Raw genomic sequence first — 144,179 nt, 5'->3', positions numbered from 1 at the left:
AAAATTTTTAGTTGTAAAATATGCTCAAATTTCACAAAATTCTTTCTCAAAAGTTGATGAAAAAATTTTGCAATTCCAAGGCTTTATAGAAAGATGTCTCCTGTTGAAGCCAATTAACCTAAATCTTACTTGAATTCTATCTGATATCAGTTAAAATGACTGAACTGGTATCTAGCAGCACAGGCTTTTGAAACTGAGGGACATCCAATCATAAATTGCTTAACACACTTAACAATACATGTCTACAGTGTACTGTTCAGTGCCAACATTATCCGAAAGGATTCATTTATCTCTAAAAGGTGAGTTATTTACTACCCACTCACTAGTCAGATGAGGTCAATATTGGTAAAGTTTTCCAATATTGTCTTAGTAATATTCATTCCCAGATTAATTGAGATGAAGAGAAATTGATCTGATACACAGTGCTCCTGGATAACTGTGATTTATTTTATCAAATGATGAATTATGCTCAAAAATACACAAAATTTCTTTCCAATTCCAACACATGGTAAAAGGTCACAAGATTCCACAACAGTACTGGGTTGACCTGATGACGATAACAAGAATCTTCTATATCATGCAGTAAGGCTATTGTTGTATAGAGAATGAAACTAAATACTGAAATAATGATAGAGGCAACTCCATGATAACAGTGATCTAGAAAATTATTCTCTTTGGGAAGCTGAAAAACATCTTGAAGCCTTATCAGATCAAAGGAGAAAGAAAGTAGAATTCTGAGCAGAGAAAAAGCAAATACCAAACCTAACCACAGAGCATAGTTCAGGACCAGCAGACAAGAGTCAACAACACTAAAACTAGAGTCCAAAACAGGGTTCACAAGTCAGAACAAAAGCCAAACTAAGAAAGGTAAGCACCCAGATCAGATCTTTTCCACACGTAAGGGTAAAACTTTAAATGAATAAAGACATTGGGCCATCTGTCTCCTTTATAAAAGGAGAACTGACAGATAGCCATGGTCTTTGGATGATGTCAATGTGGGTCATCAGGTCACTCTGCCCCCATCAATCCAAGGGCCATATCTGGCACTTAAACACTGGCAGAACAATGTTTTCAATGTTAGCTGGATGATATTAGGTGTAGAACAATCTTTAATGCAAAGCCTTTTTAATTGACAAAGTACTCTAGTCAACATAAAAAGTGGATAAAACCTGCAATTAGAACTAGTGTTTGCTGGATCTGACTAAGTTAACAGACTCCCTACACCATATACTTAATGTATATTTCTTGAAAATGGGCTGAAGAATAGAGAACCTACTCACATTCAAGTAATCACAATACAAGGACATTGTTGTTGTTGTTCAGTCACTAAGTCGTGTCCAACTCTTTGTGACCCCATGAACTGCAGCATGCCAGGCTTCCCAGTCCTTCACTATGTCCCGGAGTTTGCTCAAATTCATGTCCATTGAGTCAATGATGCCATCCAACCATCTCATCTTCTGTCACCCCCTTCTCCACTTGCCCTCAATCTTTCCAAGCATCAGGGTCTTTTCCAAAGAGTCAGTCCTTCACATCAGGTGACCAAAGTATTGGAGTTTCAGCTTTAGCACCAGTCCTTCCAATGAATATTCAGGGTTGATTTCCTTTAGGATTAACTGGTTTATCTCCTTGCAGTCCAAGGTACTCCCTTAGAGAACAAATTCTACCTCTCACCTGTGGAAGGAGTATCTGCTTACAACTTCCTTAATGGACATGGACATTCAACCTAACACTTTCAAGGAAGGAAATGGATAAATTCTTAAGATTGCCAATTCTACTTTTTATCATTTTAAAAAATTTTTGAATAAGTAATACAGTCATAGGAATTAAATTGTTTAAATTATAAAAAGATACTATTAAAAAGACCCCTCCAACCCATCTGTCCAGTTCCACAACCATAATACCTGTACCACTGTACCCTGCCCTGCAACAACAAACCATCATAATAAATTTCCTATTTGTTCTTCCAGAGATTTTGTGCATATAAAAGTGATGTAAAGTTTAAAAATAAAATAAAATTTAAAAAAAAAAATAAAAAATAAAAGTGAATACAAATAAATTTTTCTCTAGTTCTACTTTTAAAGAGTTCCACTTATTTTAACTTGGCTTCCTTTTGCTAAACAGAGTAGTTATAGCAGTTACATTCAAAGACATTAAATAGTATTATATCTGAACATGTAAGTGTTTGTGCACTACCCTACGTGCTTTACAAATATTATGCCATATTTTTATAGAAATATTAAAATGTGGATATTATTATCATTATAAATGTAATAAACAGTTGACATATAAAATCAGAAAACTGCAATGTCCTCTGATTTCCTCTGTTCTTCTCTATCTTCCTTATTGCTCACATTTGGGCTTGTATCTTCTTTTTCCTCGTAATTCTGCTGTACTCCGATAACCAGCCTCACAGTTCCTTAACTTATAGACTTTAACATAGACTTTGAAGACAGACAGACAGATCTGGACTTGAATCAACTTTCACTCTTCACTATTATGTGAATCTTGATTCCTTTCCTATCTCTCTGAAAGTAAGAAATTGGGGATGGACAGGGGTGAGTGTGAAAGAACACAAAATGGAAGACCCTGCATGGATTTTTGCAACTAAAAATTTAAGATTCTTAACCATTAGTGGGCCTTCTTTTATTTAGTCTCCTTCTTATATATTCCTTTGTAGTTAACCCAAACCATTGCCATTTTTCCTTCTTACCTCCTTTATCACCCTCTTCATCAGTATACATGCATGTGTGTGTGCTAAGTCACTTCAGGCGTGTCCAACTCTATGTAACCTTGTGGACTATAGCCTGCCAGGCTCCTCTGTCTATGGGATTCTCCAGGCAAGAATACTGTAGTGGGTTGCCATGCCCTCCTTCAGGGGATTTTTCTTAACCCAGGGATCGAACCCATATCTCTTATGTCTCCTGCACTGGCAGGCAGGTTCTTTACCACTAACACCCCCTGGGAAGGCTCATTATCAGTATATTCACTTTATTTTACTTTTTTAATTTTATTTTATTTTTAAACTTTACAAAATTGTATTAGTTTTGCCAAATATCAAAATGAATCCGCCACAGGTATACATGTGTTCCCCATCCTGAACCCTCCTCCCCCCTCCCTCCCCATACCATCCCTCTGGGTCTTCCCAGTGCACCAGCCCCAAGCATCCAGTGTCATGCATCGAACCTGGACTGGCAACTCGTTTCATACATGATATTTTACATGTTTCAATGCCATTCTCCCAAATCTTCCCACCCTCTCCCTCTCCCACAGAGTCCATAAGACTGTTCTATACATCAGTGTCTCTTTTGCTGTCTCGTACGCAGGGTTACTAATAATTGGTTTTTTAACTCCGGTTCCTGACCCAAAGCTCCTAAAATCATTTGGAATTCCCTGGGTTATAAAATAACAACTTTCTTTTAGAGTAGGTCTGTTAATGATAAATCCTTAGTTTTCCTTTATCTGAGAATGTCTTGATTTCTCCTTCATTTCTTTTGTTCTGAAGTGGCAGCTCTCAGTGGGCTCCTGGATAATTTCAGGATGGGGACTGGTAACCAGAAGCACCGAGCTGTGATTAGGAGCTTGGAAATTTCGGCCCCAACCCCATTTTCTAAAGAGGGGAGAGGGTCTGGAGACTGAGTTAATAATTGACCATTCCCACATGATTAAAGCTCCATAAAACTCCCTAAACTACAGGGTTTATAGAGCTCCCACGTTGGTGAACACATCCATGTTCAGGAGGGTGATATACCCTACTTCATGAGAGCTGAAGCTCTTGCTCTCAGGACGTTTCTGCACCTTGCCTTCATGCCTCTTCATCTGTATATAATAAACTGCTAATCATAAGTAAATGTTTCCTTGAATTTTATGAGCCATTTCAGCAAATTTTCAAATCTGAGGGAAGGCTGTGGGTAACCCAACTTTGTAGCTACGTTGGACAAAGTTGTGGCTCCCCTGGGGATCCATGACTGCAGCTAGTTTCTGAAGTGAGAAGTCTTGTGGGACTAGGCCCTGGGCCTATGGAATCTGACACTAACTCTGACCAGTTACTGTCAGATTGAAATAAAGTATAGGACACTTAGTAGTTGTCTGGAAAGTTAGGAAATTGGTTCCTGTGAGGGAAAGAGAACCTCTCACATTTGATGTCAGAAGTATCCAAGGAAATTTCAACAAATTTAAGAGACCTTAAATCATACAGTGCATTCTCCAACCACATCAAATTAGAAATCAGTAAGGGAAACATAACAGGAAAATATCCATACTTGGAATCTAAACAACACAATAATACACAGATGAAAGAGAAAGTCTCAAGGGAACTTTAAAAAAAAAAAAAAACCTGAACTGAATGAAAATGAAAATATATCAATATTTGTGGGACACAATTAAAGCAGTGCTGAGTGAGAACTTTATAGCATGAAATGTATGCATTAGAAAAGATAAAAATGTTTCACATCAATAATTTAATCTCCCACTTCGAGAACCTAGAATAAGAGCAAACTGAAAGCAAGCAGAAGGAAAGAAATAATAGATATAAGAAAAGTAATCAACAAAATTAAGAAGAGGAAAACAAAGAGAAAAATCAATGAAGCAGTTATTTTTCAATGATCGATAAAATTGACAAACCTCTAGAAAAACTAAAGTAAAAAGAGAAAAGATACAAACTGTAGATGCATGTAATGAAACACAAGACATCACTGTAGACCCTGCAAACACCAAAAAGAAAATGCAAAAATACTATGAATAAGTCTACATACGTAAATTTGTCAAAATAGATGAAGCAGGCCAATTCCTGAAGCTACAACAACTGAACTAATCTGAACTAGATAATTCCAATATCCCCATAACTAATCAGGAATTCAAATTCACAATTGGAAAACTCCCAAAAGAAATCTCAAGGTGCGTGTGGTTTCACTGAAGAGTTTTAACAAACTTAAAAAAACAATTAATACTGATTCCGTATAATCATTATAAAATTCCATATAATGGATTCCATATAATCCATTATACAAAAGATAAGAAAACTTAGACCAATATTCCTCATTAACATAGACACATATTCTTAACAAAATAGAATTCAATCATATATAGAAAGAATTATACACTATGACCAAGTGAGGTTTATCCTAAGAATGCAAGTCTCATTAGATATTTAAAAATCACTCTATAATAGGCTAAAGAAGTAAAATTATTTGATCTTATCAATTGATGCAGAAAAGACATTTAGAAAAATCAATATTGTTTTCATGATAAAAGGAAACTAGGAATAGAAGGAAAATTCTTCAATTTGATAAAGAACATCTATTTTTTTTAAAGTCTTTAGCTAATGATGAAAGATTAAATGTACACACCCCCACCATCACCACCAGAACCACTACCTAGATCAGGAACAAAGCAATAATGCCACCTCACCACTATTCAACCTAGTTCTGGAAGTTCTAGCTAATAAGGAATTTTAAAAGGCATAGACATTGGAAAGGAGAAAAAAAAGTAAAACTGCTCATATTTTCAGATGACGTGACTGTCTATGTAGAAAATTTTAAAGAATCTTCAAAAGAACTTTTAGTAGGGATGGGGGAGCCTGGTGGGCTGCCATCTATGGGGTCGCACAGAGTCGGACACGACTGAAGCGACTTAGCAGCAGCAGCAGCAATACTAATAAGTGGGGCTTCCCTGGTGGCTCAGACAGTAAAGCGTCTGCCTGCAATGTGGGAGACCTGGATTCGATCCCTGGGTAAGGAAGATCCCCTGGAGAAGGAAATGGCAACCCACTTCACTACTCTTGCCTGGAAAATTCCATGTACAGAGGAGCCTAGTAGGCTACAGTCCGTGGAATCGCAAAGAGTTAGACACGACTGAGCAACTAAATGGGTTCAGCAAGAACACAAAAAATAAAATAAACATTAAAAAATTAATTATATTTCTGTATGAACACACAGACACTGAAATTTAAAATGCAATGCCATTTATATTTGCTCCCCAAATTAAAATACTTAGATATAATTCTAACATCAAGCACATGACTTATGTGCTGAAAATTATAAGATACTTTCGAAAGAAATGAAAGATATAATAAATGGAGAGACGTACCATATTCCTAGATTGAAGTGTTCAGTCACTAAGTTGTGTCCGACTCTTTGCAACCCTATGGACTGTAGCCCTCCAGGGACCTCTGTCCATGGAATTCTCCAGGCATGAATACCAGAGTGGGTTGCCACTTTCTCCTCCAGGGGATCTTCCTGACCCAGGGATAGAACCTGACACTCACTCCTGCATCTCCTGCACTGGCAGGCAAACTCTTTACCACTGAGCCAACCGGAAAGCCCATTAATAAGATTGGAAGACAGCATAAAATGGTGTCAGTTCTCCCCAAACTGAGATGTAAAGTTTAACACAATTCTCATCAAACATCCTCAAGATTTCTCATAAACATAGGCAAAATTGTTCTCAAATTTATACAGAAAGGCGAAGAAACTGAATAACTAAAACAATTTTAAAAAAATAAAGTCTACCTGAAATCAAGACTTACAATATAGCTACAGTGATCAAGACTGTGATATTGTTAGAGGGATAAGCACATAGATCAATGGAACAAAAAGAAAACTCCAAATACGTCCAACTGATTGTTGACAAGGGCACAAAAACAGCTCAGTGGAGAAAAGAATGTCTTTTCAACAACTCCTGCTAACATGATTGAATAGCCATAGGCAAAAAAAAAAAAAAGAAGAAGGAAACGGAGTGAAGGAAGGAGAAAAAGAGGGAGAGATGTAAAGGAGGAGGAGGACAGGAGGAAAGAGGAGGAGGAGGAGGAGAAAGAAACTTCACCAAAACCTTCAGTTCAGTTCAGTTCAGTCGCTCAGTCGTGTCTGACTCTTCGTGACCCCATGAACTGCAGCACTCCAGGCCTCCCTGTCCATCACCAACTCCTGGAGTTCACCCAGACTCACGTCCATCGAGTCAGTGATGCCATCCAGCCATCTCATCCTCTGTCGTCCCCTTCTCCTCCTGCCCCCAATCCCTCCCAGCATCAGAGTCTTGTCCAATGAGTCAACTCTTCACATGAGGTGACCAAAGTACTGGAGTTTCAGCCTTAGCATCATTCCTTCCAAAGAAATGGCAGCCCACTCCAGTATTCTTGCCTGTTGAATACTGTGGATGGAGGAGCCTGGTGGGCTGCTGTCCATAGGGTCTCACAGAGTCGGGCACGACTGAGGCGACTTAGCATGCATGGATGCATTGGAGAAGGAAATGGCAACCCACTCCAGTATTCTTGCCTGGAGAATCCCAGGGACGGAGGAGCCTGCTGGGCTCCCGTCTCTGGGGTCACACGGAGTTGGACACGACTGAAGCGACTTAGCAGCAGCAGCAGCAGTGCAAAAAAATTGCAAAAACTGTTCTTAAAAAGAAAACATAAAACTATAAAACTTTCAGAAGAGCACATATGAGAAAATCTTCAGAATCTAAGACTAGGGAGAAATATTAGTTCAGTTCAGTCCTTCAGTCGTGTCCGACTCTTTGTGACCCCATAGACTGCAGCACGCCGGACTTCCCTGTCTGTCATCAACTCCCGGAGCTTACTCAATCTCATGTCCATCGAGTCGGTGATGCCATCCAGCCATCTCATCCTCTGTTGTCCCCTTCTCTTCCTGTATTCAATCTTTCCCAGCATCAAGGTCCTCTCCAACAAATCAGTTCTTCCCATCAGGTGGCCAAAGTATTGGAGCTTCAGCTTCAGCATCTGTCCTTCCAATGAATATTCAGGACTGATTTCTTTTAAAATTAACTGGTTAGATCTCCTTGCAAGCCAAGGGACTCTCAAGAATCTTCTCCAACACCACAGTTTGAAAACATCAATTCTTCAGCGCTCAGCTTTCTTTATAGTCCAACTCTCACATCCATACATGACTACTGGAAGAACCATAGATTTGACTAGATGGACCTTTGTTGGCAAAGTAATGTCTCTGCTTTTGAATATGCTGTCTAGTTTGGTCATAGCTTTTTTTTCAAGAAGCAAGCATCTTTTAATTTCATGGCTGCAGTCACCATCTGCAGTGATTTTGGAACCCCCCAAAATAAAGTCTCTCATTATTTCCATGTTTCCCCATCTATTTCCCATGAAGTGATGGGACCAGATGCCATGATCTTAATTTTCTGAATGTTGAGTTTTAAGCCAATTTTTTCACTATCTTCTTTCACTTTCATCAAGAGGCTCTTTAGTTCCTCTTTGTTTCTGCCATAAGGGTGGTGTCATCTGCATATCTGAGGTTATTGATATTTTTCCAAGCAATCTTGATTCCAGGTTGCATTTCATCCAGCCCAGCATTCTGAATGATGTACTCTGCATATAAGTTAAATAATAGATTGACAATATACAGCCTTGATGTACTCCTTTCCCACTTTTGAACCAATTTGTTGTTCCATGTCCAGTTCTAACTGTTGCTTCTTGACCTGCATACAGATGTCTCAGGAGGCAGGTCAGGTGGTCTGGTATTCCCATCTCTTGAAGAATTTTCCACAGTTTGTTGTGATCCACATAGTCAAAGGTTTTAGCATAGTCAATGAAGCAGAAGTAGATGTTTTTCTGGAATTCTCTTGCTTTTTCTATGATCCAGCAGATGTTAGCAATTTGATCTCTGGTTCCTCTGCCTTTTCTAAATCCAGCTTGAACATCTGGAAGTTCTCAGTTCATGTACTGTTGAAGCCTAGCTTGGAGATTTTGAGTATTACTTTGCTAGCATGTGAAATGGGTGCAATTATGCAGTGGTTTGAACATTCTTTGGCACTGCCTTTCTTTGGGATTGGAATGAAAACTGACCTTCTCCAGTCCTGTGGCCACTGCTGAGTTTTCCAAATTTGTTGACACATTGAATGCAGCACTTTCACAGCATCATCTTTTAGGATTTGAAATAGTTCAACTGGAATTTCATCACCTTCACTAGCTTTGTTCATAGTGATACTTCAAAGTTCTTAGACTTGATACCAAATTGAAAAATTTATAAATTGGGCTTTATTAAAATTTAAACTTTCATTATACTAAATATCTTGTTAATGACAAGCTACAGACTAGGAGAAAACACTTGCAAACCACATAACCAATGAAAGACTGGTATCATGAATGACTGGTGTCCAGTAACTAGAATGTGTGAATAATTCTCTACACAGAAAAAAAAAATCTAGTTAATAGGCAAAAGACATAAGTGACATTTCACTGAAGAGGATATACAGATTGCAAAAAAGTGAAAGTCACTCAGTCATGTCCGACTCTTTGCGACCCCATCAACTATACAGTCCATGGAATTCTCCATGCCAGAATACTGGAGTAGGTAGCCTATCCCTTCTCCAGCAGATCTTCCCAACCCAGGAATTGAACCGGAGTTTCCTGCATTGCAGGTGGATTCTTTATCAACTGAGCTACCAGGGAAGCCCCACAGATTGCAAATAAGCACACAAAAAGATGTTTGACATTATTAGCCATTAGAAAAATGCAAAATAGAAGCACAATGGCATACACTGACACACCTATGAGAATAACTAAAATTAACAACTGTGATAATTCCAGACTCTGATCAAAATACAAAGAAACTGGATCACTAGCACTCTGGTGATAGAAATGTAAATTGGCAAAACCACTCTAGAAAATACTTTATCAGTTTCTTCAAAACTAAAGCAACTAACACAGAGAAATTGCACTCTTAGGCATTTATCTCAGAGAAATGAAGACTTGCATTCACATTAAACCTGTGCATGAATATTTGTAACAGTTTTCTTCATAACAGCCCAAAACTGGAAATAACACACAGCACTTTATCATTTTATATACTTTGGGCAATTTAGTTATTTGTTCCATGTCCTTCTCTTCAACTAAAAATTGACATGTTTGAGATTTGAGGTCTTATCCACCTGTGAGAGGTAGTACAGAGTATGAAAGAATGACAACTCTGGTGCCAGATCATGTGGGTCAGATCCTATGCGGCAGCTGACTGTACTTGACAAGTTATTTGATTTCTATGTGTCTTTATTTTCTCACCTATAATAATGATAATAATAAGGCACCTGCCTGCAAAGCACTTGGAACAGTTCCTGGCACATAGTAAGCTCTCACCACATACACTTAGCTTCTGGCACTTGGCTCAGAGCCTGGGAAAGAGTAAGTGCTTTAATAAATGTCTTTTTGACCGACTGAATGAGTAAGAAACTGAATGAATGAATGATCATCTTCTTGAAATATTTTCTCCACAACTGTTTAAATTGTTGCCCTTTCACTATCACTAGAAATCTAATCAAGGCCCTTATCATGTCTTGTTATACTAATATAATAAGCTCTGATCTATTAAATGAGATAATGTTTAACATATTTAGCCCAATGCCTGACACAAAATACTCAGTAATTATAGCCATGATTAGATCACTACAGAATTGTGACTTCCTTCATAATTCGATTACAGGAACTCATTCTCTATTTATTCTAAGAATAGAGTATAAAGTAAATCTATTAGCATAACATTTCAGGCCTTAATATGACTTATCTAGTTTCATGTACCAAAAAACTGCTCAACCAAATAATAGCTATAATTATATTTACTTTTTTTCTCACTAGATTCTTTTCAATATCCTGTATTCAAATTTCACCAAATTTATATTTTCTGAAGAAGCCATGACTCTATCTGAAAAGTCTTTTCTCTCATCCTTACCTGAAAAATATTTTCTTTTTAGTAAAGCTTCCAAACCATCATCGATCTCTATACACCCATCCATCTATCTACACCCCACCCATTGTCTAAAACTTCAAGCATTCATTTATTACTTATATTTTTTTGTCCAGAGCCTCATTAACATTTCTTAAGTTGGATTAAGGAAAAGAGGGAAAAGTGCTAAAGCCACAAGTTTTCAAAACTCCTGAAAGCTGCACTGCTTTGTTTGGAATGTAAGCATGATAACTGAATGCTATGTACTGCTGCTAAGTCGCTTCAGTCAAGTCCGACTCTGTGCGACCCCATAGACAGCAGCCCACTAGGCTCCTCTATCCCTGGGATTCTCCAGGCAAGAATACTGAAGTGGGTTGTCATTTCCTTCTCCAATGTATGAAAGTGAAAAGTGAAAGTGAAGTCGCTCAGTCGTGCCCGACTCTCAGCTACCCCATGGACTGCAGCCTACCAGGCTCCTCCATCCATGGGATTTTCCAGGCAAGAGTACTGGAGTGGGTTGCCATTGCCTTCTCCAATGAATGCTATGTACAATATATGTTAAAAATGCTTCAGTTTTTAAGAAGTGGGATACTTACTTTTAAGAGGTCATAAAAAGTTACCACATGAATCTCTGAGGAAATCCTAACTGTGTGTCTCTAAGGAATGTGTCGAAGCTGAGTGTTACAATGGGTAGCACCATTCTGACCCCTTCTGTTCCTTATTCTCTGCCCCCCACCCATCCAGGAGCCATCCTCTACACCTGGGAGTGCGTGCTGTCCAAAGCTCCCAAACACACACATCTGGGTCCACATTACCACTGTGTCCTTTCCACCTCTTTTAGCAAGCTTCACTCTTCTCCCCATCAAAAATTCCAATCCCAAGGGTCCTATTTTAATTATTTTAATCTATTTTAATTATTAATACCTTGATGACTAACACAACTCACAGTTTTTTCTCTGCATATATCCCTGTCACATCATTTAAGCCCTTGAGTATCTTGAGGTAAGTCCTGGTTTGACTTTATAAATTCCAGCCAGGAATTTTACCTCATCCTTCAAATTACTGCCACCAAATAGACAGTGCCAATGATGAGAATATAAGCTTTAGAGAACACTGAGCCCAACTTTGTATAAACCTGACTTCATTTCGAAAAATAAAACACCAACCTAAAAAGGAATCAATTCATATTCATTACATAAGTGAACCAAATAATTCTTAGAGTAAAAAATACCACTCCCAAGGTATATAAATCTACCAAGTATTTTTATTTACTTAATTTTCTGTGTGGTAAAATTTTCTGACAGGATTTTGGCAAATGTTTCTAAATGTTTTTTCCATTGAATTTTTTTCCACACCTTTAATGATCTAGTCCTTTTTTTAAATTAAAGATTAACCTCTGACCAAAATTGGTCAACAAAAGATTAGAATGCTCTTTCCTCAACTGATTTTAACCTTTAATTATTATTTCACATTGACTCCCTATTTTACTGAATCTTGATGTCCCCTTTATTCAGGAAGTTGAAACACAATTGAATTTTAAAATCTATGTCTTCGTTTTCTCTGTCCTTATATGTTCAATGTTGTATCTGATTATATAGACATATTTTCCAGTTGCAACCTGAGTTAACTCCATAGATTCCCCCACTTCTTAACAAAGAACTTCCAGCCCCAGGCCAATTCCATGTTCCCAAACTCCCACCCTCCCAAGTGGCCCCACGGCCACTGATCCACAGGTAACCAGGGCTTCTGAGGTGATCTATGGGAGCTCATAAGACAATGCCTCTCTTCTACTTGGGTTAATTTCTAAGGATTGGAGTACTTAGAGTTGTTTCTCAGACTTCACTGTTTAGTGAAATAGATTTTTCTATTTTTACTTCTGCTCTTTCCCTGTCAAAAGAGAAACACTCCACTTTTATATTCACAATCATTTTCCTCTTCAGTGTCTAAGGCTTCATGGCTCAACTAAGCATAGGATCTGACTCTTTTTGGTTTTTGAATGAAGTGTCCACCCAGACCTGTTCAGCCTGTACAAACAGCTCTGTGAACTGCCCCAGGATCGCATCAGACATCCACAGTGCCTGAGCCTTAGAAGGAGCAAAGCCCAGGTTCAAGTTAATTCTCCACTAGGGGAATTAAAACTAACTGAAGGAATAGGACAAAAATGGGTTGTATTAGACCCTCTTATAGATTCGTCCAGTTTAGAAGAGAACATCTGAAAATGATAATACCTTAACCCAAAGAAATAAATGCTCTAGAGCAAAACTTCCAACAAGGGGACAACAGGTGAGGAAATATTTTTAGAGATTTCTGTCAAATCACAATCTAAACAGGATCACAGAACAGAGGTAGTCTCCTCTCTTGCTCATACACAGGTTGATTCTTTTTTTTTTTTTTTTGGCTGTGCTGGGTCTTTGTTGCTGCACACAGGCCACTCTCTAGTTGTGGTGTGAAGGCTTCTCAATGCAGTGGCTTCTCCCGTAGTACAGCGTGGGCTCTAGAGCACCTAGGCTCAGTAGTCATGGTGCACAGGTTTTGCTGCTCTGAGGCATCTGGATCAATCTTCCTGGACCAGGGATCAAAGCTGTGTCTCCTGCATTAGCAGGTGAATTCTTAACCACTGGCCCACCAAGGAAGTCCCCAAAAGATGGCTCTTGATGAGTACTACCAGCCTACCAAATAGCCTCAAGCTCTGAGTCCTGAGTAGTCCAGACAGTATCCTTTCCTGTCTCCAAGAAACTCAAATATCTGCACTCAGACCTGGCCAACTGCCACCCACAGAGAAAACCTTCACACAGGTTTATTGTGGGAATTTTCAGATCCAAAAACAACTTGACATTTAAGTTCTGCCACTAATTACTCTAACAATCAACCCACTGTTTCCCAGTACCACCTCGAGCTTCTTTCATTTCCATCCAAGCTTTTTTTTTTTTTTTGAAACAAAAATCTTTTCTCACTTGACTGCCTTTGCCTTCTATCTTCCCAGATTTGTGAAAATATTTCCTCTGGATTTATTTTATTTTTGAAGCCAGCTAAGGCTGCTCTCTATCCTACTGTGAGAAGACATCTTCTCAAAGTGTATAGACCGTGGTTGGTCATGCCGCTGTTGCACTGAGCATTTGCTTGATGTGGAGAGGGGAGAAATGGGGCCTTCGACAGTTACAGAGATTTATACTGGATTCTTTACAGATGGGAAAGCCTCACAACTTTCTTCGAGGATGAATAGCAGTAACTTCACATTATAGATGGAGAAATAGAGGCACCAAGAGGCAAGTATTATGCTTAAGACCAAGTACAGCTCTTAAGGCACAGAGACTGAGTTGAGCCCAGGTCTGTCAAACTGTAGCTCCTATTCCTCATCCCCAAAAGCCTCCCATGGATCAAAAAGAGAGTTCCACCAATGGTCCTCTCCACACCAGGCAGGGTCCTGCCGTTAAGTTTAGTGTTTCATTTCCCAACAGACCTTTTAATGGACATTTCCACATTCATTATGATAGAGGGGGCTTCCCTGGTGGCTCAGGGGTGAAGAATCTGCCTGCCAGTGCAGGAGACACAGGTTCGATCCCTGGGTCGGGAAGTTTCCCTGGAGAAGGAAATGGCAAACCCATTCCAGTATTCTCACCTGGAAAATTCCATGGACTGAGGAGCCTGATGGGCTACAGTCTATGGGGTCGCAAAGAGTCGGACACAACTGAGCGACTAAACAACAACGACATGATAGAGGAATATTTCTGCCTTGTCTTTGTCTCTAAATAGATGTCTCCATTATTTGTTTCATTTGTGTGTTTTTTTTTAATATCACAGAGGTACATACTATCCTACAAAATATTAATGCATACTTTCTTACAAAGTCCTAGCCTGTTAATGTACTCTGTCTCTCCTGTAGACTATCCATTTGGATGAAATTACTTAGGAATAGTTAGCCAAATTATGGCTGTTAGTAAGATATGAAATTAGACTGAAAGGTTTAAATCTGCAGTCTCAAAAATCTTGCTTCTGGTTGATAGAATTTTTACTTTCTTCAGTTAGTTGTAAAAGTTCCTTGATATAAGATGATTTTAGCATGATTGATCAGGGAAACAGTGGTGAGCCTTAAAATCTATAACAGATTGATAAACTGCAATGAAGTAGAAAATCAATGTTACTACAAATTGGTAAATAGTAGACAGATTAGGTGAAGGTTACATAGAGTCAAATATTTATATAGAACATGCCTAGAATTCTGAGTATTTAACTTTCCTTTTAAAGAAAACTTCCCTGAATTTAGATTTGTGTGGGTAACTTTGCTAAAGAATTCTACATAAAAATGCTTAACAAGTGAGATCAGCTTAGTCAAATATTTGTGAAAAAATGAAATGTGTACACAAGAATATAAATCCCTGAGTCAATACCACCAAAAGAAAACACAGCAGCTACGTGTAGATGAATCTGGTCACAATAGTCGACACCACCATCCTGCATATAAAGTGCAAAGTGGCCAAGTTTCTTGATTTGGACAAAATTCATGTCTCCTGCCTTGAGTGGATCCTCATTTAAAAGACTGAGTTCTAAAGGTAAATAAGATGATATAAATTCATCTTTTCCTTACATTCAGAGCAGATCTGTGGTTTATCAGCATACCCATTCTGTGTAAAAACACTCCAATTTTTTCAAAGTCCTGGTCTTTAGAAAATAGTCAGTCATGTTCACTATACAAAACACTATCTCCTTCTCTTGGTATTATACTCATTAGCAGTGTCTTTCACTTGCCACTTGTATTATCTCATATTAATATTTATCTTTCACAACTGATTATTTGCATCTTGTTTTGTTGGTTGTTGTTGTTTAGTCACTAAGTCATGTCTCACTCTTTGTGACCCTATAGACTGTAGCCCGCCAGGCTCCACTGTCCATGGGATTTTCCAGGCAAGAATACTGCAGTGGGTTGCCATTTCCTTCTCCAGGGGATCTTCCCGACCCAGGGATCCAACCTACATGTCCTGCATTGGCATGTGGATTCTTTACCACTGAGCAACCACAGAAACCCTAATTTGTATTTTCAGTTCAGTTCAGTCACTCAGTCGTGTCTGACTCTTTGCGACCCCATGAATTGCAGCACACCAGGCCTCCCTGTCCATCACCAACTCCCGGAGTTCACTCAGACTCACATCCATCGAGTCAGTGATGCCATCCAGCCATCTCATCCTCTGTCGTCCCCTTCTTCTCCTGCCCCCAATCCCTCCGAGCATCAGAGTCTTTTCCAATGAGTCAGTTCTTCGCATGAGGTGGCCAAAGTACTGGAGTTTCATGTAGCCAATTAGTATACCAATAATGGACTATATAGTTCTAGGAGCAAAGACTGACCATCCATCTTTATAGTTTCCACACCTTGTAACATGCTCTTATACACACAGTGGGTGTTCCCTGCAGAGCTGCCAACTTACATAGCACTGTTTGTTTTTTTTTTTAACCAGTGCTATCATCTTCAATAAACATGAAATATTTTCACTAAAATATTCTGCAAATGTGGACAGGTGAATCAGATAAAATTAATTTTTTAGTTCATGTATAGATATCTTTATCAAAATCTATATGGACATATAATTGGTGCTGAGAGAGTAATAATTACACAATAAAAATTACATAAAATCTAAGCATAAGTATTAAGAAGAGGTGGCAAGAATACACAAAAGAACTATACAAAAAAGATCCTAGTGACCCAGATAACCATGCTGGTGTGATCACTCACCTAGAGCCAGACATCTTGGATGTGAAGTCAAGTGAGCCTTAGGAAGCACCACGACAAACAAAGCTAGTGGAGGTGGTGGAATTCCAGCTGAGCTATTTGAAATCCTAAAAGATGATGCTGTGAAAGTGCTACACTCAATACGACAACCAATTTGGAAAACTCAGCAGTGGCCACAGGACTGGAAAAGGTCAGTTTTCATTCCAATCCCAAAGAAAGGCAGTGCCAAAGAATATTCAAAACACTGCATAATTGCACCCATTTTACATGCTAGCAAAGTAATGCTCAAAATCTCCAAGCTAGGCTTCAGCAGTACATGAACCAAGAACTTCCAGATGTTCAAGCTGGATTCAGAAAAGGCAGAGGAACCAGAGATCAAATTGCTAACATCTGCTGGATCATAGAAAAAGCAAAAGAATTCCAGAAAAACATCTACTTCTGCTTCATTGACTATGCTAAAGCTTTGACTGTATGGATTACAACAAACTGTGGAAAATTCTTCAAGAGATGGGAATACCAGACCACCTGACCTGCCTCTTCAGAAATCTGTATGCAGGTCAAGAAGGAACAGTTAGAACTGGACGTGAAACAACAGATTGGTTCAAAAGTGGGAAAGAAGTACATCAAGGCTGTATACTGTCAATCTATTATTTAACTTGTATGCAGAGTACATCATGTAAACGCCGGGCTGGATGAAGCACAACCTGGAATCAAGATTGCTGGAAGAAATATCAATAACCTCTAATATGCAGATGACACCACCATTATGGCAAAAACAAAGAAGAACTAAAGAGCCTCTTGATGAAGGTGAAAGAGGAGAGTGGAAAAGCTGACTTAAAACTCAACATTCAAGAAATGAAGATTATGGCTTCCAGGCCATCACTTCATGGGAAATAGATGGGGAAACAATGGAAACCATAACAGACTTTATTTTCTTGGGCTCCAAAATCACTGCAGATAGTGACTGCAGCCATCAATTAAAAGGCACTTGCTCCTTGAAAGAAAAGCTATGACAAACCTAGACAGTATATTAAAAAGCAGAGACATTACTTTGCAACAAGGGTCCATATAGTCAAACCTATGGTTTTCCAGTAGTCATGGATGGATGTGAGAGTTGAAATATAAAGAAGGCTGAGCACTGAAGAATTGATGGTTTTGAACTGTGATGTTTGAGAAGACTCTCGAGTCCCTTGGACTGCAAGGAGATCCAACCAGTTCATCCTAAAGTAAATCAATCCTGAATATTCATTGGAAGGACTGATTCTGAAGCTGAAACTCCAATACTGTGGCCACCTGATGCAAAGAACTGACTCATTGGGAAAGATCCCAATGCTGGGAAAGATTGAAGGCAGGAGGAGAAGGGGCAACAGAGAATGAGATGGTCAGATGGCACCGACTCAATGGACATGAATTTGAGCAAGCTCCGGGGAATGGTGAAGGACAGTGAAGCCTGGCGTACTGCAGTCCATGGAGTCACTAAGAGTTGGACACAACTGAGCAACTGAAAAACAACAAAACATAAAATGCAAGAATTATTAAAAATAAAATACTAGAACATGCCTTGAGAGATTGTTAATCATCATTTTACATCAGCATTAAATGATTTTTTAGCCATTTTGTGTGTAAACGTAGTGTAAATGCTATAATGTCTATAATTGTTTTAAACTGTTTAATGTATTATACATATCATTCCTCAATAATTCTAGCATATTATTTTAGTTGCAATATTTTGGTACATGTTTACCCCTCCATAGTTGCCAGATAACTGCAATATAAACTTTTCTAAAGCTTTGACTCTTTCAGGGATTAGTTCATTTGCTACTTTGGCAGAGCTAACAAATGTTCTCTAATTTTATTATCCCATTTCCTTTTGAATGACCAATTCCTCTTATTTTTTTTATTTTTATATTTTGATATAGAAATTCACCTTGAAAAATCCATAAAACAAATATATGATGAGATTGACAAACATTCTGGACCTTACCATGAATTCTGACTTTGGAAGGCAGAGGAGAGGGATAAATACCATATGAGTACAAAAAAAACGTGACAAATTAACTGATGATAGTGAAAATTTTCCAGTTTTTTTTTTAATGTATCAATCTATAACAATGTAAGATTATAAAAAAAAAAACTTCAAATAAAAGCTGAAAGCCTTCCCCTATCTGCGTCCATTATAAACTTGGACTATATCCAGTCTGGGGAACTTGACCTTTATGTTAACTCAAAGCATGATCTAGAGACCAATCCTAAAACAAACATGGTGGACTCCTAAAGACGAACAGGAAATCCAGCGTTCAACCTGGTGACCAAATCCCTGCCCAGGTCTCCAATATTCATTAACCTTGAGTTCAGGCACCACTGCACTAAGAGACATTAGGAAACTTCTGTCCTGCTGGAAATTCTGAGATAAGCCAGAACTGGAAAGAACATTGTGAGAGAACCTAACAGACAACTCTAAAGAAGAAAATCAGCTTTCACAATTGAACTACCAAGCCCAGGTAAGTTGACATGAGTGACAGCTTTAGCAGAAGAGAAATATCAAGAGAAAATCCCAGTGAGGAGAGGAGTGTAGCATGGGATGGGAAGCAGGAAGTGGAAAAGGGGAGTAAGAAACTAAAAGGAAAACAACAGCAACAAAGATCAAATCTGAGAACTTTGTAGGAAACAGGAGGGCAGAGAATCCCATCTCCCAACTTTCAGAAAGCCATTTCTCACCCCAAACTTTTTCACACACATGTGCACACAAACACACACCACACACTCTAAAAAGGTTAGATTACAAAAGAGGGTTGATTACAATAATTTACACTGAGATGCCACAGAAAAGTGGCAGGAAAATATCCTTGCCCTGCCTAGTGAAATGGGGTGGGTGATGGAGGTGGGGTGATCAAGACAAAAGAGGGAAACTTGGAAGGGGAGCTTGTATGTGTACAGGAACTCTGTCAGCATCTTCTTATCTAGCATCTGATTCCCTGACAGGTTGGAATAGTCCCAGAGCACAGTGGTTGCTCAACATCACTGTAAGAAGGAAAGCTGTTGGCTAGCAAGTGAAGATGTCTGTTTCCCACCCCTCCTCCAATTTAGGTCAAGAGAGATAGACTAATGGATAGAGCTCTCTTTCTAAAGCCTTACTCAGACTTTTAAGCAAATCTTCCAAAGACATTAATATTGCTACTTTTTGTAGCATAAAAATTAGAACTTGTTCCCAATTTATCTTAAATTATTAAATTTTTATTTCAGCATCCTTCTATCTGAGAAACAATGACTCCCAAACTATGGTGTCAATAACGTCCCTCCAAGGAGAGGATGAGGTGTATGAAAAGAGTAAGATGGAAACTTACATTACCATATGTAGAATATAGATAACCAACAGGAATTTGTTGTATGACTCAGAGACCTAAAACAGGGCTCTGAATCAACCTAGAGAGGTGGGATGGGGAGGGAGGTTCAAGAGGGAAGGCACATATGTATACCTATGGCTGATTCATGTTGATGTTTGACAGAAAACAACAAAATTCTGTAAAGCAATTATCCTTCAATTAAAAAATAATTTTTTAAAGAGTAAAAAAATAAATAACCTCCCACCAAAAAAAAAAAATGTTGATTTTAATCCAAATTAGGCAGAAACTTTCTTGGAGAGTTCAATTAAAGATAAAATATATTACCTTTCGTGAGACAGAGGCTTTCACAACTTCTTCAGACAGAATTCTGGGCCTTAATGATTGAAGAAGATTCATGAATCAGGCAGTTCATTAAAATCAAATATATGTGGTGTTTCTGTGTGTGTGCATGTCTATGTATATGTCCAGAAAAAGATAAATAAATATTGCAAAATGTTAGCAGTTATTGGATCTAGGTGGAAAACATAAGAATCTTTAATATCCTTTCACCGTTTTGTATGCTAAAAAAATTTATAATGAAATGTTGAGAATTATGCAAACTTATATGTATAACCTGAGCATTCCCATTCAAATGATCCTATTATACTATAAGTGTTTTTCTGGTACCTTTTTTCACCAAGTATATCATGGCTACTTCTCCATAGCAATAAAGGTATGTGTGCAATATTATTTTCAAAAGTAGTCCATTGTATGGCTTTGTTTTAACTTTTTAAGACTAATTCTCAAGTACAGATGTTTAGATAGTTTCCATTTGCTGTTATGTTAAATTAACGCTATAGACGTTTTGTATACACATCTTTGCTTGTATGTGATTATTTCCATATATAATTCCTGAAAGTAGAAATACCAGGTCAAAGAATGCACATTTCTTTACACTTTGAGACACTTGCAAGATTACTCTTAATACAATTTGCAGTTATATATTCCCTTCCATGGGCTTCCCTGGTAGTTCAGCTGGTAAAGGACCTGCCAGCAATGCTGGAGACCTGGGTTCGACCCCTGGATTGGGAAGATCCCCTGGAGGAAGACATGGCAACCCACTCCAGTATTCTTGCCTGGAGAATCCCATGGACACCGGAGCCTGGTGGGCTACAGTCCATGGTGTCACAAAGAGTCAGACAGCGCAGCATTACCTTCCACAGTGCACGAGTGGGCCCATTTACTCACAGTCTTGCTGAACACTGGTTACTAATTTTTAAAAGCATTTTCTATTGATAAGATGGTAAGCATTCTTTTAATTTGCTTTTATTTCATCCTTGGTGATTTTAAATTTTATTTCATATGATTAGTGGCCATTTGTAATTTGTCATTTGCTTTTCTGCTGGAGTATTCACAATCCCCTTGATTTTATAAACTTCTTATATAATATCTCTTTTATAATAAAGCCATGTACTTTTTGTCTTTTAACTTTGTTTATAGTGCTTTCTATATCTCATGGAGATATTTTCATATAACCGATCTGAATTTTTCTTTGGATTTTGGCTCTAAATGTCACTTTTAAGTAACATCCTTTTCCATCCCTAGGTTATGAAAATCTTGCCTGTATTTTTTTCCACTGTCATTATGCCTTTTTTACATTTAAATGCTAATCTATTTTGACTTTAAATTGACGTTAAATAGCCATATTTTTTGTTTTGTTCTGGTTTTCCCCAAACCAAGTAGAATAAGTAATTTTTTCCCCAACACCATATCTTGCCCAAGTGTCATTCATCAATAACCTCAGGATGATTAATTCTGCATCTTAATTCACTTTCTCTCTACTCCTAAATTGTTTGCCAATCATGGCCATTTGAATTCAGAAAGTACTACTAACACAAATATTCATGCAATGATATTTCAGGACTTTCATACACATTTCTGAGGTTCTGAAAAATCACTTCAAAACCACACAGGTTCCCCCAAAGTATCAGCTTTCCTGCCCAGCCACCCCACCAAATCCCATCTTCCAGCCCTCCCACTGATAGGAAATGCACTAAGAGTCTCCACTCATTTAAGAAGTGAGTTAAGTATTCTTACCCCGAGAATCCCCTGAACAGAGGAGCCTGGTGAGCTACAGTCCATGGGACAGCAAAGAGTCAGACATAACTGAGTGACTAAACAACAACAGCTAAGGAAAAGGTAATATTTTTAGCAGTCTTGAGAGTTTATCAAAGTCTTCAACTCACAGAGGGGCTTCCCTGGTAGCTCAATTAGTAAAGAATCTGCCTGCAGTGTAGGAGACCCAGGTTTGATCCTTGGGTCAGGAAGATCCCCTGGAGAAGGAAATGGCAGCCCACTCCAGTATTCTTGCCTGGGAAATCCCATGGACAGAGGAGCCTGACAGGCTACAGTCCATGGGATCACAAAAGTCAAACACAACTTAGCAACTAAATCACCACCAGCTCACAGAGAAGGACGGAATTTTCTCCCAGGCCACTGCTGTTTCACTTGCTCTACACATGTGACAAGTCAGAGAGTAGCGTTTCCTTAAAAAGACTTTTCAGGTATTCTCTGATCCCAGATGTGGAAGACAGGGAAACCTGAACCCAATGGTAAAGGAAAAAAAATCTGTCCAACAGTTTTTATTCATGTTTGTCTATGAAGTTTTCTTCCTCATTGTGAGTGTGGAGTCTATGTGTGTGTTTGGCAGAAATGAGATGAAAAGAGACATGTTTCTGTTTCTACAGAATAAAGTAGAAAGTTCTTTCTATTTTTTTCATAAAATGGTTAATGAAGTACTATAGAAAAACAGATTTCCATCAATCAGGCAGAATAAGCTTAAAGTGTTTGCTACTTCCAAATCACGTCTCCACTTTCTCTCTCATCTGAAGCCAATAATCACAGTGTTTCACATCAATGAATTTGCTTTCTTTTAAAACCTAACCTTGTTAGGCCTAAGGTTAAAAATTGCTCTGTGAGTGTTAATCACAACTTTATTTCATCTCTTCCAAGCAGGTCATAACCTGTCCCTCTAAGAATACCACCCTCCCCACCAGTTTCTCCAGGGAAATGGGCATCATTCTTGCCTATGTTGGCCTTTTGTTGTCTTTTTTGCCCAGCCACTGGAATAAGGATGAAGACATCTAGTTAAACAGGTTCATTTCTTCCCAATCAAGAAAAACCAGCCCAATCCCTTCCATAAGATAACACCGTAAGCTGTAGCCATTTAGAGATCTATTACTGAGTATGTGACCTATGAGACTGAACCAGAAGGCACTAGAAATGTAGCCCCATTTACTCACTTGTTATTCAATGATGCAAGCAAGTACTAACTTTGTGAAACTTAAATGCTTACCTTCTACAGTCTATTTGCACTCATGAAGTTCACCAATGGAGGATAGAAAAATTAGCATAAAATAGGATATCTATGATTATTTTTGGAAGTGTAAGCTATCATCCAGTCCACCACTGTGCACTTGAACAATTTTTCTCTCTTTGGTCTTTGCCTAAACAATGTCAATCAGTCTAGATTATACTGAAAGATTGGCAAGATACAGAAGATAGTTGGGAGGTACCATACCTTTTGAAAAGGTATGATTTAGCCATATAGAATCCACCCTGTTTCAGATAGGGAACTTTCAAGCTTTGGCATGTCTCCTTGTGCTGATCTGCCAACCTCCACACACTATGTTTTGAAAGCACTTCCTCCAACTGCCGCTGAATTGGCAGGGTGGACCTCCTGTGGATCAGTTTTTCCATTCTCTCAGTCCAACTTAAGCATGATGATCTGTTGTCTGTCAACCTTCTATTCTAGACCAGGCCCTGCCCTTGGCCTGTTCAGAAATCTGGGAGCTGTTAGAAAAAAGACTCCTATTAATGGTGTGTATCATAAAGCCAGGCATCTAAGCCTTCCCCACCTCACCAACCACATACCACTGGCTTTGAACCAGCCATAGGCAGGGGCAGAGCCCAGGATATGTAATCATTTGGTTTGTTTAAACCACATTCCTTTACTGAATGCTACCTGGTCTCCTCACATATCCTGTGTGCATGTGCTGTGTGACCAGAAGCCCTTTAGTCTTCCTGAAGCCCAGGGGTCATCTCTCTAGACTCAGCCCAAAGCTATCAGTGACATCTCATGACTTGACCTTTTGATCCATTCCAAAGAAGGAATTTTACTTTAATCACCTTCCAAATAGAAAGTGAAAGCAACCATCTTTGCTCAGCATTGTCTAGAACACTCCAAGATGGTACAAATGTGGTAAGTCATTATCCCTGACTTCAAGGTACTTAGAATTCTATTAAAGAGACAAGGCCACACCCAGAGCCATGTGAGAAAAACAAGTCATGACAAAAGTATGGTTTTGTCTAAGAGGTGAGATGGAAAGGTCAGGGAAAACTTCATGAAGGAAGTTGACCTCAAAAGATTAACTGATAGTGTTTTGCATTGTAGAAAAAAATCAGAAAGTAGGAAAACAAGAGCATCATAATGAAAGGCTTTTGATGTTTTCAAGGGATGATTGGATAGGAAATGACTTTTGCCAAAGAATACATCTTAATAATAGGAAGAGGTACCATTTAATGAGTGTATGTGTAAGGTACACAATATACTGTCACATCTACATATATGAAATGGTATTTAATCTACACAATAAGTTCAGATTCTATTTTTCAGTTCAGTTCAGTTGCCCAGTCATGTCTGATTCTTTGTGACCCCGTGGACTGCAGCACACCAGGCTTCCCTGTCCATCACCAACTCCCAGGGCTTCCAATGAATATTCAGGACTGATTTACTTTATGATTATCTTCTTTTATCTCCTTGAAGTCCAAGGGACTCTCAAGAGTCTTCTCCAACACCACAGTTCAAAACCATCAATTCTTCAGTGCTCAGCTTTCTTTGTGGCCCATGTCTCATATCCATATTTGACTACCGGAAAAACCATAGCTTTGACTAGACAGATCTTTGTCGACAAAGTGATATTTCTGCTTTTTAATTTGCTGTCTAGGTTGGTCATAATTTTTCTTCCAAGGAGCAAGCATCTTTTAATTCATGGCTGCAGTCACCATCTGCAGTGATTTTGGAGCCCAAAAGAATAAAGTCTCTCACTGTTTTCATCGTTTCCCCATCTAATTGCCATGAAGTGATGAGTAAGTCAGTTCAGTCACTCAGTCGTTTCTGACTCTTTGAGACCCCATGAACCACAGCATGCCAGGCCTCCCTATCCATCAACAACTCCTGGAGTTTATCCAAACTCATGTCCATTGAGTCGGTGATGCCATCCAACCATCTCATCCTCTGTCATCCCTTTATCCTCCTGCCCTCAATCTTTCCCAGTGTCAGGGTCTTTTCGAATGAGTCAGCTCTTTGCATCAGGTGGCCAAAGTATTGGAGTTTCACTTTCAGTATCAGTCCTTCCAATGAACATCCAGGACTGATCTCCTTTAGGATGGACTGGTTGGATCTCCTTGCAGTCCAAGAGACTCTCAAGAGTCTTCTCCAACACCACAGCTCAAAAGCATCAATTCTTCTGTGCTCAGCTTTCTTCAGAGTCCAACTCACATCCATACATGACTACTGGAAAACCCATAGCCTTGACTAGATGGACCTTTGCTGACAAAGTTAAAGAATTAAAGAAGCAGGGTGACAATATACAGCCTTGACGTACTCCTTTTCCTATTTGGAACCAGTCTGTTGTTCCATGTACAATTCTAACTGTTGCTTCCATCACTGCATACAGGTTTCTCAAGAGGCAGGTCAGGTGGTCTGGTATTCCCATCTCTTGAAGAATTGTCCACAGTTTATTGTGATCCACACAGTCAAAGGCTTTGGCATAGTCAATAAAGCAGAAGTAGATCTTTTTCTGGAACTCTCTTGCTTTTTCCATGATCCAGCAGATGTTGGCAATTTGATCTCTGGTTCCTCTGCCTTTTCTAAAACCAGCTTGAACATCTGGAAGTTCATGGTTCAAGTATTATTGAAGCCTGGCTTGGAGAATTTTGAGCATTACTTTACTAGCATGTGAGATGAGTACAATTGTGCAGTAGTTTGAGCATTCTTTGGCATTGCCTTTCTTTGGGATTGGAGTGAAAACTGACCTTTTCCAGTCCTGTGGCCACTGCTGAGTTTTCCCAATTTGCTGGCATATTGAGTGCAGCACTTTCACAGCATCATCTTTTAGGGTTTCAAATAGCTCAACTAGAATTCCATCACCTCCACTAGCTTTGTTCATAGTGATGCTTCCTAAGGCCCACTTGACTTCACATTCCAGGATGTCTGGCTCTAGGTGAGTGATCACATCATCGTGATTATCAGGGTCATGAAGATCTTTTTTGTACAGTTCTTCTGTGTATTCTTGCCACCTCTTCTTAATATCTTCTGCTTCTGTTAGGTCGATTTTTTTCCTTTATTGAGCCCATCTTTGCATGAAATATTCCCTTGGTATCACTAATTTTCTTGAAGAGATCTCTAGTTTTTCCCATTCTATTCTTTTCCTCTATTTTTTTTTTTTTTTTTTTTTGCACTGATTACTGGGGAAGCCTTTCTTAACTCTCCTTGCTATTCTTTGGAATCTGATAGACAGAGTGCCTGATGAACTATGGGCAGAGGTTTGTTACATTGTACAAGAGACAGGGATCAAGACCATCCCCAAGAAAAAGAAATGCAAAAAAGCAAAATGGCTGTCTGAGGAGGCCTTTCAAATACCTGTGAAAAGAAGAGAAGCAAAAAACAAAGGAGAAAAGGAAAGATATACCCATTTGAATGCAGAGTTCCAAATATGTCAAATATGTTTTCAATATGTCAGCAAATTTGGAAAACTCAGCAGTGGCCACAGGACTGGAAAAGGTCAGTTTTCATTCCAATCCCAAAGAAAGGCAATGCCAAAGAATGCTCAAACTACCACACAGTTGCACTCATCTCACACACTAGTAAAGTAATGCTCAAAATTCTCCAAGCCAGGCTTCAGCAATACGTGAAGTTTTGGGACTGGATGCCATGATAATCGTTTTTTGAATGTTGAGTTTTAAACCAACTTTTTCACTCTCCTCTTTCACTTTGATCAAGAGGCTCTTTAGTTCCTCTTTGCTTTCTGCCATAAGGGTGGTATTATTGCATATCTGAAGTTATTGATATTTCTCCCTGCAATCTTGATTCCAGGTTGTGCTTCATCCAGCCCAACATTTCACATGATGTACTCTGCATATAAGTTAAATAAGCAGGGTGACAACATACAGTCTTGATGTACTTCTTTCCAAATTTTGAACCAATCTGTTGTTCCATGTCCAGTTCTAACTGCTTCTTCTTGACCTGCATACAGATTGCCCAGGAGGCAGGTAAAGTGGTCTGGTATGCCCATCTCTTTAAGAATTTCCCACAGTTTGTTGTGATCCTCTCAGTCAAAGGCTTTAGCACAGTCAATGAAGCAGAAGTAGATGTTTTTCTGGAATTCTCTTGCTTTTTCGATGATCAGTGGATGTTGGCAATTTGATCTCTGTTTATTTTGCCTTTTCTAAATCCAGCTTGAACATCTGAAAGTTCTCGATTCATGTACTGTTGAAGCCTGGTTTGGAGAATTTTGAGCAATACTTTGCTAACGTGTGAGATGAGCGCAATTGTGCAGGAGTTTCAATATTCTTTGACATTGGCTTACTACTGTTAGCCTCATTTAAAGATAACGAAACTAAAGTTTAAGGTGGCTAAGTAGTTTGCTCAAAATCACAGGTAGCAGTAGCGTTAAGATTCAAACACAGTTCTGTTGGACTCCAGAACCAAGGCCTTGGCCAGGTTCACCCAGATTTCTGATGTACTATTATCACTCTAGGTGGCCACAAAATTCCCAGTCAGAGCCCATACTGTTCAAGGTTCCTAGAACCTCCATCCTTGAGTGATATTAGTTTAAAAACCTGTGATAGTGTCTGCCTAGGAAGAGCATCAAACTGTCTCTTCATGTGCTTTTATAATAAACAGACTGCAGTGCCCTGCTGGTGAAGAATATGGATGCTCGAGCCTACAAGGTTATAGTGCTCCTCATTATAGTCCAAAGTAATCCCAGAATTTATGACCTATCCTTACATAATTGGCAATCAAGAAATCCCCTGCTTTGTGTATGGATAACACTTTCAGCAGTCTCCCCTTATTCTAAGGATAGGTTTCAAAGCCCCAATGGATGCCCAAAAGTGCAGGTGGTGCTAGACCCCAAATATACTGTTTTTTTCCTGTATATACATATTTTAAGATGAAATTTAATTTGTAAATTAAGTACTCTGAGATTAACAATAGTAGCTAATAATCAAATAGAACAACTATTTATTCTATAATAAAAGCTATGGAAATGTAATTTCTCTCTCTCAAAACATCATACTGTACAAATGCAATGCCTATTCCATCTTAACCAAGCATTTATCATGCACTGCAGCCATAACTTCTGCAGTTTGAGCTGTGACAGCAAACCTAGAGCAAGTTTCTTTTTCCTTCTTCACAATTTCAAAAATAGAAGATTCATTCTTACTGTAAATCATAGCAACCTCAGAGTACAATTTTTTTCTTTCCTTGTTAGGTCAAGAACTTAAACCTTTTCACTCAAAAGAAGCACTTTCTGGCTTCTCTATGGAATATCTGAATTGCCAGCCTCCCTGCTCTTACATTTTGAGTCCATTTTTAAGTAAAATAAATGTTACTTGAACACAAGTACTGCAATACTGCAACAGTAGATCTGATAACCAAGATGGCTACTAAGTGACCAGCAAGTGGGTAACTTACATGGCGTGGCTACACTGGACAAAGGAATGATTCAATTCTCAGGGAAGAAAGGAGTGAGACAACATGGGGCTGCATCACGCAACTTGGAATGGCATGCAATTGTTTATTTCTGAAATTTTTCACTTTTTTTGTTGTTGTTCTCTGTAACTATTTTATTTTAGTGCATAATAAGAGAAAAGCAACTCTAAGTAGAATACAAATATATTCAGACAGCGGTTGACCCTAGATAACTGAAACTATGCGAAGTAAACCTGCAAATAAATAGAGTAACTACTGCACTTAAAGCCCCCCAACACACATGGTCTTACAGATTCTTCAACCTGCCTTAGAATAGATGCAAATACTTCAGGCCCACCTAGTCATGTCTAGGCCCAATCTAGATCTCTCAACTCCTCCATTGTGGGGCAGAACTCCTGTACCATCCACTACCTAAACTGTCTTTTACATAAACTGCAATAATGCCCCACACAAATTCATGTGAGTCTTCTCCTAATGCTTAAGTCATCATTTAGCAATGTGTCCATTTATTCAGTGTATTCTTATTAAACGCTCACTAGACACTAGTCCCTGCTCTGCCACACAAACAGTATCATAAAAGGATTTTTTTTTCCTATTCCCCTTCTTGTTCTTCCCTATCCTACTCCCTAGAGGTTAGTTACCTAACCTAATAACATTAAAGTTATGCTACGAAGGGTTATCAGTATTAGTAAATGGGTTGTTGGCTTGTAGGAGTTGCAATCTAAGCCTATATCATAGTTTTTCTAGGAAAGAACCAAAAATGGATTCTACTGGCCTTGAGTATATTTTGATGGGAACAGGATGGAGCCAGGAATGCTGTCAGAGGGATATAAAAGGAAAATGGGGAATTGTGGGGACAGATGGAAGAGGAGATTTCCAGGGTCCACCTGTTAAAGTTATCTGTTGCTACATAAAAAATTACCCCAAAGTCCTTGTGACTTAATAATAAGTGGGCTTCTCTGTGGTTTCAGTGGTAAAGAATTTTCACTTGCCAATGCAGGAGAAATGGGTCTGATCCCTAGTCCTGGAAGATCTCACAAGCCACAGAACAACTAAGCCCTTGCATCACAACTATTGAGCCTGTGCTCTAGAGCCCAGGAACTACAAAGCCCATGCACCGAAACTAGAGAGTAGCCCCCACTCACCACCACTAGAGAAAAGCCCATGCAGCTACAAAGACACAGCAGAGCCAAAAATAAACAAAATCGTTTAAAAAATGATTATTATATCTCAGATCTTCTGTGGATAAGCAATGCACAGGGCACTGTGAGGAAATGGCTTGTTTCTGTTCATAATGTCTGAACCTCAGCTGGGAGATGCAAAGGCCAGGGCATAGATCATCCTGTGGTTTTTCCACATAACCTTGGCTTCCTTACAACTGGTGGCTAGATTCCAAGAGCGAGTGTCCAGAGAGAGAGACAGAAGAGAGAGAAAAAAAGAAAAGCAGAAGTTGTATCCTTTTTATGACCTAGCCTCAGAAGTCACAAGGTATCACTTCTGCCATACTTAATCAGAACCTAGATTCATAGGATGGAGACCTAGGATCGACCACTTGGGAGCCCCACCTCTCGGCGGTGTAAGTCACACTATAAAGAGAGCACAGAGAATTGAATAAACCTATTTGTATGGCCATCTTTTTAAAATACAATCTACAATACCCCTTAGAGGTAAATCTGAATGAACTCCTAGATGATACAATGTGTGTGGTAACTAGATGTTTTTGCAGTCTCCCCTATAGGATGTTGGGCATTTCTTGGTAGTAGACTTTATTAACATACCTAATATTAATATTAACATTATTAAGCTGGAAGCCAAGTTCCTCAGTATCCCCTCCTTTAAATTGTTCCAGGTTGCTGCTGCTGCTGCTAAGTCGCTTCAGTCCTGTCCAACTCTGTGCGACCCCAGAGATGGCAGCCCACCAGGTTAGAGTTGGCCAAAAGAGAAATGAGTATGGGATTTGGTCGCCAGAAGTGAAGCAGTGGGCATTACTCCATGAAGACCATTAAGGAGAGATACAGTGAGGAACAGTTGCTCAGCAGGTCCTGGCTTATCTTTGCTCTCCTCCACCAGGTTTCCAGCTCTTCCTTGTCTGCCCATGCCCACCACCAGGCATTTGGCTGTGGACCTGTAAAGGCAGCAACTGTACAGATCATCAGCTTTTCATAGACCTTGCATAACTTCCTGTTCTCATTCCTGCTTCAATGGCTGGAAATACTTTGATTCTCAGATTTTTCCCTATGACTCCAACTTCTTCACCTGCATCAGTGCCTTGAGAAGATGAGTTAGCCACTTTTCTTATTCTCCAGTTCCCTCTTGTTGAAGTTCAATATCTCAGCTCCTCCTACAGTTTTTTAAAGTCTAATTCCTACAATAAATCTGTGATTTGATGACACTCATAGTGTCTCTGTTTCCCTGTCTGGGCCCTGACTAATAGAATTCATATTGAAAAATCTTGGGAGTATCTGGATCAGTGATAGCAGCAAATCCACATCCTTCCTGTTCAGACAATGTAAATGCTGGGGCATGGAAAGAGCCCAAGCCAAGAAGTCAAGAAGTGGAAGTGACAGCAAACCCAATAAATAGTCCTCTGAACAAAGACGTTAAGATACTGTGCCTCTAGCTCTATGACGGCAACAGGTAGAGAGAGGTAGGTCTCACTTTTTGTTTTTTTTCTGTTAATAATGCCTGCATTCTGGAACCTGAGGCCCTATGAAGCTAGGAAATATATAGAATCATGAAGAGAGAAAGTGTTTCTTGGCAACTGACTAATCTATAACAACATTGTCACTCATCAACCTGAAGTTCACAAAAGCCACGCCTTGGTTCACACGGTCATCTAACACCTGAGTAGAAGAACACCCTCCAGACCTTGAGGGAAGGACCTGCCTGACAAAACAAGAACAGTGAGTGTCTGTTAGAAAGAGCTTCCTTTGTAATACCGAGAGAACAGAAACAGAAGGGCTTGTGTCGCAAGGCCAGTATCCCCTGGGGAGAGGACATGTTCCCCTTGGTTTTCCCACCTTCCCAATCTGGCTTCACTTCTTCAGGCTTACCTCTTTGAGCCCTGCCAGCAGGCATCAGTTAAACTGCCACCTACCAGACACCCGCCTGAGCGCTCCGTACCATCATTCCTTCTTATGGGAAGGTAGCAAGTGTCTACCACTCACTCCAACCTTGGTCTAGGACCAGAGGAGGTCATGTCTCAGCCCTTCACCAACAGGAGTAGAACTGCTCTTCTTTACTGCAAAATGTCATGTCAAAGCCAAGCCTCAGTCTTAAATTTCCTGAAAGAATGAGTAGAGCTCTCAGGAAGGGGCCAAGCCAGTGAGCCCCTAATGCACTAAGTATGTTGCTTTTCTACCCCACTCAAGCTGGGAGAAGTAAAGAGTCTATCACACAACAACCTCAGCCTCCATGTATTTTTCCCAAAGCTGTAGCTTGACAGAATCATCTATTAACAATGGGCTGGGTGTGGGTAGCAATTAGTAAATGACACTATTTGTGAAAGTAATATTATATCTTAGATGCAGTTCTGTCAGAGAAATTAGACAAGAAAATGTCAAGGACAAAGGGCAAGTATTCAAGCCCACTATGCTTTTGTGCTTCTGCTGCCCTCCAGAACGTTCTTCCAAGTCACCAAGATCTAAAGCCAATTAAGAGCAAAATCAGACAATACCATCTTGAAACTCTTTTTAATTGAACACATTGTAAATCCAGTGCTATAACAATACATACTCTAAAAAGGTAAGCTAAATTTAAAAAATCAGTTTACATTTTCTTCACATATGTAAAGCATCAAGTATTGATTTTATGTAACCAAGGATAAGAAGAAGAGAAATTCACAGACAAGAGCAGTAGTTCTCAACTAGGAGCGATCTTGACCCCAGGGTATATTTGACAAGATCTGAAGATATTTTTGGTCATCGCAACTGAGAGGAAGGGGGGATGCTGCCCCTGACATTTAGCTGATAGAGGACAAGAGTGCTGCTAAACATTTTATGATGCACAAGACATCTCTTCTCACACTAATAAATAATTATCTGGCCCAAAATGTTAATGTCTTAGGTGGGAAAATCTTGGACTAGTGACACCAAAAAATGAACTTAAATTCTTTTCAGCAGTCATGAATTTTAAATAAAGTGTAACACTTATAATCTAAGTTCACACTTTGAACCCCCTTCATCCTCCTTAAGCCTGTGTTCCAATCATAGTGCTGATAGATGACCTATGGAATGAGAATTTAAAAAACACAAAACTCTGCTTACAATCAAGATAAGCATCTCCATAGCACAGAACCAGACAGCCACGTGAAATGGAGTGCCTTCCAGACTCTGGGTATAGGTGCAGTGGGAGCCAGGAGTTTGGTTCCTGTGCACAATGGAGACATGGGGGAAAAAAAACAAGTTTCACAGTATGAAAGCAGGTTTTAAGAATAAGTTGAGAAAAGCTGCTACACAGAACTCTCTGAATGCCCATGCAGGTAAAGGAAAAATACATAAATATTGACCAGTACCTGAGCCTAGCCACTCAGTGCCTGAATCTGTGATATCCTTAATGTCACCATGAGATAGGGACTTGAGTCACCAACATAAGAACTGCTTCTGGTCTTTGAGCCAAGGGGTCAGTGATGGTGACCACAAAAGTACTAGACAGCAGAGAGAGTGAGAGAATAAATCTACACATCAAATTCCAAAATACACGAAGAAAATTAACACTCAAAAAAGTTACTTTAAAAAAATCAACAGAGCATAAATTTACTGTTAGTTTTTCAGTTGTTTCCAACTCTTTGTGACCCCATGGACTATAGCCCACCAGGCTCCTCTGTCCATGGAATTCTCCAGGCAAGAATACTGGAGTGAGTAGCCATTCCCTTCTTCAGGGGATCTTCCCAACTCAGGGATCAAACTTGGCTCTCCTGCATTGTAGGCAGATTCTTTACCACTGAGTCACCCAACCAAGAGAGATTTGGCAATAGCCGGTGACATTTTTGATCATCTTAACTGGCAGGGTTAAGTGTACTACTGGCATCTAGCAGGTAGAAGCACTGGAAAATTCATCAGAATTCAGAATAGCATGATGAAAAAATTGTTTCTATATGAAATAGTAGTTAAAAGACAAAAGACAAATTAACTAACAGTAGTTCCAGGAAGTCGGACACGACTGAGCGACTTTACTTTCACTTTTCACTTTCATGCATTGGAGAAGGAAATGGCAACCCACTCCAGCGTTCTTGCCTGGAGAATCCCAGGGACGGGGGAGCCTGGTGGGCTGCCGTCTATGGGGTCGCACAAAGTCGGACACAACTGAAGTGACTTAGCAGCAGCAGCAGCAATTCCAGGAAGGGTATTAGAAGGAATGCAGTTGATACAATACTCAAAGATAAGGTAGATAAAATGGCTTAAAATATGAAGAAGTCTATGAGCACTATTAAAAGAGTGCTCTAAGTACAAGCAGGATAAACAAAGATAAGTCTGCATCTAGACATCAGAGTAAATCAACAGAATATCAATATGTAAAGAGAAATTTTTTTAAAACTACCAGGGGAAAGGAGGGAACACCTAAAAGTAATGACAATAAACAAGTTTCTTAATGTTTTCACTATCGGTAGATTTCTCATCAGTAGTAATACATGCCAGAAAATAACATAATGATATCCTCTAAAACCTTAGGGAAAGAATGCTTAACCTAAAATTCTATACTTAGCCACATTATCTTTCAAGAGTAGAAGCAAAGTAAAAGTAATCTCAAACATATAAAAATACCCATAGACTCTACATAAACAAGGATCTTTTTGTGTATATAGAGGCAAAGTTGTTTATGTGTGTAATATACATGTAAAACTGTATATAATCACATATATTTGTAAAAAACACATGTATATTGCCTGTATAAGTGTGTACATGTTTATACTATTTTAGTTTCCAAATCAAGAGAGGAACAAAAACAGGGAGTATGTCTAAAACTATCACAACAATAAAGAAAGAGAGAAAAGAAAGAAAGAGGAAGAAAGAAGGAAAGGAATGGAGAAAGAGAAGGAAGGAGGGAGGGAGAAGGGTAGGGGCAAAGGGAAAGGATGATAACCAGAAAGCAGAGCTGAGATAGTAGGAGCAAATCCAGTAGTGCCAATAATCATAATAAATGCAAAAAGAGTAACCGAACTGTGTGAGCGTGCTCGGTGGTGTCTGACTCTGAGACTCCATGGACTGCAGCCCACCAGGCTCCTCTGACCATGGGATTTCCCAGGCAAGAATACTAGAGTAGGTTACCATGCCGTCCTCCAGGGGATCTTCCCAACCGAGGGATCAATTGACCCTGCATCTCCTACATTGACAAGTGGATTCTTTACCACTGAGCCACTTGGGAAGCCCAAATAACAGAGATTATCAAGAAAGAAAAATATATAGTTTGCAAGAGACTTGTTAAAGTGCATAGAAAGTTTGGAAATAAAGGTCTAGAAAAGATATATCGTGAAAATATTAATCAAAAGAACTCTCATGTTTCAAATATAAGTGTCGATTTCCTTCTCTGTAAAATAGAAATGATGGTGTGTCATAATGCTAGTCTCTCAAGATTAGATGACATAATGTTCAAGTGTGTCACACAGGCCCAATTCATAATACATACTCAATCCCTGTTGGATTTAAATCTCTTATCCTGAAACAGTGTTCTAAGAGCCCCCATATCAGCTAAAGATTGTTCTGCCTCTTATAAACAGACAGCTTATCCTGGGAGTTAGCACCGCCTTTTTCTGAGTTGGTGGCATGAGCTTCTGGACCACTTTACTTTTTCCATGCTGGGAAACTGGCAGCTTAGATTCAGGAATAAAGAGTCTATATTAGGTATTAATGCTTTCCAGGGTAAGGTATTCAGGGAATTTCACAGGTGCATTACAAAGATATAGAGACTAAAATCAGAATTCCAACTTCCTGGGACTCTGGAGGGAAAGAAGTGTGTTTTATGTTCCATTCTCATCAGTGTTTAATATTCCTGGTAGATGAGTACACTAGGAGAAACAACTTCTAAGACTGAAAGAAGCTCTGAAAAGAAGTCTGATCATTCTGTTGTTTACCAAATGGGGTCAAATTCTAAAATCCTGCTGGATGAAAAAGTACAAAATGTAAAATGTTATTATAGCTTTTAGAATTTTCAAACAGCAATAGCTTAAATTCAAAACAGTGTCTTAAAATTTAGTCTGAGGGTTTCAGCTTATAATCTTCAGCATAGCATAATAGTCCTATGATAATAACATTTTCAGTTACACTTGGAAAGACAAAATTTGACCATAAATATAAGGTAGTTTGGTTTGACTTTAAATTATACAAAAGCTACACCTGCTTAGATATAAGGGGTGCCAGACCTTCTGATAGCTTTTTTTCTTTCTTTCTTTTGAAAGGTTCCAAACCATGTACTTTCAATATCATATTTAGCAAGAAAATATTTTCAAGCACCTTATCCCAACCCAGTGTCTGAGAAGCTGCCTCTCTGAATCATCATTGCCCTAAATTTTGGAGCTAGTGTCCAGCGAAATGCCAATTCTCACCAAACCTACGTGAAAATTTTAACAAGATGTCCTCTACTTTTATTTGATGTAACAAGAGAAAAAGACAACTTCCCTGCTAGGAACTGGGAGGAGTCAAAAAAATCAAAGGAAATATTTCCAATGGAAGAAAAAGGAACACATCACAATTGTAATAACTACTTTCTTGCTAACCATAAGCTCCATGAAGACAAAAACTATGGCTAAACTGGTAATATTAATACCTTTGACAGTAAATAATGCCTTTGATATAAAATTAGCTATCATAGAGCATGATCCAATAAGTGCCAATTGACTAACTCAGATGGGATTCTCTTGGACCAACCCTTCCTTCTTGATTTTTGTAATTGTTCACTTTCCCACTCTGAGTCCCCCCCCCCATCCCCCCATCTCTCTCCTTATTCCCTCATTCTGCCTTTAAAATGCCCAGTTACCTTTTTATAAATTGAAGTTGAATTCAGTTCTGGACTCTTTTCTTTATTACAATTATATATCACTGATGAAAATCTGTCTTCACCACTTTGACTACCGCCTGACTTTATCTTCAATAGTACTTGTATATTAAAATAAAATGACTTTTAAAACTGCCAACTTTAAGAAATACAACCATCCCAATTTTTAAGGACTATTCAATAAAATCTATAAAGAAGGGGAAAAATGAAAACAAGAAGGAGATGATAAAGAAAGCCATAATGGTTATTTTGACTTTAAATTGACACGACTAAGTTTATAAGGGAAATTTTGATGCTAATAAATATGAATCTTTTTGAGCTCCTCTGGAATGGAAAACACTAACATTGTGTCAGAAATAAATACAGAGAACCACTGCAAGCCTTCCTTCCTCCATTTATCCTTTCAACAAATTCTATTGAGCACCTAGTATATCAAGAACCAAGCAAGCAGGCAGAATAACCCCTCAGCCAAAAGCTATATGGAAATTAAAACTCAATGTATACCTGTGGCGGATTCATTTTGATATTTGGCAAAACTAATACAGTTATGTAAAGTTTAAAAATAAAATAAAATTTAAAAAAATAAATAAATAAATAAATAAAGACTAATAGAAGAAAAGGAAAAAACAAAACAGAGTCATGCATGCTGCTGCTGCTGCTAATTTGCTTCAGTTGTGTCTGACTCTATGCGACCCATAGACGGCAGCCCACCAGGCTCCCCTGTCCCTGGGATTCTCCAGGCAAGAACACTGGAGTGGGTTGCCATTTCCTTCTCCAATGCATGAAAGTGAAAAGTGAAAGTGAAGTCGCTCAGTCGTATCCAACTCTTTGCGACCCCATGGACTGCAGCCCACCAGGCTCCTCTGTACATGGGACTTTCCAGGCAAGAGTACTGGAGTGGGGTGCCATTGCCTTCTCCAAGAGTCATGCGTAATTTATCATTTATTATTATTATATCTTATTAACATTTTAGAAACTAGTAAGTACCAGCACTGTGCCAACCACATACATATTTTTTTTTAACACCAAAAACATCTTCTATTGGGGTATATCCAATTAACAATGTTGTGGTAGTTTCAGGTGAACAGCAAAGGGACTCAGCCATACACATACATGTATCCATTCTCCCCCAATAGAAAGACATGCCCAACCCCAGAACATTTTATCAAATGATCTGAGGATGGGCAGATCTGACCACTCAATTCTTACAGTCTTTCACATAGCTTCATACCCTATTGTTGCTCTCTTATCAATGAGAAAAAGAACACAGATTGTTAAATTGTTCCCATTACTGTGTATCAAGTCTTGTACCATTCTGATAAAAGCTTAGGTTAATCTAAATTTATCTGACCTGGGAAAGACTTCTAATATTGTCATCAGATTCAAAAAATGAATAGCATGAACCCTCCATCCTCCACAGTTAGCTTTCTCCTGGCTATAATCTTCATTTCTCTTGCTGGACCATGCTCCTAGGAATGACACCATTGGCGCCAGTTTTCTGGAATGACCATCAGAGGCCAGGCAGCTCCACAACTCTCCTGTGGTTTCTAACGCCAGAGGGCCACACTGGGGCATGGATCAGCTTTGCCACAGAGGATCCTCCAGTCCCACAACGGAATCTCTGGCTGCCACACTGAGGACCAGCAACTCTTCAAAGTTACTTTTCTAACTGCCCCAGAAACTCTCTTCCCAATAGTGTTTCTTTATATTTTTTGAAAAACATTGATATGAGGGATAAAACTAGAGGACCACTTGCTCAAGTTCCTAGGGTCTTCCAAGTTGACTAAAGTTTTAAACCCAAATACTAGACTCTTAAATAAAATCTAGCACGGAGGTCATTGATCCTGCTGTCAGATCAGTAGTAACATGGCACAGGCCACAAGAGAAAGCTTTGCAACATCACTACTTACCTGTCTAATGGGGAAGAAATCCTTTGGAAATCTCTAACAACCCAGTATCTGCATTAGTACCACCAAAATGAGGACCCTTAGCAATATTTAGTGGCTTGGAGAAATTTGATTTACCTGAAGAATAAAATTAAGCTTAAAAAAGAACTTTTTGAATGAAAAGATATTAATAGTATCAGACAGCCAAGTCCTTGGAGACCAAGAGAAATATATTGAGGTTTGAGGTCTGAGAAAGAGAGGCCATTCATAGAAGAAATTCATGGGGATGTAGAAAGCTGTGACCACAAAGAAAAAATCAATCCAGGCCTCAACTTCAAAGAGGACAGCAAACAAAGGGGAAGTCTGAGAAGGAAATATATAGGAGATTGAGAAACTTCACCATAAAAATGACTGAATATGAAGATGTCAAGGGGAGGGGAAACAGATAACTAACTCAAAAGAAATTGAGCTCTCTACACAGAGAAAGCACACAATTTTTTTGGAGAGGTCCAAAATTTCACAAGAAAAACGCTATTATTGTTGTTTGTTCTTTCCTATCGCAGCAGCCTAACTGGAAAGCAATAGAGTCAGCTAGAAAAACACAATGCCGGCTTCTGTTCTAGGGGAAATGGAAAAAAAAAAAAAGAGGTCCAAGGTTGCCTCCTTCTTACCCACTCTTGAGGCACATTTTTATACCATTGTTGGACTTTGCAGTGTTCCTCTGGTTGCCATGGCATCAGAGAGACAAATGCCCTGCTTCCATTTTAAAACTGAATTCCCTTACAAACAAAATTGTTTCCATTTGAGAATATTCTCACCCTCACACTCCATCAGAGCTGTTTTCAAAAGAACGTGTCTTTTAAAAATATGGAAGAAAATTCATTGCATTCTTCTAATTAGGGGAGAAATATATAGTTCTTTTTTAAGAACTAGAAAATACAGAAAAATATTTTCTAAATGAAATTAGATGAGTTTATGAGCTCTTCACCTACAGGTGACCAATGGCTCACATTTGGGCATATCTATTTCAGGTATTTTCTCTATGTAAATATATTTTTGTTTTATATATTACAAAACTGCAGCCCCATTATGTATACAGTTGTGCCTGCTTCCTTTTCATCACTTTATATCCTATAGATGTACTCTTCTAAAGCAGGGTTATAAAATTCAGAGGTGGTCTTTATAGAACTTTAGCATTTTTCTCATTTGCATCTTATCTAAAGAAGAATTTAATAAGATAGCAGTCTGGCCTTTGTGTCCCCATGAATCTAAATGTTTGAGAGAAGTTAGTAGCAGAAAAGAATGAGTTAAATGTTAGGAATTCTTGGAAATTTTTATTCCCTTTCCATTACATCATGTCATTGAAAAGGGAGTAGGGATAGCATCAAATAAGGTTTGTTTGAATCAAAAAGATCTGAGAAAGTAACTATAAAATGTTATGGGTTTGTTTCAACAATATATGTTCTCCACAAGTACCAGAGAAACTTACAATTAGCAATTCTTTAACCTATTCATTCTTGCAAAGCAGATCAAGATTACCAGGCTACTCCCATAAACCAGGAAACTGGACTCTGAGGGATATAAAAACCCCAACAAAGAAGGTGTAGTAGTGGAAATTACATCAGTTTTGCTTCAAACAAATGTGGCTCAAATCTAAGCCCTGCAATTCAGTAGATGTGTGACCTAAAACATGTTGCTTTAATTCCCTAAATCTCAATTTCCTTATCTCTAATAATTTGGATTGAAAAACTACCCAGCCACAGCACTGCAATAAGAATTAAATGACATGAAATGGGGGAAATGCTTTAACATCATGCCTGACAGAGGGTAGGTGTCTGGTTCAAATTCATACCCTTCTTTCAATGGAAACCTGAAATAAACTTAAAACTCTACTTCAGAGGGTTCAGGATGGGGAACACATGTATACCTGTGGCGGATTCATTTCGATATGTGGCAAAACCAATACGATATTGTAAAGTTTAAAAATAAAATAAAAGTTAAAAAAAAAAACAAAAAACTCTACTTCAGAATTACACCATTTCCGTAAACAGTGGTGTTTATGTTGTTTGTTATGTGAGTGATTAGTGATTCTACATTGTTTTTCTTACATTAACATTCTTGTTAACACTGCCTCCATTCTCCTTTCAGTAAAAGTTATGTAATGCAAAAAGTTTTCTGCTGAAACTTTAGAGTCAGGAAGAAAAGGAATGTTCATATGTCCAACAAGTTTCTTTTTCTGAATTCCCAGCTCAGTAGAGGAAACAAGTTAATTTGTGTACTGTCAAAATCAAAAGAGAAAAAAAGACTTCCCCTGTTCACTGTTAAGAAATCTCCTTAACTATTCTACCAGGACTTCCAGAATCAAGATTAAAAAGAGAAGAAAAAAAATTATGTTTCCACAGGTTTCACATCAATAGGAGGATGTTGAAATTGTGCTGGTAAACAGAGTAAGGAAGCAAAAGCCTCGTTAGGACCTAATTATTTTATAATTAACCTACTGAAAGCAGATGCAATCCAGTTTGCTCAAGAGATTTTTGAAGATTAAGAGATTAAATTAAACCAATTATTTACTAAACCTGAAAATATATGGCAGGCATCAAAAATATTCTCATTTTTTAATATTCCTAGGGTTAGTCTGTCCTAATAAAAAGTAAAAGTGTCATTATTTTTCTTTTGGATATTATCTTTATTTATTTAGCATGTTTAAAAATCACTTGTATAGGTAAATCAGTGTAACATTGGAAACGAATAACTTATATCCCATATTTATAGTCACCCTAACTACAAACTACTAATGTTAGTACTAAAAGATTGAGGATTAGATAGATAGCAAAATAGTACTTCTGAACCATTTTTTAAATTAGTACTTAGATATAAATCTGGCCTAGTCTGCTGAGATAGTCTATAAGTTTCTATATAAGTCAATGTCATTTTACAAATGAAAACAATACATAGAAAAGTTTTGTGATTTGGCTAATGATCTAAAGGCTTGAAAATATACAAAAAATTTAAAAGCTATAAAGACTTGAAAACTAAAATTGACATGTTTGGATTTTTTCCTGGGACAGTGATGAGTTATTGAAAGTTTTTAACCATGAAGGTTACATCATCTCTAAGAAATCTTAGGAAGATCATTCAGAAAATAGTTTGCAGAATAAACTTAAGGAGGGAGAAATTAGTGACAGGAAGTTTAAACAAAATTATTCAGCAAAAGGTTAATTTTAAAAAGAGACAAGTTTCCTTCAACTGAAAGTGGTTTTCTTTCAGTTTGCATGTGGTGTTTTTTGTCTCCCCTACCCCATTAGAAATTCCTTTTCTATTGTCTCCTTTTCTTTAGAGGAAATCTGGTCACTGTCCCACCCCCTTCCTTCCCCAGTGCATTCTTGGAAACTCCTCCCTTGTTACATCTTATTCTAGCTTTAGATTCCAGCCTCTGGTTGTAAAACTTCTCTGCTGCTGCTGCTAAGTCGCTTCAGTTCAGTTCAGTTCAGTTCTGTAGCTCAGTCATGTCCGACTCTTTGCGACCCCATGAATCGCAGCATGCCAGGCCTCCCTGTCCATCACCAACTCCCAGAGTTCACCCAGACTCACGTCCATCGAGTCAGTGATGCCATCCAGCCATCTCATCCTCTGTAGTCCCCTTCTCCGCCTGCCCCCAATCCCTCCCAGCATCAGAGTCTTTTCCAATAAGTCAACTCTTTGCATGAGGTGGCCAAAGTACTGGAGTTTCAGCTTTAGCATCATTCCTTCCAAAGAAATCCCAGGGCTGATCTCCTTTAGAATGGACTGATTGGATCTCCTTGCAGTCCAAGGGACTCTCAAGAGTCTTCTCCAACACCACACTTCAAAAGCATCAATTCTTCGGAGCTCAGCCTTCTTCACAGTCCAACTCTCACATCCATACATGACCACTGGAAAAACCATAGCCTTAACTAGACGAACCTTTGTTGGCAAAGTAATGTCTCTGCTTTTGAATATGCTATCTAGGTTGGTCATAACTTTCCTTCCAAGGAGTAAGTGTCTTAATTTCATGGCTGCAGTCACCATCTGCAGTGATTTTGGAGCCCCCAGAAATAAAGTCTGACACTGTTTCCACTGTTTCCCCATCTATTTCCCATGAAGTGATGGGACCGGATGCCATGATTTTCGTTTTCTGAATGTTGAGCTTTAAGCCAACAGTTTCACTCTCCACTTTCACTTTCATCAAGAGGCTTTTGAGTTCCTCTTCACTTTCTGCCATAAGGGTGGTGTCATCTGCGTATCTGAGGTTATTGATATTTCTCCCGGCAATCTTGATTCCAGCTTGTGCTTCTTCCAGTCCAGCATTTCTCATGATGTACTCTGCATAGAAGTTAAATAAGCAGGGTGACAATATACAGCCTTGACGTACTCCTTTTCCTATTTGGAACCAGTCTGTTGTTCCATGTCCAGTTCTAACTGTTGCTTCCTGACCTGCATACAAATTTCTCAAGAGGCAGATCAGGTGGTCTGGTATTCCCATCTCTTTCAGAATTTTCCACAGTTTATTGTGATCCACACAGTCAAAGGGTTTGGCATAGTCAATAAAGCAGAAATGCCATGTCCAATTCTGTGCAACCCCATAGATGGCAGCCCACCAGGCTCTTCTGTCCACGGGATTCTCTAGGCAAGAATACTGGAGTGGGTTGCCATTTCCTTCTCCCAAAACTTCTCTATTTGTAGCTAAAGAAGCAGATTTCATGATTGGGCATCGTGTTTCATGTTCACCGCCCCCAGCCTTTCCCCCAGTACATATGTTTGAGCCCCTCAGAGGAGCTGCCTTCATGCACAGCCATAGACTATAAGTCTTTTGAGGGATTACGTCTTATCAAAAGAGTTACAGAACATCTGTCATCCAGCATTCCCAAATAAGTCTTGACTTTGACCCCCACAAAATGTTTCAAACTGAGATGGATTTCTTTGCAGTGAGAAATCACAAATCCACCAAAAAAAAAAAAAGTGTTTCTTTTTAAAATACCCATTCCTGAGGGTTTTGAGAACTAAGATAAGCTGGCAAGGGTTGGCAAGAGCAGAGTCTGTGATTTAGGTGTTGCTTTCGAGGCCCAGGCTTCTTATGAAAGGAACGTGGTTTCTCGTTCTCGTGTGGTATGCTGCCTACCTAAGGGAATATAGGGTGTTTTTTGTTTTTCTTTTTTGCTATGAGAATATCTTTCTTCTTTGGGATACATGTTTTTACTTGCAATAAACTGAAAAAATAAGAATTTTGATGATAAAAGGAAAATATAATGACGTTTATTTTTATGTGATCAATAAGTAAACCTTCATGAACTAGTTAACACTCAAGAAAATGCCACATATTTGACAAAGCTCATTGACTTTTAAATTAAAAGAAATACTTAAGAATGTATCCACTAACTCTTCATTTTGAATATGAAAAAAGGGAAACATTTCTCCACTTGGTAAGGGCATAATTCCTTGGTGAATGGAGTATAATAAAGAATATTCCGAAATTTATATAACAAAAAAGTCTTCTAAAATAGCTGGCAAGTCATTCAGTTTAGGGATTATCTCACATGAAAAATATTCAATAAGGATATTACTTTTGGACTAATAGGTTTTCTATTTTCCAGCATCTAGTTAGCATGCCATGCTTATTAACTTTAATATAGGAGTTAAAAATACTTTTTCAACCTCTGGCACTTTCTCAGAGTGCTTATCAAATTGCATTTGAACTTGCCTATTGTCTTTATCCACCACTAAGCTGTCAGCCTGGAGAGGACAGGGACAACATCTGACTTGTACATCATTATTATCTCACTGACTAAAGATTGTAGGCTTCAGTAGCTTCTTGTTGAATAAAGTTAACACTTTTAACATCAGAGTTGCTTTTTAAATAAACGGCTTATTTTTAAAATAGTTTTGGGTTCACAGAAAAGTTGCAAAGAGAGTACAAAGAATTCTGATAGGCCCTTATCCAGTTTCAGTTTGCCCTAATGTTATCATCTGACTGAGTGTATGTCTCAAAACTAAAGAAGCCAGCATCAGTGAATTACTTTGAAGTAAACTCCAGACTTTTTTCAGATCTCAATAAATTTTCCCATTAACATTCTTTTTCTATTCCAGAACCTGATGCAGGATACTACATTGTATATAGTTGTCATTTCACGTTAGTGTGACAGTTTCTCAGTCTTTCCTTATTTTTCATGACTTTGAGAGTTTCAAGGAGTATTAGTTATATATTTTGTAAAGTATCTATAGACTTGGTTTTTTCTGATGTTTTTCTCATAATTAATCAAAGGTTATGGTTTTTGAAAAGAAAGCTGCAGAAGTGAAGCATCTTTCTCCTTATTTCATACAAAGGACACTTGATATGCATGTGACAACATTGGTGATGCTAACCTTGGCCACGTGGTAAAGGTAGTGTTTGCCAGGTTTCTCCACAGTGAAGTTACTGTTCTGCTCATTCCTTACCCTACCCTCTGGAAGTGAGTCAGTAAGTCCCAACCACACTCAAAAAGTGGAGTAGGGAAGTCCCCACACAAATTATTAGGAATTTTTCTGTTAGGAGATTTTTTCTCTTCTTCCTCATTTACTTTTTTATTTAACCATTTATGTATGTCACTGTGAATGTATTCATATTTTATATTATAATCCTATATTATGATTTATCTTGCTGTTCAAACTATTGACATGCTTCTTTGACATGCTCCATCCTTTAATTTTTGGAATATTTCCTTACTCTTTAGTACTAGAAGATGCTCCAGGCTCACTTGTATTTTCCCTAACCAGCCCTAGAGTCAACAATTTTCTAAGGACCCCTAGTTGTGTTTATAGCAAAATGTTATTGAGAAATCAAGGTCTGTGCACTGAGAGTACATGTTTCTCCTGAGATGTTATTGCTTCTAGACTCTCTGTGGACTCTTGTCTCAGTGGACAGAGCTAGGTTATATATATATATATATATATATATATATATATATGTATATGTATATATGAGTACTGGAGTGGAGTGCCATTGCCTTCTCCATATACATATGTATGTGTATATATATATATATATATATATGTGTGTGTGTGTGTGTGTGAACCTAAATACACAGTTAATTTTTTCTGTATTAATTCATCTCTCTGTATATTTAACCCCATGTGAGTTCACACTAATGTCTTTGACTCTAATCCAGTACCAGAGGGCTCATTCTAGCATTCCCCTCGTGCTTGCCTGGAACCTTCCACTCCAACAGTGAGAAACATGGCTTCCATTCACTTATTTGTTCAGCCCCAGTGTATATGTAAAGCAGGTTCATAATTGTTAACTCATACCTCCATAAGAAACAAATTTACCAACTAGAATACAGTGCTCACATATAGTTCTTTTTTGTCTTCAACCTTACAATTTCAGTCCAAACTCTGTTTTTCAACACAGCTAGCTCTTTTTTCCCCCTCCTACACTCTTTAGTGCAGTCATGTTGTACATTTATACTATAGTTAGAATCACTGGCCAAAGTCCATATTTCGTCTTGGGATCTCTAATATCTTCATTGGATACACTGAGGTTTCCTGTATGTGATATACACTCTATACATCGTGACAAATGCATGGTTATGCATCCACCATCCCAGTGCCATACAGAATAATTCTATGACCCTAAACTTTTCCTGTGCATCCCTTTTGTAGTCAACTACTTCTAGACCAACTCCTGGCAACCCCTGATATGTTTTGTCTCTATACTTTTATTCTTCCAGAATGTCATATGAATGGAATGATGCAATATGTAGCCTTTGTGATCTAGCTTCTTTCACTTAGTATAAAGCACTTAAGACTCATCATGTTGTTGGGTAAATCAATTACATATTCTTTTCTATTGCTGAAAAGTGTACCACTGAATGGATATACCACAATTTATATATTTTTCTGATGAAAGACATTTTGGTTAAATCTAATTTTTTGTGAACATAAAGAAAGCTTCTATAAGCATTTATATACAGTTTGTGTTTAAATAGAGGTTTCAATTCAGTTGGAAAATACCTAGGAGTATGATTACAGAGTCATAGCGTAAATCTGTTTAACTTTATGAGAAATTCCCAAACTGTCTTACAGGGGCCTTTTAAAATGTTATGATATAGATGGCAGAATTCAAATCATTTTTAAACCAGTTCAGCTATAAAGTTAAATTGCAGCATTAATAGTTTATTGTTGGGAGAGGAGCCAAGATGGTGAAATGGGAAAACCCTGAGCTCACCTCCTCCCATGGGAGCATATACAGAGCAACTATGAACAAGAATTTACAGAGCAGCTATCGACAAGAACAATCTGAAGATTAGACTATTTCCAGAGCAACTATCAAAATTACAACTATTTACAGAGCAACTATCAACAAGAACAACCTGAAGATTAGCAGAACAGATATAAAGAAGAAACTAAAAAAAAGATGGATAGGAGCAGCAGAGACATGGTATAATCAAGACACTCATATGTAGGCAACCCACAAAGGGAAGGAATATGACAATCACACAAGTCCTCCCCATTGAACAAGAGGTCCAAGTTCCACAATGGGCTCCTCAGCCCAGGAATCCTGAAGTTAAGCCCTAGAACATCTATCTGGCTTTGAAGGCCAGCTGGCCTTGCTTTCAGGAGACCCAGAGGGTTGTAGGAAACAGACTCCATGCTTAAAGAGTGCACACAAAATCTCACACACTCCAAGACCCAGGATAGAAAGAGTCATTCCAAAGGAGTCTGACTTAAACCTACTTGCTAATCTTCAGGAGCCTACCAGAGAGGCAAGGAGCAACCAGGATTACCCGGGGATATAGATGATGATGCAGCTATTTGGAGGAGCTCATCCTACCACAAAGACATTAGGCAAGTGCCACTTCAGAGTCCTTCCTCTAACTTATTAGCACTGGGACCTGGCCCCACCCATGAGTCAGTCAGCACTTGTCCTGGGACAACCCTCCCAAAGCCAAGCAGTCAGCCCTGTAGGGACAAAGGCCCACCCATGAGCAGTAGCTGTAGGCCCCCATTTAATCCCAGCCACCCCAGGACTTCCCTGGTGGCTCAGTTGGTAAAGAATCGACCTGCAATGCAGGACACAGAGGTTCAATCCCTGGGTTGGGAAGATCTCCTGGAGAAGGGAATGGCAACCTACTGCAGTATTCTTTTTTTTTTAATAGTCCAGTTGTTTTTGTTTTTGTTTTTCTTTTTTGCTGTTTTCAGACAGTTTTTTTTCCTTTTCTTTTTTTTAACTTTAAATTTATTTATTTTAATTAGGGGCTAATTACTTTACAATATTGTATTGGTTTTGCCATACATCAACATGAATCCGCCACAGGTGTACACATGTTCCCAATCCTGAACCCCCCCTCCCACCTCCCTTCCCATACCATCCCTCTGGGTCATCCCAGTGCACCAGCCCCAAGCTTCCTGTATCCTGCATCAAACCTGGACTGGCGATTCGTTTCACTGCAGTATTCCTACCTGGGAAATCTGATGGACAGAGGAGCCTGGAAGGCTATAGTCCATGGGGCCACAAAGAGTCAGACACAACTGAGTGACTAAACCACCACCACCACCACCACCCTAGGACTAAGTCCCACCTACCAGTAGATTAGCCCTATCCCACTCCAGTGTTCTCACCTAGAGAATGCCAGGGACGGCGGAGCCTGGTGGGCTTCCGTCTATGGGGTCGCACAGAGTCGGACACGACTGAAGTGACTTAGCAGCAGCAGCAGCAGAAGGAAGCAAGCTTAGGATCCCCCTGGCTCCAGCTTCACATTGCAGAGAGATATGGTGTATGTATACCATGGACTATTACCCCACCATCAAAAACAATGTTATTTTGCCATTGGCAACAATATGTAGAACTAGAGGGTATTATGCTAAATGAAATCAGTCAGACTGAGAAAGAAATACCATATCATTTCACTAATATGTGAAATCTACAAAACAAGACCAATGAAAAGACATAGCAAAACAGAGACAGAGTCACAGATGAAAAATCAAACAGGTGATTTCCAGAGGGGAGGAGGCTGGAAGGAAGAAAGAACTACGTAAAGGAGATTAAGAGGTAAAAACACACAGTTAGAAAACAAATGAGTTATAGACATGAAATGGGCAGTGTGGGGAATATAGTCAATATGATGTAATATCTTTGTATGGGGATAAGTGGTAACTAGACTTAACTGTGGTGCTTGTTTCGAAATGCATAGAACTACTGATTCACTAAGATGTGTATCAGAAACTAATATAGTGTTATGGGTCAATTATACTTCAGAAAACACATACAGGGGAGAAGGATTTGGATGAAGGTGGTCAATGGGTACAAACATCCAATTATAAGATAAATAAATACTGAGGATGTAACATTCAACATGATAAATATAATTACTACTGTTAGATATTATGTATGAAAGTTGTGTTAAGAGAGTAAATCCTAAAAGTTCTCATTACAAGGAAAAAATATTTTTTCTATTTAATTTGGTATCTATACAAGATGATGAATCACTAAACTTATTGTGATAGTCATTAACTTTAAAACTTAAACTTTAGAAACCATAGTTAAAAGCTCATCTAAGAAGATCTACAACCACTGGTGACTGGAGGATCTCAGGCCAATTATATGCAGTTAACATCATTTGTAAACAGTGTTATATTACTTATACACAGAATTACCGGGTTAAATGGGTTTTGTCCTGAGGATGTTTATAACCAAGTTGGTAATTCATAAAGACAATCTAATTTCAGATGAATAATGTAATTCTCTAGAAAGCATATTAAAATTCTATAAATATTAATAAGCAGCCTATTTGTCCTACTTTAAAGCATCATGCTTCTCAAAGATAAGGAAACTACATCATTAATTAAAAAAAAACTAAATAATGATTTCTCATAATTATCAATGAAGACTTCTTCTGTAGATCATATATCTTACACAGCACTTTTCAACTGACCTCCTGATTAAATTATTCCTAAAATATCTGCAAGTTATTCTCATATCATCTTGAATCTTCTTTAAGTCTAACCACACACTTTAAGTGCTTTTCTAAATCTATTTGCTGAAATATAAACTAAGTTGTCATTTCTTCGAAATGCAAGACCATTTCTTCCATTTATTTACTTTACTGTACAGTGTCAGAAAGTCCAATGACAAATAAGCAGACATTTTCAAATACTCAGCTGTGTAATTTACATGCTGCCTATCTCTTTCATTGTATCCCTCAAAGAGAGAAGATGAAAAATATTGTAGATTATCAATAGAAATAAAGGTATTGTCCTCCTCTGTTCATGAACTCACATGCAATTTCTGAACAGCTGAGATAATAATGGACTTTAATTCTAAATGTATTTATTAAAATATATTTCTCCCACTTTTGTCTCCCCCCACCAAGAAAATACAAAACTGTAGACCTAACCATTCTAGAACTTGTCTGTGCCTATACATTTTACACAGACTAAAATTTTTAAATTTACAATGTGAACTATGCTCTTCACTTGGCAACTTTATTAATGGGAATAATCTTTTAATCATTATATCAAGCTGGATCATTATATCAATGTGGATCAATCAAAACAACTGAGAGGTAATTTCTTCTCTGAAATCAGGATCCAGGACCCATTTCAGAGATGCGCAACCTCGCGCAGTCACAAAGTCTCCAGAGTTACAGAGGCCCTGTGTTGGTTTAACCCTCTGCTGTCTCTCTCTTGAAATTCTTAACAATTTTTGAATTATTCAGAGAGCCTTCGTTTTCATTTTGCACTGAACCCTGAAAATTATGTAACCAGTCCTGTTAAAATCATATTTTAATCAATAATCAAGGCATTGTAAAGGCATTCTGCACAACTATCCATACTTCTTCCTTCTACCAGATTCTATTTTTAGGATCATAGACTCATGAATCAGCCAACTTGGTTCTGCAAAGACTACAATTCTATAAATTTCTCTCTCCTTATTCTTCAGGGATGAGGGGAAGGGAGGGAAAAAAGAGAGGAGGGGCGTTATAGCCAAAACACTCCTTTGCAGTGTTTATATTTAGACTGGAACTTTCTAATGGCCCAGATTAATGAAGAGGCTACTGATTTAAGGGGCTATATCTGGCAATCTGTTCCCGGTCTTGAAATCAGAGGGAACAAGGTGCGATGGATGAGATTTGGCATTAGTAGATTTGGGTGTGAATCCTATACTCGCCATTCACCATAAGTTATTTAAACACTAAAGCTCAGGATTTTGGTTTTTTAATTTTATTTTAATAGTAGAGATGATAACTCCCTGCAAATTTTTGTAAAATTACAAAAAAACATGGCTTATACTCTATATTATTTTGGAACTATTCTGTCTATAAAAATATACACTCTTGAGTGATTGAGACTTTAAGTATTCCTTAAACCCTCTCTTTCTGGACCATTCTCACTTCAGGGTTCTTTTTTACTTTTCCATATTACCATCAAAATTCATCACATGTATTTATATCCTAGCTGAAAAACACAAAGGCATTGAGAATAGATTCCAGTACATAGGTTCTTTACACTTGGAAGACCTTTATTAAACTGCTTGGAGAACTTCCCCTGGTGGTACAGTGGATAAGAATCCACCTGCCAGTGCAGGGGACATGGGTTCTATCCCTGGTCTGGGAAGATTCCACATGCCTCAGACAACTAAAGCCATGTGCCACAACCTCTGATCCCAACTGCTCCAAGAACTGAAACCCGTGTGCCTAGAGTCCACGTTGTGCAATAAGAGAAGCCACCACAATGAGAAGCCTATGCATCACAACAAGGAATAGCCCTCACTCACCGCAACCAGAGAAAGCTCATGCATGGCAACCAAGACCCAGTATAACCAAAAATCAATAAATAAATAATTTAAATGAATAAGTTGCTTGGATAGGCAAAGTGCACCAAAACCACGATTTTTCAAGAACTGACCTAATTACCTCACCAAAACCCTATAAATGTACATCTCTCCCTCTTGGACTGATTCTTCTGGCTTTCTCCTTCTGCTCACTATTTAAGACAGAAGAAATAAAAAGAAGCTTTTTAAATCTAACTTTGCTTGTGAACCTTTACTCTCCTTGGTAAAAAAAAAAAAAATAGCTATATTTGAATTCAACATCATTCACGGGAATATTAAATTACATGGCTTACTCCATTTGAGAGTATGTGTGCGTGCTCAGTCATGTCCAATTCTTTGCAACCCTATGGACAGTAGCCTGCCAGGCTTCTCTGTCCATGGGATTCTCCAGGCAAGAATACTGGAGAGGGTTGACATTTCTTCCTCCAGGGAATCTTACCAACCCAGGGAACAAACTTGCGTTTCTTATGTCTTCTGCATTGGCAGGCAGATTGCTTACCACTGAGCCACCTGGGAAGCCCCTTACTCCATTTAAAAATATGAATTTTCAATGTTTCTGCACTGAAGAAATCAGGTTAAAATATGTTTCATGCTGTTATCATCACCAAATGATATAAGTAAATTCCAAAAGGATGCCATCACAGGGTACATTCAATGTCAAATGTGTCCAGAGCTATTTATAATTAAGTTTCAGTTGATGCAGGTTTTAAGTGAACAATCTAGATGCTTTATCAAATTCCACCATCAAAACTTACCCTGCCACAGTCACTTAAGCATTGAAACTTTGACTCAATGACTTTCATTGTGTGTGCCTGATTGTTGGCATTGGCCCTTGAGAGGAAATGACATTAAACAAGAGACTGGTGTGCCAAGGTGCACAGCCTTAGAGCCAGCCCTCTCACCCTACCTCAAGAAGTTCAATTCACTTAAAACCAGTTAGAAGATTAGTTTGTCCTATAAGACTCAGATCAAGGTTCTGAAGCTTCAGTAGGTTATTTCAATCGACTTTGCAAATTTGTTCCTTTCTAACATGACTCTGTATTACTTCCCAGAATAATGACATCAATCCTGTTACTTGATGAACTGGTTTTCCATTAAAATCATCATTGGATTTTAGGCTTAGTACCTTTGGAATTATCTCATGCATCTCTTTTATTTTACAGTCCAGAAAACTAATACCAGATTATCTAAGTGACTTGCTCAAATGTTGCAACATGTTATTTGCAGATTTGGAGCTGAAACTTAGTGTTCTTTTCATTAGACAGTGTTCTTTTCATTAAACAGTGAAGCTTCTCTAAAGTTTATCATACCTGTCTGTGTCCTTTGCTAAAATCTACCCCTTACTTTCATCAGAATATATTATGTTAGAGAAGCAAGATGCTCAAATATGGACAACAATCTCAGATGCAAAAAGAATATTCTTCTCCATATTTAGGTAAAGACTAGGAAAATAATATTTATTTAAAGAATGAAAATTCCCCCCAGGGATTTGCAGTACTTTGAGGACACCTCATGTCTAAACACCAACAGATTGCAAGGCCGGGGGTGGGGGTGGGTGGGGTGGGCACTCATATTAGCTGCCACAAACATGAAATACTACACAGCAAAGTAATTTCCAGATGGCTACAATAAGATGGCAAAATGTGAATTTCTTTTCCTCATGTCTTCACCATTTCATTAAGGGTCTAGATATGCATTCATTCAAATACGTCTTATTTTTTGCCAAAACCAAAATACACATGGAATAATCTTCAGCTTCTCTTAGAAACCCCATAGCTAATCCTAGCTATAGCAGGGTGTGTGACACCAGGGCCAAGGGAGCCTACCAAAAGTTTAAAACACATGCTCTTTCCTCAAATCTCATTACCATAGTACCATGCTTAGCCCATCCTGGTTCAATCTCTATCCCCCATCCCTAGTTCATAAAGATCTTTGGAGTCTAGCATCCCATGAGAACTTGTTAGAAGTACATTCTTAGGCTTCACCTAGACCTACTGGATCAGAAATATTGAGAGAGGGGGGCCTAACTGTCTTAATAAGGCCTCCAGCAAAATCTCAACCACACTAAGGTTTGAAAACCACCAGCCTAGCCTATATCCCTTCACCTTATTTTTCATCAGTAATAGGAGAGAGAAGTATGAGGCAATAATAGTGTTTGAAATATAATAAGGGTTTAGAAAAAGTCTAACACAGCTGCTGTAATAAATTTACTGAGAGCTAAATGAGTTGAACAAGTGAAAAAAAAAAGTCCTGTAATAATATTCAACTATCCCATGTACAAAAATTGTGCATCTCATTTCAAATTTCCTGCAGTTAAAAAGAAATAAAGAATGTATGAGTGCATGCATGCATTCTCAGTTGTGTCTGGCTCTTTGTGACCCCATGTATTGTAGTCTGCTAAGTTCCTCTCTATATGGAATTTTCCAGGGAAGCATACTGGAGCAGGTTGCCATTTCCTGCTCCAGGGGATCTTCCTGAACCCAAGGATTGAATCCTTGTCTTCTACATCTCCTGCATTGTGGATTCTTTACCACTGGACCACCTGGGAAGCCCCAAAGTGTGTATAGGGTGGGGAAAAGGTCAAGATAGAGTGTATGGTCGAGTGTATCAGGTTTGCATTTTGTCACTTTAAGTAAATTTCCAAGAATTCCCTTCCTTAGGACAGGTGAGTTTGGAGCACAAAAGATAGTGCATGACATTTGGAAAAGTGAAAGAGAAAGAGCTGTCATCCTCCTTTTGTGCTGCAAAGGTCAAGGCCAAACAAGGCTTTGCTGCGGCACCTGGGCACGTCTTTCTTGTTGCTCCACTGATCGGCACAGGGCAGCAGCCAAGCACACTTCTCCTGCTTCAGCTTCTCCAAATCCTGGGACAGGTGCAGGTTTAGCTCTGTGACAGAAGTTACCAGCTTCTCTTGCAGAATACACCCATCACCCAAGTTAAAAGCTTAGTGTCAGGAAGTCAGTGCAGATCTGTCTTTAGGACCATTTTGTATTTTCATCCCTTTCCAACTGCCCAACATGTGAATTTTCAATTCCTCTACCAGACAAAGAAACAAAAACCTCCTATAAATTGTGCAATCAGCTTCCAAAATTGCATATGGTCAAATTCCTGAAGTAAATCCCTTTATAATGTGTGCTTATTTTTATATACTAAGAGATATAGAAATAGATATAGATTATATAGATGAGAGAGAGAGAGGTTTGTTCTTTGATCAAACTGTAACTGATACAGATTTAAGAACCTGGAAATGGAATGCTACTGTGACAAAAATGTGAAATATGGGAGAGCGGCTTGAGATGGGATGACAGGCAGAAACTAGAAGGATCTTGAGAAGAATGCTGGTGAGAGCATAAGGGACCTAGAAGACACTGATAATGAAATCCTGAGGGAGGATTTCAATGAGGGTTTAAAAGAAATTGAGCAAATGGATAAACTGTGGAACAGCCAGACAATGAAAATAAAAAAATATACATTTTCGCACAGTTTAAAAAAAAAAAGAACTATTAAGCCATAGAAAGACATGGAGGGGCCTTAAAGGCATATTACTAAGTGAGAGAAGCCAATCCAAAAAAGCTATGTATGGTGTGATTCCAGGTGTATGATATTCTGGAAAAGGCAAAACTATGGAGACAGTAAAAAGATTAGTAGTTGCCAGAGGATAGAGGGGAAGGAGGGATGAATAGATAGAGCACAGAGGATTTCAGTTCAGTTGTTCAGTCACTCAGTTGTGTCCAACTCTTTGTGACCGCATGGAGCAGCACGCCCTCCACCAACTCCTGGAGTTTACTCAAACTCACGTCCACTGAGTCGGTGATGCCAACCAACCATCTCATCCTCTGTCATTTACGGACAGTGAAATCCTCTGCCTGATAGGATAACGGTGGATACATGTTATCATACACTTGTCAAAAACCATAGAACATACAACACCAAGAGTGAATCCTAATATCATACACTTGTCAAAAACCATAGAACATACACCACCAAGAGTGAATCCTAATATAAACTATGATCTTGGGTGGTAAAGTGTCAGTGTAGGTTCCTCAGCTGTAACAAATGTCTCATTGTGGTAGGGGATGCCAATTGTGGGGAAGCTGTGTCTATGTGAGGACAGTGGGGTCATGGGAACTCTCAGTACTTTTCATACAATTCTTCTGTGATTCTAGCCCATTCCTATTCTTGCCTGAAGAATCCCATGAACAGAGGAGCCTGGTAGAACTCCATAGTCCATGGAGTCACAAAGAGTAGGCCGCAACAGAGCACACACATACACAATTGTTTTTTTTAAAAAATAAGGTCTAGTTTAAAAGGAAAAAGAAAAAAGAAAACGTGGGAAATGTTATTGAGAGCTAGGGGAAAGAGTGTCCTTATAATGGAGTGGCAGGTAATTTAGGCGTCTACTGCCTGCAGTGATGGGCAAAGCAGAAAGTGTACCTGATGAACTCAATAATCTAGCAAAGGAGATGTCTAGGCAAGGTGCTAAAAGCGCCACCTGGCTTCTTTGTGTCCCTCATAGTAAAATGTAACAGGAGAGATGAATGAAGAACAATGTTTAACTGTAAAAAGAAGCTAAGACTTGCTGAGTTCAAAAATGAAATCTTATTCTCAGCACTTCCAAGCTTCTCAAATTAAGAAGAGACTTCAGAACAGAGATCAAATACAGTAAAAATATTATGAGATCCTTTTTTAAGAACTTAGAAAGATCTAAGACAGTACCTGGGAAAGTTATTCAGTCAGACAAAAGGTCCTCTAAGGTCTGAGACTAAGTCTCACAAATTCATTTCTTTAAAAAAATCCCTCTAAGACCCTGAAAGGTGATGTCTCTTAGTACGCTCATAGGAAGCTCAAGGTGAAGAGAGTGCTATCTTGAAAAGAACTGTACATGTGCCTTTTGTCTAATAGAGTGGATTATAGTTGAGTCACTAAAAACTCACAAAATGTATAAAGAATTATGTCTTCTTGAATTTAAGGGACTGAGACGGTAAATGAGAGACCTTCGGATCCCTGAACCACTATGGGCAAGAAGCAGGTTGAGAAAACCACTCAAGTGCAAATACCAGCCATTTCTTATGGAAGAGGAAGGAGGGCTCAGAAGACAGAATCCAGAGCCCAGGTAGCAGAGGCAAGAGTCTTGGAGTATTCTTCCAAGGCAGTAGAGCTGAGCACTCATCTAAGAATTGTCAATGTGTGTCTACCTGGATGTAAAAGTGTTATAGACCACTGACTCTGTGTGTTTCGTGTTTTTGCCCTTTTTGAAAAGTTTGAATTGCTATTATCCTGTGGCTCTCTAATGACTGTTGGGTACTGGGCATTGTAGGGGACAGAAAACTTGTTCATAGGTTTTCAGATCTAGAGGAACAGTGTGAGATATTGAAGGGGTTCAGAATCAGCCTCCCCAAAATATGCCACTTTGACAGGTAGACAATTTAAGTAAGAACCTAGCCCAGAAGAGAGCTACAGTATTACCAGTTGTTGTTGTTTAGTCACTAAGTTGAGTAGCCCACCAGGCTCCTCTGTCCATGGGGTTTCCCAGGCAAGAATACTGAAGCAGGTTGGCATTTCCTTCTCCAGGGGACAGTATCACCAGAGAGAACATCTTATCTGAGTGACCTATCTGGGTGGCCAGACAAATACCCAATTACCAAATGTGCTTTTCTTACTGTCCTGTGAATCACCCTCCTCCCTTTGAAGCCCCAGGCTCCTATCCCACTCCTTAGCTCAAAAGGATATATTAACCACAATGGCCAGACCTGCCCTTAGGTGTCAATGTCTTTCTGGGTCCCTGTACATATGTAAATAATTTATTTTCATCCTATTAATCTGTCTTATGTTAATTTTATTTTTAGAACAGCCAAAGAACCTAGACAGGTAGAGGAAGAATTTTTCTTTCTCCCCAACGATATACATGTTAATAAACTTCTGTTTTTCTCTTGTTAATCTGTCTTTTGTTACAAGTGCCCCAGACTAGAATTTAGAAGCTGATAGATAGCACATCTCTGATATGGCTTAGAACTTAGAAGGGAAAAAAAAAAGATTTTCCTCCTGTACAGTGCCATGAGGAAACTCTGGTCCTGTGAAGAGGCCCATGTGGAGAGGAACTGAGGTGCCCAGGAAACAGTTATGCAACTAAACCATCTTAGAAGTGGATCTTCAGCCCCTGCTAAACCGTCAGATGACGGGAGCCACACTGACATCTGATTTGCAGTGTCATGATATGCTCCTCCTAAATTCCACAAAACAATGAGGGATAATAAGTGATTCTTAATATTTCAAGGCACCACATTTTGGAGTGATTTATTATGCAGCAATATAGAACAAACACGCAAAATTGGAAATGTAGGAGAACAGCAGGGGAAAGAACTTGAAGATGATAGATAGGACACCTCTGGTGTGACTAACTACAGGGGCCAGGCTGCTTAAGAAAACAAATGATGCTCAAAGGAAGGTCATGGTTTTCACTGGGAAGTTTAAAATGAAGACAAAGTATTCTAAGATATTCTGCTGTCCCTAATAAAGATATTGAAATGGCATAAATTCTTGCAGTTAGAAAAGTATGGTTGGGGACATCCCTGGTGGTCCAGCAGCTAAGACTCCATGACCCCAGTGCAGGGGGCCCAGGTTTGATCCCTGGTCCAGGAACTAGATCCCACATGTTGCCACTAAGACTTGGAGCAGCCAAATTACTTAACTAAATAGAAAAGGAAATACGACCGCATAATAGTCATTCATTTTCAAAAGATTTTATGATCACACATTCTTAATAATTTACATGTGCCTGGTTCTTGCACAGTTACTTTCAGATATCCTATCATGCTTCATCTTGGGAGTAACCCTGTCAGAGAGTGACTATTAAGTCCATTTTATAGATGAAGAAGCTGAGGCTTGAAAAAGTCACCTAAGCTCACAATGGGAAATTGGCAGAGGCATCGCTGGAATCCAGATCTTCTGGTTCAATGCATAGTTTTCCTCCCTCTGATCAAGTTGCCACTTGGAGAATATAAAAGAAATGTTAGTTCTGTAGTCTTGTGCTCTCAGAATTTAAAGCTTTGTTAAAAAAAGAAAAGATAAAGGGCTCCCCGATGGCTCAGTAGTAAAAGAATCTGCCTGCCAATGCAGGAAACAAGGGTTCAATCCTGGATCTGGGAAGATCCCACAGGACACCGATCCACTAAGCCACAACTACTGATCCTGCGCTCCAGAGCCCAGGAGGCACAACTGCTGAAGCCTGAGTGCCCTAGAGCCCATGCTCTGTAACAAGTGAAGCTCCCAAGATGAGAAACCCTGGTAGCGCAACTGGAGAGTAGTCCCCCCACACCCACCCCTACCCCCTCATCCAACTCCACCCCACCCTGCTCTCTGTAACCAGAGCAAAGCACGAGAAAAGACCCAGCACAGCCAAAAATTAAATAAATAAGTAAATAAAATTTTTAAAAGAAAATATATAAATAAACAAAGTAGGTCATTAATGATAGCTAGCACTTTATTCTCATGGAAACAAAGGACCAGTGTGGATAGTAAAGGCTGTAGAAATTTAGAGATGGAAGAGATTTGCTTGCAGTAGAGAAAAACTTCCCCAAGGACAGGGGGTTTTAGTGGAGGAGTTTAATCTGGATTATGAGAGAGGAGGAACTGTTCCTTTTGAAGATACAGAAAAAATCATGAGCAAAGTTTCAAGTCAGGAAGCACAGCATATTTTGGAAACAGAAGTGAGACTGTAGGACCTAACGGTGGTTCTACTTGACAATTTTTCAACTTTGTGATAGTGCAAAAGTGATACGCATTCAGTAGAAACCACATTTCAAATTGTGAAATTTGCTCTTCTTCCACACTAGCGATATTCAGTAGATGCCCCCTCCTGTTACTGGGCAGCGTCAGTGAGACACAGCTGTCAGTCAGCCCCACGATCATGCGGATAAACAACCAACACAGTTACCACCATTCTCCACCCAGACAACCATTCTGTTTCTCACTTTCAGTACAGTAATTCAACAAATTTCATGAGACAGTCACATTTTACTAAAAACTGGCTTTCTGTTAGATGATTTTAGTGAAAAGTAGACTAATAAAAATATTCTGAGTACATTTAAGGTAGGCTTGGTTAAGCTATGATGTTTGGTAGGTTAGGGTATTAAATCCATTTTCAATTTACAATATTTTCTTTTGACCATGAGTTTATCATAACCCCATAATAGTGGAAGATCTGTACTTGGATTCAACAGAATGTCCATACTGCATCCCAAAAGAACAACTAGAGGCAAAGGACTCTGGTGACTGGTGGGAGGAATTTAAGTTTGGTACCATATGTAATGGAAGATCATTGGCGATTTCTAGACAAGGCATTGACCCATAGAAATGGATATTCATAGAGGAAACTCCAGCCTCTGGCATAAATATAGTCAGACTTATTTTACCTTTCCAATTTGTTGACAGAAACTGTATCTGCCTTAGCAGGAAGTCTAGCATCTCTCTCCTAAAAACGGCATCCCATCCTAACCCTGAATTATCCAAGAATTCTAAGGGCTTTCACAGCTCAGTTCAGGGGGTCATTTGTTCTCCTAAATGCTAGCAGAAGGAGAGAATGGAAAGACCCATCAATCTACTAGGCCTATAACTGGGTTCACTGTCACAGAATCCCTGAACTATCCAAAAGATGAGTATCAGGGACTTCTTCTGACCTTCCAATGGAAGGGGTTTGGGTTTGATCCCTGGTCTGGGAACCAAGTTCCCACATGCTGTGTGGGGCAGCCAAGAAAATTAAAACAAATAAAATAAAAGACAAATATCAGTGCGGTGAGCATTTTATTTATTTTATTTTATTAATTAATTAATGTGGGATCACTGACATCCACACTGGACCAAATTTCAGTCATGGCCACAGTGTTTCCCCACACTTGCATCTCAATATTATACCTCTTTAATCCTCACATGCTTAGCCATTGTCCCAAGAACAGAACCTTGTGCCAGGGCAACTAGATCTGAAAAGGCATCCACCACCTGACATTCAGCATCAATCTGCCCTCCTTTAACACTTGATCCATCTATTAAACCCAGAGCAATAGCCATTCAGCCCTTCCCTTGAGGTCTTTCTAATAAGACTTAGCTCACTGGGTTGTTCTGAAAATTAAGTGTGTCAACATATGTAAAGAATTTACACCATCTGGTACAAAGCAAGTTCTCACTGAATGTTATTATCACTATTATTACATTCAAGACTACATCTCAAGAGGGTGGAAAACATCTTAGAGATACAGGCTAAGCATAATATTGTTTTCAAAATGATTTCTAGCTCTTATTAGCGCCTTAGAACCAAAATTTGGTCACTGTCCCTTTTCCATAGCAAAGACTGAGTGCTGCCAATAGGCAAATATTCAGTCTAGGTAATCATTAAAAATGAGAATGGATGAGTCAGAATTTCCAATCCACACTAAGCAATATGTGTTATAAATAGGCTTTCTCTAATGGAGTGAGCAAGTCACAGCAAGGCAATTTTAGTTAAGAAAAAGAATTGTGTTTAAAAAAAAAAAAGTTGTAGAGTGAAGGATGGAATCACTTTATAAAGAATAAAACACAATTAATATACTATATGGATTTTCTGTGCTGATACTTGAACATATAAGTCCCTTTTCTTATCTCATCTTCCAAACTTCACTCAAGTTCTGCACATTAGTGTACACCAGTGAAACTAAACTCCTCAAAGAATACACCAAGTATCTCTGCCATTAAGAACCATGAACAGGACTCGGATAGGGCAAGTTTCCTCAAAGAAATCTTGATGGGTGGGCACTCAGGGCTACCGTGCAGTGCTATACACTCTGCCTTTGAACCAGACCTTCATTATTTGTAAATTACCCTCTCACTCACAGCAGTAATGACCCAAGGAAGCTGCTTCCTGAGGATTAACCATTCGGAGGCGGGGAGGATTTTAGGAATTATTAGCCCTTTTTCTCCTCCTCCTCTTCAGGAAATGCCAGTCCCTTTAACAGGTATTACCTAAGTGAATACTGCCAGTCATTTAAGTTCTGGTTAACGTCAACTCCCCACTTTTATCCTTGCACTGAAACAATAGTTTAACTAAAACATTGTATTCCAAATCCTTTCCCCACTGCCTTCCAATTTCATGCTATATCCCAAAGACAGCAGTATCCAGTGTTAAGAAACCTTGATCTAAATCATCACCTATCTTTTATTAAGAATTTTTTTTCCTTCATTGGGGCTCTTTAGTGACACATCACGACTATTTTCTTTATAATATTTCACTGGGTTTCGGTAATAAAGCTGCCTTGGTAATGAAGAAAGTAATACTACAATCAAGCGATACTGTGGGTGTCTGCCAGTCATACAGAAACAAAAGAAGAAAGCTCTGGAAAAGAACGTGAAACTTAATTAGTTTGCTCGGCAGGTAGTTTGCCTGCATACCCCGAATCCCTCACTGTGGCAGCACATTTCTGCCTGTGCCCTGGGTCCCAGCACCTGTTGCCCTTTCCTCTCCCCCTGTGGCTCCACAGGGCTCACTGTGGATTCATGTGTCTGAGGCTGTATGTCTTTCCACCCTCTGGGGACAGCGATTGACCAGCTACAAAGCAGGGATGACTGACAAGAGATGGAAGGTCCCTGTTTCAGAAGGTGTTTTAAATTCCAGAGGAATATCTGTGAGCTGGAAAGGAAATCCTGGGGGGCCCATCATCTGATGAGCAGCTGATCACACTCTGGATGTCGTCATCACGGTGTGTCGTCTAAGTAATGGGTTTGGAATAGCTAGACTCCCTGAAACCGGAGGAGCAGAACCAGGTAAAATTAGCTCAGCTTTTCATCGGGGTAATGACTATAATCTTTTGCATTCCCTAGAGTACTTTATATTCACGGATCTTAAGGGGAGTTTGCCGACAATTAATCTCAGCAGAGGCCTGTGAGTTTCAGCATGGACAATGCCGCTCATTTACTTCTTTCTACTCCAGTACTCTTGCCTGGAAAATCCCATGGACGGAGGAGCCTGGTAGGCTGCAGTCCATGGGGTCGCGAAGAGTCGGACACGACTGGGAGACTTCACTTTCACTTTTCACTTTCCTGCATTGGAGAAGGAAATGGCAACCCACTCCAGTGTTCTTGCCTGGAGAATCCCAGGGACGGGGGAGCCTGGTGGGCTGCCGTCTATGGGGTCACACAGAGTCGGACACGACTGAAGTGACTTAGCAGCAGCAGCAGTCTATGGTGTGTACTCACATGAACTGCTTGCAAGAACCAAGCCTAGAAAACCATCATTAATTCAGTTCAGTCGCTCAGTCATGTCCAACTCTTTGCAACCCCATGAATCTCAGCACACCAGGCCTCCCTGTCCATCACCAACTCCCGGAGTTCACCCAGACTCATGTCCATCGAGTCGGTGATGCCATCCAGCCATCTCATCCTCTGTCGTCCCCTTCTCCTCCTGCCCCCAATCCCTCCCAGCATCAGAGTCTTTTCCAATGAGTCAACTCTTCGCATGAGGTGGCCAAAGTACTGGAGTTTCAACTTCAGCATCATTCCTTCCAAAGAAATCCCAGGGCTGATCCCCTTCAGAATGGACTGGTTGGATCTCCTTGCAGTCCAAGGGACTCTCAAGAGTCTTCTCCAACACCACAGTTCAAAAGCATCAATTCTTCAGCACTCAGCTTTCTTCACAGTCCAACTCTTACATCCATACATGACCACAGGAAAAACCATAGCCTTGACTAGACGGACCTTTGTTGGCAAAGCAATGTCTCTGCTTTTGAATATGCTATCTAGGTTGGTCAGAACTTTCCTTCCAAGGAGTAAGCCATCATAGTAGCAGCAATATTGCACCTTCTAATAAAAGATTCTATCAATCACTCAGTCGTCCATGCTAAGTCTAAAAATGGAGAAGCACGTGCAGAGTGGCTTTAAATCAGAGCCTTTACCAAGAGTGAGAAATGCACCAAACTGCCCAGCAGTCCCATTTTGAGCTTGAAATCCAAACACCTAGAAACCTGGCCTGCGACCGACCAGTCTTCTATGAAATGTGCCATCAGCCTAATACTCTTTTAGGTCCAAATAATATTCCTGAGAGAGAGAGAGATCAACAAAACAAAAAGGATAATTTCACAAACATGGTGAAAATGGCGGTTTTCTCAGGAAAGTTTATTATCAGTAGTTTTCACTGTGAACGGAAAAGAAATGATCACAGAGTCACAGGGTTTTAGAGCAGGAAGGGGTCTTGGTTAGCATCTAGACCAATTTCCTTATTTTACCAAAACAAAAATGTAGACTAACTCCCCCCTCCCCACCCCCCACCATCAGCCCGTTAAGAACACTTCCCTGATGGTATACAGTGGATAGAAATCCTCCTGCCAATGCAGCAAAAACAGGTTTGATCCCTGGTCTGGGAAGATTCTACGTCCCAGAGCAAGTAAAGCCCATGCTTGTAATGATTGAGCGTGTGTGCCTAGAGCCTGTGCTCTGCAACAGAGCAGCTACTCAATGAGACACCCATGAACCACAGCGAAGAGCAGCCCCTGCTCATGGTAACTAGAGAAAGCCAGCTCCAGCAATGAAGACCCAGGGCAACCAAAAATGAAATACATTATTTAAAAAAAAAAAAGAAGAAGAAGAAAAGATTTCCACTGAAGGGGAAAGAGGCAAGTAGGACCAGGACACAAACATTTTCTGGGGAGAGCAGAGCTTTATGGGATTCTCTCATGATGAAACTGGCCACAGGGATCAAGACGCTGAAAGAGAAAATAAGAACAGTGGAAGGGCAGATGGAAGGAAACCAAATCAGTATCATTTCATTTCCCAGATTCTGCTAGACGTTCCTTGAATCTAGCCTGGAAGGTAACAAACAAAAACGAGGATCCCAGGTCTAAAGTGAATTCAACAAGCTATAATCCAATGTCAAACAAAATTGCCACATGCATTTCTGGGGAACCTCGAAGGTACTCCGTAAAATGTGGCAATAAGTATATGCCTTTTGCCAAATATAGATTTGGCCCTATGTTCCCTCATAATAATGTTCAATAAAATGTGAATGAATAGAGAATTAATAAAACTGGGAGGCAGGGTTCTACAAGCTTTCCACAAATTTCCTTACAAATTTAGGACTATAAAATACAAAACTAAAAATATGTTCTATTTGACAATCAAAGTCTGCCATTTTCCAAACTCTTTGACAAGGCTACAGTCTCACACTGCTTCTAAAAATTCCTTTCACAGTTGCCTCTATAGAAGTTTATGCTCTGCACTATTCTTAGCTCTCAGCTAGGTCTCAGCAGTTGGAGAATTCCAGGGAGTCCTCAATGCCAAATTCCAGGACACAAAGCTAATACCACTGTTTTAAACTTCTCTTTTTAAAACAAACGCATGACTTTAGGTCTGAGTTATCAAACGAATGCTGCTTTTAAATATAATGTAAGTTAAAACAAATATTTTTCTGAAGCAAACTGAAAACAGCAACCATTTCAATGAAAGCTTATGGCAATGTAGGTGATAAATATAATATGTATATTTATATACATCTTTTAAAAATAAGCTTCAGATTTAATATGTGATTCTTGCACCAAACTTTCAAAGAAAAATTGATATTTCACATAATAGAGCAATTTGATCATTAAATTTAATAGGCTATACTAAATTTCTCAACTTCCCAGAGTAATTTATGGTCAAATATTGATCCAATAGTAATTGAGCATCTAAGTGCTTATGAATAAAGCAGTCAAAAATCCCAGACTTCATGGAGTTTACATGCTAGTAAAAAAAGACAGACAATTAACAACAACAAAAAAAAGCAACATTAAAAAACAGCCATTTGAGGACTTCCCTGCCAATCCACTGTTAAGACTCCATGCTCCCAATGCAGGGGGCACAGTCTCAATCCCCAGGTGGGAAACTAAGATCCTGAGTGCTACACACAACACAGAAAAAATAATAATTAAAAATGTTTAAAATCAAGTAATTAAATTAAAAACAGTGAAATTATATAATATATAGAAGTATATAGTATATTAGAAGGTGGCAAACACTATGTAAAAATAGAACAGGGTGAGACAATCAGGGTGGAGATGCTTTACAATTTTAAATAGAGGAAGTGATGTTTGAAAGGCTCCCAGAAGTGAAAGAGCTGGCCATGTGGTTTTCTAGAGAAAGAGAATTCCAGGCAGAGGCCTGTATAAAGGCCCTGAAGTAGAGCACATCAGCTGTGTAAGTGGGAGGGAAAAAGGAGAAGATGAGGTCAGAGATTATTAGAGGCTCAATTCATGTAGGGCTGTGTAGGCTGTTGTTAGTATTTTGGCTTTTACACTGAAGGCTATATGCAGAAAAGTGACATGATTTGCCTTATGCTTTACAAGGATCGATCCTTGTTGGAACAAATGGTAAGAAGCAAGAATGGAAATGGGGAGACCGATGCGGGGAGAGAGACAACAGAGGGCTTGTACTGGGGTGCCAATGACAGAGATGATGATAATTGATCAGATAAAGCATAAAGATTAAACGTAGGGCAAACGAGATTTTCCAACTGACTGGATATAGGGCAAGAGAGAAAAAGATCAAGGGTATCCCTTTTAACTGCTCAGAACAGAGTTCTGAGCAGTTAAAACAGTGATGTTTCCATCGACTGAGAAGGAGACAAATAGAAAAGAAGTATTGCAGGAGTGAAGACCGGATACTCTATTTTGGATATACTGTTTGTGATATTGATTAGCTCTCTGAGTGGAAATTTCAAGAAGGCAGCAAATAGAGGCAACTATTTCAAAGAGTTTTGCTGCAAAAGAAAGCAAAGAAATGAAGTGGTAACTAGCAAGAAGAGTGGACTGAGTAGAAAGCTTTGGTTTTCATTATTTGTTTTAAAATACAAAATATAATAAATAGTATATTTGTATATTGGTAACAATGTTCTAAGAAACTGAGGAAGCAGAGAGAGGGAAGAATTGTTGGGACTATGATCTTTGGCGTGCTGCAGTCCATGGGGTCTCAAAGAGTCGGACATGAATTGGTGACTGAACAACAATAACAAAATGATCTTTGGCAGGAAAAAAGATGGGATCCATCACACAAGTGGGAAGACTAGCTTTCTGTCTAAGGAGAAACAATAGAAACACATGTATAAGGTCAAGCTAAAGGATGCAGATGCTGTAGACAGATATACTGGGGGTTAGAGGCTGGAGAACTTTCCTTCAGATGTGACTGAGGATGATGGGGGAGGTATTTGAGGTTTGAGGAGAGATATGAAAAAAATTAGCTAGAAAACTGGGAAAGCCAGTAGACTAGGAAAACCATTTCCAGGAATCATTCCATTTCCAGGAAATATCAAGCATCAGAGGCCCACATGAAGCAGACTCAATTTACAGTGGGACAAATCAGTGCAAATTATATAGGGAGGCAAGGTATTTTTTTCTCCTCTTGTCTTGTTGATTCATTGGTGTAAGTATGTAGGAGACAAATGGATTTAGAGGCTTTTATGAGGAAGAACACTGAAGTCAAAACAGGCAGGGAAATATACACAGGTGTAATATTCTGTTTGCAAATGGAATTCAAACTTGATCAAGAGTGAAGAGAGGTCATAGAGAGGGTGACAGTGAAAAGGTTAGTGAGATCCATGGATTGCAGATCTAGGTAAAATCAAATTGTTGGAATCACAGTTCCAGAAGGAGGGAGGTAGACGATAGGAAGTAATGGTCATAGAGGGGGAAGAGATGATGAAAACATTATAATCATGGGTAATGACAAGATTCAGAATAATAATCTTTTTATTCACCCAGAAAAAATTGCTATAGAGAAGAAAAATAGGATGTGACCAGAAGAAAATAAGAAAGGATTAAAGACAGAACTGTTGAAAGAATCTGCAGCTTTTCAGAAACGACTGTTAAACTGCTTCTTTGGAAATTTTGTGGGTGAGGAGAGAACAGTGACAGGTGGCAGACAGTGTGAGAAAGGGGCACTAGGAAGGTTTCATTTCTCAAAAAGAACTATCTGCACCTACCTCTTTAATTCAAAATTTACTTGAGTCATAAATGCTCCTCTTTTAAAATGCATCTAGTGCCTCAGTTATCTACCCCTGAGTATGCGTTGTAATCGTTAGACTATTCTCATGCTTTCCTATCTCTGGACTTAGATATGAGGAAGAAGAAGCTCTGGGTAGAAAAATGGAAAGATGGAGTAGAAATTTTGAGAGATATTCACACCAGCATTATTTTTAATAACCAAAAGTGGAAACAACTGAAATATCCATCAACTGATGAATAAATAAAATATGATGTGTTCAAACAATGGAATATTATTTGGCCACAAAAATATATGAAGTCCTGATAGATGCTACAACATGAATAAACTTAAAAACATTTTTCTAAATAAAAGTCAGAAACAAAAGGCCATATATTTCATACTTCCATTTATAGGAAGTGTCCAGAACAGGCAAATCTATAGAGACAGAAATTGTATCAGTGCTACACATACAAGAAGACTGAGGGTGATGGATAAAGGGCATGGGTTTCTTTTTGAAGTAATAAATATGTTCTAAAATTGATTGTGGTGATGGATAAACAATGGTGAATATACTAAAAATTCTCTTTAATGGGTAAATTATATGATATGTGACATATCTCCATAAAGTCATTTTAGAAAAAAAAGAAATTTAAAATAAGTTTTGATGGGCTTTGCCCACCTGGAGGACAGAATTAAAATAAATTCCAGGAAAGAAACTTTTGAAAAACATTAAAAGGAGTTTTATCTTTCTTGGAATTTGACCTAGTGAAAAGTGAAGTCACTCAGTCGTGTTTGACTCTTTGAGACCCCATGGACTGTAGCCTACCAGGCTCCTCCGTCCATGGGATTTTCCAGGCAAGAATACTGGAGTGGGTTGCCATTTCCTTCTCCAGGAGATCTTCCAGACCCAGGGATTGAACCTGGGTCTCCCGCATTGTAGGCAGACACTTTACCATCTGAGCCACCAGGGAAGTCTACACGTGTGAATGTGTGTGTGTGTTCAGTCGTGTCCAGCCCTTTGCAACCCCCTGGACTACATGTAGCCTGCCAGGCTTCTCTATCCATGAAATTTTCCAGGCAAGAATACTAAAATAGGTTGCCATTTCATTCTCCAGGGGATCTTTTCAATCCAGGGATGGAACCCGAGTTTTTGGGTCTCCTGCATTGGCAGGCAGATTCTTTAGCACTGCACCACCTGGGAAGCCTGTCATGCACCATGCTGCTGCTGCTGCTGCTGCTGCTAAGTCGCTTCAGTCCTGTCCAACTCTGTGCGACCCCATAGACGGCAGCCCACCAGGCTCCCCTGTCCCTGGGATTCTCCAGGCAAGAACACTGGAGTGAGTTGCCATTTCCTTCTCCAATGCATGAAAGTGAAAAGTGAAAGTGAAGTCACCTAGTCATGTCCAACTCGTAGCGACCCTATATACTGCAGCCCACCAGGCTCCTCCATCCATGGGATTTTCCAGGCAAGAGTACTGGAGTGGGGTGCCATTGCCTTCTCCGTCATACACCATGGAGCTCTCTTAAATCACCTCTGTCTCCACCTTGGGGCTCCCCAGTAGAGACATGGACTGACTGATCAAATGCAGGCTATTTTGACATGGGACTCCCTTGACCCAGGAACTCCCCATCAGCCTATCCAAGACTCTTTCAAAATTGCAGTGAGCTCTGAAGTCTTTCTACACAATCCTTTCCTTGCCCATCTCCTTTCACAGGTGGCAGACCTGTATCACAGTCTGTTCCCCCTGCCTACTCAGGCTCCTTCTCTATAAATATCTGGGAAAGAATGAGTCATAATTAAGCCATACAATTATATACCTGTGTCTCATTCAAATACTATCTTTTATAAACTTTTGAAAGTGTTTCTAAAATTTTCCTGTTTTAGACCTATATTTTTATTTAATTCATTAAGGAGAAGGATCAGGACTGGGTGACCTCCAGAGCAAGCCTCTAGTGGAAATAAACTCATAGCTCTTATCCCTAATGGATGTCTTCTGAAACATCATAGGAAGGACCTTGAGGATAGCAGTTGACCTGCCAACAAGGTAAGGCATCATTGATCCAGAACTATGAGGAGAAGGATCTAATTCAAAAAGATCCCTGAGTTTTCAACTTAAGACAATTTAAATATTATCTTCTCAGAGAGGCCTTGCTTGACAGCTCGGTCTTAATTAGATAAATACCCTATGACTTCGCCTTAAGAACCTGCTTGCCAAAGCAGGAGGCACGAGAGAGGGGTTCGATCCTTGGGTTGGGAAGATCCCCTGGAGAAGGAACTGGCAACCCACTCCAGTATTCTTACATGGGAAAGCCCATGGACAGAGGAACCTTGGGGGCTACAGGCCATGGGACCGCAAAGTCAGATACACCTACCATTGCTGCTAACCCCAACCAGGAACTTTACCAAAAGCCCTGCACTGTTTTCTCTATAGCACTTGCCACAATCTAAAACTGTGCTTTTAGATAAAAGTAAACCACGTTGACTTTTCTCATGTCTGTTTTCACCACTGAAATGTAAGGCTCAAGAGAGCAGAGACGGCGTCAGTGCTACTTAGGACCCTCTTGCCAGCCACATGTACAGTGCCCAAGTCATGGCAAAGACACAACAAATGCTGGCTGAGCACATGAATTTAACCATGCCACAACAGTCATCTCCCCAAGGTGCATAGCACTGAAAAGGTTCACACTTGAACAGACTTTTAAAACTCAAAGGGTTTTTAGTCATCATTTGATTTCCATCAACATGTTTGAACCAAGATTTTATTTGTCATTCCAAGTGATTCATCTTTCCAGCTCACCACAGAGGCACTGATAGAACACCAGCTGACACACACAGGTGATATGCAGGCTGTAATTCACACAAAGGTCCTACTGATGTCCAGCGAGTTTCTTAGGGGAAGGATTACTTCTTTCTGTACATGAGTTGAGCACTCAGTAAAACATGAATGCTTAAGCTCTCATTCCTTTTAGACTACGGGAAGTGTTTTCATCCCTAAATACATCATTCAGATTGACCTAAACACTACCTAGGCTCATTTAGTTATGTTTTACCTACGAATAACAATGCTATGGTTAAAAGGGAGGAAGGAGAAAGAGAGAGGGACAGATGGAATTTGAGTAGTGAGGATACAGGTAGTAATCAAGAGTTCTGTGCACACTTGGATGAGAGAGAGAAAGTAATTCTGGCCATGCTATGAGATTAATTCCACATGCTGCTTGAATCACAATGTTGGCTATAAGCTTCAAATGAGCTAGCACTTGTTTGTTTGGTGGAATGAACCAAGGGCTATTGACAGAAGCAGGAATAAAAGCTGCAGTAAAAGTGTTGTGAGAAGCAAGGATTCTCAACTAGTATTGTAATACCTTATCAAAGTGACTTTGGAAAAATCCTAGCCTCTTTTCAAAAATGTTTTTTCTGTAAAGTGTTGAATTTACATTTTAATACTGGAGTAACCATTGTGTGCTAAAAGATCTTCCCCAGGCCACATCTGTCCTAGAGAGCCAGGGCAACTATCAAGGATATAATATGCGTTGCAATGATTTTTGACACTGTCTCTTCCAGCCTGTGATGTCACTCCACTCCCAAAAGTCGAAATCCTACTCATCCTCTTGGATCCCTGAAGTACAAAACACAAAACTGAAAAGAAAGAAAAGAAGGAAGAAAGGGAGAGAGAGAGAAAGAAAAGAAAAAGAAAGGAAGGAAAGAAGGGAGGGAGGGACGGATGGAAGGAGAGAGAGAGGAAGGAAGGAAGGAAATGTAGTGGTTTGGGCTGCAGTCCATTCTGAAGGAGATCAGCCTTGGGATTTCTTTGGAAGGAATGATGCTAAAGCTGAAACTCCAGTGCTTTGGCCACCTCATGCAAAGAGTTGACTCATTGGAAAAGACTCTGCTGCTGGGAGGATTGGGGGCAGGAGGAGAAGGGGACGACAGAGGATGAGATGGCTGGATGGCATCACTGACTCGATGGACATGAGTCTGAGTGAACTCCGGGAGTTGGTGATGGACAAGGAGGCCTGGCGTGCTGCGATTCATGGGGTCGCAAAGAGTCGGACACGACTGAGCAACTGATCTGATCTGATCTGATCTGGGCTGCAGTAAGTATAAAAACAAAACTAACTGTGAATCAACTAAACATTTAGGACTTCTCTATAGGAGTCAAATATTTCTCCCAAATAGAGAAATTAGTGGGCTGCGATGTGATAGCTATTCAATCAGCGAGAACATTTTGCTTTTTAGTATAATGAAACTTTTAAATAAAGCTAAGCTCTGGATTAGTTCCCAAAGGGAAGATCATGCAATTTGCTTTGGTGGAATGTCAAGACGTAAGGGGAAAAAGTGATCATCAGTAAACAAATGCACAGAACTGAATCACCACATTCTTTTTTGTGGACAAGCCGGTCTTTATTTTGAGCCCTATGTTAGGAAGTCAATAACTTGCCACTGGGGGCTACTATTTGTAATGCTCTTAGTGCTTCTCTGTACATCTCACCCACTGTGTACCCATGGCATACCATTTCTCTGCATTCCATTCATCAGCATGTGCATTTGCACTTGGGAGATTTGTGGGAAGAGAGAGAAGACCAGCAATCACCCAAAGCTTGACACAAAATTGAAAGTGTTTACATCTCACAGTTGGAAGTGAGCTGACTACTAGCTCCAGGAAACATAATACTTATTTCATTAAACCATCATAAAATGCATTTCTGTCTTCTTCACACACGGAGATTTGGTAAATTCAAACAAAGGAAAATGGCTCTGCCCCATACCCGAAAAGGATGTGATTTTTATTTCATTTATATCCATTTCCAAAAAAGATATGGAAATAAAAGAGGCAGATAAGAATATAACTTGATAAAAAATCAAATGTCAAATGGGCAAACCATAGTAAGTTAATAAAGCCTTGGACAAAGTTAACTAGAGATAGTCATCTGGCTTGACCTTTCTTTCCCAACTGAATTACTATTCTTCCCCTATTCAAGGGCTGCCTTCAGAGGGCTGGTTGCTATTGTGGTACCATAATGGCTTAGAGTTTCATTTTTAAGAATTCCAGTCTCAGGAACAGAGTGAACTGCTCTTTGGGACTTCACTTTGAAGGAAAATTTTTATGTAATTTGTTTTTAAATTTCTCTTCTGAAAATATTTTTATAGAATAAGATTAAAACTAAATGATATATATTGTTGTCAACTACACTTCAATCAAATACATTTTAAAATAAAATCAGATATATACAGAGGGATATTTTTGTTGCTTAGATCTTTTTAAAAAAAAAAGTGGCTGTTGGACAACTGGTGTAGGTATAACGTGGCAGCTATCTCTGTCACTATTTGGACTAGATTCTTAGAACTTCAAATTTCATAGGAAATAAGGATTCTAAGTAACCAGCTCTAAGGGAGGTCCTACAAATCTGTTTGTGGCAACTATATTTCTTGGAACCTAATGTTCTCTTAAATTCTCACCCCACCCACACCACTGCATGACTGCATACCGCAATTCTTTCAGTCTTTGCCCTGGGCGGGCATTAAGCAATCTAACTCCTACAGTTAGAATCTCACCAGAGAGAAGTCGAGAGAGGGAAAGAGGAGAAGGGAGATGAGAGGAGAAAATCTAATGATAACAGATCTAATCACAAAACAGCGATTCTTCATACTGTGCTAAAATAGAGTAAACCTCCTAAATGAAAAGGTTTGGGGATTTTTTGGTTTTGTTTTGTTTAGGTTCTTTTTTAAAGGCCTGTCTAAGGCATGCAGTAATCACTGGCCCTTACATAACATCCATCTCTCCAAAGAGAGACCCATTAAATATTTTAGAAGTAAACTTTCAGTTGGCATCTTTCAAAACACTTATTTCCAAAAATCTTCAGGCTAGAATTACCATTGTCTGGAATCCAATATGTCAGTAAAAACCTCAGAGCCTTCACTCTTAATAGCAAAATGGGCTGATGGGTAAACACATTGACAGCTGGCTCCTTTCTTGCTTTGCCATGCAAATCCTCTTTAACATAACTGGCTTGCACCCTAGCTTTCAGAGTGATGGCTCTGCCTAGTAGCCAATCTAATTGGATAAGCTTATAGCATATTTCCATTATAACAAAGAATCAGACCAAGACCTCCAAGATTTCCACAGACAGTCTAATGGAAAGACTATTGGACAGATAGTGCTACCATTTAGTGAACTGGCTCCCTGCTCAAATTAGTCAGTCCATCTAAGCCTCAGTTTCCCCATGTTAGAAATGAACCCATCTGATAGATTCTTGGCTCACAGAGAAAGATGAGACTCTGGTCTTTCTCCTGAGCAAGTCAATCACAGTATTAGGTTATGTGTTGAGAAAGATGCAGTTATGCGAAAGCACTGAAAGAAATAATACGGTGCCTGTAAGATTTAAAAACCTTTCTAAGAAACTGACTTGAACAATAAGAAATTAACACTAACAGTTGCCATTTGTTAAACAACTATTATGCTCCATGATCATATTTAACTAAATATTCATTTAACCTTGATAAAAAAAATTTATGAGAACTATTATTACCATCAGTTTACACCTGAAGAAATAGACTCTCTGAGATAGTGATTTTTCCAGGTTCACTCATTTAGTAAGTAGAAAAGTTGGAAAATAAGCCCAAGTCTCTCTGATTCCTAAACCACCTATATTTATTAACTTTCTAATGAGGATATCAAGAGTTTGATGTATATGAATTAGTTAAGGATCATTAACATTTATAATGAAAGTGAAAGTGTTAGTCACACCGTTGAGTCTGACTCTTTGTGACCCCATGGACTGTAGCCCGTCCAGGCTCCTCTGTCCATGGAATTCTCCAGGCAAGAATATTGGGAGTGGGTAGCCATTCCCTTCTCCAGGGGATCTTCCCAAGCCAGGGACTGAATCCAGGTCTCCTGCATTGCAGGCAAATTCTTTACCATCTGAGCTACAAGGGAAGCCCTAATATTTATAATATGTGTGTATCTATGTAAACAAACATATTTATAATATGTGTATAAATATGCATAGCCTTTGAATACCACATACCTTACATAATAAACTGGGGTCTTATAAGCCTGTATGTGGACAATTTGGGAAGTAAGTCATTCCATCATCTGCTAAGGAACCTATATCTGGGGAGAATATTCAGTTTGTCTATGATGATCTAGAAAATCAAGGACTGTTTACTGTACAACTTCCCTTTTGCCTTCCCACCCTCCAACCTGACACATTCTCTTGATTAATTAATTCCTAATTGTCCAAATCTAAAAGATTCAAACATTTGGCTCAGCTCTCACTTTTGCTAGGACGACTTGGCTGAACTCTGGCCTCCCCTCTGTCCAGTGTCTGACTTTGGTGACCTAGCACTTTTCACACAGTGTTTTCTTGTCTTTTGTTTACCTCCTGTCTTCTCTACTGAAAAGAGTTCATTGTCTTATTCATCTCTGACTCTAGCAAATAGCATGAAGTTAGTTACATAGTCAGTAGATGTTTAACCAATGTGTGATGTATGGATAGGAGAATGAACAAATGATCAGAACTCAGGGTACTTGGGCTTCCATGTAGCAGTGACACCCCTTTACAATTTCATATCCAGTTCCATAACCGATTCCTGTGACAGCCAAACTGATCTTTGAAACTTTTAGGGAATACAGGTATTTAAGATTTAAATATGAAAACCAGGAATTCCAGTGTCTGAATGATGGAATCAGTGACTACTTTATGGGGAAGATAGTTCCTCAATGATCAATTTCAATTTCTCCATTTGTAATTATGATCCTAATATAGATATAAGGCTATTCATTTTGCTATACCAACAAAACCTGAGATTCAAACTTAAAGAGAAAGTAAGAAGGTAATACAAAAATTCTGGGGCCAGATGGTAGCTTCCCTGGTGGCTCAGACGGTGAAGAATCTGCCTGCAATGCAGGAGACCAGGGTTTAGTACTTGGATCAGGAAGATCCCTTGGAGAAGAGAATGGCTACCCACTCCTTTGAAGGGCCCCCACTCAATATTTCTTTGTGCAAATCTAGAACAAAAACTTCCAGCTACACAAATGTTAAAACTTGCAATCACTGTCTAAACTAAAATCACAGATTTGAGGACAAAATACAAAATAATTTTTCAAAACAAAAAAAGTTCAAACTTTTCAAGTTTAAAGAGTAGCCAAGTACACACAGAGGCAAACTAGACAGTTTCAGTACCCAGTTCAGTTCATGTAGTATCACATATTGTGGACACCATTCAGAATACTTATGACTTCAAGAACATTCTTGATCCAAATATTTTAAATATTGTCTTGAATTGACTGACTGAAAATGAAAGCCTCAAGCGAAGGTATCACAGTGGAACAGCACTTTTGAAAACACCCAAACCCGAAAACAATGCCAAGGGAAGGGCAGCTTCCTTACGCTGCTAACAAAGGCAGGAAAATGAATAAGGTGAATGTCCTCACCAAAAGCTCTGAGTCAAAACAATACACTTCGAGTTCAGCTCAGATGGTCCTTTTATCCTCTCTATGGTGCGCACTGTACACGATTATGAAAGCCACGAGGTCTGGATGTGCGAGTGGTGAATTGAATTTATTTTGTTGAGACACAGATAGCCCTTGATCATGGTGGAACAGTAATTGTAGACTCTAGACTCTTGCTTTTCTATGATTTAAATCATTGCTAACACTTTTTTACAATGCTAATTACATTCATGTCCATTTGTAAACTGAGTCAAAGGAAACTAAAATATAAGATTCTAAATATGTTAAATATTAACTTCTCATTTTATCTACACATGAGAAAAGAAATTATGGAACACTGGAATTTTCTTTGATGGGTGCTTGGGGAATTATTTTGCTATGTATGTTTCATTTGTTAATAGATTTGTTTGTTTTCCTGTGGCTATTTTGGACAGGCTATTAGATAAGTAAAGCTGAGCTCAGAAAATGGATGTTTTCTTCATCTCCAAAAAGTCCGACAATTATTCTAAATATTCTTTCTCACTAAATTAAGTAGTTATTTTAATTCTAGGAAACTCAGCGTGAAAGAACTTTAAGTTGTTCAAAGATAAAACAGAATGCTTAACCATACACACTCTTCGAATATCCACTAGTAGAATTTTGGTACTAGTATACCTCTGGCGTGCCTCGATTCATGGGGTCACAAAGAGTCGGACATGACTGAGCGACTGAACTGAACTGATACCTCTGAATACTTCACTTACAGAAAAGTTTTAATCTTTAAACAAATTCCTAAGGAAAAATAGTTATAGATTGTGAGCAGTTTTAAAAACTCAGTTCCACAAATTACCAAAATGATTGACTTGGCTTGTCATGCATAGTATGCTATTCTAGGCATGTATTAATACATGTAGTTAAACGTGGTGTCATGGTGTCTCATTACAACTGAGGGAAAATAGAGGTAGGATGATGTAATGGGCTGGGGTGGAACTTTGGGTCTAGACAAGCCCAGATTTAAATCCTGGTTTCACTGCGCACTGAATATGTGATTCCCTGATAGGTTACTGAATCTTTTCAAGTGTTGATGTCCAAATACAGACAAAACCCTTCACTATGTGGGAGTTGCACCTCTTGTGAAAGAAGACAATAATCCAACCAACCAACAGTCAAAAGAGTGCATTATATAGTATTGTAAAAATGATAAGGGTTATGGCAAAAAATCCTAAAGAAGGAAATGGCAATCCATTCCAGTATTCATGCCTAGATCCCATGGACAGAGAGGCCTGGAGGGCAACAGTCCACAGGGTCGCAAAGAGTTGAACACGACTGAGCAACAAATACATGGCAAAAAATAGAGCAAGGTGAGGGGGATTGCTAGAATCAGAGAGAGAGAGGTTTGTGGTTTTCTATAGTGTGGTCAGGGGAGACCTCATGGAGAAGGTGATATCTTGGCAAAGACTTAAAAGAAGGTCAGAGAATGAGCCATACAGGTGTTTGGAGTAAGTGAGTTCCTAAGAGCCTAGGGCAGAAAGGGAGAGTCTAAGCTGTAGATACAAATAAATGCATGCATGCATGCTCAGTCACTTTAGTCATGTCTGACTCTTTGTGACCCTATGGACTGTAGCCCACTAGGCTCCTCTGGTGTCCATGGGATTCTCCAGGCCGGAACACTGGAGTAGATGGCCATGCCCTCCTCCAGGGGCTCTTTCCAACCCAGGGATGGAACTTGCATCTCCTGTGTCTCCTGCATTGGCAGGCAGATTCTTAACCCACTGAGCCACCTGGGAAGCCCAATAAATAAATGCAGTCTTGGCGTATAAATGGCATTAGAATGAGATGAAATGAGATCCCTAGGGAGTGAGTAGAGAATAATAGAAAAGGAAAAAGCACCAACAGAACCCTGGTGTTCAGGTTGGGGAAAAGAGAAGGAATCAGCAAAGAAGGCTAGGAAGGAGAGACTAGTAAGGTAGGAGTAAAATCAAGAGAGCGCGTATCCTGGAGGCCAAGTGAAGAAAGACAGAAAGAGGAATCAACTCTGCCCAATGCAGTGAATAGTTCAGGTAAGATGAACATCTACCCTTTAGATGGTCTTAAAGCCTATTGTATTTCCCTCACTCAGCCTCTAAATCATAAAGCTCAAATTACCTAACAAAGAAATAGGCATATTGTCAACTCAACTATGTAGAAAATCCTAGCATGACTATAAAGCAGTATCCAGAATCTCTTGGAATTTATGTGATCACCCCATTTATTAACACACGTGTGTGTTAAGTCACTTCTGTAGTGTCTGACTATTTGTGGTCCCATGGACTGTAGCCCACTAGGCTCCTCTGAACATGGGATTCTCCAGGCAAGAATACTGGAGTGGGTTGCCATTCCCTCCTCCAGGAGATCTTCCTAACCCAGGGATCAAATCACATCTCTTACATCTTCTGCATTGGCAGGCAGGTTCTTTACCACTAGCACCACTTGGGAAGCCCTTATTAATACATACCTGTTTCTTACTTGTGTATAGCAGCTAAATCCCACCACATACTAGAGACCAAAAGGATGTGAAAATACTCACATGGTCCAGAGATATGGGAGAGTAAGAGTCAAGAGCAAGAAGAATAGAAATGGACTGGTCCATGGGGTCACAAAGAGTTGGACACAACTGAGTAACTGAACTGAACTGAACTGAACTGATCACATAATAAATCTGAGGGCCAAGATGCTTTTAATGATTCTATCAGAAATAAAGAGTTTTCAAACAGTACTTTGGAGATCAGTCTAGTTCAGTTGATCAGTCGTGTCCGACTCTTTGCAACCCCATGGACTGCAGCAGGCCAGGCTTTCCTGTCCATCACCAACTCTCAGAGTGTACTCAAACACATGGAATCAAGTCGGTGATTCCATCCAATCATCTCATCTTCTGTCGTCCCCTTCTCCTCCCACCTTCAATCTTTGTCAGCGTCAGGGTCTTTTCCAATGAGTCAGTTCTTCGCATCAGGTGGCCAAAGTATTGGAGTTTCAGCTTCAGCATTAGTCCTTCCTTCAGGACTGATCTCCTTTACGATGGACTGGTTGGATCTCCTTGCAGTCCAAGGGACTCTCAAGAGTCTTCTCCAACACCACAGTTCAAAAGCATCAATTCTTTGGTGCTCAGCTTTCTTTCTAGTCCAACTCTCACATCCACACATGACTACTGGAAAAACCAGAGCTTTGACTAGACAGACTGTTGTTGGCAAAGTAATGTCTCTGTTTTTTAATACGCTGTCTAGGTTGGTCTTAGCTTTTCTTCCAAGGAGAAAGTGTCTTCTAATTTCACGGCTGCAGTCACCATCTGCAGTGGTTTTGGAGCCCCCAAAAATAAAGTCTTTCACTGTTTCCATTGTTTCTCGTCTATTTGCTATGAAGTGATGGAACCGGATGCCATGATCTTAGTTTTCTGAATGCTGAGTTTTATGTCAACGTTTTCACTTTCATCAAAAGCCTCTTTAGTTCTTCTTCACTTTCTTCCATAAGGATGGTGTCATCTGCATATCTGAGGTTATTGATATTTCTCCCGGCAATCTTGATTCCAGCTTGTCCTTCATCCAGCCTGGCATTTCACATGATATACTCTGCATATAAGTTAAATAAGCAGGGTGACAATATACAGCCTTGACGTACTCCTTTCCCTATTTGGAATCAGTCTGTTGTTCCATGTCCAGTTCTAACTCTTGCTTCTTGATCTGCATACAGATTTCTCAGGAGACAGGTCAGGTGGTCTGGTATTCCCATCTCTTTCAGAATTTTCCACAGTTTGTTGTGATCCACACAGTCAAAGGATTTGGTGTCAGCCTTTAGAGATCTTTATTCTCCTCTTTTGCTCTATTTGCTTTCCACATCATTTATCACAGTGGCTATCATGAGAATGTGCCTCTCAGACATCCAACTATCGGAAAATAATTGACCACAGGGTCCCAGCTGTTGTACTCTGAAATCCATCCCTGTATTTGCTCTAAGACCATGCCTCTTATGGAGAAGGAAATGGCAACCCACTCCAGTACTCTTGCCTGGAAAATTCCATGGATGGAGGAGCCTAGTGGGCTACAGTCCATGGGGTCGCAAAGAGTTGGACACGACTGAACGACTTCACTTCATGCCTCTTAAGAGTTACTCCCAGCCGTTGATTGAATCTAGCAAGAATGCTAAAGTAGGCTCATTCCTGGGAGACACAGGACATCTTGGTGGCTGACTTTGGCTCCAGTGCTCTCTGATAGACTTGCCAATCTTCCTTGAACTGTACAATAAATTGGGCTGTTTCCACCCGATTTTCCTTCACTCTAGTCAGATTTGCACCATGTTCTGACCACTCTCCCAGACCTCCCCATCTCCAGCCTTTGCTGTCTACCTCTCCATTCTCTCTCACACTGTCAGTCTCCTAATAAAATCAAACATATTTAATCCATCTTGGACTGAGACCAACATAGTCATCTTCTCACGTCCTGTGTTTTGCTTGTTTATTGTATTTTATGTTTTACTGCCCATTAGAATGTAAGTTCCAGCAGAGCAGGAATTTTGTTTATCCATGTATGTCAAACATCTAGCAGAATGCCTAGTACATTGTTGGTGCTCAACAAATTTGTGCAGAATAAATGGACAGCAAAGGCTTACAATTAGCAAATTAGCAAATTCATATTATCAATGAAATAACTGAATAAACACATGATCATCCCAATCAGTTATCACAGCTTTGCTCCCTCCTCAGTTCCCTGATCCTCTTATCTAATCTAGCCCTTCCCTTACACTAGAAAATACTTGGGTTTCCCCATTACAGAAATGAGATTTGAGAGGTAAATTGTTTTTAGGAAAAGATCCAGGTAAATAATTGGATGACTGCCATCTGTTCTGGGCAGCCAATATGCAATTTTGACCGAGATATTTATCACTATCATTCTCTTGTCTTTAATTTCAGCCAGGATCTGCAGATAAACAAAACTGAAATTTTTGATGGTTAAATATTCATCCAATAGCAATCAAACTTGGTCCATACCTGATCAATTCTCCCATTCTCTAGTCTCCCTAAATGTCTCTTGAGGATGGACGAGTAAGGACAAACTATTCTCAAATATAACTCCAGATTCTGGAAACAGGGTTCTATGGTGGGATGGCTTTAAATGACAATATGGGGAAGTCTTTTCTCACTGGGGCCACTAAGTTTACTTAAGGAGATTCCTACAGGGTTCCAACTAAGGGGTTTAAGCCCAGCTCTAAGTGTTCTGGAAGCTAGGGAGGAGGAGGCTGGGGGCCCAACTCTTTCTCACAAAGGTGGATGTAATCTTCAGCCTATCTTGGGCAGACCTGATAAATGACTGTTAGAAAATCCAGGTTCCAGTCCTGGCTTTGCCGCTTATTATCTGTATGGCAAATGACCTCTCTGATCCTCAGCTCCCTAATTTTTAAAATAGGGCTAAAATCTTCCAGCCTCTTGTAAGACAAATCTAATGTAAAGAATTTGCCTTTGGAGAGTACTCACAAATATTAGCCATTATTATTACTGATATTGATAATGCAAAGGAAAGTAAACCATTTGTTCGATGTTTGGGTTGTCCTTTTAACTTCTTTAGCTGAATGTTGATATGAAAGTGCTTGACAGCATCTACACATATAACAATGAGGTAGATGGTAATTAGGATTTATTGCATCAAAATTTAATTAAAGAAAGGGTAGGGGAAAGAAAACAGACAAAGTCAATCATAAAGCTTCCAAGACTGCTTTGAGCTAAGAGTTTCACTGGGCTTGACTTCTTTTTTCCAAAGGGCCAAGGAATTCTCACATGGTGTCAGACTACATGAGTTACAGAATGTCTCATCACACTTTCAAAGTCTCCACACTCCTTTCTCCTGTGTAACTGGTGAGGTCAAAATGGCCACCTTCCTGAGTGTCATTGCTGAACAAGGTGCAAGAAAGAAATCCATCCCATAGAAGTCCAAGACAGAAATAACAGAGAGTGGTCTTGACATTTAAACCGCACTGAACACAGCCGATGGACCAAGTTCTTAACAGAGTCACGTCACTGTCTTTAATTTCTCCATGACCTAAAGATTCCAAACTTTGAAACAAACTGCTGGAATAGGAGGAGAAGGAAGAGGTGAGGACAGCCTGATATAAATTTACCACTAGATTAAATTCTAAAGTTGCTCCAGAATTTTGTATTAGTATCTGAAAGCAATCAAAGGAAGAAAAGCAAGCAAGTGACTTGGCCCAGTCAAGGTAAGGCTCCGTCTGGTAGAGAGAGAGTAGGGGTCACCAACTTTGTACAAACACACATTGACCCACACGTGCAGAGGTCTGGTTGTGTGTGGCTAGAGCAGAGGCCGATGAAACACAGAGCGTGGGCTCCTGGTGCTACTCCTAGAGAAGAATGAATTGGGAAAGGAACAGTTAATAAGAAAATGTGCCTTGCTCACTGCGCACGTTGCAACAAAGAGCTGGCAGCTCCTGAAGGAAAAGGGCTTGTGCCGCTGCCGTTCAAACTTGTCAGTCAGCCTGTGCCAGCAGCCTCAGCGTCTGCCTCCCCGGCACACCCTCATTACATGTGTCTGTCTGGGCTGATCTGTACATCTGCTCAGAGACGCTCCTGCCGAGTCGGGGATTTCTGCTTTTCTCCACCGGTGCAGGAGTGGCTCTCTCCTGGCTTCACTTGTCACCTCCACTCCTCTCCCCAAGGAGGCTCCTGCTTTATGGTAGCTTTGGACTTCCCTCACTGGCTGCCTGTCCCCGACTTCTAGAATGGAAGAAGCTGAGCTGGTGAAGGAGAGACTCCAGGCCATCACAGTAAGTCTGCCTAGTTATAACTCACAGAGGCGCTTGCTTACAGGGACGACAGACACGTTGCTTGCTGCCCCTGCTGCTGAGCCCCGTTAGTGAAAAAACAGAACTGTCAGCTTTCACGGGCAAGTCTCTGCCGCTCTCTTAACCCTGGTGACCCTCTGTAGCTCTTGGGCTTCCGAACCTAAGTAGAGAGCAAATGTTCTTGATTTTCACAAAAATCGTACCTATGTTTTAAATAGCAGTCAGAAGCTTTTAAGGCAGTTTGGCTACACTATCGTGTACCTGAAAAACATAGATTTTCCTTACATTTATGTTTGACAAATACTAGATCAAGAAACTGATCTTCAACTTGGAAACTTTTTAAAACAATTAATTCACCAAAAAGTGAAAATCTTTTAAAAGGAGAAGAAAAAAGAAATTAAGAAAACAACTTGATGCTTTTTATTTGTAGTTGTGGTAGTGTGTTCCACAAAGCCTCACAGAATTAAAATGAATGTCATTGTACTTTAGCTAAGGATTAAACAAGAGAAAAGTAGGTAAAAGCACGTATCAGATTAATTCTAAGATATCAGTTTCCAGCAGAGTCACAAACTGAATAAAATCCTGATAAAGGAATGTAATGCATGCAATGCAATGGATTTGGAAAATATTTTGTTAATACCAGGAAGGAGAATAGTGAGTGCATTTTTTATGTTTGTTCTGGGAAAAAGTCAAAGTATGAAATGAATTACTTTCCTTAAGTGATCCAGCTTTTTTTCAATTTTACAAAGTCTTCTATTTGGCAGTCACCTGGAAATCTCTGGCACAATCATTTATCATTGGCTACAATTTATTATATAATTTTTTTTAAGAAAAAACACTTTAGAAATCAACATCCCATTTTTTTCAGCATTTTCTGACACTGAAATTAGCTGTCAAGAGTACTGTTCAAAAACTGATGCATAATATCACAGATGTGGGTTTATTAATTTAAATGTATAGTGGACATTACTATCTATAAAAATAACTCTTTCCTGTCTTGTGAAAAGAAAACTGATGCAAAATTAGAGTGAATAGAAAGATATTATTCTTTGCTCTTCAAATTCTCATAGCATAAATTATTATTATGCTAAGCCCAATTTAGAATTTTTATTAAACAGATACGAAGTTTCAGTTCCCCCCAGAAAGCATTCAGTAACTTGAAATATTTGCTCAGCCAATGGTTTAGGAACCAAAAGTCCACAGATAAAGTCAGCACTTTTCCATGAGGCAGTGCTCTCAAGATGTCCAACTCCTAATTAGTTCATTTTCCTTTCTTCAGAAAACCTTGGTTTGGATTATTGTTTGTTTTGCTTTGTTCTTTTTGTTGTTAAACTCAGCCACTGTTTCAGCTGTCTTGCTTTAAGGGACAGGAACTGGGCCCTGCTCTGTTGTTTTTGGCATGGGTCTTTTACATCACAGCTGTTGTCTAAAGGTTACTTTATCAGACTGTGTGAGTTGTGTGGGCACAAGCTCTGCTTTTCCTGACCCTTCTATCTCTTAATTAACTAAATTAAATCATATATCCAATGAAATCCACCCATAGCTCTTTCTTCCACATTTTCCTTTTTGAATCGCAGCCTACCCTTACTTCAGCCCTTATTACACCCGCTGCACTTTACAACTCATACTGAAGCAGCGCATGTTCTAAGGGTAAGACCGCACTCAGGAAAACTAGGAATTTTCACTGAGGGTTCCAACTTCAAATAAAACTAGGACAAAAGTCATAATGCTTTAAATATCTTACAAGCAGACCAGAGAGTAAATAGATTCCTGAATATACTGGTATGTACTTCTATGATGATTAAAAAACAATAATAATAACTAATTTTTGGATTATTTCATTACCTTAACCATATCCCATTAGAAAGAATAAGCATATCTAGAAAGTAAAATTACAAAATAATTATATTTTGGAAGTAAAACACTGTATAAAGTTGTAGAGAAAAAATTGAGAAAAGTCTATGGGGACAAATTTCCCCTAGTCTATACCTCACTGGACCAAGTCCAGTCACATAGGTCAGCACTGAGGATGAACAAATGGAGCACTGGTGTGTCCATGGAGACAACACATCCACTCATGTCCCTCCCGGACGCCCTGGGAAATGCCAGCTCTCTCCACCCTTGCCTTGCCCAGGAAGCCACCTCAGCTATTCCCCTTCCCCCTAGGGAAATGAAAACACAGTGTCCAGAGAGTTTTCAGGGATTGTCTCGCTTTGAGAAGCACTTAAAATCTTCAGACTCTCAGACCTAGACTAAAATTCAGAGACGATAATCTCATCTTAACTGTTTTCATTCTATTTCCCTACACTGAAATACATTTTATAAGAACAAGATTTTATATTTTAAGAACAAAATCAAAAGACAGTTGCCCAATGGAACCAAACACAGCGATTCAGACTTCACTTTATTAGAAAACAAAACTTTCAACATTCTAAGATCTATTTGATTTTCATACTAAAATTTATTCCTCTAATTCTTCGCTGAGAAATGAAATAATTTTCACTGCAATATTTATTCCATGTGATTTTGAGGGTCCAAAAAGTCATTATTTCTGCTGTAAGAAATTTTAAAAATAAATGTATATGCCTGAAACTTGATAGAATCAAGTGCCAGTCTTCTTGTTCCTCTCTTGAAAAGAAACAGATTGAACACAGCAAGTAGATGGAGTGTGACATTAGGCTCTCAAATTGAAAACTAAATTACTGTGATGGTGTCTTTATTTCTCATACCAGTAAGGTGAATTTTAGATTGTTTAGAAGGCTTCTCAAGACTTAAAGGGAATAAAAGAAAAAATTATGAAAGTACACAGAAACAATTGTTTACATAGGGTACTTTATTTGGTTGGAGAAGGAAAGAGCAACCCAGTCCAGTATTTTTTCTGTTAAATTTCATGGACAGAGAAGCTTGGAGAGCTAAAGTCCGGGGAGGTCACAAAAAATGGGACACAACTGAGCAACTGAACGTGCATTTCATTTGGGTATACCAAGTATGGATTCTATTTTGTGTACTCACTCTCATGTTTCTCCTTCATTACCTTATCCAGGTACAGGTATACCTCGGAGATACTGCAGATTTGGTTCTAGATCACTTTGATAAAGCAAATATCACAATAAAGTGAGTCACATGAATTTTTCAGTTCCCAGTGCAGACAAAATCTATGTTTCAACTATGTAACATAATGCAATATTAGTATGTCTGAAAAATAACACACATGCGTGAGTACTAAGTTTCTTCCGTCGTGTCCGACTCTCCTCTATGACGCTTAACTCCAGGCTCCTCTGTCCACAGGATTCTCCAGGCAAGAATACTGGAGTGGATTGCCATCCCCTCCTCTAGGAGATCTTCCTGACCCAGGGATAGAATCCACATCTCTTAAGCTTCCTGCATTGGGAGGCAGGTTCCTTACCACTAGCGCCAGCTGGGAAGTCCGCAATGTAAAAAATACTGCTAAAAAATGCTAACTATCATCTGAGTCTTCTGAGAGTTGTAATCTTTTTGCAGTAGTAGCATCAAAGATCACTGATTACAAAGACAAACAGTGTATGTTTTCACTTGTATGTGAAACCTAAAAAAATAAAGCAAATAAACAATTATAACAAAGCAAAAGCAGATTCACAGATACAGAGAAAAAACTAGTGGTTACCAGAATAGGGAAAGGGGTTGGGTACAGGCAAAGTAGTTAAAGGGGATTAAAGGTACAAACTATTAGCTATAAAATAAATGTTATAAGGACATAATGTACAACACAAGGAATATAGTCAATATTTTATATACCTTTGTATGGAGTACAATCTATAAAAATATTGAATTGCTAGGTTGTACACCTGAAACTAATATAATATTGTAGGCTAACTATGCTGTTGTTGTTTAGTTATTAATCCATATCCAACTCTTTTGTGACCCATTGACCTAGCCCACCAGGCTTCTCTATCCATGGGATTTCCCAGGCAAGAACACTGGAGTGGATTGCCATTTCCTTCTCCAGGATATCTTCCCAGATCAGGGATTGAACATGCGTCTCCTGCATTATCAGGCAGAATTCTTTATCACTGAGCCACCAGGACAGCCCTCAAGTCACTATGCTGCTGCTGCTAAGTTGCTTCAGTCGTGTCTGACTCTGCACGACCCCATAGACGGCAGCCCACGAGGCTCCCCCGTTCCTGGGATTCTCCAGGCAAGAACACTGGAGTGGGTTGCCATTTCCTTCTCCAATGCATGAAAGTGAAAAGTGAAAGTGAAGTCGCTCAGCCGTGTCTGACTCCTAGTGACCCCATGGACTGCAGCCTGCAGGCTCCTCCATCCATGGGATTTTCCAGGCAAGAGTACTAGAGTGGGGTGCCATTGCCTTACCTCAATTAAAAAAAAAAAAGATTGCTCACAAAGGGAAAAAAACAAGAACAAAGATCACTGATCATACATCACCATAACAAATATAATAATGAAAAAGTTTGAAATATGGCAAGAATTATCAAAATGTAAAAGTGATCAAAAGCTGTTAAAAAAAAATGGTGCCAATAGACTTACTCTGTACAGAGTTGTCACAAACTTTCAAACTGTTTTAAAAAAGCAGTATCTATGGAAATAAATACTATATATCTAGCGAAATAAAAGTGAAGCACAATAAAACGAGGTACATCTGTGCCAACTCTTAACTTACTAAATTAATTAATTAATCTCTAAGTATCTCTTAGCCAAAGAGTTTAAGTTTTCAATTATAAATGTAAAACAGAATACTTCAAACTAAGTAAATATCATATTGATTAAAAAGTTTCTTGAGGCTTAAGTTAGAAGACAGTATTTTAACAAATAGCTGATTTTTATACTAAAGGAGAACTATTAAAGTAGGCTGGCAGGTAGAAATGCACTTTAAATATTATCAGAACTGAGGCTACCAATGTCTCCAGTGTTCTCTGAAAGAATGACATGAAGGACTGAGTTATCTCTTCAGAGTTCCTCTCTGGAAGTAGACATGGTACACCTTGAAGAATGATGAAATGGCCCAAGTGGAATTTCCCACAAAACAGAAATATCTTCTGATAATCAGTAATATCCTATATACTGTTCCTACCCTCCTTCCCAAGCAACACATTTTCTTATTTCCATTCCCATGGTGGCACTAGGAAAATATTGTTACTAAATAACAGGGGATACTCAGGCTGGAAAACTCATAGATCTTAAACTGCAGGAGATCATAGAAGTGCATAAAAATAGTACTTTTGGGCCGGGGTTGGGGGGACAGTTAGTGAGCTCAAAAAAGTCCTGAGAACTAGAATCAATAGATAGAGAACAAACCCAGCTGAGGAGAAAATGGGTAAGAATAAAGCTGACATTTTTACTTTCATCCAGGTTTAACTTTTAGCTGTTAGAAATACACATTATCCACTCATTCTCTCATTCCTTTTTTCCATTAAAGGTTATTGAGCACTTACTAAGTGCCAAACCTCATTCATTTTTCACTTCAACAATATATGTACTCAGTCTCTTAGCCATGTCTGACTCTTAGCAACCCCATGAACTGGAGCCCGCGAGACTCCTCCATCTGTGGGATTATCTCAACATGAGTATTTCCTCTTCCAGGGGATCTTCCCAACCCATTTATCAAACCTACATCTCTTGCGGCTCTTGCATTGGCAGGTGGGATTCTTTACCATTGAGCCACCTGGAAAACCCTCAACAACATACAATATTTATTTAAGTGTCATGCTTTTTAAATGAAAAGAAGTGAAATAAGAGGAATTAGGAGTGTCAGAGGGGCTTCCCTGATAGCTGAGTTGGTAAAGAATCTGCCTGCAATGCAGGAGACCCTGGCTCGATTCCTGGGTGCTCGATTCCTGGGTCAGGAAGATCCCCTGTAGAAGGGAAAGACTACCCACTCCAGTATTCTGACCTGGAGAATTCCATGGAGTGTATAGTCCATGGGGTTGCAAAGAGCTGGACACAAATGAGCAATTTGCACTTTCACTTTCAGGAGTGTAAGAAGTGGGATGGGATAGGTTGCAATTTGTAGTAAAATGGTCAGGAAGGGCCTCAAGGAAAGGGTGACATTTGAACATGGGTGAAGGAGGTGAGCTTGTCAAAAGTTAGACAATGGCAGTAATCACAAGAACAAGCAGCTGCCTAGGACTGACTCCATTTGGTAATGAGCCATATAAAGCCCTGACACTGGAATTTGAGCAACAGAGCCAGATTTGCCAGCCAAAGCTGCTCATGACGCAAAATAATCAAGAGCTCTACATTTCCCCAGATCCACTCCCTATTTGGTTCCACTCCCAAGGAATTTTTTCTAGACTTATAAACATAGGAATGTAGGAGGCAGAAAGTTCTTTGTATAAAACAGAAATCTAGTCAATACAAGTGAAAGTGAAGTCGCTCAGTCATGTCCGACTCTTTGCGACCCCATGGACACCAGGCTCCTCTGTCCATGGGATTTTCTAGGCGAGAGTACTGGAGTGGATTGCCATTTCCTTCTCCAAGAGTCAATACAAAGACCACTATTAAAACAGTAAGATAAGCTATGGTACATATACACAATGGAGTATTACTCAGCCATTAAAAAGAATACATTTGAATCAGTTCTGATGAGGTGGATGAAACTGGAGCCTATTATACAGAGTGAAGTAAGCCAGAAAGAAAAACACCAATACAGTATACTAACGCATATATATGGAATTTAGAAAGATGGTAACAATAACCCTGTGTACGAGACAGCAAAAGAGACACTGATGTATAGAACAGTCTTATGGACTCTGTGGGAGAGGGAGAGGGTGGGAGGATTTGGGAGAATGGCATTGAAACATGTAAAATATCATATATGAAACGAGTTGCCAGTCCAGGTTCGATGCACGATACTGGATGCTTGGGGCTAGTGCACTGGGACGGCCCAGAGGGATGGTATGGGGAGGGAGGAGGGAGGAGGGTTCAGGGTGGGGAACACATGTATACCTGTGGCAGATTCATTTTGATGTTTGGCAAAACTAATACAATTATGTAAAGTTTAAAAATAAAATAAAATTAATTAAAAAAATTTCAAAAAAAAACAGTAAGATAAATACACATAGATCCTAGTTACTTCTCTTTTTTAATTCATCAATTCTGTTTCTGGCTGTGCTGGGTCTTCGTTGCTACCTTTGGACTTTCTCTAGTTGCAACACGTAGGCTTAGTGTTCAGGCTCTTGACTATAGAGCTTAGGCTCAGTGGTTGTGGCACACGGGCTTAGTTAGTCCTTGGCATGTGGGATCCTTCCAGCTCAGGGATCAAGCCTGTGTCCCCTGCACTGGCAGGCAGATTCTTAACCACTGGACCACCAGGGAAGTCCCTCTAGTTACTTCTTTAGCACATGCTTCCTCTCACTGGACACTCCACCTCATCTCATTCACCTTTTTCCCGATATCTGGTATTTTCTAACAGTTCATATGACAGTTAATGACCTCAAAGCAGGATCTGCTACATAATTTGTGAGGCCCAATACAAAATGAACATGTGGGGACTCTTGTTCAAAAAGTATTCAGAATTTCAAGGTGGTAACAGCAAAAGTTTAAAAACATTCAAATGAAGCTCTGGGCCCCTCTGAGAGTGGTGCCGCCACGTATGCCTTCTCAGGTCATATGTCCAAGAAGCCCAGTTCATCTCTTCCCTATTCATTCCTTCTGTACAAATGAGAGCATAAAAACAAGTGCAAACCAGCCTGTATGTCAACAGAAGTTAGACCCTAACATGTATTTGGATCATTGTGTTGTTTAGAATTCTAAGGACACCTTAAAGTAATAATGACTAAAAGGAAGCATAGTGAACCATTGTTTCACTGCACCTCGTGGTTAAGACGGTTATGGAAAGAACTCCCAATTTGCCATGACCGTCCCAAGACATCCACATAAAGATGGTACGTGGAGATGTAGGAATCTCCTAAGCAAAGATGTCCTGTGCCAGTATATTCAAACAATAAAGCCTCTGCACAATTTTCCACAGTGCTATGCTAAGATTACATGTTTCTTCCAGAGAGGGAAAGGTTTCTTAAAACAAAAGTGCTATGCCACATTTCTTTGCCAAACATAATAGCCCACCCACAAAGGAGACCATGTGATGAGGTACAATAATTTTGATGCCTTGTTAAGGAAACTACTTTTTGATAATCAGGGATGGTTTTTCCAGTGTGCTATGGAGTGATAATGCTATTCTGCCAAGCCCTCTACTGACAAGGATCCCCATAAACATCCTCAACATTACTAGATGGTGAAAAGGAAGAGCTGCCTCTTTAGAAAACTGTGATTAAAACAAGCCAGAGACTAAGTGACTAAATCTAACACGAGTCTAAACAATACAGTGTAGTTCAGGCTAGAACCAAAGCAGAGTTTCTACTTCATAATCTACAGACTGAAACTACCTAGCTTCTCTAAAAATACGGTCAGAATATTTTAATTTATTCAACTTATTTAAATGGCAGTGGTGTCATTCTGGGAAACTCAAGAAGTTTCCTCACCAGGAGCCCTGTGACATGTCAACTTTCCTAAAACACCATAGGAATAATTTGAGTGAGATCCATACTTATGGTTTTTATGTAAAACCCCAGTGACTGAGTGAGATTCACTCAAATCATTTTAGACATACAACCAGGCAATTTTCTGAACCTCTAGCTTCTGTCTTAAGCATGAAGTTTTCAATGTGTAACTGCATGAATAATTGACATGGAGTGATACAACATGTTAAAAGGAGACATAACAGCTACTCAAAATCAATCTATACTACCAAATCTAGATATAAAGACATCTCAAGCACAAGAATTCTGCAATTAAAAATAATAATAACACCAAACTCCGAGCCCATCTCTTCTCTACCCCACCCCTCTTGGCAACCACAAGTCTGTTTTCTATCTCTGTGAGCCTATTTCTGTTTTGTAGATGGGTTCACTTGTGTCATATTTTAGATTCTTCAAATAAGTGGTACCATATGGTATTTGTCTTTCTCTTTCTGATTTACTTCACTTAGTATGATAATCTCTAGGTATATCCATGTTGCTGCAAAGGGCATTATTTCATTCTTTTTACAGCTAAGTATCTGTATATACCACATTTCTTTATCCTTTCATCTGTCAATGGACATTTAGGTTGCTTCCATGTCTTGGCTATTGTGAATAGTGCTGCTCTGAACATGGGCTTTTCTGGTGGCTCAGTGGTAAATAATCCACCTGCCAATGCAGGAGATGCTGGTTCAATTCCTAGGTCAGGAAGATCCCCTGGAGAAGGAAATGGCAACCCACCCCAGTATTCTTGCCTGGGAAATCTCATGGACAGAGGTGCCTGGAAGGCTACAAAAGGCCACATGGGTCACAAAAGAGAGTCAGAATGACATTGACTAAACAACAATGAACATGGGGTGCATGTATCTTTTTATTTTTTTATCTTTTTGATTATATAGTTTGGGAAGTTTGGGGTTAGTAGATGAAAACGATTACATATAGAGTGGATAAGCAACAAGGTCTTACTGTATAGCACAGAGTACTGTATTCAATATCCTGAGATATTGATATTCTCAGGATATTCAATATCCTGAGATATTGATATTGATATTCTCAGGATATTCAATATCCTGAGATAGAAAAGAATATTTTTAAAATGTATACATGTATGTATAACTGAATCTCTTTGCTGTACATCAGAAATTAACACAACTTTGCAAATCAACTATACTTCAATTTTTTTAAAAAATAGAAAAAATAATAACTTTGGGGATTAATATATGCATGCTACTGTATCACTTCATGGCAAATAGATGGGGAAACAGTGGAAACAGTGTCAGACTTTATTTTGGGGGGCTCCAAAATCACTGCAGATGGTGACTGCTGCCATGAAATTAAAAGACGCTTACTCCTTGGAAGGAAAGTTATGACCATTGTTGGTAAAGTAATGTCTCTGCTTTTGAATATGCTATCTAGGTGAAAGTTATGACCAACCTAGATAGCATATTCAAAAGCAGAGACATTACTTTGCCAACAAAGGTCCGTCTAGTCAAGGCTATGGTTTTTCCAGTGGTCATGTATGGATGTGAGAGTTGGACTGTGAAGAAAGCTGAGCACCGAAGAATTGATGCTTTTGAACTGTGATGTTGGAGAAGACTCTTGAGAGTCCCTTGGACTGCAAAGAGATCCAACCAGTCCATTCTAAAGGGGATCAGTCCTAGGTGTTCTTTGGAAGGAATGATATGCTAAAGCTGAAACTCCAGTACTTTGGCCACCTCATGCGAAGAGTTGACTCTTTGGAAAAGACTCTGATGCTTGGGGATTTCTTGGTCCACATTCCCATCCCCATTACAACAGGCTCAAGAGATGCTCATCCAGCTTCTCCTTGAGCACTTCCAAAATCAGGTGGATTAATATCTCTCAAAATACCCTATTCCATTTAAGAAAAACTCTCTGTGCTGTGTTCTGACATAATGTGCCAGAATCCAGTTTCCTTTAACTTCTTCCCAATCATCTTGACTCTAGTCACTGAAGCTGTATACCTTCATTTTCTTGATTTCAATCATTCCTCATATTACAGGCTCATTCTAGAAAGTGAAAGTGAATGTTGCTCAGTCGTGTCCAACTCTTTGCGACCCCATGGTCTGTATAGTCCATGAAATTCTCCAGGCCAGAATACTGGAGTAGGAGAGCCTTTCCCTTCTCCAGGGGATCTTCCCAACCCAGGGATCAAACCCAATTCCCCCGCATTGCAGGCAGATTCTTTACCAGCTTTTAAATGTCCATGTCACTTTTAAAATTTGGTGCTGAGAGTTGAATAGAACACTAACCTGTACAAAGCGTTTAATACTGTATATAATCTCCTTTGTTTGGTGAATTGAATTTCTACTGATATATTTGGGAAGTGATATGGGGTGGTATAAAAAGCATTATCTTTGGAATTTATAGAAAACTAGGCTGTATACCAATTCCAACACTAGACCAACCTTAGGATTTGGGGATGCTGATAAACTCTCTGGTCCTCACATCAGTGTCTCTAAAATTAATAGCAATTAAATTGAAAACTCAATATTCAAATATACAATGAATATACAAAAATCAAAAGCTTCCTGAAAAACAACAGTCAGAAACTGTAATGTAAAAAAATGAGACATGACCAACCATGCATGATGTAATGTGAAAGTAATCCATTCCTGATAGCTACATTAAAAAAAAAAAAAGTTAAAGCCTAAAAATAATTTTATTTAGGAAATGTGAAGAATTTATATGAAGAAATCTTTATGTTTTATACCTACTAAGGAACTGCACAGGATATATATAATGAAATTTTACTAAGTGATATATATGTCTAGAGAGACACACTGTTTCTTGAGGTAAAGTCTGAAGACAAAAAATGTTCTCACATATTTTCAAATTTAACTTTAATGCAATTCCAATCAAAATCTCTAAGGAAGCATTCTTATTCACTTCTGGTGGCACAATGAAATTGTTAAAACAGGATAATTCTGCAATCAGTAAAAGAAAACTCAGAAACTGTTTTACCATTTGACCAAGAATGTTATTAACAAGTAAACAAATACTAAAGAAAAATAAGAGATGCATACAAGATGTATTCTTAAGACATTCATAAGATAGCAAAATCATTTGTTAGAGTTTTTAGTAAAAAGTGGAATCCAATTCAATGTCCAAAAGTAGGGATTAGCTGAATAAATACAGTGCACAGATACAGGTTGGTAAATATACTTGCAAATATGTACATATATATATATATAATGGAATAATAAGTTTCCATTAAAAATAATTTAGAAGACTAATGACGTGGTATATCATCATTTCATGATATGTTAAGAGAAATAAGATTACAAAATGTGTAACAAACAATTCCAGCTTTATATGAGGTATAACATATCATGCAGATGTAAATCGTATATAACAGTATCAATCTCTGATTATCTCTGGATAATGATAATTATTATTAGGAGTAACTTTTAAAATTCTACCAGTGTATGTGAGTTTTTATCTGCTTCTTTGGCTGTTTGTTTGGTTGGCTGGTTTGTTGGTTGGTAATTTTGGTTTGGTAGACAGTGATGAAGCATAAGGAACCAGCTGAATTTTCCATTTAGTTTCTATCGGAATTAAATAAAATGATTGCAAAATTCAATGGGAAAAATAAAGTACTGCTACTAATCAAGATATTTTAGAGGAAAGCAACAAAGGAAAACTTGCCCAATAAAATGTCAATTTATCTCATTGGTGGGTACATAGTATTAGTACCAAAATCTATAACTAAAGACACACAGAGATAAACTGGAGCCAGACCCTAGTATACAATTTTTAAATGTAAATGATAAAATTAGCAAATAAAAAAGTAAACCAATTTGAAAGAATTAAGTTTCAAATTTAGTTAAAATTTGGGGGGAAATAATTAGACCCTCAGCATGTACTATAAGTCAAAATTGATTCAGCTGGATTTAAGAGTGTTTAAAAAACTCTTTAGAAAACTAGAAGAAAATATAGATGAATAATTACTGTATCTCAAAAAGTAAAAGATACTAAAAATATAAAAGCAAAAAAAAAGGGGGGGGTGGAGCTTCCCAGGTGGCACTAGCGATAAAGTACCCGCCTGCCAATGAAGGACACATAGGGACAAGGGTTCATCCCTGGCTCAGGAAGATCCCTTGGAGGGGGGCATGGCAACACACTCCAGTATTCTTGCCTGGAGAATCCCCATGGACAGAGGAGCCTGGCAGGCTACGATGCATAGGGTCACAAAGAGTCGGACAGGACTGAAATGACTTAGCACAGCACAGCACATAGGAAAAATAACTTTCAGCACTTCTAGAAACAACATAGATTTTTAAAAAATTAAAGGAAACTAGGTGACATTATTTACAACCAAGTATGGCAAACAAAGGAGGCTTCCCAGGTGGTGCCAGTGGTAAAGAATCTGCTTGCCAATGCAGGAGAGCCAAGAGATGGCAAACAAAAGGCTGCTATTCTTAATTCAAAGAACCCGTGTATGTGTGCTTGTGTGTGTGTGTGTTCAGTCGCTTCAGACTCTTTGTGACGCTATGGACTGTAGCCTGCTAAGCTCCTCTGTCCATAGGATTCTCCAGGCAAGAATATTGGGTTGGGTTGCCTTTTCCTTCTCCCAAAGAACTCTTTCAAATTGTTAATTAAAAAATTAATAGGCTTTACAAAAAAAAAAAAAAAATGGACTTCCCTAGTAGCTCAGCTGGTAAAGAACCCACTTCCAATGCAGGAGACTCCAGTTTGATTCCTGGGTCAGGAAGATCCCTGGAGAAGTATTCTTGGGCTTCCCTGGTGGCTTAGTTGGTAAAGAATCCGCCCGCAATGTGGGACACCTAGTTTCGATACCTAGGTTGGGAAGATCTCCTGGAGAAGGGAATGGCTATCCACTCCAGTACTCTAGCTTGGAGAATTCCATGGACTATACATGGGGTTGCAAAGAGCCCGACACGACTGAGTGACTTTCACTTTCACTTTACCAAAAAATAGGTAGACATCATGGCTTCCCTGGTGGGAAGAATCAGCCTGCAATGTGAGAAATGTGGGTTCGATCCCTGGGTCAAGATGATCCCCTGAAGAAGGAAATGGCAACCCACCCCAGTATTCTTCCCTGGGATATCCCACAGACAGAGGAACCTGGTGGGCTATAGTCCCTGGGGTTGCAAAAGACTCAGACATGACTTAGCAACTAAACCATCACCACCAGGTAGCCATCACAAAAAGTTTTTACATAATTAATACAAATAGCCACGAAAATTATACACAATATAATATTTGACCACAGTAATCTTATAAATTTCATTAAGAGATCAAAATTAGACTAATTTTTCTTTATTTATACTGCTTAAGGATCTTTCACATATAATATTCCTACTTAATAAGAGTGAGGTAATATACACTGCTTTGCAGAAATGTAAGTTAAAATAACTTTTCATTGAAGCTTTTTACCAATCTGGAAACATCCATACCCCTTGATTAGGTAACTACATTCTAGGGACCTATTCTGAGGAAATAACCAGACAGAAGTGGTCGAAATTTTATAAACAAGGAATTTCATCATACAGCTACTTATAAAAGCAAACGATTAAAAACAACCTAATGGGTGGAAAAAGGGAAACTGATTAAGCAAGTTATGCTTTTCTGAATAAAGTTGAGTTATTTTAAAATTCAATTACATGAGAAATGTTCATGACACAGTATTAGGTGCAAAAGGTAAAAAAAATAAAAAACTGCATAGGGGCCTCTTTGTGTGCTTTGTGCATGTATTTTTATAAACATAGTTATCTGTTTTAAGCATTTTGAAAAAATATTGGAATAAAATGTATCAAAACATAGATAGTAATTATTTCTAAAGTAGTGGGATTATGGGAGATTTTTATATTTTTCTTTAAAGTTGTCTAGATTTTTCAAACATTCAAACATGCAATTAACATCCTATAAGTTTCATAGTTCACCTTTATTAATAATAAAATTAATCATTAATTTGGGTTCCTCGTTCCTAACAGACAAGATGTTTGAAATCTTGCCTTGGTCATCTTTTATTTCATTGCTTCCCAAACCTGGCTGTTCATTAAAGTCATCTGGAGCAGGTTTTAGCAACAAATCATCCAGTGCACCCCCACTTCACCCTTGAAATCTCTGGCTCAAAGAATTAGCTCAATATGTTTATGTTTACTTGCTTATTGGGCTTGGTTTTGTTTTTCTATCTCTATAGTTTGAAAAAAAACTGTTAAGACAATCACTTTCAAATAAGTATTCCTCTCTGTTCACATTTACACAATTTTAGCAAAGAAAAAAATAAGAAATTTTGTCAAAAGTCATGCTGAAACCAAGATATACTGAATTCTCATGATCTAGATACCTATGCTCCACAGTTGCTTTACCTGCATAACAGGAATAAACATGATCCCTACTTCCTGACAACTTGGGGAAAATTAAGTAATTGATATATTTAAGTTCATTAAGTATTCCCGACGCATAAAGCACTCAATCAGTTCAGTTCAGTTCAGTCACTCAGTCGTGTCCGACTCTTTGCAACCCCATGAACCGCAGCACACCAGGCCTCCCTGTCCATCACCAACTCCCAGAGTTTACCCAAACCCATGTCCATCGAGTCGGTGATGCCATCCAGCCATCTCATCCTCTGTCATCCCCTTTTCCTCCTGCCCTCAATCTTTCCCAGCATCAGGGTCTTTTCAAATGAGTCACCTCTTCGCATCAAGTGGGCAAAGTATTGGAGTTTCAGCTTCAACATCAGTCCTTTCAATGAACACCCAGGACTGATCTCCTTTAGGATGGACTGGTTGGATCTCCTTGCAGTCCAAGGGACTCTCAAGAATCTTCTCCAACACCACAGTTCAAAAGCATCAATTCTTCGGCGCTCAGCTTTCTTCACAATCCAAATCTCACATCCATACATGACCACTGGAAAAACCATAGCCTTGACTAGATGGACCTTTGTTGACAAAGTAATGCTCTGCTTTTCAATATGCTGTCTAGGTTGGTCATAACTTTCCTTCCAAGGAGTAAGTGTCTTTTAATTTCATGGCTGCAATAACCATCTGCAATGATTTTGGAGTCCACCAAAATAAAGTCAGCCACTGTTTCCCCATGTATTGGCATGAAGTGATGGGACCAGATGCCATGATCTTAGCTTTCTGAATGTTGAACTTTAAAACAACTTTTTCACTCTCCTCTTTCACTTTCATCAAGAAGCTCTTTAGTTCTTCTTCACTTTCTGTCACCCTGCTTATTTAACTTATATGCACAGTACATCATGAGAAACGCTGAGCTGGAGGAAGCACAAGCTGGAATCAAGATTGCTGGGAGAAATATCAATAACCTCTGATATGCAGATGACACCATCCTTATGGCAGAAAATGAGGAAGAACTAAAAAGCCTCTTGATGAAAGTGAAAGAGGAGAGTGAAAAAGCTGGCTTAAAGCTCAATAAACAGCTAATCATCATCATCTGCAGATCTTAAAAATTTAAGCAAAAGAAATACTTTTAAATTTTTTTAATAATCAAATATTATCTCTTAGATGTTCCTTGTCTAAAAACAAGACTGTTTAATAATTCATTCTACAACTTTGAAAAAGAATTAATCAAAACATTTAATAGTCTTTAAATATTCCTAATTCACCTTTGTCTCTGTTCAAAAAACTGAGTCATGGATATATATGACTAACTCATGTTGATGTATGGCAGAAGCCAGCATAATATTGTGATGCAATTTTCCTTCAATTAAAAATAAATAAGTTTGGGGAAAAAAATAGGTCATATGCCACCTTCAGCCTTCTGATGTCTCTTCACTTCACCTAAGATTCCAAGACTATTTGACATTTTCCTGTTGTGTCTATAAATGTTTCTGCTCCCTGAATTGAAACCCATCAGAGTCTGAGCAGCTGTGTCTTCAGTGGTTTATTTCTTCTTGGGCTTTGAGTTTCCTATAAGCATATTTATTCTACAATTTCCAGGATCAAGATTATTCTCCTTAGTCAAAAAAAAAAAATTGTAGTAAAATAGGAGTGAAGTAGTTCATCTCCATCTTGCTAATATTACACTGTGTATCTCAGCAGTAGTCTTTTTGCTCTCAACATAACTTTTTATATAATTTATCTTTACACGCATGCTTTTTGTACCCTTAGTGTTTCCCACATGCTTCCCATCTTCTCATCGCCCTGCATCTGTACCTTATTTACACTGTTACAAATGGGTAACCACCTGTTCATCTGTATTCTTGGTTTCATGAACTTTGGGGAAGCTCCCAGTAAAAAAAGTATTTAGTTTGGTTTTGTTTAGTTTTCTTTTTACTTGAGATCATTTTTAATTGTGTATCAATATTTCCATTTGTAAATTGCCTATGCTTCGTGATCTATGATCCCTCCTGAAATGTTTGACTCTTTTTCAACAAATTTTTACAACAATTTTTCAAGAAGTTTTTTCAAGAATTTTAAAAATCTACTTTCACTGAAGTGTAGTAAACCTGTAACTATGCTCAGTATTCTTTTCTGTGAATATTGGGTTAGGGCATCCCTTTCCTTCAAGGTTACTATTATCTGCACTTCACCAGTAAGTTCTGCATTGTTGATAGTATTCAAATCCAAACAATTAGCTTCTATTATTGTTCTTCTGAGACCTTAAACAATGAAAATATCAGCAAAGATAGTCATGAAGTTATAAGATACTGCTACCAGAATGAATCTGAAACCATTTGCCTAACTGAATTGGCCCAATTCACCAAGTTCTATTATCAATAATATCTCATTGGTCCCCAAATAAACTTCCATATGGATTCCATTCCTCCAATACCCCTAAATGTAGATGCTTCATAAGGTTCTGTCTTTAGCTGTCCCTTACTTTTCATAAATACGTCTCTTGTCATGCTTTGACATAGTCTCCTGGTCTCAGCTATCCCTTCCAGAACTCTGGCATATTTATCTCTGTTTCTCACTTCTGATCTCTCTTCATCTAATATTTCAACTACCAGCCAGATTACTCCATCTGGTTTTCCCAAAGACACCTCAAAGGTGCTGTGAATCACCATCTTTCCTCCCAAACTCTCTTTTCCTGAAGTACCTATTTCAATGAATGATTCTGCTCTCCTCTCAGTTACCTGGGCATCAACAACTTGTACTCCAATTCGACCTCTTCCTCTCCTGCATCCATACATTGTCAGTTGCCAAGTCCTGCTAATTTTAACTCCTTGGTATTTCTGAAATCCACACTTCCTGTTACCTCTTGTTCCAGCTCTCTTGATTTTATGTATGAGTTGTAAATGATCATCCCCTTCAAGTTGTCCTCCTTCAATATCTACACAATCAAGCTATTTTAAACTTCTTAAAATGTGATTTAAACTCTATTATTCCTCTCCCTCTGAAAACCTTTCATTACTCTCTATCTCAACATGTAAATTAATTCTAAACTTCATGCCCTGCCTTTCAGTATTTTCTATTGAGGATTTAGCCTCATTTCATTTTCTTATTTTATTTCCCACTACTCTCTTTTCAGCAATTTAGATTCCAGACTTTTTATTCTGAATAATGTCCCAATTTTCTACATCAGGCCTTTGCTCACAATGAGCTTGAATGCCTTTTCTCCCCGCCCTCCAGTCCCTAGCAACTACCAAAAGTATTATTTTATTTGGATGCTTCTTCAAAGCCTCTCCTAACCATATCATGATCTAGATATCATCACTTCTTGTCTCACCTCAACTCTCACCATACCTCACTTGTGCCTTAGTGATGACATTTATCACTTTATTTCTTATAGGTCCCTGCACAAATGATTTTCCTTCTTTAAGACATGTAACTTCCTTGGTGAAAGTATTTACTTCTGAGTAATCTTCAAACATCGAACAACTCAGAGTTGCCTTGACAAAAGCATTTGTACAGAAGTCACTAACTGTTGAATAAATTAAAAATTAAATAACTCAGGACCAATCCTGCCATCTTGACAGATTCAAGCATTTTAGAATATTAGCTAATTGTTAATCAGTAATACATCTAAAATACTCATACTCTTATGTATCAGGATACTTTTATCAAGTATGTGATTGCAATAATATCAATCCATTATAGACGGTTGCAACAGCTGTATAGCTGCACAAGCTAAATAAATTTTCAAAACGGTTAAGATGTAGGCTTTTACAGAATTGAAATTTGTGGGTGTCAGCTGCTAAAATATTCTAATTTAGACAGCTGAACATCTAGGCAATTCATTGAACAAATGTCTTTATTAGTTGAACGCTGGAGAAGAAAACAGTAGTTAAGTTATTCATATTGGTTAACATCAATAAATATCTGATGTGTTGGATTATGATAGGTGTACAGAGAGATGCTTAAGTTTCTGGGGAAATTCTTAGAAGCAGATGGCATTTCACATCTATTAATATTTGTTCCATGATAATCTGAGAAGCAATTAGTTGACTGTAATAACTTTTGGTATACTAACAATAAAACTACATGACATCTTAAGCTTAACTTATAGTTTCAGTTCAGTTCAGTTCAGTCGCTCAGTCATGTCCGACTCTGTGCGACCCCATGAATCACAGCATGCCAGGCCTCCCTGTCCATCATCTCCCAGAGTTCACACAAACTCATACCCATCGCGTTGGTGATGCCATCCAACCATCTCATCCTCTGTCGTCCCCTTCTCCTCCTGCCCTCAATCTTTCCCAGCATCAGGGTCTTTTCAAATGAGTCAACTCTTCACATGAGGTGGCCAAAGTACTGGAGCTTCAGCTTTAGCATCATTCCTTCCAAAGAAATCCCAGGGCTGATCTCCTTCAGAATGGACTGGTTGGATCTTCTTGCAGTCCAAGGGACTCTCAAGAGTCTTCTCCAACACCACAGTTGAAAAGCATCAATTCTTCTGCGCTCAGCTTTCTTCATAGTCCAACTCTCACATCCATACATGACTACTGGAAAAACCATAGCCTTGACTAGATGGACCTTTGTTGACAAAGTAATGTCTCTGCTTTTTAATATGCTGTCTAGGTTGGTTATAACTTTCCTTCCAAGGAGTATGCATCTTTTAATTTCATGGCTGCAGTCACCATCTGCAGTGATTTTGGAGCCCCCAAAAATAAAGTCTGACACTGTTTCCACTGTTTCCCCGTCTATTTCCCATGAAATGATGGGACCAGATGCCATGATCTTAGTTTTCTGAATGTTGAGCTTTAAGCCAACTTTCTCACTCTCCTCTTTCACTTTCATCAAGAGGCTCTTTAGTTCCTCTTCGCTTTCTGCCATAAGGGTGGTGTCATCTGCATATCTTCATTCTAACGCTCTCCCAACTGAGCTATTTCGGCCACTTTGTCATCTGCATATCTGAGGTTATTGATATGTCTCCCGGCAATCTTGATTCCAGCTGTGCTTCATCCAGCCCAGCGTTTCATGATGTACTCTGCATATAAGTTAAATAACAGATTGACAATATACAGCCTTAATGTACTCCTTTTCCTATTTGAAACCAGTCGGTTGTTCCATGTCCAGTTTTAACCATTGCTTCCTGACCTGCATACAAGTTTCTCAAGAGGCAGGTCAGGTAGTCTGGTATTATAGTTCACCCTGCCATAATGAAACTAAACTGTTGCCATATTCATTTTCAGTAATGCTTATAGATCTTCATGAAATTTGGCAAAAGGACAACAATTTGCAGTTGATGAATATCTTATGAAGAAAATGTACTCATATCTTAAAAGAGTCATGCCTATAATATTAGAAAATTACCTTCTTAACTACCTACACTGACATGAGAAAGGCATCACATTACCTTTGAGTGACAAAACATTGGGATTCCTTAGCAACCCTTCTCGGAGAAGGCAATGGCACCCCACTCCAGTACTCTTGCCTGGAAAATCCCATGGATGGAGGAGCCTGGTAGGCTGCAGTCCATGGGGTCACTAAGAATCGGGCACGACTGAGTGACTTCACTTTCACTTTTCACTTTCATGCATTGGAGAAGGAAATGGCAACCCACTCCAGTGTTCTTGCCTGGAGAATCCCAGAGACAGAGGAGCCTAGTGGGCTGCCGTCTATGGGGTCGCACAGAGTCTGACATGACTGAAGTGACTTAGCAGCAGCAACCCTTCTATAAGCATCCTGTTGCCAAAACACTTTAGATGCCCTGCCTCTACACACAGATTTCATTATGTTATTACTAACCCAGGATGAAATGACCAGCACAAACTGGCTACCAGCAGGGGTAGGCAATCATTGCTGGGTTCAGCAGTCATGGTCACACATACATAGTGTGCTCTTCTCTAGGGCTGTCCATGGAGAGAGGTGGACAGCTCCACACCAGCACGCAGGGAACTGAAAGTGTGTGTATGCCTTTCTAATGAGAAGCCCCTCCAGGACTGGCTGTCGTGGCACTGCCAACACACCTCAGTGGTTCACAATAGACAGGACAACTGGGGAAGCTGACTAATTTCCCACTCAGGGAAATAATGTAGTGAATTAGCTAAGAGGCTGAACTCTAATTGCCTGGGTTCAAATCCTGGCTCTGCCACGGTGGTGTTTTTAGTCATTAAGTCATGTCCAGCTCTTTGTGATGACATGGACTGTAGCTTGCCAGTTTCCTCTGTGGAAGGGATTTCCCAGCAAAAATACTGTAGTAGGTTGCCATTTCCTTCTCCAGGGGATCTTTCCCACCCAGGGATCAAACCTGCATCTCCTGCATTGGCAGACGGATTCTTTAGCACTGAGCCACCAGGCACCAGCTGTGAGAACTTGGATTGGTTAATTAATCTCTAGAAACTTCCATTTCCTCTTCTATAAAATGAAAATTATTACACTATGTCTTTGTTATCATAACTATTAAGTGTAATATTATTATATCTCTGTTATTATGACTATTAAGTGAAATAGTGCCTGAAAAATACTTACCCAAATGTTTGGCACAATAAGTTTAAAATATTACTAAGATTTGCTCAATAACAGTTTCAAGATATAGTGAAGAATTGACTCAAAGAGATCTTCACAGTTTTTACTCCTAAACAACCAGATTTCATCCAAATAAACAAGTGAATCTGAAAACCCAGGCTTGTTGCCAAGCTCTTTTTTTTCCTCCAAAAGAACTGCTCATGAAGCTAAAAAAAAAAACAAAAAAAAAACACTGATAAGGTCATATACACTTCTTACACACAAAGAGAAACATGGCATATATTTGGACAGCAATGTACATTCAAATGAATTCTGTTACATTCAATAAATGTACCTGAATTTATACATCAAAAATGAGTTTTTATCTTCAAAGGAGTTACACCAGGAAGCCATGCACTTGTTTCCATATTGCTGCCAAATATTTTTGGAGCTCTTCTTTCTAAATTACCTTCTCAGCCTGTTTCAAATTCCTTTAGAGGTCTTTATTGGCAACAAATGTTTACCTTTGGGAGTTTTCCATTTTGAAAGCAGATTTAGCACCAATTTTTATAAGTAAGATGGAGAATAATGTCACCTCTGGTCAAAAAATAAGGAAATAAGGGCCTTTTTGCATGGCTTGTAAAATGTCTCAAACAATTACAGACAGGAAAGTTCTAAAGCATTTCAAACCAGTGGAACCATTATCAGAGTTAATGTGTTGCTTTCTGTGTGATTAATAGGTTATGTGTTTATTTACTTAATTTTATTAAACAAATACTTATGGAACACTATGTGTCAAGCATTGTTCTCGGAGCTTTTGCATATATTTGCTTCATTAAGGCTCATATCTTATGACGTAGGTACCCTCACTACCTCCATTTTACAGATAAAGGTAATGAGACACTAAGTTGAGGATTTTGTCCCAGGATACATAGCTAGTAAATGGCAGAGCCGGAAACTGAAACCAGGCTTTCTACTTAGTATGCAGTCTATAGCTCTTAAAAAGTACAACTTCTGTGTATCAACAGTTTTGCTCTCTGGGATTTTAAGGTAATGTAGTTTAAACTTGTGATATGCATTTCTCTAATAATTAGAGATGTTGAGCATATTTTCATGTGCTTTTTAACCATCTGTGTGGCTTCTTTGGAGAAATATCTATTTAGATCTGCCCATTTTTCAGTTGTGTTATTTGTTTTTTTGATATTGCATGAGCTGTTTTGTATATTTTGGAGATTAATTCTTTGTTGGTTGCTTTGTTTGCAAATAGTTTCTCCAGTTCTGAGGGTTGTCTATTTGTTTTATTTATTTCCTTTGCTGTGCAAAAGCTTTTAAGTTTAATTAGGTCCTGTTGTTTGGTTTTATTTGTATTACGTTAGGAGGTGGATCAAAAAAGGTAATGCTGCGATTTATACAGAGTTCTACCTATGCTTTCCTCTAATAGTTTTTATGGTCTTACCTTTAGGTCTTTAATCCATTTTGAGTTTATTTTGTGTATGATGTTAGGGTATGTTCTAAACTGGTACAGCCACCATACACCAAAACAGTATGGAGGTTCCTTAAAAAACTAAAAATAGAGCTACCATATGACCCAGCAATGTCATTCCTGGGCATGTATCTGGAGAAAATCATAATTTAAAAAGATATATGCACCCCAATGTTCATTGCAGCACCATTTACAATAGCAAGGATATAGAAGCAACCTAAATGTCCATCAACAGAGAAATGGATAAAGAAGATGTGGCACATACATACAATGGAATATTACTCAGCTAGTAAAAGGAACATTATAATGCCATTTGCTGCAACATGGATGGACCTAGAAATTGTTATACCGAGTGAAGTAAGACAGAAATAAAAATATGATAGTGCTTGTATGTGGAGTTCTAAAATGAGCCTACAGATGAACTTATCTACAAAACACAAATAGTGGTACAGATGTAGAAAATAATCTTATGGTTACCAGGTGTAAGGGAGTAGGGACAAACTCTCCTTTGGGATTGGGATTGACACATACACACAACTATATATAAAACAGATACCTACTAAGGACCTACTGTGTAGCACAAGAAACTCTGTTGAATACTCTGTAATGATCTACATAGGAAAAGAATCTAAAAAACAAAAGAGTGGAGATAGATATATATATATAGATATATAGATATAACAGATTCACTTTGCTTTACACATGAAACTAACAACACTGTAAATCAATTATACCCAATAAAATTAAAAATAATAAATGTGGTGAAAGATACTATATCTCTCCATGAATTTTTTTAATCTCTGCTAGAAGTCCTCTTAGTGTTAACATGCATTATCTGATCTTTTTTTCTCTCTCTCTTTCCATAGCAACATTTACAGGAGGAAACGGTCACATTTTCTAGCTCCCTGGTGTTCTAATGCTCTGTAGGCTATCCTGTTTTCACACATATGCAGCTCTTTTACCCAGCAGCTTCTTCAGTCTTGCACCAAGAACAATCTCTCTCCTCACAATATTTCCTCATGCTTATTTCAAAACTCCCACCTTAAAATTCACAGTTTCCATTGCATCATTCAGTAGCTCAATCTCGCTAGACTCAATGCAGAAGATAGAAAAGATGAGGGGGTGAAGGAAAGTCATTAAAATATTTTTAAATTCTCTTTGAATAAGCTCTTTATATCATTTTCCATCAGTAAGATGCTTTGCATATCCCACTTCACTCTCTTTCGCTTTGAAATAAGGGTTTCCAAAGCAGCTTCATACCAATGCCAAGAGCATACCACTGGCCAGCCATTCAATAATGACAACGTCCCCAGGAAACATACTTAAGCAAATTAAAAAAACTGATCATGCTGGAATATTTTTTATTTCAGGATAAAAGAAAAATACAAGAAGAAATCTCACAGAAGCGTCTGAAAATAGAGGAAGAAAAATTAAAGCACCAGCATTTGAAGGTAACTTATGACTTTAACTTAGTTTCAGTGATTCTGATTCAAATATTTTAATTGTCCTCAAATTTCAATAGTAAAGATGCTTTAAGGAAGGAAAAAAAAATCCCAACAGACTTATACTAACACCATAAGAACCATAGGGGAAAAACAACAAGCTAGTATTATTTGCATAGGAGACTAATACCTCTGGCAAACGTGGAAAACTGAAAATATGGTTTTATTACTTTTATCCTTTATTACTGCATTTCCTCATTTTCTTGGTAACCTTAAGAATTCAGTCTTAACACTTTGGCCCTAAGTACAGTCTTGCTTATTATCCGTTGGGAGTGGATCCAGCTGGGAAGTTCCTTTTGAAATCAATGAAATGCCAGCCTTTACCCAGGGGGTGTAAAGAACAACTGTCTGGCCTGCTCAAGGATGTTCACATTTAAGAGTTCAGTGCAGAGCACTCAGTGTTGTCTGAGTGTGGTTCAAAGTAATATTTATTTTGTTTTGACAAAATATGAGATCATAACCAAAAATAAATCTCCATTTTTAAAATCAGACCTTACATCTTTCATGGGTGTGGTCATTTTGTAATAAAAGCACATTGAGTCTCAACATTTTATTATGTAGCTTAGTCACAGGATGCAACCCAATAACAAACAGGAGCTCCTTGTGAACAGGCCTAAGCAGGAAACTATTTATCTGGCAGGACTTCTATCAGTGGACATAATAAGTCCCTCAATGAAACAGAGCCACATATTCATGGGGTCTACAATCTTTTGCTAAACTTGTTGAATTCTGCTAAATCCATCTTTCTGATGGATCAAGTAATCACCTCTTGAGAGAAGATATACAATTTAAGATTCCAGTTAGCTTCATTTCTCTGGATTCTGTTTGCTTCTTCACTCCTATACAAATTGACATTTCCAATGTTTGATGAATAATTTCAAAGTATAGTCAGCCTGCTATCCTTACAATATGTCATACTGAATTCACCTGAGTAGGAGATACAGTCAAGAAATGCAATGTGTGCTCCCAGAAAAATCAATGAAATAACAGATTTTACCAAGTTATCTTGGTACAAGTCAAATGAAGCCGAAAATAAATATACAACAATTTTTGAGATAGGCAATTTCTAACTGCAAAATCTTTTTTCCTCTCTCTCTCTCCGTCTTTCTCTCTCTCTCTCTCTCTCTCTCTCTCACACACACACGCACACACACCCACCCACACACACACACACATATTTTGGATCTCACAGTGAACTAATTACTGTTTCTGAGTAATTTCTATCCTTGCAGAATGGGTAGCCAAACATCAGAAGAGTTCATGTTAGGAGAAAAGGTTAATATATCTCCTCTGTTCTTGTAGGAAGTAAATTTCACACAGGAAAACTGTAACACACTGAAAGGTCCATTTCTGAGCTGATGCTTCATCTCAATACTTAACCAAAAAAAAAAAGTCTGAAAAGTAATCTATAATCTTCTCTATAGGTTTGCCTTCTGGAACCCAGGAGATCTCCTCTAATACAATTCAGTCATCAAAGCATGTTTTATGCTTTAGACTGCAGTACACAGCTGTGCGGATTGAATACTGTGTAAAGATACCTGAGAGAGGGGGGTGCTGAAATCCTGCCCATACTTCCTTGGAACTGTGCACCCTAGCATAGGGCTGCTTCTGTCTGGACGAAGTTTCTCTGCACAAAAGTGCGGTCCACCTTCCCAAGCTGTGCACTGACCTGGCCGGGTAGGAGCGGGAGCTCTCCTGGTTTGCATATTAATTTACTAATTTGCATATTAATACCTTGGAGAATATTTGCGTCCCTGAGAGTTTCAGCCCTTCTGCTTGCAACTTAGTGGGAAACTCAAGGTTACATAAATAATTAGGACAAGTTAAATTATGTGTTTTTTTTAATTTAAACATAAGTATAAACAGCAATTTTTTAATCTGGGGTGGTCAAAAAATGGTCTGTTAAAGGTATGGGATTTAACCTGAGTCTTAACAGATAAATAGAAAGTCTTTTGGTCAATAAGCATTTATTAAATAAGCACCTATTATTATGTGCAAAGCACTAAGCTGAGCATTAAGAATATAAAATGTGTTTGATCTGCACCCTTAAAATGGTAACAGACACCTGAACTGATAATGACATTTATAATTTATACTGTGATGAACACTATATTTGAGGCATCAACTGCAAAGGGAACATAAAGTGGCTGTTCCAGTAATCATATTCTTCCAAGTTCTGCAGAAAATGGTTGGCTAGTCCAAACAGCAACTAGGCATAATTCCACAACAGGATTCAAAAATGTGCAGAAGTATTTTAAAAATCGATTCTAAAATATGTTCACCAAGTCAAAAAAGTTCTGTTGGCTTCAGCAATTACCAGTCTTTCATTTTCTTCTTCATCTACTTGTCTCCATTCCAGTGACCATCCTCAGCACTTTCCTGGTTGCAAATTATTTCATTAGAGTTCAGCAACCCATTTTAAAAAACACAAATGTAAATATTTTCAAAGTGCTCCTTCTGTATCAACAGCACACACAAACACTTCAAAATAGTTGCGGGAATTCACTCTAATATCCTATAGGTCCAGAACTTGACATTCATACCAATGACATTCTTGGAAAGGAGTTTCCAGGGCCATTATCAGCATTCGCACATTCAAACATTCCTGAGGCTTGTCCACTGTGTATCATCTTGCTTAGTATCATGATCACAATCTCATGCCACCTAGAAACACACTAACCTAAGCATACTCAACCTAGAAAACTTTTCTTATCTGGAAGTCTATTTAAATCATGGTATAAAAAACTAATTTATTCCTAAAGTCTCTGTAACTGCTATGTAGAATATAGAAGTGCTGGGGAAAAGTTGCCAAAAGATCTACTACATGCATGTCACTTATATTTTCATTTAGTTACTATAGATTTTGATCCTGAATGTCATTGCTGTGAAATAGATTTTATTCTATTCATCAGCCTCACAGATTGAAGTGTAAGTCTAAATTGTGACATAAAAGCAAAATAACTGTTGTGATTTCTACAATTTGTACCATATCATGTTGATTGCCCATCCAAATTACATATTTTATATTTAGATGCAAAAAATTCTCTGCCAGCGTTAAATGATAATTCCTGAATTATGAATGAAGTTTTTAAGGGTAAAATTAAAATTCCTTTTAGTCCTAACCAGACTGAGAACCATGAATGTAGCCCAAGATAACCTAGTTATGTCACAGGAACCATTCACCACCCTCTGTAACTTGGCATCATGAGACCATCCCATCTGAGTATTTCTTATAGTGATGTGGAGGTAATTGACTGAAACTATCCTTGAAGGTGGTTTGTAAGAACTGTAATTTGCTTTGATGATTGTCATCTATCTTCTTTACGTGCATTAGCTATCATCATATTTCATCAAATAAAAATAAACTAAAATCAAGGTAAATTCTTAAGTGCTTATATACTCAGATTTTCTTGACATATTATCAAGAGATAAATCTTGACTTTATTAATAATATTTACTGTGTCTGTGGGAACATATTTTTATAACAACTAAACAACTATAATTAAGGGAAAAGATAACATTAGGAGAAAGAATCTGGCTACAAATTGCAATAATACAAACTGCTCTTACAGCGTGTGTTGTCCACATGCAATTGCTTGAAACTTTGAAAAAGCCAACACAAATATGATGATCTGGGGTGAGGTTATTATTGACTTAATAATAGGCTCTATAAGCTATTATAACCTCTATAGGCTTCCAGGTCCTCTCACTGTTTCAACTAGAACAGACCACATTTCATCTACTCTGTAAGTTGTAATTCCAAATAATATGTATTTGTAATCAGTGTAATTTCTTAATGTCCTTTGGTAACTATCTAACCCAATCGACTTGTTTAAATTTCTTTTAAATTCAGAGATATTTGTAATCCAGTTGTATTAATTCTAGCATTTTTTTAAAAAAAAGACAAAAATTCTTCTTACTTGCTTTCATTCTAATCGTGGTGTTAGAGAAAGAAGTCTCAAAATAATAAGGAAAATTGTCATTCTTCTCTCCTCACCATTTTAGACACAGTACGTTCCCAGGGAACAATCATGGAACAACTAATTTTAAAGTGGATTAGGTATATAGTGACAGCATTTTTCTTCAGGGAGAAAAGAGAAACTGAAACTCTTTGAAAATAATATTTAACAGTTTTTGCTTGACACATGGACAAGAAGCTAGCTAAAACTTCTCTGAAATGTATAGGTCTTCTTCATTTGCTTTGTCTTCTGAAGCTCAAGTCCAGGAATGTAATTCTTCCATGCAAATTCAAGGAGACTTTTTTTTTTAATTTTACATAATTGTATTAGTTTTGCCAAATATCAAAATGAATCCGCCACAGGTATACATGTGTTCCCCATCCTGAACCCTCCTCCCTCCTCCCTCCCCATTCCATCCCTCTGGGTCGTCCCAATGCACCAGCCCCAAGCATCCAGTATCTTTTTCCATCTGATGAAACATAAATCTTTTTTGTTTTGTTCAAGTTGACAGGAGTTCAACTCACCAATATTTAAATAGATTGATGAATTTTGTGGATTATATTATTGGGACAAGTAGGGGGCTGAACTGAAGGGATATCTAGAACCTAAACAGGTTCTCAGAAGAAAGAAAGGGTGCTAGGTAGGTAAAACAATAAATGTCAACCACAGACTCTATCACTGAATTAGTTTAAGATACAATAAAGGAAAGGAAAGTGAAATCACTCAGTCGTGTCTGACTGTCTGCCACCCCGTGGACTGTAGCCTACCAGGCTCCTCAATCCATGGAATTTTCCAGGCAAGAGTACTGGAGTGGGTTGCCATTTCCTTCTCCAGAGGATCTTCCCAACCCAGGAATTGAACCCAGGTCTCCTGCATTGCAGGCAGATGCTTTACCATTTGAGCCACCAGGGGAGCCCTTTTAAGACACAAAGCCATCTCTTGTTTTGCCCACCAATTCAATTAATTCCACAAAAGATTTTTTTTTTTTTTTTTTTTTGAGCAGTCACTGTGTATTGTCACTGGGATATATAGCAAATGGCTTCAAGGAACTTGTTACTTTGACATCAGATATGCATCTATCAACCCAACAAATAATATTAAGGCACTACCATGATAAGTTTCCTATATAATGTTAAACACACAGTAAGCATACAGTAGATGTAAATATTGGAGAAGACAATGGCACCCCACTCCAGTACTCTTGCCTGGAAAATCGCATGGACAGAGGAACCTGGTAGGCTGCAGTCCATGGGGTTGCTAACAGTCAGACACGACTGAGCAATTTCACTTTCACTTTTCACTTTCCTGCATTGGAGAAGGAAATGGCAACCCACTCCAGTGTTCTTGCCTGGAGAATCCCAGGGATGGGGGAGCCTGGTGGGCTGCCATCTATGAGGTCGCACAGAGTCGGACACAACTAAAGCAACTTAGCAGCAGCAGCAGAAGCATGTGATTCTGAAGAAAGAGTTCTCTGAGGGTGAAGTGGGTTTGTCAGAGGGGGAGGGATGCAGGGGTAGGAAAGAGATCTCCATAAAGAAATAGGACCTGAGCTAGACCTTAGAATATACATAGGACTTGGATACATAAACACTGGCTTTATAAGAGGGTCAAGAAGGGTGCAAAGTAGGAAACTATCAGATTTATTCAGGCAAGGCAGTGAGAGAAAAAAATTCTCTTTAATATTTCCACTATTAAAAATAATAAGTTTGAAAGCATTTAGAATTTGCTTTTGGAGATTTTGGAATGTTTGATTGATATAAGAACATTTCTTTATGTTTCTTGATAACAGAAAAAGGCTTTGAGGGAGAAATGGCTTCTAGATGGAATCAGCAGTGGAAAAGAGCAGGAAGAGATGAAGAAGCAAAATCAACAAGACCAGCACCAGATCCAGGTTCTAGAACAAAGTATCCTCAGGTATGGCCCTCTCTGAGATTCTCCACAACTACATTTATCTTGACTTTGTCCCAGATTGAATTATACATGGCTTTTATACAAAGCCATTTTCTTTTTTAGGCTCATAATCATATCTTCCATTTGAAATTCTGATAAAGACTATGAAAACACACCACAAAGCAACAGCATATATTTTGCTGTAAATGTCCCCAACACATAGCACCACGAAACTTATTTTTAAAATACATATGGGTGACTTACTCATAGTTCTCAGCCCATTTTGTCATCTACAAAATGGTGTTAATGACATCTATCTTTCAGAATTATTGAACAGATGAAAAATGCATATGCTAAACTATTAGCAGCTACCTGAACTTGGCAGGAGATCAAAAAACAATTCTTCAAAGCCTCAACCTTCTCTCTCACCTTAGGATAGGTGATGGTTATAAGGGTGTGTGCACACACGCTCCCCCTTATCACCTCTTCCCAGGCCCTCCCCAGTCACAATCATGCTACTTTGGAAGAGAAGAGACTACAGGACTACTTCACTACCGTTTTCCCTCTTCTACTTCCCTGGTTGGTCATGGGGGTTAACTTCACTTTTCAATGTCCTTCCCTGCCCATAATTTATAATTATCAATAGTAAAGCATCAGCAACTTCTGATATAGCAAATAAAATTGGCATGGTTTAAAATGAGGTGTTGGACATGAAAAAAACTGGAGAGCTCAAATATAAGATGGGATTATTAATATTATTACAAAATATAAATAAGATAGAAGAAAGAGATGTGAGAAATGTCAAAAATCATTTTTTAACCCACAAATAGAAAAAAGATGGACTTTTTTTTGTGGTATAATAATAACAATAATTTAAAGCCTAGACGTCTTTCAAAACCTTACTCACTACAAATTTGTTATCTTTAGTGAGGACCATAGGAAAGATCTAGAAAATAAAAATATCCAGTAGTTGTGCTATAACCACTTTTTGTCCAAACGTACCACACTGTGCAATCAGATTGCATTAGGCCTAAAATTGAAAACATGGAAAAAAACTTTTTTTTCTCAACTGATTTTTATTTTACTAGCTTAATTTCATACACTTGTGTATTTAATAGCTAAAATCATTTACTGTTCATTCTTATTCAGATGTTTTTTAAATTAAAAATTCTTTTAAAGTTATATCTTGTCACTGAAATGTTTATAAACCTCTTAACTGTTTGTTCAAAGATACATCTGCTTCTGAATGACAGATAGGCTATACTTCAAAAAATAATTCAATAAATGAATTCTACAGTTTGGAAAACTTGATTATTCGTAAAGCATCTCTCAGCAAAAGCTTCCTAACATAGTCTGGTTTCGCTGATGATTGCTTTCCTCGTTCCTCCATACACAATCCTTATCTCTAAAGGAACCCTGAATTTAATCCCTGTAAACCCTCATCCTGCACAGATACCTCCTTGCTTTCCCTCAGAGCCCTTTCTTTGAAGTCTTTCCACATACTGAACACCTCCAACTTTCTCTGCATCTGATGATAATTGAAGTGGCTACATATACTCAAACTCCATTAACAAGTTTGGCTGCTTCCTGAGTAATCCCAGAGAATTTACTAGGACTCTCCTGATTGCTTTCAGGCCTTGCCTGAATGCTCTGAGAAGCACATAAGCTTCTAGTAGTTTTGGTAGTGACTTGCTTAGTTATAGCTCATATGTGACCAAATAAGGAAGGAAGGAAGTGGAGAGAAGGGAGAAGAGGGAGGAAGGAAGGAAAGAAGAAAAAGAAGGAAGAGAGAGAGAAGTGAGAGGCACAAGAAGGAAAATGTATTTGCGGAGTTGTATTATACACCAGGCCCTTTGCATATACCATCCCATTTAATTCTCATAACCCTGTAAGGTAGGTGTTATAATCTTCACTTTTTAAAGAGAGAATAAAGAACTCACACTGTTAGGAAGTGGCAAAATAAGAAACCATCCAGTGCTGCCTATAAGATAATGGCACACAGCAACCTCTGTGAACTGAAAAGGCGTGATCTTATTGGAAGTTTTTGCAGCATGTAATGTCCCTTAGTTCTCCTTTCTCTACAAAGCCTTCACAACACTCGGGACCTTCTTCTGCACCAGTTAATGTTTTTGTTAAATTACCAATTAAATGTCTGTTTATTATCCAATTTCTGGCATCTCATCGAGCCTTTATTTTAGATCTTTAGAATGTCATTAACCCATCACCAAATGATTTTAATCCTCAAGTATAAATAATAATAGCAGTAATTGTTGGCTCTTAAATAGCCTTGTGCAATTTATAAAGCACTTGGACTTCCATTAAGTCATTTAATATCCACAGCAATCCTAGAATGAAAGCATCAACACCTCCATATCATAGATGAGGAAATAGGCTCAGAGAGGATAAGGGACTTCTTTAAAATCACAGAGCCAGTAGAGGATAGATTTGGGTCTCAAAACAAGTCGGGTTCAATGGTCTCCAGCTGCAAAATTAATAGGGAGCTGGAGGAATAAATGCTCGGAAAGCAGTACAACACCTCACAGCAGACTGCATTGTTTAAGGAATAGGCTTAAAAAGATGTATTTGCAAAGATCTAGTAAAGAATTTACATCGTTGTGACCCATAAAGGCATGTCTATCTTATTTAAAATCTTCAGGGAACAGAACGTTCTAAGGCAACATACAGAGACAAAAAATACCCATCTGTGCTTTGACAGTATTAAGCAGCCTCCGCTACTGCCCAGCATTATAGAAATCACGTTCCAAAGCAGCTTTACCTGGTAACTGAACAATTTCTTCACAGATATTTCTAAAGCTGCTAAATAATTAGGTGCATGTTTTAAACGTCATTCTTTTTCAGAAACAACCACCCACAGTACTTAAGGAGCTTTTATTACTGCTAAATACAGTACATTTTCCTGTAAGCTCTGAATGGCAACCAACTCATGAGGCTGAACTAGGCAGAGCCGTCTTCTTTCCCGAAGCAGAGGAGGTGTCTCTATCCCTGGATGTGATTTATCACTAACTTAGGTGTCTGCTTAAGGGTAACATTTGCCATCTGCCAGGTCTCTCGGCTACAGGATAAGATTTTAATAGGAACATCAAAATAGAAATGTTGCTATTACCTCAGAGTCTGTAGCAAAGCCAAACTACCCATGAAGTGTGCATTTCTTTTACTTCCATGGTTTCATGAGATCAACTGAAAGAGCATGGTCTTTGACATTCAAATCCCTTTTCTACCAACCATAGTTCATAAGCCTGGCCATGTTCTTTCATCCCTTCGGGCCTCAGTTTCCTTGTCTGTAATAGCAGACCATCATAAGCCACTTTACAGGGCTGGGATAAGTGAAGCAACTTCAAGAGTGCCTGATACATAGTAGGCGTGCAAAAAACATTAGATACGATTTCTTACTAGGAATCAAAAATACTTTAAATAAGGACAGTGCCTGGAGCTTTGGAGATTTTCATCTTACGGCCAGGACTTATTTCTTTGCATTTCACTGGTGGCTCAGTGCAATGCAGGAGACTTGGGTTCAATCCCTGGGTCAGGAAGATCCCCTGGAGAAGGAAATGGCAACCCATGCCTTTCTTTATGCTAAGACAAAGAATCTTTCTCTTTGAGTAGTCTAAGGTTATCCCCCAACTACGATTCTTTCCATTTGGAAAATAATTGATTGGTTTTCTTTATGGTTTGAAGACTAAAACGTTAATAATATCAGATAATTTTTACAGAACATTTGTTTGTAGACTAGGCACTGGACTATGCACTTCATTTATATTATTTCATGAATTCTCCCAACCATCTTATGAGATAGATAACATTTAACAGGTGAGATTTATAGAGGCTAGCTTGCCCCATGTCATACAGCTAAAAATTTAAGAGCCAGAATATAAAATCCAATTAAGAGTCCTAATCATAAAAACAAATTGTGTTCAGGATGCACAGCGAAAGTTTCCAAAAGTTAAATCCTGTAAAAGCTATTCTCTATAGTATTTTTGGGCTTCTCAGGTGACCCTAGCAGTAGTAAAGAGCCCGCCTGCCAATGCAGGAAAACTAATGAGACACGGGTTTGATCCCTGGGTCAGGAAGATCCGCTGGAGAAGGGCACAGCAACCCACTCCAGTATTACTGCCTGGAGAATCCCATGGACAAGGAGCCTGGCAGGCTACAGTCCACAAGGTTGCAAAGAGTAAGACATGACTGAAGCAATTTAGTACGCATACACAGAATTTTTAATTTCCAATCCATGCTATGACTTCACTTGTATATGCATCATTTTATAGAGAGATTTATATGACTCTTTATCATATTAAAAACACTCATAGGTTCCCTGACTCACACATAACCTTTAAGTAAAGTATGTCTGCACATTTATCCTCTCATTTTTCCTTTCAGAGAGAGGCAACATTTCAGAAACTAAGTGGGTTTCCATGGTTTTTGTTTCTGAGTCACACTTCAGCTCTGGAACAATATTCATGAGCATTCTGCCTGGTGCCCTGATTAATACCTCAGGAGGAAATGTTCCCAGGAGAAAAACTATATTGAATATCTTCTGAATCACTTTGTTCAAATTAGGGTTTCAATTTGCCTCCTAAATGAGCCCTTGGGTGACCACTGAACCATTTACTTCCTGATTGTAGGCACAGGTGCAAGTCCGGCACTGACTTCTCAATCCAAACATCTGTGTGCACAGATTATTGGTGGCTTAGAAATCCTGTTCTGTCACTTCTGTTGCTTTCCTCCATAAAATACTTACAGCCAAAAGACACCACAAGCACCAAAAAAGAGTCCAAAGGAACTATGTCATTCACTTGCCAGGTTCTTCTTTGCTATCCAGCTACCCTGAGGTTCTCCATGACTCCCTCTGCAAAACTGCCTTGCACCAAGCTCCCTACCAGACACTAGCTATTTTCTGAACTGTGTCCAAAGACTCCTGACCTCAACTGGAGCACACAGAGTGCCTGACAGAAATGTCATAAGCATAAAATGCAAAAGGTTAACTGTCAAGGAAAATGATACAAATACATTGCATTCCCTTTGAGAAATATTATCTACTTGTGATTAAATGTTCCCGAGTGAGAATTTTTGTTTTGATATTCCAAAGTACCCTTCTGACCTTCTGCCTTTCCTTAATGCACTTTCATTTGTCTCCAAAGAGGTAGAAACTGCCTTCCATGTATAGTACTGATAGGAAGGTGCATGTGAAGCATTGGATTTCTATGGGATTGTATATCATGAGAAAACCTGGAAAGCAGGCTGTTACAGTAGCTATAGGCATCCCACATCACTTAAGGAAAATTCTTCCACAAGTGGAGACAGAATAGTAGAAAATGCATTCTGCTCAACAGTATATAAAGCAATAATCTACTCAGTTAACTCAAAAGATAGCAGGCGAGATTCAGTTTCAAAAAGGAACCCAAGCATTAATGCAGTATATAAGTTAAATGGCTTTGTTACTGGTTCAGTTCAGTTCAGTTCAGTCACTCAGTTGTATCCGACTTTTTGCAATCCCATTGACTGCAGCTTGCCAGGCCTCCTTGTCCATCACCAACTCCCAAAGTTTACTCAAACTCATGTTCACTGAGTCGGTGATGCCATCCAACCATCTCATCCTCTGCCGTCCCCTTCTCCTCCTGCCTTCAACCTCTCCCAGCATCAGGGTCTTTTCCAAAGAGTCAGTTCTTCACATCTGACTCAAAGTATTGGAGTGGCCAAAGTATTGGAGTTTCAGCTTCAGCATCAGTCTTTCCAATGAATATTCAGGACTGATTCCCTTTAGGATGGACTGGTTGGATCTCCTTGGAGTCCAAGGGACTCTTGAGAGTCTTCTCCAAAACCACAGTTCAAAAGCATCAATTCTTCGGCACTCTGCTTTCTTTATGGTCCAATTCTCACATCCATACATGACTACTGGAAAAACCATAACTTTGACTACATGGACCTTTGTTGGCAAAGTAATGTCTCTGCTTTTGAATATGCTATCTAGGTTGGTCATAACTTTTCTTCCAAGGAACAAGCATCTTTTCATTTCATGGCTGCAGTCACCATCTGCAGTGATTTGGGAGCCCCAAAAAATAAAGTTTATCACTGTTTCCATTGTTTCCCCATCTATTTACCATGAAGTGATGGGACCGGATGCCACGATCTTAGTTTTCTGAATGTTGAGCTTTAAGCCAACTTTTTCACTCTCCTCTTTCACTTTCATCAAGAAGCTTGTTAGTTCTTCTTCACTTTCTGCCATAAGGGTGGTATCATCTGCACATCTGAGGTTATTGATATTTCTCCCGGCAATCTTGATTCCAGCTTGTGCTTCTTCCAGCCCAGCGTTTCTCATGATGTACTCTGCATATAAGTTAAATAAGCAGGGTGACAATATATAGCCTTGACATACTTCTTTCCCGATTTAGAACCAGTCTGTTGTTCCATGTCCAGTTCTAACTGTTGCTTCTTGACCCGTACACAGATTTCTCAAGAGGCAGGTCAGGTGGTCTGGTATTTCCGTCTCTTTCAGAATTTTCCACAGTTTGTTGTGGTCCATACAGTCACAGGCTTTGACATAGTCAATAAAGCAGAAATAGAGGTTTTTCTGGAACTCTTGCTTTTTCAATGATCCAGCAGATGTTGGCAATTTGATCTCTGGTTCCTCTGCCTTTTCTAAAACCAGCTTGAACATCTGGAAGTTCATAGTTCACGTACTGTTGAAGCCTGGCTTGGAGAATTTTGAGCATTACTTTACTAGTGTGTGAGATGAGTGCAAATGTTGCTGGTTATGGTTTATCAAAGCTTAGCTCATTATTCGCACTCCAGTACTCTTGCCTGGAAAATCCCATGGACAGAGAGGCCTGGAAGGCTGCAATCCAAGGGGGTCGCTGAGGGTTGGGCATGACTGAGCGACTTCACTTTCACTTTTTACTTTTCACTTTCATGCATTGGAGAAGGAAATGGCAACCCACTCCAGTGTTCTTGCCTGGAGAATCCCAGGGACGGGGGAGCCTGGTGGGCTGCCGTCTATGGGGTCACACAGAGTCGGACACGACGGAAGTGACTTAGCAGCAGCAGCAGCAGCACCAGCTCATTATTATTTCTATCCAAATTTAACCCCTACCTAATGCTCTTGTCTCCCTCTGCAAACCAGTTATCCCTTAATGAAATGAATGTCTCGTCAACACAGTGATACATGCTACATGGAAAATATTGCCTGCTAAATATCTCTGCCTTCCTGCTCTGACCCAGCCAGCCACATCTAACATCACATTGCAGGGAGACAGACAAGCCGCTCTTCTGTGACAACATAAGAGCGAAGATAAAGAGAAAAAAATGGCAAAAAGGGAGGAAAAAATTCCCCACCATTTGTTTCTTCTTAAATTTGTTGTAGGCTGGAAACACTCAAGAAATTATTCTGAGGCAATTATTTGAGTTGAAATCATTCCAAGCATGTTTTTCATTCCGCATATTTGACTAACTGGTTTGCAGATTTGTAATAGTTCATCTGTTGTTGTTTTTAATTTCCCAGATATTCTGATTATTTTTAACTCAGAAGCTTTTTAAATTTAACAAAAGGAGCTATTAATCAAATTTTCAGCAAAAAAAAAAAAAAAGGGAAAAATCTATCTCCCTTACCAAAAAGTACAACTCCTAGCACATAGTAAGAATATCTATGACTACATAGCTTAATGAATGAATGATGGATGATGGATGGATGGACTTGAAAATACTACATATATGAGAAGGCCATCTCAAATTAGACAATAATTTGTACATCAATAAACTGAAAAGAAAAGCTTTGAATTTAAAAATAAATCCATATCTCAAGTTAAGGGCAAAGTTATGTGGCTGTAGTGTCCTTGGATTTGAGACCCTTGTTGATGGCATGTTTTACCATCTTGTCATCATTTCACCTTCTTACTTCCCCCTTTTTAAAGTGCCTTTTTATTTTCTTATATTCACTTCCTAGCATTCTCTTTTGCTCATACTTGCCAATCTCATTTATATGTTAGTAGAAATAAGAATTTAAATGTTCACCTAAAATAAACACTCCCCCACAACAATGGCTAAAAGGCTAAAAGGCAGATTAGAGTCACCTCTGAGAGTGCTCCCATCACCCGACTGCAATTCAATAATAACAACAATCCTTTATGGAGTACATATTACATAATAAGCATTATTTTGAGAATGACAATTCTTTGAGGGAAATCTAATTAGGCTTGTTTTACACATAAGCTCACTACAGCACAGAAAGCCATGAACCTTTTAACAGATGACCTAGAAGTCACACACAGATCTTTCTGACTCCAGACCTTGTCCATCATGTTTCACACAGTTTATTTCTTATTTAATAAATAATGAGCATTTATTAAAAACCTGCCGCATATGTCTTTATTCTTCCAGAAGAAATTCAAGAATCATAAACTCCTCAAAGCAAATTTTTATTTGTGTTTACCTCTCTTTACATTCTTTAACTTTTCAAAGAACTTTGACATTAATTATCCCATTCAAAATAATATTCAGTAACTTGAGACACAAATTTAAGGCTGTTATCAGGGATGTCATAGAAGTATGACTGTGAGTAAAGAAAGAACAAAGAAACAACTGAACAATCTGGAAAATGGGAAGGGCATTTGTTTCAATTATCCATCTTCCAGGTGGTGGGCATGAGGAAAGAAGGCTCAGAAAGCAGAGACTCATGTGAAAGAAAGGCTCTATGTTATCATGGGGCCTAGGCCTCCCCATTCCCCAGGAAAGTCCCCAGAGACAATTTAGAGCTCAGAAAACTTCTACACCACCCCCTTGCAATGCCTCTTTTCTCTGATATAAAGCAAATGTCACTTAGTTCATTTAGACCACCCAAGGCTAACTGCTCTTTGTTGGTTATTCTGTGTTATATTGAGGTTGGGATTTTTATTTTTGGTGTTCCAATAATAAGAGTCCTGTTCTTGGCATCAAGTATGAAAAATTAACACTAGGAGCAAAGTAAAAATGAAGTGAGTAGAAGTGAAAAATACAGTGCCTTCTCTATAATACTTTTAGAGATAAATGTTAAGGGCTACAAGACACAAAGCCAGTAATTATTTCTGAATGGAGACAGTCACTGGCTGTATATATCATTGAATATGTTTTGTTATTTTATAACATACAAGTAGTATATTCACTAAAATATTTTTCCCTTATGACTTATTTTTTTAAGGAAAAAAACTTTCCAAAATCATGGATAAGTGTATCTGCAGTTAACTTCCCATGACCTAGCTACAACAGTATTTGAAGGTCACTCAGGAAATTCATGCCACCTATGTAGAGGTCGATTTGAATTATTATTACAGTTATTCAGCTCTTAATAAGTGTTTGGCATGTCCTGCAAAGTTCTCTCCAGGCTCTAATTAAAACCACACACCCTGCTTCTGTCTGGCAGAACATTTGAGAAGCTCAAAAGTAACCAATTTGCTGTATCACACCAACCTCCAGGGTGTGGGTTTATTCGCGTTCATTTGAAAATTACATTTGTAACTTGGACATAAAAGCGCCTGATTCTCTGAAAACCAGTTTGGTATCTTGTTTTTCATGGCACATGCAACCCTTCATTTACAATATATTCTGAGTAAGAGGGTTTGCTTTTCTGCTAAGTCATTCTCTTTTGACATTACCTGCCCAGCAGGCAGTTTCAAATCATGGGAGTATTGTCTGCCCATAAGATAATTGTTAATATTTATAGAGCTATATTAGGAGATGATATTCACCCATGCAAAAACCACCCCCATGTAAGTATGAATTATTCAGTTTTTCTAAATATCTATTCTGTTCCCAATTATCAGAGCAAACTGACACTTGTTTCAATGTCACTGTCAGGCCAGCTCTCCGCTTGGAGTTATCTTGAAGCTACTGTGCTGTATTTGCTCGTCCTGTTCTTCGGTGCTCAGGATTAGAGGCAGTAGATCTGGCTTGGGGAAAACAGTGTTTGCTGTATGCCAAATGCCCTTTAATTCTCTGGCAGACTTACCCATGGCATGTGATTATTTGCACTGGTGGGTTAGAGCTTTCTTATTATACCCATGCTCTTCAGCAGGGGCTGATTGTAAGGCAATTCTTCTCCTATGTCCATGCAGAGGGATAATCTCCATCTTTTTTATTTATTTTTGTTTCAGCTTGGTGAATAAAATGTGCCTGACATTTAAAAGTTTGTTAAATATTTGACGAAATTTATTGGACCTCAACTTTAAAAATTAAACAGCCTATATTCATCTGGATTACATACCTTTAATTTTATTGAGAAAATACAGCTTGACATTCTCATTGGCCACATTATCTATAAAGATAAAATATCTATAATCTCTGACCCGTTATAACAATGTAGCTGCCCATGACATGTGATCAACATACTATAGTCAAGAATATCTGACTGAAGTAATCAGCTGTATATACTCAACAGTATCCATTGCAATTTGAGCTATTTTTAGATCAGTTATGACTAAAAGATAAAATAAAATAAGATTTCCTTTTTTCATTGCAAACCTTAGCCTTTCAGTATTAACTAGTTATTGCCAACACAAACCATGTCAGATTTGATGTGTCATTTAGAAACACGTAAATTCTTTACTACTAGGAGCAAAAACTGATTTATTATCTATTTTCACTGGCAAACTACCTAAAGTGTAATATACTAATGACTAATTCTGCAAATCAACAAAAAAGTTATGAAAAAAATTCATAAAATTTGTCACATCAAGATTCATCCTCCATGTTATGTAATAATTTGCATACTGGTTTTATTGCCTTAAAAGACTCTAGAAGAACAGTGGCTTAAACAATATTAGAAAGGTTCATTTTCCTCCTACACATACCTATCCTAGCTGGGAGAAATACAAGGGAAGGGAGCAGCAACGTTACGTAACATGATCAAGAAACCCTGTTTCTTTCTGTCTTGTTGCTTTGCTACCCTCTAAGAGATGCCCTTGGTCAAGATCAAAGGAAGCTGACCTCACCATGTCTGCATTTCAGCTTAGGAAGGGGAAGATAAATGGAGGGCAAACAGCTCTATTTTAAGGATATGACCTGAAAATTGCAGAGGTCACTCCTGCTAGTATCTTATTGGCCAGAATTTAGTCACATGATATCATTTAAATGCAAAGAATGGGAAATATAATCTGCAGCAGGGCAGCAGAGAGACAAATAAAACTCAGGGAGCTCTATTACTAAAAAGAACAGAAGGAATGGACTTGGGGTGAGGGTACGGAATCAGCAGGTTGTCAAGGCAGACTAGCACATTCTTTCATAAATTAGACATCATTTATTAAACAGACACTATTCCCATAAATATCATGAATATTCTAATAATGCTGGAGCACTGTTATTATTTTCTGACTAGAACCGTATTTTCAAGAATGGATATGTCCCTGAAGCTATAGTAGCACAATGCTTGCTCTAAAATCATTGATATTAAGGTTGAAGATCAAATCTAAAAATGGACCTTGTAGATTTTCTCCTTCACTAGATTTGTCAGAGATGGCCCTCCTCTCCTTAGAGAACTGAGGAGGAGAGAGGGGTAACTAACCCTTATTGAGGAATTCCTCTATGTCAAACCTGTGCTGCTGCTGCTGCTGCTGCTAAGTCACTTCAGTCATGTCTGACTCTTCGCGAACCTATGGACCATTTCCCGCCTGGCTCTTCTGTCTGTGGGATCCTCCAGACAAGAATTCTGAAGTAGTTTGCCATGCCTTCTTCCAGGGGATCTTCCCCACCCAGGGATCAATCCTGCATCTTTTGCATCTCCTGCATTGGCAGGCAGGTTCTTTACCACAAGCACCATCTGGGAGGCCCTATGGACGAATTTCTCTATGCCAAGCCCTGTGCTAAAAACTTACAAACATTATCTCATTTACCTCCTTAAGACAACCATTTTGTGAATACTATTATTATTCCCCAAATGAGAAAACTTGGAGAGGTTTAATATTTAAGCCAAGTGTGTTAGTTTTGATAAGAGCTCACTTTCTATTTCTATGAGTGGGGCTGGAAGAGAAAAAGTGGATTTTAACACACGAAAAACTCCAAAGCATAGGTAAACCAGCAGCCACCTCCTGTTCTCCCAAGATTCAGTGCGGAGGAAAGGAAAGAACCTATGGGGGAAGAGTCATTGGGTAAAATTGCTCATCATTCCTCACTGAATTCAATACCTTGTTGGAGGCAAACTTATCTGAGAGCCTGTAAGCCCCAAAAGAAACTGGATTCTTCCTTATCCAGCTTGGGGTGGGGTTGGAGAGGTGGTCCTAGCACCTCTGTCAACTATTCTCAGAGTTACATCAGTAGTGGCCTGGCCTGGATCTAACACCTGCTGGCTCAGGCCATCCCAGAGAAGAGTCAGTTGGGACCTCTCTTTGGGCATAGTCCTACCTTTAATAATAGAGCTTGTGATACCAAGACACAGGTAATTCCTCAGTCCTTTCAAAGTAAATAGCTAAAACCAGTCATAAATTTAATTTCAAACATAGCATTGGTGATTACATTCAAACTGTGGTATTATAATCAAATGGCATAACCAGTTTTATATTTAAGAGCTAAAGCTTCCATTACTTTGAACAATAATCTTATGACCAAGCAAATAAAGTGTCTCTATAAAGTAGCACTAGTTTATGAAACCTCAGACTCTTTGAAAAAGTATATTCTAAGCACTTCTACCAAAAACCCAACTCAAGCAACCAAAGAGAAAAATGATGAAGCCTGGACTTTAATCCTGGTCATACTGACTGGACCACTAACTAGAGACTAACTAGAGATAAATGGACTCACTAACTAGAGACATTCTCAGCACAGGAAAATCATTCTAATGAAGATCAGGAAAGAAATATTACCTTTAGAGGTAATGAGTCAACATTGTTACATGTTGGTAGACTCCAGCTAGCATTTCAATCCTCACTTTATTATTATGGAAAGTAAAAAATCCTTTCATACTGATTAGCAAATGAATGTTGTTTGTAAGTTCATAAGAATCCATTTTTTAAAAAGTTTTGTTCCCACAGTGGCTAATTAGCAAGGAGTTAAGAGCTCAGGCTGTATTGGCAGAGACGTGATTTCAAATTCCATCCTGCCACAGGCAGTCTGAAAATATCAGTTGCCTTTCTAGAGGCTCAGCTTGCTCATCTGTCAAATGGAACTAATAACAGTACTCATGGGGGCTGTTATGAGGACTAATTAGGCCAGTGCCCGGTAAAGTGTAAATACTCAATACATATTAAATGTTATTATAATTGCTAACAAGTGAAGTGCTCTAAGGTAGGGCATAGATTCTTAAAATTTTTTTTCTCTGAATTCTCCTTTGGCCCCTAAAAGCAAACTCTATCAGGTTGTTGCTGCTGCTGCTGCTAAGTCGCTTCAGTCGTGTCCAACTCTGTGTGACCCCATAGACAGCAGCCCACCAGGCTCCCCTGTCCCTGGGATTCTCCAGGCAAGAACACTGGAGTGGGTTGCCATTTCCTTCTCCAATGCATGAAAGTGAAAAGTGAAAGTGAAGTCGCTCAGTCGTGTCCAACTCTTAGCAACCCCATGTACTGCAGCCTACCAGACTCCTCCATCCGTGGGATTTTCCAGGCAAGAGTACTGGAGTGGTTGTTAGTCCTTGCTAATGCCACCAAAAACTGAAAGAGATAAATGGACTCCTCAGCAGCAGAAAAAATCGCCCTCTGAAATAACCCTTTCTTGGAGCATCTAGCATTTCTGTGCTGTCCTTTTTCTAAGACAAAAAAAATTGCACATTGGAATTGGATTGGGGACATTATCTCACGATGATTAAGGGAAGTTATTACTAGAACAGTGCATGAAATGAAAGCTACCTGCTTTCACCTAGGGAGCTCTTGAAAATAACCCTATTTTTCTCCAACAAATAAGGAGAGGAAAAATTCCAAAAATGGATAGCATTACAAATCCTTTTTCGGGTAGTTTGCTTATCTAAACTGGCATGTGATACCTGCTTAACATCTCCCAGAAACTGAGGGAGAAAGGTACTAACTCATCCATTAGGCCCCACCTAACAGCCCAGGAGGCACCAGGAAGGACATTTCTCTTTCTCTGCTGCCTGTTTCTCACCAAACTGAATCAGCATTTCTAGGAACTCAGCTCCCATTGAGAAAAGTAATACCTTCTAAAGATGGGAATGGCAGGCACTTATGGAAATTCTAGCCCATCAGCTGAAAGAAAAGCAAGTGAAGGTTAGAGGGTTATCCCCTGTGATCTACCCAAAGCTTTCCAAGTTAAAAAAAATTAGTTTTACATATACATGTGTATACACCATAGCTTTATATTTACATGTAAAACTAAAATGTTATGCACACATAAAAAATAGATGTACACATAAATGTGCATATACAAATGTACTATACACATATACAGATATAGACATATATATTACTCCACTTCTTCACTTATACTTGTTAAATTTTCTCTCCACCAAAATCTTTGGAAAAGTATTAGATATGAGGCCCTAATGTAAGCCCTGCATTTTTGGAGCTTCAAATCAGAGTTAAGTATCCACTTAATTATGAATAGTCACTGAGTCAGGAAATAAATAAATATATATTTATATGTACATAAATTTATATATATATATGGAGTGGGAAATGCCAACCCACTCCAGTATTCTTGCCTGGAAAATTCCATGGACAGAGCAGCCTAGAGGGCAGAGGAGCCTGGCAGGCTACAGTCTGTGGGGCTGCAAAAAGTCAGACACGACTGAGCACACACACAGACTGATTTATATATATAGACAGAAAGAGACTTGAAAAGCAAGTTAACCCAATTAATAATTTTAAATAAAAATAGGATGATCAAATTCTTTTCAACAAGTAATAAATTTGGATCCTATATTATGGTTAAGTGGAAGAGAAAAATAATGAGGAAAAAGCAAAAATATCCCAAAGACAAATACTTAAACATCCATTATAAAGCATGTATCAAGTGCCTGTACTAGACTAGGCAATGTATTAGGTGTCACAGGCTTGTCTACCTCAACGCTACTGACAATCTGAATGAGAGAAGTCCTGTTGTGGGGGTCTGTGCCGTGCATTATAGGATGTTCAGCAGCATCCCCAGCCTCTACTCACTGGATGTCAGTAGCACTTCTTAAGTTGTGAGAACCAAAAATGTCTCCAGACATTGCCAAATGACCTCAGGGAAGAAAGCGCCCTCGGTTGAGACCCACTGTACTGGCTATACAAAATAGCACCCACCTACCAGTTGTAATTTGTATATTCCTTAAGAATCCTCATTCCTCAAGAGCTTGATCCATTATGTGCTATGGAGCTTGTGAGAGCGCCTCTTCTGCTGCTGGGCTTCTGCAGCACCTGCCCCTCAGAGCTCTGCTCTTGTGAGAAGAACCATGGGGGAGACGCCAGCTCCCTACCCTGGGCTTCCCATTACTCCCACTGACATCCTAATCTTTTAGAAAGCTTTTTCAAAAGAAAAAAAAAACTCTAACATTTATCCCTTAATTATATTTATGTTGTCCACAAATAATATACAGAAGTATCACATCAACATAAAAATAAAATATTAAAGTGAGAATTTTAAGAAATTTTCTGTAAAAGTAAGCATCTACTACAGAATTTTGCAATTCCAAGTAATTAGCACCAAGATGCTTCCTTATTATTCTATTTTACAGAGTTGGTTGTAACTAAGTGATAAAGGAGAGAAAAGTGTGTGTGTTTGCATCTATTTTGTTTTCACGCATGCATCATGATGTGTCATTTGACAGCAGCCTAATATTAATGCAGTTTTTACCAAAGACTTGAAAACCTCCAGAAACATTCATTAGCAGCTATTCTGATGATGCTGACAGGCTTTCAACCTCATATTCTTACTATATTCTTACTATATTAATCTAAAGATATTCATGAGTACTACCTGACATTACATTATCCATGGGCCTTTTTACAGAGGAAAGCAACTACAAACACCAGTGCATTTCATACTTCCCTGAGATGGAACTGCACAGGCAGACCAAGAGCTCTATCTCTGTACCCCAGGAATAGAAAGGAACAGAGACAGGAGAAAACCAGCATTAGCCAAGTGTTCAATATTTCCTTTATTCCTTATTAAACCCTACAAATCTGCCTGCACTGCAGGAGATCCAGGTTCAATCCCTGGGTTGGGAAGATCCCCTAGAAAAAGACATGGCAACCTACTCTAATATTCTTGCCCAGAGAATCCCATGGACAGAAGAGTCTAGTAGGCTACAGTCCATGGGGTCACAAAGAGTCGGACACGACTGAGTGACTAACACACACACACACACACAAACCCTACAAAGTACTTAACTTTGCCCACATTGCTAAATGTTTAATTGCCCCAGGATTCAGTCTTTCAGACTTTCTAAAAAATTTTATCCACTCCTATGGCTATAAATACCAACTTCTAAGTTTATATCTTCAAACCCAGGCTTAGTTAAGCTCCCAACTTTTATATCTGTCTTCTCCATGTCACCATTTGACTGTCTCAAATTTAACACATCCCCCACCAATCTCCTTCCTTCTCCTTCCCAGATTACTATTTGGCCACTTGCATTCACAGTTTTCCAATTGTTCAGATCACAAACATTCAGATCACTCTGGACATTTCTCTTTTTTCACATCTCACATGTAATCTATCAACATATCCTGGCATTTCTTTCTTTGAAATATTTCCAGAATCCAATTACTTTTCACTCGTCAACCAGCAAGGACCCTGAATTAAGCCATCTTTATCTGAATTATTACAACTGAGACCTCCGTGTTTGCTTGCTCCAGTTTATTCTCCACACAGTAGCCAATGTAATTGTTTAAATTTCAAGTCCTGGCAGGTTTTTCCTCTTCTCAGAATTCCCAAAGGCATTACCATGCAGAAAGCCCTATATGATCTGGCAGCCACCCCCTCTCTGACTTCATTTCTCATCATTTGCCTCCTTAATCCCTCAGCTATTATTTCAAGTTTTGAAGTGACTTTTCCTCTCTGTGAAGTACACTCCCCTTAACACTCCTGTGTGTCTCTCCCTCATTTCCTCTATGTCTCTGTTCAAATGACACCTTGTCAGAGTTTCTCCATCACCACACTATCTAAAATAGAACACCCTTCCTAGGTACCCTCTGTTTCCTATATTCTTCTGTTTATAACCCTTAGCTTCTTTTTTCAAGGAAAGATTTTTCTTTATAAATAAATGTATGTATGTATGTATACACATTTGTTTATTATGTATATATATGTGTGTGTATGTGTATTTATAAGTAAATATATGAGGGGTGTGTGTGTGTGTAAAGTTCAGGGCTAGATTTGATCTGGGGCCATACATATATACATTTTAATGAGTTGGCAAATTTAGCCATGGCCAAATTTTGTATAGCCATGAGTTAGAAATGGTTTTTAAACTATTAGAATATTTTAAAAGTTAAAAAAACATAAAGATGAATAAGCAACATAAACCATATGTGGCCTGCAAAACCTAAAGTATTTACTATCTGGCCTTTATAGGAAAAGGTTGCCAGCTCCTATATTTGTATACTATCCACTAGAATGTAGTCCTTGAGGGCAGGGAACTGCTGTGTTCACCATTACGTCTTAGCATGCAGGATAGTGCCTGGTACAAAGTAAATGCTAAACAAACATTTTTAAATGAATGAAAACAATGAGCCTTAGTGAGGTCTGATGACTTGTCCAGGGTCACCCAGGAACTTGATAGATGAACCAGAACTCAAGCCCAGGTCCACTTGATTCCACAGCTGGATCCTGAGAGCTTTTTGCAGCAATGACTTGAGCCTTCTTGTTTTCTACCCAAAGGCTCCCCATTAGATTATCTCTAACATGCTATCTGAGCGACTGAACTGAACTGAGCTGCTGAACATGCTATCAGGTAAAGGAACCTGCAGAATAAGACAATGGAAGAGAGACATGATGTATTGCAGAAAACCTTTGATAATTACACCAAAATAACATTTACATCTGATATCAATTATATTTACTTTTGAATATTTATTTGCCTGTGGGACTTCATTGCGACATGCGGGATCATCCATCTTTATTATGGCATGCCAGATCTTTAGCTGTGGCATGCAGGATCTAGTTCCCTGAGCAGGGACTGAACTCCAGACTGGAGCACAGAGTCTTAGCCACTGGACCATCAGGGAAGTCCCTCAACTATGTTTAATGTGCTTTCAAAGACATCACCTCTTCTTAGCTTTACCAAATTTCTGCACCAAGTAAGGTGTATACTACATCCTCGTTTTACATATTACAAAACTGAGTTTCAGGAAAGTTTAAAGAATTGGCTTTTACAAGTAGTGAGTAGCAGAAATAGAACAGTCCAGATCTACCACTTTTAGTATTCAACTTTCCATTCTACCAACCAACATATAGCCCCACAACTCTACCGAAGGGCAACTGTAGTACTGTGGATATGGAGGGATTTTAAGAGATTGGCATCACACATTACTAACTTCTAAGAAACCAGAAGTACTGCATTTTACTTGGAGTTTTATGATGTGCAAGAGCACCTCAGCTATAAACAGCCAACTACCAACAGTTATAGGCAGCAGGCAAGTCAGAACTTTGAAATGAAAGCAATAAGTAGAATGATCTGCTTGACCATATCTTGGACTTTTATTGGTGTGACAATAGCACAGGGATTTTGAGCTGCCAGATGCATGATCATCTTAAAGAAAGAAGTCAAGAAAACTGACAGTTATCTCAGCTGACACTAATACCCACAGCTGTCATCTCCTGAACTAGCTGCTATGTCTAAGCAGCCATCCATTGAGGCAGCTGATTTTAGAGCTCAGAGTATTTGCCTGAGAAATTGTGTGTGTTTCATGGATGCCAAGGGCCAGCTTTTCTAACTTTGTGAATGCCAGTGGTAGTGTGCTTTTATTCAGGATAGAGGTCATGATGCCACACCCTGGAATTAACTTGAATCTGACACGCAGCTCTCAACTAGTCAAGATACCAGCTCAGGATGTGACAATCCAATTTCAAATGTCTGTTTCTGTTCCTATGAGTTCCCTTACACTTTGTTAGACCATGTGATAATTTTTTTTTTAATCTAGGAAACGTAGCCTCTATAAACAACAGCAACTGAGGCCTCTGTACTAGATTTTGTCCATTTCTCTCCTCTTCACTCATTGTAATAGAACACTACTCACTATAATATAGCAACTTTTAGAAAACTAAAATTAAAATGAAGTGTCATTGTCAGTGTTGGGATATGCAGGGGTTTTAAGAGTTAAATAGTTATGATTTTTAAATCAAATATAATAATTATAATGTTATAAAGTATTGCTTGGCTAGAAAATAAAATTACAATATTTTTCCAAGTAATTTCTATGAAAACTTGGGTAAGAAAAATTGGCAATCTACAGTATTAATGACAGATGGACCATTTCTTTTGGTTGAACTTTAAACTTACGCCTCTTTGTAAGAGAAATCTCTCAATTTCATTTGGAAGTAACATTAGTAGTTGTAATGAAGAAAATGGGACCAAGGGTCAAATATTTTACCTGAGAATCCCCCTTGTCAAAAACAAACAACTTGAAAAGTAAGTCAAAGTCAGGTATTGGGTATCTTCTATGTACTTATTGTAATGTTTGGTGTGATGCTAAGTTCTTATATGGTATCTGGATACTTATATGCAGTATTCCAAGTAAAGTTGGTATATGGGAACTGTATCGTTGAGGGCTCTGTATTTGTATTGTTTTAAACAATATAACATATATCTTTGTTCAGACTTGAGAAAGAGATCCAAGATCTTGAAAAGGCTGAACTGCAAATCTCAACCAATGAAGAAGCAATTTTAAAGAAACTGAAATCAGTTGAGAGGACAACAGAAGACATAATAAGGGTGAGCATTAGCCGATTTGAAAATTATGACTCCCTCCCAAAATGATTCCACAAATAGTATATAATTCTTCAAAGTATATTCACATTTAGAATTTATTTTTAAACTGTATTAATCATGGAGAATTCTTTTCTCTTATAGTCTGTGAAGGTGGAAAAGGAAGAAACATCAGGAGGTATGTCTTGAGCAGTCTATGTTATGTCGAGCTAAGATATTTTTTGATTAGCCTACTGAAATTTTTCTCTATTGTCAGTATATTCTAAATGTATTTTGAATTAATATGAATTTTACAGAGTCAGTTGAAGACATCTATGCTAATATCCCCGACCTTCCAAAATCCTACATACCTTCCAGGTTAAGGAAGGAAAGAAATGAAGGAATAGAAGATGACGAACAAAATAGAAAAGGTATATGAAAACTTTGTCTTCAATGGTAGGTTCTCAAATTCATATTTTACAATATCATATATTAGCAACTTGCTGTAACATCCTATCCTTCCAGGTTAAGTAATGGTCCATTTTACAAAGTTCCATGAGGTAAGTCACTTGTATAAGTAGCAACAATGGGGTTACAGTATTTCTTTCATGCATTTTATTCCTCAGCAAACTAGGTAAGGACAGGGAAGATAAAGACCTAAAGGAGACAAGAGGCTCTTGAAACAAAGCTCCCTTGCTCAAAAATATCTCTCCCAACATATTCTGTGTAGCAGACATTAGAATAAGATTAAATGAATGAACAAAAGTATTCTCCCTGAGGTCAGGCATTTGCCCCTACGTGAGAATGGTTGCATGAAACTAATGTCAATGGCCCAGGGAAAATTAAGGCTTGTATAGGGGCAGAGAGGGAACCTTTGAATTTTAGAGTGAAAGAGAAGTGACACTTTACCTTCAGGGAGCAATCATTCATTCATTCAACAAATACTCAATGCCAAGCTCAAGGCCAAGCTCAGTTTTCACACTAGGAACACAGTAGTGAATAAAACAGCAAAAATCTCTGCCCTCATTCTAAGGGAGAATAAAAGCTGACATTCTAAGGGAGACAATAGATTAAAAATTAGGTAAATAAATGAAATATATTAGGAAGCAAAAATGCTAAAGAGAAGACTAATGCAGAGAAGGTGGAAAGGGCACATGTGGGTGAGTGTATTACAGTTTTAGTTGGGTAGCCAGGGAAGGCCAAGAACCACTGGGCTGTGGGGGAGAGATGAAACGCAAGATGTCTCCAAAGAGGAAGACGGGGGACACAAAAACAGTCAGTGCCACATTGTAATGCTGCCCAGGATCCCGTTAGCTTTACTCTGCCAGTCATGATCCTGGCCATTAGGATCTTCCCTGAAGGAGGAAACAGCAACCCACTCTAGCAATCTTGCCTGGATAATCCCATGGAAAAGGAGCCTGGTGGGCTACAGTCCATGGAGTCACTGAAAGTCAGCACGACTGAGCGGCTGAGCATGCATGCATGCATCAAGATCTTGCCAGGGCCATGAAACAGATTTCAGCTTCCCCCAAATCAACCATTTCCCCCCACTTCAGTTGTTTTAATACAGCTGATACTGCTCTATTTTTAGCTCTTCTTCTTAAAAGTGGGAGTGAAAATGAAAAGAAACATAAGGCAAAATGAGAAGCATGTGATTCTAGCCTTCTTCCTCCCTCTTCAATACCAGTTCAATATTTAACCACCTCTTAGCTATGAAAACTTTAGAACACACCTCTCTAATTTCAACACGTAGAGCAAGGATGTAACATAATAAAATATACCTTGCTCAGCCTTTACCAACAGTAATGCACAGAGTAACATATTCTTCCTTATTAAAAAGAAAACTCTGATTCTTCCTACTGAGCAATATAAAAGAATGTAAATCTGTTGTGTCAGATTTTCTCATTAGAAAGGGAACATCTTTTGGTTTCCTAGTGAAAATCCTTACCATTTGGAACAATCAGCTTCCCTTCTTCAGTCTTTCCCATTTTTTAGTAATTTCATACATCCTTGCACAAAATCCCATGTCATTAAAGTTTTAGTCTTTATATATTTAATGAATAAATCAGAAATTTTAAAAAGATTTCTCATAAAATAATGTCAACAGGTATACTGGACATAAACACTATGAAAGCAAGTTACTTTACAACAGGAAAAATTGACTAAATCGGAGATCAAATTTGTCTCTCAACAGCTTTGTATGCCATGGAAATCAAAGTTGAAAAAGACTTGAAGACCGGAGAAAGTACAGTCCTGTCTTCAATACCTCTCCCATCAGATGACTTTAAAGGTACAGGGATAAAAGTTTATGACGACGGGCAAAAGTCAGTCTATGCAGTAAGCTCTAATCACAGTGCAGCATACAATGGCACCGATGGCCTGGCACCAGTTGAAGTGGAGGAACTTTTAAGACAGGCTTCAGAGAGAAATTCTAAATCCCCAACAGAGTACCACGAACCTGTATATGCCAATCCATTTTGCAGACCTACAACTCCACAGAGAGAGAAGGCAACTCCTGGACCAAACTTTCAAGAAAGGATAAAAATTAAAGCTAATGGACTGGGTAATGATGTGAATGGATCCATACACAACATGGACAACGGACTCGCAGAGGAGAGAAGTAACAATGTCAATCACATCAGCCCAGTTCGGCCGATACCTCATCCCCGATCAATGATTCAACAAGCAGAGGAGATGCCCCACATCCAACAAAAGAGGCTGATGACTCCTTGGGAAGAACCAAATGTAATGCAGGACAAATATACTCCCTCTCCAAATACAGGACTGAGTCCCAGCAGAGCACTAGTTGAGAAGTCAGAACGCCAGAGTTCTTCACCCCCTTGCCAGGAGGATGAGATAGACATTAGATATAATATTGTTCATTCCCTGCCTTCTGACCTGGATGAGAAAGAGCCTGTGACAATGATATTCATGGGGTATCAGCATGCAGAAGACAATGAGGAAGAAAAGAAGCTTCTGACTGGGTATGATGGGATCATCCATGCTGAGCTGGTTGTGATTGATGACGAGGAGGAGGGTGAAGGGGAAGCTGAGAAACCAGCCTACCACCCCATAGCTCCCCACAGGCAGGTTTTCCAGCCTGCCAAGCCAACACCGCTCCCGAGAAAGAGAGCAGAAGTCAATCCCCATGAAAACACAAACCATAAATCTCCCCATAAAAACTCCATATCCCTGAAGGAACAAGAAGAAAGCTTAGGGAGCCCTATCCACCATTCTCCACTGGACGTTCAGATAGCAGGCGATGGGACTGAGGATCCATCCTTAACAGGTAACAAACATGACAAGGCTTGTCACTGCTGTTTAGTCATGTGAAAATCTTCTCTTTGGGTTGTTACCAAGCCTTTTTGCTCTCAGCTTTTTCTGACGCTTCATAGACTAACTGATGCTAAGATTTTTTTTATTAATGTTGATATGAGTTATTATCATCATAAGTGAAGTGATTAAGTCACTTCAAAAGAGAAAGTGAAACAAAAATTTGTTGCCTTATTTAGGTATGGCATTGATTGACCTTAGTAACTTGAAATTCGTCTTCTGCCATGGTATGGTACTATGTATGAATGTGTTTGAATCACTACCACATTGTCATCAATATTAGATCTTTTCCCAGAAGAAATGAAGCCAGCCCTTTTTTTGTGCCTCTTTGTGGTTTAGATTTCCTACTTAAGTTAACAAATTGCCTTAATTTTGCAAGAAAAAAACACAAAACAAATTTTATTTTTAGTGTGATATTTTATTACTTTGCTATATCTTGTTTCTCTACACTTTTAAAATTTTATTAACTTTATGTCCTTCATTTTTCTACATTTTACAAAAGGTATCAGTTTATTCTACATTATAATATTTATGTCACATAATCTTCCCTAACTTAGACATTTTATTTTTTTATTTTCTAAATATTTGCATTCCATACATTCTCATTCCCTGTAAAGTTTTATAGCTATCTAGCTTTTTTAGTATTGAATAGAAAATAACACTTTTTCTACAAAAGTGATAGCTCATCAATTTTATATTCTTTATTTTCACTTGAATATTGTATTCTACTTATTTATGAACAATAAATAAAAATATGATCAAACTAATTATAACAGCTGTACTTACCATGCCTAAAGACATAAATCAAATTATCCAGACATAAGTCCTGGATCTGTGAAAGGGATAGTAATTTTAAATGTTCTAATGAGAGAATTCTCGTTAAAAAGCAGTAACTATTAAGTCCCAGCTTATCCAGCAATCAAAGAACCTGATAATCTTGTAGAACTGTGGTAGGAACTAATTGGTAGGACAATTCAGGAAGGATTTTTTCTCTGTAACCCAGCAACCTAGTTTTAGGTTGCCAATGATACAATAAAATGGACCTCTTCCCTTTTTATTAAGTAGTTAAATTAGGCATACCAATTGTAAATTTGATTATCTGAAGAATTTCTAACCTATTAGTAACTGTACACTTACATTATCTACCTAAATCAGAGTTTAATGATGTGTTCCCACAAAAGAAACTTACTAAAACTAAAAGTTCCTCTCTTTTGAGAATGAGCTTTGTTTATTGATCACTTTTTGCATCTTAAATCCATTTTTTAAAGAACAACACAGAAAACTTAGAAAAGAGGAACATACCCTTTATGGTCAAGAGCAGTGACATTACCCACTATAAAACCTCCTATTTTTTAACTTGGATGTTAGCCAACTCCTCCAGAACACCCTTATTCCTTCTCCCCTACTCGTATCAACACATTTACCACAGAGAAAAATATAGGAAGTGACTAATGTTTCCAGACAACACTAATCATGCCACTGAGGTAAAATAATGAAAACAGGAAGACTTTTCCAGACAAAGTAACAATACAAAGTTATGTTCTATCAATCAAAGCATCTTATAAACAGAATCCTTCAAATTCCTTGCTTTCTATCATAATATTGTTTTACATTCTTGTTTTCCAATTCAGCATGTGGATTACAGAACTGATATTTTTAAATGGGTGTTAAAAATAAGTATATCATATTGCCCTCAGGGCCATCCATATACATAGAATTTGTAGCCACCCATGCATTTTAATTTCACAAGCACCAAGTAGGCTAAGCTTCTCTCTATCCCCCTTCCCCCAAAATGCATATTGATACTTGGAAATCCACCATTTAATTCAATTCCTTTATTTATGGTATAGATACCCTACTAAATAGAAACATTCCTAGTAGGCACAGTACTAGTCAAGAACTATAAGTCTCTTTTCATTTGTGCAAATGTTGTTATCAAAGTCTTATCTAAGAGCAATTTTTAACTTGGAAAAGAGCATGAAGAAGAAAGAAAGATGGAGAAAAGTGGAACCTGGGGATCCTAAAGACCAGATTTAGTTAAAACTTTGAACAGGAGAGATATGACAAGAAAATTTAGGCAAAGTTACATCCATTTGCTAAAGTAAGTATAACAGGGTCATGTTTAAAATATCTGGTTCAATGCCAGATACAACCGCCAATGAGTGGCCATGTAATGTTTTACTGGGACTCTATTACTATGCCCACCAACTGAACAACTGGCTCCCTTTGGTAATCCTCACCTACCTACTTTTGTACTTCTAGCTCTGTTCTCCACTCTTATAGATGTCAGTGGTATTTCAGAATAAATAGGTAGGGAACCTCAGCTCCAGGGGATTCACAAGCTGTTGGTGCCAGAATTGCCAACCTGTGGCAACCATTAGAAGCCAAGGGATACTGAAAGTAAGGAAGCAAGCTCTCTTCTGTCAAGTTAAAAACAATCAAAACTGTGTCTGGATTGCCATAGGGAGAGGAAATAGAGTTCAGAGAAGAATAGAAAGGAAAAGTAAAAAGAGAGGTGATAACTCAGGTTTTTTTAGCTACTATACCCAAGGGGCTTTCTCATTGCCTGTCCCCACACAGCTACTTGGAACTCACACCATCTACTTACCATAAGCCTAAAGAAAGAAATAGCAGAGTCTAACAATCTAGAATTCTTTTTTTTTTTTTTTTTACCTTAAGAAATGGGACAGTGAGCTACTGGATTGCCTCACAGCTGAGGATGCAGACATCCAGGATGTCCTTTAACAATTCATTGAAGGTCTACAGCAACTGGGTAGGCCTGCTTTACTGAATCTAAGTTGAGTTGTAGGGAAGAGACTTTGCCCTTGCCTTAAAAGAGACCTTCAAAAAGCCCCTTAAAATGGACTTTGCCCCTGCTCTTATTTTGGTACAGGAAAGGTAATGGTCCAAAGACTCAGAGTAAAAACTATAAAGACTTGCCTTCTGCCTTCAGTTTGTTTCTTTTTTTTTTTTTTTTTTTTTTCAGTTTTCTTCTTGATGTGGAGGTACACTCCCGTCATTAGGTTTCACCATCTAACATCTCCCAGCAATTGGGACCATCTTCCTGGCTACAGAGCAAAGGAAAATTATCTCAGCTGGTCCTAAATTCAAGGAAATATTCTTGATCCTGCTACTGAAAATAATCATTTCCCTTAAAGTTTCCAGGCAAATAAAGCTCTTTGGCTTCATTTAAATGACATTTCATATAAGTATAGTGACAACAAAACTGACCATGGTCTTGTTATAGTGTTGGATCCCAAACTTTGCCGTATTTGTGAAAAAGAGCTTCTTAGAAGTAGGGTCACTTCATTTTTCAATACAGAACTAATATATAACTGTGAAATGAGAGAATATGATTTCCTTTTTCTTTTTTTTATTAAACAAAATTTTTCAAACAGCTAAATAGCTGGAGCTTGGGCAATATTACATGTAAATGTAATGATTGGTGCCTTGAAAGCATCTCTCAACTTTTGGAACATGACTGAGGCAGCTATAATGAGGTCTTAACTGTTAAGAGCATGATACCAGTGTTATGAATTTTAAATCTACACTTTAAAAATGGTTCCTATATCTAATACATCATTAAGAGTGAAATATTCTCAAAAAGATAAATTTGCCATTTGAAAGTACTTATATCTTGACAAAGACATTTCATAATGACTCCAACTCCTAATTACTAGTTCACATTGTTTCATTATTTAAAAAATGTGTTCTTGCCATTCTCTACCTAAGGATGAAGCCCGTTTCGACAACTAGATTTGATGAGTTAAAAAATAACCCAACCATCATGAATTAGGGCTTATATCAATGCCTTTTTCTCTTTAGTAGTACATAGCTCAGAAATATGCACAAAACACAGTTGTTGACCCATAGCTATTTATCTATGGCTAATACTGTTAATGTGCACTAGTCCTGTATTTACTCAACTTATGCTGTGTTTGCTTTATTAATATTTGTAGAAATAGGCTCCTTCTAGTTCTGAACCTGCTTCTTCCCTAAGTTAACCATAGCTTATTATTTCTACTATCTTTTTATGCTACTAAAACAATGCTCACATTGTTGGATAAAATCATCTGAGGTATGTTTCAAACTTTCCTGCAATCTATGAAATGGTCATTTAGAGTGAAAATTAAAGCTTTTTATAACTCTCTATTTTTTCTTTATTTTACAGCATTAAGGATGAGAATGGCAAAGCTGGGAAAAAAGGTTATCTGAGAGGTGTACCATCTACATAAACATCCATTGAAGAAGAAACTAAGAAACATTTGCAGATTTCTCTTCTGGATATTTTGTTTCTTTTTCCTAAGATACAAAAAATTATAATTATAGCCATATTATGCCATGTGGATAAGCAGTAGTCCTTATTTGAAAAAATTCCAAAAAATGCTGGGGAGAACAAATGCTTAACTTTTCCAGTTACTTGATATGATTCAGTGGAGGGGAAACCAACATATTTTTATTGTATTGATACCAAAGCATTTCTAATAAGAGCTTGTTAAATTTACAAATAAAGTTATTTAAAATAGCCCAACTATATTTTATTAACTGACATTGTAATTTTGCTAACACAAAGACTGAGAGATTATAGGAAGTCACTGTGCCTTATCACAGAAATATTCATCTTCAACTCTGATGAGTAAACGTGCCATCCCAAGTCAACAAGGACTCAGGCAACTACATCCCCTGTCAAGGAACAATTCAATTGAGACTTAAAGCTCTTTGCATACATTTCAAAGGTGCATGCAATAATTATCCTCTTATTTGGGGACTGGATTTAGATTATTAGTGTACATGACTTTAAAGTTGATAACCAATATGTTCGTTTTTCTTGAAATATCTTCTTTCATTCATTTCGATGTGAATTCCAGGGTACAGTGACTGATTATGGCCCAAGGCTGTTGGATGGAGGAGTTCTCAAATTCTCAACACAAATCTGGTCTAATGTTCGACCAGTTCTTATAAATAAGTCAGAATCCTAATGCTAAAACTTACTAATAAGGTGTACCACACTTAATTCCTAAGTATTTTTTGCCAAGATGTTAAATCATGATTTGAAGGATACTCCCATAACAGTTCTCTCCTACTCTACCTTCTTATTCTGTCTTCTATCCAACAAGCCTCCAAAATCCACTCAAACACATCTTTCCTTGGATCCCCAGCGCAAATTACCTAGGCCCTGCCAAGTCTTTCAGTGAATAGTCTGTTTTTCTCTCTCAGGGAAAACACTGAATTTCCCTGGTAAGTCCATGATGAAATTATCTTAGCTACTGATGTGGAGGTAATGAGCAGTAAAAGAAGCAGATCCTGATGAGGACAAGAATTTACCTGGGGAGCATCAACCTCAGATGATTTGTTTGCAAAGGGCAGTTTTTCTCTAAGAGGAAAGAGCTCCTCAGCTGGCCTGAAATGTTCTGGGAAACCTGAAGGGTCAAATTTCAGAAGCACTTGCACAGAAACACCCCTATCCCAGGTCCAAGGGTACCATTCCTTCCCTTCATGCCTTTGGCTTTAGCATAAATGACGTGTCAAATCTGCACATTCTTTTGTAGCTCTGTCATCCTTGTGAATAAATCACTGGGTTTTGCTTTTGTACACAAAATTTGTTAGAACATTGCTTAGCACCAAAGAAGCAGTCAACAAACAAACGAATGAGTAAACAGTTCAGAAGGGGGAAGATGTAATCTTCAAGGGGAGGCTTTGTAACACCAGTTGGTCTCAGGCACCATGAGCCAGAATCTGACTGGCAGATCATCTAGCCACTTACCATGAGTCATGGACCAGGGCTTGTATGTAGAAGTGGCCCAGCATAGCCAGAAGGTATGGGAGGCAGGAGCTGGCCTTTTGCCTGGGGATGAAGCTGGAGTTGCTGTGAAACCGGCTGTCAGGTGGGCAGGATGGGGCTTGAGTGCAAAGCTGGAGCTGGTCAGTCAGAGCTGCTAAGGTGAGACTGGGCCATCCACACACCCATCCACTGGTCCCTGTACTCAGCGAAAACTGGAAAATGGAAGTGAGGTGCCTTTTTGCCCTTGAAGCATCCCTCCAGTACTCTCTATTGACAAAGTGTAGCATTGGCCTGCCCTGGTGGCTCAGACGACAAAGAATCTGCCTGCAATGCAGGAGACTCAAGTTCAATCCCTGCGTTGTGAAGATCCCCTGGGGAAAGGAACAGCAACCCACTCCAGTGCTCTTGCCTAGAGAATCCCTTGGACAGAAGAGCCTGGAGGGCTACAGTCCATAGAGTAGCAACGCATCAGACACGACTGAGCGACTAACACTTTCACACCTTCCACAGTTGCTTCAGCTGGCAAAGGAGAAATGCTTACATAACAAAACAGGACAAAGAAGGTGGATATGGAGATGAGGCATTAAATGATGAAGATAAAGATGAGGCATTAAACTGGCACCATCCAGCCATTTTTTTACTCAGCTTCCATATTATCCTTCTACATATATTCAACCATTCAAGCAACTAAAAAGACAACTGTTTTCATCTAATAAGAGGCAGTTATCCTTTATACAAAGAACTCACCTTCTCCCCGAGATGAGGAGACACATGCTCCAGAGTTGTTTTATCTAGTCAACTACATTCAACATTATTTCAAAGAACAGCTTTAGATTAAGAGAAAAATTCAGAGGATAATATAAAGTTCCCATATACTCCTCACCCAGTTTCCCCTATTATTAACGTTCTACATTCATATGGTACATTTGTTATAATTAATGAATCAAAAATGATACATTATTATTAATTAAGGTCTCATAGTTTATTCTGGAGGAGGCAATGGCAACCCACTCCAGTACTCTTGCCTGGAAAATCCCATGGGCAGAGGAGCCTGGTAGGCTGCAGTCCATGGGGTCACTAAGAGTCAGACACGACTGAGCAACTTCACTTTCACTTTTCACTTTCATGCATTGGAGAAGGAAATGGCAACCCACTCCAGTGTTCTTGCCTGGAGAATCTCAGAGATGGGGGAGCCTGGTGGGCTGCCGTCTACGGGGTCGCACAGAGTCGGACACGACTGAAGTGACTTAGCAGCAGCAGCAGCATAGTTTATTCAGATTTCCATAGTTTTTACTTAATGTACTTTCTCAGTTCCAGGATTGTATAAGGAAAACCACATTACTTTTACTTGTCATGTCTCCTTAGGCTCCACTTGGCTATGACTGTTTTTCAGACTTTCCTTGTTTTTGATAAGTTTGATAATTTTGAAAATTACCATCCATGTATTGTGTAAGATGTCTCTCTACTGCAAATTGTCTGATGTTACTTTCCTGATTAGACTGAGGTCATAAGTTTGTGAAAGGAAGACTAAATAGGTAAAGTATTGTTTTTATCAGATCATGTCAATGATACATACTTTCAACATGATTTATCACTGTTAATGTTGACCTTAATAAACTGGCTGATATAATTTAGTCAGATTACTTCACTGTAAAATCATTCTTTTTTGCTGTCTGCATTGGCAGGAAGTCACTACGCACAGCCCACACTTAAGTAATAGGAAGTTAGGCTCACTTTCCTTGAGGACAGAGTATCTGTATCAATTATTTCAAATTCTTCTGTACAGATTTGTCTATTCTCCTTCATTTGTTGATTTATTCATTAATTTAAATCAGTATGGGCTCATGGATGTTTACACTACTCTTGAGTTACTTATTGAGTTCTCAATATATTAATGCTATAATCAATTAAGAAGAGTCTATCTCAAAAAAAAAAAGTAGAGTCTATCTCTGATGATACTCTTTGGCTGGAAACAGACATTTTTCCTTCTCAAGCTTATTATTTCATGCTATGCTTTTTTCCATTTATTTACTTTCAACCTATCCGTCCCTTTATATTTTAATAAATCATATCATGGGTTTTACTTTTTTATCCATCTGACCTTCTCTGCTTTTAATTGGAGTTTTTAGCCCATTAACATTTAATGTAATTATTAATGTGGTTGAATTTTGGCCTACAATATTATTTGTTCTCTCTTTATCCCCACTGTTTTTTTGTTTTTGCTTTTTTGCTCCTGTATTTTTCTTTTCTAGCCTTTAAATTAAATTATCTTATGGAGAAGGAAATGGCAATCCACTCCAGTACTCTTGCCTAGAAAAGCCCATGGACGGAGGAGCCTGGTGGGCTGCAGTCCATGGGGTCACGAAGAGTCAGATACGACTGAGCAACTTCACTTTCACTTTTCACTCTCATGCATTGGAGAAGGAAATGGCAACCCACTCCAGTGTTCTTGCCTGGAGAATCCCAGGGATGGAGGAGCCTGGTAGGCTGCCGTCTCTGGGGTTGCACAGAGTCAGACAAGACTGAAGTGACTTAGCAGCAGCAAATAATTTTGAGATTTTATATCATTTTTTCCTCTGGCTTTTTATATATGTCTTATTTTTTATTTCTGTAAGAATTACAATATACATCTTGAACTTTTCACTTAGAA

General features: G+C 38.7%; 1 protein-coding gene and 1 long non-coding RNA gene across 2 annotated transcripts; both read left to right on the top strand.

Annotated features, from left to right (window-relative positions):
* The first annotated feature begins 21,860 nt into the window (after nucleotides 1–21,860).
* On the top strand, nucleotides 21,861–30,625 carry LOC129656129 (uncharacterized). The gene is made up of 3 exons (XR_008716208.1): nucleotides 21,861–21,923; nucleotides 30,350–30,422; nucleotides 30,571–30,625. It is a non-coding gene; the product is annotated as an uncharacterized LOC129656129 (long non-coding RNA).
* A 51,335-nt stretch (nucleotides 30,626–81,960) lies between these two features.
* Nucleotides 81,961–143,650, top strand: PALMD (palmdelphin). The gene is made up of 8 exons (XM_055585008.1): nucleotides 81,961–82,403; nucleotides 106,624–106,704; nucleotides 112,504–112,628; nucleotides 132,327–132,441; nucleotides 132,580–132,613; nucleotides 132,732–132,845; nucleotides 134,609–135,703; nucleotides 139,919–143,650. Exons 1-8 carry the CDS (start codon nucleotides 82,359–82,361, stop codon nucleotides 139,960–139,962), a joined length of 1,653 nt encoding a protein of 550 aa, XP_055440983.1. The 5' UTR covers nucleotides 81,961–82,358; the 3' UTR covers nucleotides 139,963–143,650.
* Nucleotides 143,651–144,179: the final 529 nt, after the last annotated feature.

This window comes from Bubalus kerabau, chromosome 6, assembly GCF_029407905.1.
Source record: "Bubalus kerabau isolate K-KA32 ecotype Philippines breed swamp buffalo chromosome 6, PCC_UOA_SB_1v2, whole genome shotgun sequence".
In the NCBI taxonomy this organism is placed as follows: domain Eukaryota; kingdom Metazoa; phylum Chordata; class Mammalia; order Artiodactyla; family Bovidae; genus Bubalus; species Bubalus kerabau.
The sequence above is the reverse complement of the archived record's forward strand: the minus strand, read 5'-3'. Positions and strand labels throughout refer to the sequence as shown.

Coding starts and splice junctions, on each gene's coding strand:
- PALMD (XM_055585008.1), top strand. CDS start 82,359: ATGGAAGAAGCTGAGCTGGTGAAGGAGAGACTCCAGGCCATCACA. Junction 132,442..132,579: donor CAACAGAAGACATAATAAGG/GTGAGCATTAGC, acceptor TTTCTCTTATAG/TCTGTGAAGGTGGAAAAGGA. Junction 132,614..132,731: donor AAAGGAAGAAACATCAGGAG/GTATGTCTTGAG, acceptor TGAATTTTACAG/AGTCAGTTGAAGACATCTAT.